At 42.9% G+C, this 144,179-nt stretch overlaps 3 protein-coding genes across 3 annotated transcripts; 2 read left to right on the forward strand and 1 right to left on the reverse strand.

The window, feature by feature from the left end:
• Positions 1-2,293: 2,293 nt before the first annotated feature.
• Positions 2,294-69,642, reverse strand: FKBP1B (FKBP prolyl isomerase 1B). The gene is made up of 4 exons (XM_060233378.1): positions 69,461-69,642; positions 65,894-65,941; positions 13,067-13,179; positions 2,294-2,979 (listed from the first exon to the last, which is right to left on the reverse strand). The coding sequence occupies exons 1-4, from the start codon at positions 69,495-69,497 to the stop codon at positions 2,851-2,853; spliced, it is 327 nt and encodes a 108-aa protein (XP_060089361.1). The 5' UTR covers positions 69,498-69,642; the 3' UTR covers positions 2,294-2,850.
• A 21,830-nt stretch (positions 69,643-91,472) lies between these two features.
• On the forward strand, positions 91,473-120,014 carry LOC132567706 (WD repeat and coiled-coil-containing protein-like). Its single transcript, XM_060233391.1, has 3 exons — positions 91,473-93,531; positions 109,874-109,994; positions 119,144-120,014. Exons 1-3 carry the CDS (start codon positions 91,621-91,623, stop codon positions 119,308-119,310), a joined length of 2,199 nt encoding a protein of 732 aa, XP_060089374.1. The 5' UTR covers positions 91,473-91,620; the 3' UTR covers positions 119,311-120,014.
• Positions 120,015-124,684: 4,670 nt separating this feature from the next.
• Positions 124,685-139,559, forward strand: LOC132567714 (WD repeat and coiled-coil-containing protein-like). Its single transcript, XM_060233404.1, has 4 exons — positions 124,685-124,949; positions 128,961-130,889; positions 132,576-132,693; positions 138,659-139,559. The coding sequence occupies exons 2-4, from the start codon at positions 128,997-128,999 to the stop codon at positions 138,937-138,939; spliced, it is 2,292 nt and encodes a 763-aa protein (XP_060089387.1). The 5' UTR covers positions 124,685-124,949; positions 128,961-128,996; the 3' UTR covers positions 138,940-139,559.
• The last annotated feature ends 4,620 nt before the right edge of the window (positions 139,560-144,179 follow it).

Below are 144,179 nucleotides of genomic sequence, written 5' to 3' on the forward strand. Positions count from 1 at the left end.
CATTGCTAAGTTGTGCTGGGCTTGAAACCTCTCGGGGGCTGTTGTAGAAAACAAACCCCACCGTTCCCCTTGCCTCAGAAGCTGAACATTTATTTTGTCCATTCTGCAATAGATATTTCTGGACAGCACAGGAGGTGTTGCCTTTGCAGGACAAAACTTGGCTTTTGGAAAACCCCAATATTTTGTGGAAACGACTGCCCCTGCAGCAACCATTTTGTGATGGTGTCCTTTGTTAAAATTGTAAATGTGCCCATAGCTTCAGTAAAATTGAACACTCAGCAGAGGGCATGACTTTGACATTTTATTGGATGCATTTCTATGCCAGGGAACCTACATGGGGCTTCTTACAGAATAAAATATACCATAAACGTAAAAATCTAGCCAAAGTGTGAAAAAGTTTCAGATTTAAGACTGTAAAAATGACATTTAAAATCTCCCCCTTTTAACCCCTGGGTAAAAGAAGAAAAAAAGAAGTGCCCCATGGTGCAGAGTGGTAAAGCTACAATACTGCAGTCAGAGCCCTCTGCTCACGACCTGAGTTCAATCCCAGCAAAAGCTGGTTCAGGTAGCTGGCTTGAGGTTGACTCAGCCTTCCATCCTTCTGAGGTCGGTAAAATGAGTACCCAGCTTGCTGGGGGGAAAGTGTAGATGACTGGGGAAGGCAATGGCAAACCACCCCATAAAAAGTCTGCCGTGAAAACGTGAAAGCAACGTCACCCCAGAGTCAGAAACGACTTGTGCTTGCACAGGGGACTACCTTTACCTTTTTAATAAAAGGAGACAGAAGGCGAAAGAAGAAGGGGACGGCAAAAGTTGAGATGGCTGGACAGCGTTTTGTAACAAAATGTAACAAACACGAATTTGAGCAGACTTCAGAGGATGGTGGAAGACAGGAGGACCTGGCGTGACTTTGTCCATGGGGTCACAAAGAGTCAGACTCGACTGCGACTGAACAACAGCAACAAAAAATGTTTGGGGCTGGAATGTAAAACAGAGTAGCATAACTGCCAGGTGAGCTTCAAGGGGAAGTGTATTCTACAGATGAGGTCCCACCTCTGAAGAAGTCCTGACTCTAGTCACCACACCTGTCCCACTTCTGAAGGCAGGGACACAGAAAGCAAGGCTTTTGAGGAAGATCTTAGCTAGCAGTCCTTTGAGCCACTCCCAGCCTCAAGCTATTTTGGGTTGTGCTTGGAAACAGACGGGCAATCACTCAGTGCAGATCTTTCTGTATCTTGCCCCTGATGGCAGGACTAGCTGAAGTTTCCAGTTTTTAAAGGCAATCTCACATATAGTGTACATTGCAGTAATTAAGCTGAATGTGATCAGAGCATAGATCTCATGGGCATATCACACTTCAAGGAAGGGCCAGGCCTCAGATTCAGTGGGAGCTCACAGGAGTACAGCTCCTGAATTTCTGAGAGTTCCACCTCCTTGTCCATTGAATAGTATTGCAGCTGCATAACAATCCCTGGATGAGCTCCACCACCTATTTTTCTACAAAATGACCGCTGGGAAGGGCCATAGTTGGCATATTGGAGTAGATAAGCGCTATCTGCTACAGAGGAGACCTGAGCCTTCTGCCATTGGCCCAGATCCAGTAACAATGAACCTGCTGCTCTTTCATGGAGAGCACAACCCCTTCTGAGTCTAGATGAGTACTGTAGGACATTAACAATATGTGTGTCTGTGACCTACATAGTATTGTGTGGGATCCAGAGAGCTTTTCACCTGATCTTACCCAATCCCCTCCATATTTCAGCCTGTTTCCTATGGCTTTTTGTCCCCTGAACCCAGCATAGTCATTTTGGTGGTCAAAGGGACTGCCCCTCTCTTCACCAATGGAAAGGCTGGTTGGATGCAGCCCTTTGTCCACTCTTAATGGACATTTTTTTTAAAAAAAAAAAGTCCTGCTGTCCTTTGCTTCTCACTGCCACAGATCATTTGACTCCATCCATTTTCTTCCCACTAATTCTCCAAAAAACTGCCATCAGAATAGTCAGTCCACATAATGGGGTAAGGACACAGGGCACCATTACATTAAGCTTTGTTTCGTCCACATGAGAGCATCTAGTAAACTATTCAGATAGTGGATGACAGCTGTGTGTGTTCATGAGTTCCTCTTAAAATTATTGGTTGCAGTTACACCTGCCAAAAGTCTCATTTATGTTTGATAGGAATGAATCATTCAATAACCACAGTCTCTCAGATAAAATTAATAAACTCTGTGAATTAAGAATTCTTGTGTTTATGACTTTTTAAACCCAAAAGTAAAAGCGACTAAGCAGAAAACCAAAGTATCAAGATTTTTATTTTTCTTGGAATTCTTTCCCCATCTGAGACATTTCATTTAAAACAGCAGCAAGCAGAACATACAAGTTGAGAAAAAGTGGCAGCGCAGGTAACTTGGTTTGGCTAATGCCCATTCATGTACAACCTGTACACTTGATTTCTGAGCACCCCTGTGTGTGTGTGTTCTTTTATTTTTTAACGTGTATAGTAAGGCAGTGGTTTTTCAGTAAGTAATTTCTCTACATATTTATAGTTTTGTGTGTGTTATATATATAATTCTAATCACAATTTTGAAGTTTCACATGCAAATTAAAATAAAATTTACAACTCAAAAATGTTACAGCCATTTTTTTCTGTCTTCACAGCAAAAAGAAGCATCTAAACAAGGACAAATACATACACCAACAATATATTTTTTAAAAAATTAGGAAAGTGAGAGAACAACCTCCAGTAGAGGCATTGTTGGCATGACAGCAGGAGTGACAGAAATTTCAGTGGAGATGCTTCTCGTTAAAGGAAAAGGGGGAAGAGAATGGGAGGTGCCTTCAGTCAGTTCTGTTACTCTATTTTAAGCAGCTCCACATCAAAAATGAGAGTAGCATTGGGGGGGATGACTCCAGGATGGCCAGTGGCTCCATACGCCATGTCAGGTGTGCAAGTCAGCTTTGCTCGTTGTCCCAGGCTCATCTAACAGTAAGACGTTAGCAGTGCAGAGGAAGAAAATGGAAGACAAGAGAACCACATGAGAAAACTGGTTTATCAGCAACCCAAACATTTTAATCATTATATCTAACTAGGAATAAGGTCTGTTGAAAGAGCCTCTAGAAAGTTTTCTCTAGAAAGAGGCTCTGGGTGAGTGCCCCCCTACCCTTCCTGTCTACCCACACACCCAAGTGAAAGCATTCCCCCCCCCTTGGTCTCTTCCCACTCCAACCTTCCCACCCACTCCCAACCATCTCCTCCTCTCAACTACCCCCACACCCTTGAAACTTCACTACTCCCCCCACCCATGATATTAACTCACCCTCACCCTTGCTGCCTTCCCACCCAACCCACAGCTGAAACAGATGCTGGCTTCCCCTCCCCTGCATGTATGTGTGTGTGTGCCCCCATGTCTATGATGGCCCAAAGCCCTGAAGCAAGCCCAAAACGGAGATGAAGAATAATAGGGGGGGGGGGGGCATGACGATGGTCACACAGAGGTTGAAGCTCAGCATTCCTTTTGTGTGCAGTGCACTGTTGCCGCCTTTTCCTGTCACATTCAGCCTTGTGGCATTTAGCATCAAAGAATCATAGTTAGAAGGGACCCCCAGGGTCATCTAGTCCAACCCCCTGCACAAAGCAAGAAATTCACAAATACTTTCTCCTAAGTTCACAGGATCAGCATTGTTGTCAGATGGCCATCTAGCCTCTGTTCAAGGAAGGAAAGCCCACCACCTCCCAAGGTAGCCTGTTCCACTGAGGAACTGCCCTGTCAGGAAGTTCTTCCTAATGTTGAGCCAGAAACTCTTCTGATTTAATTTCAACCTGATCGTTCTGGTCCTACCTTCTGGGGCAACAGAAAACAATTCTGCACCATCCCTTCAAGTACTTGAAGATGGTGATCATATCACCTCTCAGCCACCTCCTCTCCAGGCTAAATATATCCAACTCCTTCAACCTTTCTTCATAGGACTTGGTCTCCAGACCCCTCACCATCTTCGTCACCCTCCTCTGGATCCAATCCAGCTTGTCTATATCCTTCTTAAAATGTGGTGCCCAAAACTGAACACAGTACTCCAGGTGAGATCTTACTAGAGCTGAGTAAAGCGATACCATCACTTCATGTAATCTGGACACTATACTTCTGTTGATACAGCCCAAAATTGTATTTGCCTTTTTAGCCACCACATCACACTGTTGACTCATGTTCAGTGTATGGCCCACTAAGACCCCTAGATCCTTTTCGCACATACTACTGCCAAGACAAGTCTCCCCTATCCTATAACAATGCATTGGATTTTTCCTACTTAAATGCAGAACTTTACATTTATCCCTGCTAAAATTCAGTTTATTGGTTTTAGCCCAGTTTTTCAGCCTGTTAAGATCATCCTGTGTCCTGACTCTGTCTTCTACTGTATTTGCAACCCCTCCCAATGTAGTATCATCTGCAAATTTAATAAGCATTCCCTCTAGTCCTTCATCCAAATCATTAATAAAGGTGTTGAACAAAAGAGGCCCTAGGATAGATTCTTGAGGCACTCCACTTGTCACTTCTCTCTAAGAGGATGAGGAACCATTCACAAGCACTCTTTGGGTGTGATTTGTCAGCCAGTTACACATCCACCTGATGGTAACAGGATCCAAACCACATTTTACCAACTTGTCAACAAGGATAGTATGCAGAACCTTATCAAAAGCCTTACTGAAATCAAGATAAACTATATCTACAGCATTCCCCTGACCCAGTAATGTAGTAACCTCAAAAAAAAAAAAAGGTCTGACATGACTTGTTCTTGAGAAACCCATGCTGGCTCTTACTAATCACAGCCACCTTTTCTAAATGCTCAAGGACTGACTGTTGATGATTTGTTCTAAAACTTTTCCAGGTATAGATGTCACGCTCACAGACCAGTAGTTATCTGGATTCTCCTTTTTCCCTTTCTTGAAGATGGGGACATTTGCCTTCCTCCAATCTTCCCGCACCTCGCCTGTTTCTCCAAGAGTTCTCAAAAATAATGACCAGAGGCTCAGAAATTACATCCGCAGATTCTTTTCGAATCCTTGGATGCAGCTCACCTGGCCCTGAGGACTTCAGTTCATTTAAAGAAACTAGGTGTTTATGTACTACCCCTATGCAGATCCTAAGCTAAAATCTCCTTCCCTCATTATATGTTCTGTTTTTGCCACCTCGAGCACCTTTTCCCGGAGGAGGAGGAGGAGGAGGAGGAGAAGGAAGATATTAGATTTATACCCCACCCTTTCCTCTGAATCTCAGAGTGGGTTACAATCTCCTTTACCTTTGTCCCCCACAACAGATACACTGTGAGGCAGGTGGGGCTGAGACAGCTGTCACAGAAGCTGCCTTTTCAAGGACAACTCTGTGAAAGCTATGGCTCACCCAAGGCCATTCCAACTCCTGCAAGTGGAGGAGTGGGGAATCAAACCCAGTTCTCCCAGATAAGAGTCCTCTATACTGGCTCAAAGTAAAAATAGGAACTGAGCAGTTCTGCCCTCTCTTTATAATCTGTTACAATTTCACTTTCCTGTTCTTGCATGAGCTTGTGTTATGATGTTTTTTTGAGGCCTGGCATGGTTGTGTTATAGTATACCACAGAGTATGCACCTCAAGGCAGCTGTTTTCTGTGGGGGAACTGATCTGACTTCAGTTTTCCATCTCCTCCCCCTCCCTGCAGCCTCTATCTAGAAAAAGTAGTCTTTCTCCACAGTGGGGACCAAGGCAGGTGGGAGGTGACCTCAGCAGGGTATAATGACACAGAGTCCACCCTACAAAGCAGCCATTTTCTCCAGGGGTAGTAAATACAACTGGAACCAGTGTCTATAGTGAGCTATATGTAACAACCACTGGAAGCAATGAAACTCTCACATAAAACATGTATAAATGCATTCTTTTAGTGCAAACTAAAATAAAACAGAACTTAGGAAAACTTAAATACTTAATACTTGAAATTTCCCCACACAGAGTCTCACATAGTCTCTTAGAAACAAGCTTCTTCAAAACAGAAGTAGTAAAGATGTGAGTGGAGTCTTTGAGTTTGTTAGTGTTCCACTTGTGAAGGTACAGAGAGAATAAGATTATCAATACTTCTTCAGCCTCTTTCTCCCGACGTTACACAGAGCCACAACTCAGTTCTTTACAACATGGATCAACGCATGCTCTCATCTGCTGCTACCAGCTGCCGGTAGGGGAAATTTCAAGTATTAAATATTTAAGTGTTCCTAAGTTCTGTTTTATTTTAGTTTGCACTAAAAGAACACATTTATACACATTTTATGTGAGAGTTTTATTGCTTCCGGTGGTTGTTACATATAGCTCATTTTCTCCAGGGCAGCTGATCTCTGCCATCTTGAGAACAGCTGCAATTCTGGGTGATCTCTAGCCCTCACCTGGAGATTGGCAACAATGGTTCCCCAGGAGGCAATGGTTGGTTTGGAGGGTGGAGTTTAAGACCAAATAAATAGAAATACTGATTTTAGGATCCAAAAGCCTGGACCAGATGTATATCTGAAGTTATCCAATGTAAAACAGTAGTCTGGTACTAACTTTAGCAGAGTGGCAATAATTTTTAGTAAATGTATGCTCTGTCACAATCATGCAGTTGATGTTATTGGACTGATGCATGTTTATGAATTTTTATTTTTCAATGCAATATGCCACTAGGTGGAGCCTGTGGATACTTATTTAACAAACTGAAATTTGGAATCTGCAAAATACTGTGTGTTCTGGGGGGAAAATGTATGTGATTAATAGTAGTAGAAAGATGGTGGATGGAAGGGTATTGAAGTCTATAGGTATATTTAGGTCTTTTCTAGTTAGTTATTTAATAGGGGTGTGCACAAAAAAAATTGATGTTTTTCAGGTTCGGGTATACCAGATCCAAAAAATATCGGTATATACTGATATTCCTGAATCCCAATATTGACATTGTATTGGGGTTCCAGAAAAAATTGGTATTGCCTAAATTATTTGGCTCCATTTGGTGTAGTGGTTAAGTGACATGCCTCACTGAGAGCCAGTTTGGTGTAGTGGTTAAGTGCACAGACTCTTATCTGGGAGAACTGGGTTTGATTCCCCACTCCTCCACTTGCACCTGCTGGAATGGCCTTGGGTCAGCCATAGCTATTGCAGGAATTGTCCTTGAAAGGGCAGCTGCTGTGAGAGCTCTCTCAGTCCCACCCACATCACAGGGTGTCTGTTGTGGTGGTGGGGGAAGGTAAAGGAGATTGTGACTGCTTTGTGACTCTGAGATTCAGAGTATAGGGTGGGATAAAAATCCAATATCTTCTTTCATGAATGAAAGGAAGGCAAATTGCTTTTCTTTTTCTTTGTGAAGGCATGCTGCAACTGTTGAACATTTAAAGAAGCCCCCAACTTCTCTGGAGTTGTACTGCCTCGGTGGCATGCCTCCTTAACTGTGCCTCCTTAACCCCCTCACTTGTGGAGGCGTGCCCTGACCACGAAGTAACTAAGGAAGGGGGGGGGTATTTTAAAAGGTTTTCCCCACTCTCTGGAGTCATGTGGTGGAGGCTGTGTGACTCCAAGTGGCTTGGCTTTGCAAAGGGAACTTCAAAAGCCTTTACATGGCTTCAAGCACTGTATGAGGAACCCAGAAGCGGAGAGAGTTCACCCGAAAGGTGGGTTAACTTGCTCCACTTTGGCAAGGGAAGCTGAGCATGAATAGAAGCCAGATAATATCAGCTTTTTTATTTGGGCTCAGCTAGACTGGTAGCCGAATCAGATTAGAAAATATGATTTGGCTGAATAAATACCCGAAAAATATTGATAAGGCATTTTTCAGGTATTTATTTGGCTTGGTATATACTAAGCACACACCCCTACTATTTAATTGTTAATTCTTGAGTTGAGGGTTGGATTATAATATATGGGTAAGGGGATGGATGGGAATATGGAGATGAGATATAACAACATGTGGACTGCCAGCACTGGGTCAGGGACCCTGGCGATCAGGGGGAGGGGGAAGTATGGCGGTGGGGCAAGGTATTGGAAGGGAAGGGAGACATGGATATGCTCGGTTTCATTGACGTTTGCTTTCTCTGATTTAGCATCTTATACTAATTCTAAACATATTTTAAATTAGTGCACTTTATTTGGTGGAATTTAATTTCAATTTAGAGTGCACAGCCCTTTTCTGGGTTTTCTTCCTCACTGAATACATTTGTAATTTCTTCCTGTTTGCCAAATCGCATGACAATTATTCTATCTGAGGTTCAGAAACCAGAGAATGTACTGAGAGACCTGTTGATTCTTGGGCCTTATTTGTATTTTTAACCAGCAATTCAGTTTCAGTCATTATATTAACCCCTAGGTTTGTGAAAGTAAGCATCACTGTTTGTCAAAATGAATTTGATTGTGTGTGAACATACATACGGCGTCCTAGCAACAGTGATCTATGCGACGGTCACCTCGAGGTCGGACTACTGTAATGCCCTCTACATGGGGCTGCCCCTGTGCCAAACCCACTGCAGCTAGTGCAGAATGCAGCGGCCAGGCTGTTATTGGGGCTCCCTAGATGGAAGCACATACAGCCAGGGCTGCGGGAGCTGCACTGGTTGCCAATAGTGTACCGGATTTGGTACAAGGTGCTGGTTATTACCTTTAAAGCCCTATATGGCCAAGGACCTGCCTACCTTAGGGACCGTTTCTTCCCATATATTCCCCAAAGGGTACTGCGATCTGGTTCTCAAAATCTATTGACAATCCCCGGGCCAAAGGAGGCCAACTGAAAGTTACTAGAGAAAGGGCCTTCTTGATCTCAGCCTCCCACTGGTGGAACCAATTGCCAGAAGAGGTGCAGGCCTTGCGGAGCCTTGCTCAGTTCCGCAGGGCCTGCAAGACTGCTCTTTTTCAGCTGGCCTTTACTTAATGATCTTACAGAATACTGTTGAATGAATACCGTCGCCATGGAAAAACTATACGATGTATAACATCAAGATTTTAATAATAATCTAATCTTAGAATGCTTTTTAATTACAATGATGATTAATTTTATAAATGTTTGGTTTTAATATGTATATACGTATAATATGTATTGTTTTAATTGTTGAAGTACCTGTGTTGTGAGCCGCCCTGTGCCTGCTTCGGCGGGGAGGGCAGGATATAATAATAATAATATTTAATTTGTAACAGTCATTGTTTAGAAACAACCCTTGTAATCTTTCTTCATAAAAATAATCTTTTGCATTTCATAAACAATTATCTTGCAGTTGTGTCAGTCAAACTGAGGGGAGGGGGATACAACCATTCTTCAAGGAACCGTCCCCCAACCCATGTTCCCTCTAAGCTGCAGAGTCTTGTGAGCAAAAATTCTACTTTGTGAGCTAGTAGTATTAAAGTTATGAGCTATGGGGATTAAAGTTGTGAGCTACTGTATATATTACTGTGCTCTGGGGCCATTTTTCCAGAGCTAAGACAAAAATGTGTGAGCTGGAGGCTAAAAATCTGTGAGCTAGCTCACACTAGCTCATCTTAGAGGGAACACTGCCCCCAACCTGAGGATCATTCCTCCAAAGGAAGAGCCACTTATGCTGTCTTAAGCTAGGTCTCCCTATGCTAGAGGTAGTCCTCTGTGTAAGCACCAGTCCTTTCCGACTCTGGGGTGATGTCGCATTACGTTTTCACGGCAGACTTTTTTACAGGGTGGTTTGCCATTGCCTTCCCCAGTCATCTACACTTTACCCCCAGCAAACCAACCTCGGAAGGATGGAAGGCTGAGCCAGCTAACTGAACCCAGCTTCTGTTAGGATCGAACTCAGGTCATGAGGAGAGTTGCAGTAAGTACTGCAGCTTACCACTCTGCGCCACAGGGCTCCTTTCCCTACTCTAGAGGAAGTCTTCAAACTTCGCTTGTAGAGTGGTAGAGTGGGGGTGGGTTATTATTTTGATAAGGAAGCAGACTGTTTTCAGGCAGCAGATTTGACTTTTACTATAGTATACGGTACTTTCAAGGAGCAGATATATCTCTTGTACTTTTGGAGCCACTGTTGATAGGATGTTGAGTTTCAAAATGGAGAGACCTAAGTTCAAATCTTTCTCAGCCTTGAAGCTCAGTGAGGTGGCCCAGTCACTGATTCTCAGCCTAATCTCTTTTGCAGGATCATTGTGAGGATAAAAAGGGGCACTGGAACACCAAGGATGATGCCCTGAGCTTCACCCAAAGGGTGATTAACATGTGGAATTCACTGCCACAGGAGGTGGTGGTGGTTACAAGCATAGACAGCTTCAAGAGGGGATTGGATAAGTATATGGAGCAGAGGTCCATCAGTGGCTATTAGTCACAGCGTATTGTTGGAACTCTCAGTCTGGGGCAATGATGCTCTGTATTCTTGGTGCTTGGGGGGAGGGGCACAGTGGGAGGACTTCTAGCCTCACTGGTGGACCTCCTGATGGCACTTGGGTTTTTTGGCCACTGTGTGATACAGAGTGTTGGACTGGATGGGCCATTGGCCTGATCCAACATGGCTTCTCTTATGTTCTTATGTCAGGAATACTTTTTTAAAAAAAAAACCTGGGACAGCTAGAATGAGAAGACAGAAGTTGGCCCAAAGAAGTACCTGTTGCCTTCAAGGGTTTCTTTCATTTACAAACTATGCAGGGCAACAGCAGAAATTTTTGCATGTGCAGAAACTGAAGAAGCTAAAGCCTGAGGGTCCGCAGGATGAGTAAAAAGGAATTCTCAGTGCCTCCAAAACAATAGGAGCAGTCAGCATGTTATTGAACATTGTATTCCTGAAGAAAATATTTCCTCCAGCGATTTCTCTACACCAAACTGTTATCAGGGTTTATCCTAGAAGATTTAAGGCTTATTCACATAACAGTTTTTGTCCATGCGGGCCCCCTAACTGAGCTGGTAACAAGGCAGCTCTGCATGGGCTGCCACCATGCTGAGCTAATTTTTTTGCATGCTACAGAGAAGGAATTAGCTAATTAGGCTGAAAAGGTACTATTTGATTCACAATTTACATGAACACAATATGTGACTTTGGGGGAGAATTTTTATAAGTGCAGCAAATGCTGAGTTAAATTTTTAGCAACAGCATGTAGTCAATCCCCACCCCCCCTCAGTTAGAGATGCCAGCCTCCAGGTGGGATCTGGGAATCTCCCAGAATTATAGCTCAACTCCAGACTTCAGAGATCAGTCCCCCTGGAGAAAATGGCTGCTTTGGAGGTTGGATTCTCCACTGAGGTCCCTGTTCTCCCCAGGCCTCATCCCCAAATCTCTAGGACTTTTCCAATCTAGATCTGGTATCCCTAATCCCCCATTCCTCTGGTGAGAAAGATGACTGGTGTAACGTACTCGAAGCGGAGACGAGAGTAGGGCAACATTGTTTATTAGGAGCACGTTGCAAGAGTGCTAACACGCGGGCCGGGTCCCACTTATATACAATCCCCGGTACAGCCTACAGGGTTGGTCAGGCCAATCCTGACCCGTTGAACTTCCCGCCACAGCTGTTGATAGGCGGGGAGATTCGCGCCCTGCGCTGGGGCTTCTGGGACGGCCCAGTTGCCCCTGCGCCCGGTCGCATATTATTTACTGATACACTACAACTGGAAAAGCCAGAATTATACTGAGGGGCAGCTTGCTGAAGAAAATGACAATAAACATTACTGGTGGTCACCTACAGCTCACAACTCAAGCCAGTTCAACACATTATTCATGACCTACACCCATGCTGGATAGTAGCACTTCAGGGCTGACCTTTTCTTTCTTATAGACAGCCTGCTAACCTAAAACAGCTTCTCACCCTCAATGATACAATAACATGGACCCTAGTACCAAGGCCTCCAACAAACCAAGATGCCAACTTTGCTCTCATCCTAGCATCCTAACACCATCACTGGACTCAGCAACATCAGCTTTGCATTTCAGGTTCCTACTCCTGCTCATCCTTTGATGTGATCTGGCATTGGAAATCACTCCACTTTCCAATATATAGGACAGATGGACTCACATTCTAAGGGTGCGGTCACACGTCACATTAAAAGTGGGTGTGTAGCACTCAAATTTGAACTGCTGAATATTGATTCAATGCAGGGTCGATCAGACGAGCATCCAAGAATGCGACTCATTCTGTTGTTGAGCGATCAGACATCCAATACTATCACGCTCTTTTCTTGGAGCATGCGTGATCAGATGGTGATTCCTAGGAGGGGGGGGTCCACTGAACATGCGCCCAACTATTTGGAGGTGGGAAATCAAACGTTACTTTAGAGGGAGGGGGGAGGGGGGGAAGTTTCCAGAATTAACTTTGCTGATTCAAACCAGGGGACTGCCAGGAACTGCTTTCCTGGAAATTGGTAGTGACGATATCTGGAAATCCTCCACATTGAAAAAAAGATTTTTTTTCCTGTTCTGAATAGTGGGATAACATTCCCCCCGCCCCCCAGATCCTGTGTTGATTGGAGAAGCAGAAGCGTCACCTCAGATTCCCGGATGATCTGGCAATGCGCATGTCTACTGGGGCTTTAAAAAAAAAAAGGTGGGAGGGGCGGTAAACATTCCAAGGGGCAGTATCGCGCGTGAGCTGTCCAAACAAGAAAAAACCAATTGTGTGCCGCTTCTGTGAAAAAGGGCCGGACTTTCTGCGCTATCAAATTAACGCGGCATTGATCCACAGCAAGCCGGGATGACCCCAGATGACACTCAATTGCCAGATGTGGATGTCTGGATGAACATATTTAATCTGTCAGTGAGACAGAGCTGTGTCACCACTAATGGTATGTCTGAACGCACCATAACTGAATCTGAAGTGAACAGTGACTCATGAAAGCTCATACTCTACCACAAATTTTGTTGGGTTTTATGGTGCTGCTGGACTCCTACTATTTTCTACAATAGTAATTGATGAAGGAGAATGGCTAGACTCAAATATGTATCTTATTGAACTTTACTTATATTCAAACCAACAAATGTACATATATACAATTAACTCCCCCCCAAAGTACCTATACGGTAATTTTAATTTTTCACTCCCAGTTTTTCACTCACAATGATAACCTCTTGCCTGAGAAAAGGCAACCATGATCTCTCCTACCTGCGCAGCTCCTTCTTCAAAGCCTTTAATGACTTCTTGTTTGCCGATCTTGAACTTGAAAGGCTTGTTTCGGTCTCGGGAGGAATCAAACTTCTTTCCATTCTGTAACATCCCTGCCAAGGCAACACAAATAGTTCTCATTACAGCTAAATGCGGAATGGCAATGCAACAAAAAGGACTGCCTGAGTAGAGTTACCTGTTTGGGGGATTAGGGCTTACAGCTAGCCCAATCCTTGATGGCTTTTGTTAAGACTTCTGTACATGTCTACTGGTGGGGCTTTTTTTTTGTAGAAAAAGTCCCACAGAAACTCATTTGCGTATTAGGTCATGCCCCCTAATGTCACCATTGTTTCACACAGGGCTTTTTTGTAGAAAAAGCCCAGCAGGAACTCATTGAATATTAGGCCACACCCCTGACACCAAGCCAGCTGAAACTGCATTCTTGTGCGTTCCTGCTCAAAAAAAACCCCTGCCTACTGGTAGTAACTACTGTACAGGCAGATGGGAGATAGGAATAGGGTTCCCAACCTTGCAACAAGGGTGAGTTCCCCTCCACTTTCAGAGCCTCCAATCCACCACCATGGAGAGCATCGCTCCTGAAGAGCTATGATGCTCCTGATGTGCCCAGTGTGGTGACATCCCCCAGAGGTTATGTCATTGTGCCAGGCACATCACGTGGGGGACACTATCATTTTTGGGGAAACTCTATGGTCCTCCAAATGATAGAGTGCAACATGCCTGGTGTGATTATGTCATTTCCAGGTGATGTTACTACGGCGTGTGTGAGGAACACTCCAGGAAAGAGGACTGCAGTCCCCCTCCACTGTCTAGATATGACCTAGCAACTCTAGATGGGAAGCATCTCTGTTATATTTTGTATCAAGTGCATAGTCAATTTCCATATTTTTAAAAAATTGTTTTTGAGGTGATTAGTTCATCTCAAAATCACATGACTAAGACAGCACACATTCATAGATATATGGAAAGTGTAATACTATCATTTGTACTTCTATTCAATAGGGTTGCCTTGTCCAACTCAGGAAATACCTGGGAACTTTGAGCCTGGGGAGTTTCCTATTCCCTAAAATAAAAAATAAAAATATAGTAGTGCAGTTCCCTTTAATATAATCTTAATTTCCTCCTCTTTTCTGCCTTCAAAGGGTTCCCCAAGCAGCTGCACTTCCACTAAATGAACACACACTCACAAAGCAGTCAAAATGAACAGTCTGCAAGTCCACACTCTTGTGATCTCACTGGAATAATTTTCTCACGAGAGTTGCTGGATGCAGCAATCTACTGTATTTCAATCAGCTTCTTCAGACTAACAGGAAAACTAAAGTATTGAACAAAGCAGTCTAGGTTCTAGTTAACGCTTTACTATCCATACAAACAACTTCTGAAACGAATGCCAAATAGAGGGATTGTGCTGGCTTCATCTCTCACACACTCACAGGAAAGAACCATGTGGACTCTGCCTTCTCACCCCATCCCCCTGCAGCTTTGCCTTGCTGAGGCACACAGACCTTCCAAAACACAAGCAGTTCTTTGCAAACTTTTTCTAAGCCAACTGGCTGGTGGTGGGAAGGAGCCTGAAAAACTGGGGGATCCCCCACTGGGACCTGGGGACTGGCAAGTCTACAATATCGCCAGGCCCATGAGTCTTTAAGGGGTTGTGGGGGAGGGGAACCAGATAATGTTGCCAGCTCTGGCTTGGAAAATACCTGGAGATTTTGGGAGTGGAGCCTGAGGAGGCTGAGGTTTGGGAAGGGGAGGAGTTTTAACGGGGTATAATGTCATAGAGTTCAAAGCAGCCATTTTCTCCAGGGGGATTGACCTCTGTTGCCTGGAGATTAGTCATGATATCAGGAGGTCTCCAGCCACCACCTGTATCTGAAGTGAGCAGTGACTCACAAAAGCTCATACCCTACCACAAATTTGTGTAGTTGTGCTAGGACCAGGCAACTATATGTCTAAGTCAAAACAAATGAACAAGCTCTCCTGCTCTCTAAGGTTTAGGCTGGGTACGTTATCTGAGGTAGCCTATTAACAGATATGGTGTGATACTGTAGTTATTTGGGGGGTGGGGGCAGTGGGAAAGAATTCTCCATTAGGCCCATGTCCACCTAATACTAAATCTGCATATCATTAGATATTGTGCACTATAGCATGCATTCACAACTGTGTTGTCATGGCCACACAGAAAAATACAAAATATAACTGCAAATGGTTGCTACACAGTAATGGTAGCAATATCCAGCAATGAATGGATGCAACCTAAGACACCATACACAATAGTTATTGTTTTTCTGATTCATTTTTAGCTCACTTTCCTGCTCCTGCCATGCTATAACAGGAGTGTTCTTACCCTTCAAATTCCAGGTTATGAATGAGTGATACATTTCTTACAATTACATAACTCTCCCAGCTATGCTGTTGCTGGCTCAGAGTCATCCAGACAAACTGGCAACCAGGGAAGGCTGCACAAGGCTATCTAGTTACAGACAAACAAGTTGCTTGTTGTATATTAGAACAAGAAGATAAAGAACTAATAATAACAATACTTTTGCATTTTTAGATTTTAAGAGGTCTCAATATACTACATAAAACATAAAAGGACAGGGAAAAAATCAGAGTTTTCTGCATTATGATGTGGGTTTCTCTTTCCAATGAAAAAAGTGGGAAAATATTAGAATTCTTCAGCTTAAGAAAGAGGCAATGTTATGGTAATTTATAAAAATATACATAATTTTATAAAAGATTCAGATTTATTGGATTTATATCCCACCCTCCCCGCCGGAGCAGGCTCAGGGTGGCTCACATGTAAAACGGAACACCAGAATAGGTGATTACTTAAGGAATAAAATAGTACCTAGAGGATTATGTATAAGGAAAACACCAGGCATGTTTCCACAAAATATGAAATTTAAGGATAAGTGTTATGCCATACTAAACAAATGTTCAATGGATCTCATGGCCCTTTTAACAGAAACAGCCAATAAGGAGATATCTATTATGCAGCAGGAGATTGAATCTCTAAATATGGAAATTAAAAATACAATTGGGGAGAAGTCTATGGCAGATAAGATATCCATATTAGATAGGAATTTGGAAAACAAGTATATGTCCATTAAAGAGGCTAAATTTATTAAATTTCAAAGGGACCTTAAGGATTACCAGGAGAATAGGGTATTTGAATGGTCCAAGGCACTAGAAGAAACTCAAAAAGAAAGTCTGTTTCTTTTAAGACCACTGTTAATACCAGCTCTGAAATGGAAAGGACAGACTCTGAGGTGGAAGCAGCCTCAGCTCAATCAGTGCATAACAGTTTTCATAGTTCCAATTCTCCAGTGCCTCACACTTCCAGCGATACAAGTTTTTTAGACAGGCAACACAGAAAACAAGGCAAAACAGAATCCAGGATATTCCACAGGAAGAAAATGCAAAAAACTCACAGGTAGTAAATTTGTCAAGATTTTTTTTCTCAGTCAGAATTGGCAGTTCTTATGAAAGGTTTCTCCTTTGTTCCCACTCCCAAGCATGATGAATTTAAGCTCATGATTGAAATTCAGCACCTTTTCAGGAAGATAAGACTAGCTGATCACTTTAAGAACAATTTAGAACCCAGAATAGATAGAGGTACAATTTAAGCCAAAATCCACTTTTAATCCTCCCTCACAAAACCCTAGGGTTATGGCATTCCAGGAGATAGTTCTGGAAGATTTTTTTTTTTCAGATTAATAAATGGTTTATTAGAAAAGATTTCTAATAACATAGGGTAATGCAACCATAACATAGGGTAATGCAAAAAATGTACGTAGCTTGATGAATTTGACCAATCAAATACAACAAAAGGGAAAAAAGGGAGCGAGAAAAACATCTGACAATAAACAAAACATCTTAACCAACAGAAACCATATACCTAAAAATAAATAAAAAGAGGGAAGAGAAGGGATAGACCAATATTAGAATTGTGAAATACGGTACTATAAGAAGAGTTATAACCACAGAAAATCTTTATAAAGTTTACTTTTGTTATGAGAGTTGATATAGAATGGGTCTGTATCAATTTTTTCCAGGATAGGAAGCCATATCGCTATATATTTAGAATAGGCTTGATAAGGGTCAGTAGTATCAAGTGATGCCTGGATCTTGTCCATAGCGATGTGATCCCAAACTTTTAGGAGCCAGGTGTCGAGAGATGGGCTGTTGGGGTTTTTCCAGGATTGTGCTACCGTTGCTTTTGCAGCCGTTAGGAGTTTGGCCATTAGGGATCTTTTGGAGGATGACAATTTGGAACCAGGCCAGTGATTGAGAAGTATTATCTTAGGGTCTTCAGGAATTATAATTCCCAGTAGGGTTGAAAGATGAGAACAAATTGAAGACCAAAAGGGTCTTAATTTAGGGCACTCCCACCAACAATGGATATAGGAAGCTTTAAGGCCACAGTCTCTCCAGCAATCAGGGGAGGTCGAAATGATCATGTATGAAAGTTGAATGGGAGTAAGATACCAGCGGGCTATTAGTTTGAAGTTTTGTTGTGATATATTTATAATGTTAGAGTGTAGAATTTCACTTTCCCATATGGCCTCCCATTGGTCTGGAGAAAGCGTGGACCCACAGTCCTTATGCCATGAATTTGTATAGGAGGGAAGTGAGGATTCCAGTTTGGATAGGAGAATACGATATATTTGTGAAATGAGACCCTTTGATCTTTCGGAATCCTGTAGGTGGAGAATCAGGTATTCAAAGTCAGTTGTTGGGCGGGAAAGTGACGGTTTCAATTGGGGGTCTTGAAGTAAATGTCTAATTTGGAAGTATTGGAACCAAGGTGATGGGTTTGATAGTTCTTGGTCAAGCTTGTCTTTAGGTAAAATTTGTTTGGAGGAAGAAAGAAGGTTAAAAAGGAAGACCTTCGAGGAGTCACGCCAAGTTTTAAAGGAAGAAGGGAGTTGGGCCGGGGGAAACCATTTTTGGCCCATAAATGAGGAAATAATGGAAAGGCCTGGAGCAAGAAAAGGGCGTTCTGAGTCCCAAACCGAAAGAAGTGCTCTAATAAATGGGTTCACAAAATGCCATAGAGGACGGTCTGGCTTTTTGAGCCATAAAAGCTCATAGTATTTGAGGGGAGTAAAATGGGCCTCTTCAAGGAGGGACCAAGGTGGGGGGGAAGGATGTTGGTATAAAATCCTGATCATTTGGGAGAGAATGGCGGCTTTATAATAACGAGTAATATCCGGGACCGCCAGGCCGCCTTTAGCTCTAGAGCGGCAAATTGTTGATAGTTTGATTCTGGCTTTTTTGTATTTCCAGATGAAGGCGGACAGAGTTTGAGTTTAGCAGTCCTTGAGGTATCTCAATAGGAAGAGCCCGGAATAAGTATAGTAAACGTGAAAAAATAAAAGATTTGATGGTATGGATTCTTTCCAACCAGGACAGTTGCAATTTGTCCCATTGTTTCAAATTGGTGGAAATATCTGAGAAAGTGGAAGTATAGTTGGTCTTTAATAAATTGGAAAGGTTTAGAGGAATTTTTAACCCTAAATATGACCAGTTATCAGTAACCCAATGGAAGGGGTAATTAGTAGTTATTTCATTCCTTAAATTGGGAGGGACATTGATTGGATAAAGAATAGATTTGGAGTGATTAACCCGGAGTCCAGAAAGCGTCCCAAAACTGTCCAGGATAGTGGAAATAGCATTTAGGGATTGCAATGGATTGGAAATATATAGAACTATATCGTCAGCAAATAAGCTGATTTTAAATGATGAGCCTTGAACTGAAATTCCAGGGATCTCAGGAGAAAGACGGATTAAATTGGCGAGAGGTTCAATGGCCAGTGCAAAAAGAATTGGGGAGAGGGGACAGCCCTGACGTGTCCCTCTTTCGAGTCGAAACACAGGAGATTGTTGGCCATTAATTTGTAGGAAAGCGGATGGATCTAAATAAAGAGAACTAATAACCTTCTTGAATTTCGGACCGAATCTCATATAGTGTAGAACCTTATGGAGAAAAAGCGGTTCCACGCTGTCAAAGGCTTTTTCGATGTCCAAGGCCAAAATGCAGGACTCGAATTTCTGAAAGTTGCAGTATTGAATCAGGTTAATAGTTTGTCTCGTGTTATCAGTAATATCTCGGTTGGGGATGAATCCCGATTGGTTTATGTGAATATAAGAGCCAATAATTTTATTCAGTCTAGCTGTTAAAATGGACGTAAATAATTTATAATCATTATTAAGTAAAGAGATGGGGCGATAAGACTTGGTGGTTAGGGGGTCTTTCTCTTTTTTGAGTATAAGAATTATTTTCGCTTGAGACCAAGAAGGGGGCATAAGGCCAGTGTCTAGCACTAGATTACAAATCGAAGTAATATGAGGGGTTAAGGAAGAACCAAATTTCTTATAAAATTCTGAAGGCAGACCGTCTCTACCAGGTGTTTTGTTGGGTTTAGAGAATTTGATGGCATCTAGCACCTCCGTCGGAGAGATAGGTGACTCTAAAAAGTGTTGGTGGTCTTGTGATAAGCGATTAAGAATGGGATGATCTTGTAAAAGGCGATCTATTGAGAGAGAAGAAGGATTGGTTGAGGTATATAGTTTTTGAAAATAATTGTGAAAAACTTCTATGATTTTCTTATTAGAGGAGTGTCTTTTGCCCATGGAGTCTGAAATGAGATTTATTTGTCGCTCCCCTAGTTCCTTTCTAAGTTTCCAGGATAGAAGTTTCAATGAACGGGGGTGGTTGTGCCAGTATCTCTGCTTTAAAAAAAGAAGATTTTTCCTGATGGTAGTGGTATCTAGTAACTCGAGTTTTTTCCATTCGAGTAAGAGTTTATGATAAATCTTTTTTGAGCAAGTCTGTTTGTGTTTCTGTTCTAACAGTTTAATGTTGTCTAGTATATGTTGACTGAGTTCTAATTTCCTTTTTTTGTAGGCCAAATTCAAGGAGATGCATTTGCCCCGTAGGACTGCTTTCATTGCATCCCAGACAATATTGGGGGAGACCCCACAATCGGAGTTTTTATCAAAATAAAAATTGATCTCTTTTTCAATCTGCGTACAGAATTCTTTATTTAAAAGAAGTGATCTATTCAGCGACCAATTGTAACAAGGTTTATCTTGGGGAGCAACACTTAGAGTACATTCCAACCAGGCGTGGTCAGAGAGAGTTCTAAGACCTATATTGGCGTAGGAGATTTGGTTCAGTAGGGAAGGGGATATAAGGAAATAATCTATTCTTGTAAAAACATTATGGACTGCAGAAAAGTATGTATAGTCTTTAACACCTGGGTTGCGGATCCTCCAAATGTCATATAAATTATGATTTTGGAAAATAGTTTGGAGAGGTGCGGAGGGGGCAACTGTGGGGGTGCGTGTTTTAAAGGATCTGTCCCAAATAGGGTCAATTATCTGGTTGAAATCACCGCCTATAACCACTTCCCCCTCCTGGAAGAGGGCAAGCTTCTGCAGGGTAGATTTTATAAAAGTAATTTGTGCAGCATTGGGAGCGTATAGGGAGACCAAAGTAAATAGAGAGCTGTTGAGCATACCTTTAACGAAAATATATCTTCCCTGAGGGTCTATTTCCTGGGCCATAGGGGCAAATCTTGTTCTCTTAGATAGCACGATAGTGACTCCACGTGACTTTGAAGAACCGGGAGCTAGAAATTGTGTTTGGAACCATTTTGAATGGAGAATATTAAAATTTGACTTTTTAATGTGGGTTTCCTGTAAAAAAAGAAGGTCGGGTTGTAGTTTTGTTAATGCGGAGGAGAGTCTTTTGGCCTTAATAACATTATTAAGGCCTCTACAGTTAAGAGAGATTAATTTTAGATCTGACATGACAAAAACCGATCAAGAAGTGTGAAGTTTTCAGACTTAACCAACATTAGAAGGCCTAGCGGCCAAAGAGCAAATTCCTCCCAAAACAAGCATAAGAAATTTAAACCAGTAACAAACAACCAACATTGCATTACAATAACATATATCTTCAATAGAGTGAAAATAGTATCCATAGAAGTGGGACTGGTTAAGTTCAGGATAAAAATAGGTGAAAACAAACGAAAGCTTGAGCCAGCTGCTATTAGAAATAGAAGCATGGAGAAGGAGGCTAGGTCGTAAAAATGGACAACGTATAACGAACCAAGCTTCATATTACTTTCCTGAAATGGAAGCAGAAGATTCAAATACCATTGCATAATAGGAGAGGACCATTTAGCATATAGGTCACCGTTACGAACAAACAAGGTTGACCAAAAGTGGTTAAAATTAACAAAGTAAACAGTCAGTTTCGTGGACAATGCCACCAAAAGGCTTTCCCTTCTAAACAAATAAACAATAAACAATACATAAAACACAAATCTATCTAGACTATTCATTGGCTCTAAAAGAGAACAATGAAAACTTTAGCCTATATTAATAGAACACTAACCAGGGTAGGAGGGCTAGAAGGAGAGAACTCTTGACTGTCCCATCTAGGTGAAATTAAGAGTGGGAAAATTCCTCCTCCCCCCGCTTCCTTCCAAAACGTAAAGATAAAGCCAGGGCATGGCACTTGCAACTAACATAACATGAGCATAGAAACGCACAAGTAGGCTGGTTTGCCACATAAAGCATGTTCAATGTCGTCTTCTTGATCGGGAGAAAAGTGGCTTGCTGGGTGACTGGAGGACATTAGCCAAGTTTGGGTCAGTGGTTGGAGGCGGATCAATGTGGAGGTGATTAAGAAGGTCACATCCAGAGGCAAAGTCAGAGGCAGTTAAACGGAGACCCTGGTGAACCACCAAGACTTGGGTGGGAGAAGACCAGCGAAAACGAATCTTGTGTGAAGCAAGCAGGTTGAGAATAGGTTTCATATCCTTTCTGTGCTGCAAGGTCTCGGGGGAAAGGTCAGCCAATACAAGGATTTTCTTCTCTTCATAGAGTAGGCCTTCATCAGATCGAGCTTTTTGGAAAATTGCGATCCTGGTCCTGGAGTCTGGGATTGTGACTAAAATGTCTCATGGAAATTCCTTTGAATTAGATCGAAGGACACCAAGGCGGTAGGCAGAATCAATAAGAGGGGCAACACCGTCATGAAGGTGGAGGGCAGAGACTAGCCAGGTCGCTATAAAGGTTTTAAGCTCTTGGTTTTCTTCTGCCTGTTCGGGCAGGCCTCGAAATTTCAAATTTGCCGCCCTAAGTTTGTTATCCAAGTATAAGATTTTTTCATGCGCCCACAGATCGGAGTGTTGGAGGCTCTCTACTGCTTCTTGGGCCTTAGTAGCTATTTCGAAGGCTGCATCTGCAGTTTGAGTGGCAGCTGCTAAAGTTTCGTTAATTTTCTTGAGTTCGGAGTAAATGGGTGCAGTTGCCTTGGAAATTGCTTCCCCAATAGTCTCCTGCAACTGGGCCATTGCTGCGTGAAATGACTGGGAGGTAAGCAAAGCGCCTTCTTCAGTAACGGGAGAGGCATCGGACACCATTTTCTCTGGCAAGAGAAGAGGCCCAGGCGAGGGAGCGGGAGCTTCGGGAGTCGCGGGGGGGGGGGAAGGTTAGTACTTGCTGTGTCGTTTTGGAGGTCTTTCTGGCTGCCCTGTGAGTTCCAACGTTTCTTCTGCCCATGCCCGGGCGAAAGCGAGGTGTTAAGAAGGAGCGGGAGGAGCGCGAAGGGACAGTCAAGAGAGAGCGGCTCCTTCAGGCGTCCGCCATTTGCCGCGTCGCCCCGCCCTCCTGCTGGAAGATTTAAATGAAATGTATAAAACAGGGGTGGGAGTATGGCATAATTTCACCACAGTGGAAGTTGAGGCTCTGAAAAAAATTATGTCTTATGAGAATGTAGTATATAAACTGGCAGATAAGGGGGGGGGGACAGTGGTTATATGGGATAGAATGGATTATATTAAAGAAGCTGAAAGACAACTGAACAATAGCCTTCACTATAGGATTAGCAAGGACGACCCTACTTTGGAAATCAGGAAAGAAATTGTGAAGGTATTAGATGAAGCCTTACTTACAGGGTATATAACAAGATCCATCTATGATTTCCTGTTACAGTCAGATAACAGAATCCCACAATTTTACCTCCTACCCAAGATTTATAAAAGGACCATGCCAGTACCTGGGAGGCCCATCGTCTCAGGATGTGGCTCAATCCTTGAACCCTAGCTTGTTATCTTGATAGTTTTTTAAAACCTTTTATTTCCAAAACCAGTATTTATTTGAAAGGTACAATGGATTTTTTAAGACATATCAGTGAAATAAGAATGGATTTTGAAGATACGCTATTTGTGACTTTTGATGTAGTCTCATTATATACTAATATACCTCAGGGTGAGGCCTTGGAGGTGCTGCAGATAACACTTGATGGGAGAGAGGATCCAACTAACCCTCCTACTGCATTCCTATGCCAAATAGCTGAGATATGTTTAAAGAGAAACTACTTCCAATTCCAAAATAAGTTTTTTTGACAAATATCTGGGACAGCTCTGGGCTGTAAATTTGCACCAGAGTTGGCAAATTTGTTTATGAACAGTTTTGAAAACAAGTATATCCTGAGTGATAATAACATTTATGTAAACAACATCATTATGTATAAAAGATTTTTGGATGATATATTTTTAATCTGGAGAGGCTCAGAACAACTACTGGTTGAATTTCAACAATTCATCAATAGTGTACATGATAGCATTAAATTTGAGATGAATTGTGATAAAAATAACATTAATTTTCTGGATGTGGTAGTGAAGAGAGTGGGCAATATGATTGAGACTGACACTTATAGAAAACCAACTGATGTTAATTCCTTACTTGTCAGTGACAGTTTCCACCCCCAGCATTTAAAGAAGAATCTACCATACTCTCAAATGCTGAGACTGAGAAGGAATTGCAGCCAATACTCTGATTTTGTTAAACAGGCTTCTTTATTGATGAGACAGTTTAGGGAAAGAGGTTACTCCTCCAAAATAGTAAAACAAGTTTATCACAAAGCAAAAAATACCTGCAGGTCATCCTTATTGGCCCCTAAAACTTGACAAAGTCAAACTGAGAGACTAATTATCCCCTTAACATTTGATGGCAGGTCAAGACAGGTAAAGGAAATTATTATGAAACACTGGCATCTCCTCACCAAGGTTCCCAGATGCTGCCCTCCTCCCCTTTTTACATATAGGAGATCTAAGAACTTGAAGGATGTTTTAGTTAACAGCAGATTAAAATCCATTCAAACAAGACAGAAGGGAGTGGATGGCAGGGACAGACCAGTAGGTAGCTTTCCATGTGGGGGCTGCTCTGTTTGCAGTTTAATGCATCACACTGATTCTTTTCTTGACTCTACCAGTATTTCATTAAGTCGTTCCTTAATTGTAATTCCAAATCTGTTATTTATTGTATAATCTGCTGTGACTTAATGTATATTGGCTATACAACTAGGACTGTGAAAACCAGGATTTGAGAGCACAGAAGTAACATTCGTCTTCAAAGGAAGAAGGCTCCCTTGCTGAAACACTGGACTTCATCAAATCACTCTGAGAAGCACCTGCAGTTCTTTGTCTTGGAACAAATACATGCGCCAAAATTACAGCTTGCGCAACATCTGAAGGACAGAGAGACATTTTGGATTCACACTCTAGGGACTTTAACACCTCATGTTTTGAATGAGGGAATTGATTGGTTTTGTGTATAATTTACCTGTAATGTACCTGCAGTTTCCAATTTATCTTCCCTCATGACGTTTGTTCTAATTATATCATGTGCTTTGATTGGGCCAGGATTGCATCATCTGGTTCCTAGCATTTTTAAGCTGAGCACCAGCTTCAGCACACTACACACAACTCTTGGCACATAGGCTGTGACTTTACTTGATCAATTCTGGACCACGTGGTGAGACAACTGATAAAATTTGAAATTTATGGTTTTATTCATTATTATTTTTAGTGTGGTTTAACTTTTTTTCTCTTTTATATTACAGAAATTTCCTTGTGGTCCAGCATTGTTCTACTGTTTTATTCTGTTCTGTATTATGAGCCAATAAGTGTACTTACCTTTCTGACCTCTGAAGAAGACCAATTTAGGTCGAAACGCATCAGGTCAAGCTGAGTAGGTTCCCATTGAGGTTTTATGATTTTGCATAGGATAGAGGCTTATGATGGGCCCTTAAATGGTTTTAGCTTTCTACAATACATACATGTATGTTGATTTATTATTTTTTTACATTTTGTTTTTAATGTTTGGCCCTTTAATTGCATATTAACCTTTTAGGTTTCTTATTACATTATTAAAACCAGTAAAACAGCTAAAAACATTCTGGAACTAAAAAGAAAAAATAGGAAACATCTGTTTCATCCAGAACTTCAGAGTTTGTTATTGCAAAGCAGTTAACTTTCTGAAACAATTCTATTTAATACAAATGACAGGGATTTTCAACTACAGCTTTGATTCCTAGCCATTTACAGATAGTAGTATCTCTCTGTCAAACAATTAACTCTACCCAAGACAAAACTTGTGTTGTTTATATTGGTACCATGTGGTGAAAAAGCCAAATTTGTTACTGCACAGAAATGCCGTAGCAGCATTAAGAAGCACACAATAAGTTCAGTTTCATCACACAACCACTCACTATGGTTGATCATTGCCCTACATGAATGCCATCTCCACACAGTGAGAATACCATATAAGCAATAGCCATCACACAATGCAAAGCTATATGAATCCCTCACACTTGTCTGCTTTTTATGCCTCAGTGGAGCATGCAGAGTATTATTAGGACATCAGTCCATCACCAAGGGCTCTCCCCCCTTTAATAATGAAAACAATGCCACAATATCATTGTCAATTAAATCTGAGGACCATTGTGAGCATGCGGGGTCTCAGTTTCACTACATGTGCAGTTCCATCAGGACTGAAACAGGAACCTTGCTCTCTCCTCTCACACATTTCTGCTTGCTAGTCACAAGTCATCAAATGCCATTTTTCTGAGGGAAACATAATATTTTGAGAGACTGAGGTGAAAAGTGTCAGATAGTTTACTGAATCATAAACTGTTCTCTTAGTTGTTGTTACTCTGAGTCTTATAAAACTAATATTTTTATTTATTTATTTATTTATTTATTTCAATTTTAGCCCGCCCTTCCCGTAGAACAGGCTCAGGGCGGGTTACGTCATTAGCTCATTAGTGTTGGAAACATGCAGCTGTTGTACTGGAAATATGAAATGCCTAAGGAAAAAAAGAATAGCAGGACTTTAGGTAAAGTGCAATTCCATTCTTGGTGTGAGTAACTGGTGTAAGCTCATCTTATTTTAATACTGATTCAGGATCATCAGATATCCACTAAACACACTTTTTTCTTTTGACATGGGACGAGACCAGTCAACTGGGACAGCAAGCAACTAACTTCTGAAGAAATGGAGCATAGTATAAAAATAGCCTCACTCATCATTAAAGTCAAGGACTCAGGATCTGTTTAAAGCACGTCAGGCAGTCAGGCTACAAATCCACTTCTCTCACTTGTGCACAGAATACTGACTGAAGGCTCTTGGAAACCAAACTCAAGCAATGAATGGCAAACCACAATATCCATCAAGAGTGACTTTGCATAATGCAGGCTGAAACTGATGGCCACATAATGTACAGTTGTGTTAAAATAACATCAGGTCAGGGCATGATATAGCCCAACTGTGGGCTACTAAATGATGTGGGAAGGCAGTAGAATTTGGCTATTTTTATACTATGGTCCATTTCCACCCGATCCACCCGTGTGCAGAACGAGATATAATTCAAAGCACAAGCAGAGCTTGGTGGGGGTGTGGCTCAACCCTCTCCCTGCTTATTACTCCCATCCACCTCCGTAGACAAAATCAGTCCCCTTTCTCCTTCTACTTTTCTCCTACAAAGGTTCACTTCCAGCACTGGAGCCTGGGTAGAAGAAAAATGGCCTTGGGAGATGAACTGTAGGAAGGAAATGAAAGAAGACTGAGAGCTTCTGTGAACCATGGAGAGCCAGCAGAGTGCAGTAGTTTTAGTGTTGGACTAACATTTGGGAGACTCAGCTTTGAATTCCCGCTCAGCCCATCATCACATCTGGCTTGGTCCACATCACAAACTGCTTGTTGTTCAATGTTTTTATTATTATGATCCAAGATCAGAATTTAGGTCAACATGTACAATAATATACAACAAATACATTAATTAGATATCTAAACATGTCTAGGCATTGAACACAATTATATACTTAAATAAATGAAATTGTTAAAATATATATTTAAAATTTCTTAAAAGAAGTTGTAATCATCTGTCTGAGTAAACTAGCCAGGGCACAGAATCTTGCTACCTTGGCAGTAATTTCATTGCAGCAATCAGCTAGAAGGAGAACGTAATAAAATTGATCGGATCTGCCTGGATAGGCAGCAAGAATTGATGTGATGTACTTTATTTGAATCTCCTGATAATACTGACAATATAAAAGAACATGCTCAATTGTCTCTACCAGTCCAGATTGCCTGGGACAGTGACAATTTACATACAGGCTATGAGTATATTTCCCCTCCAAAAGGGCAGAGGGGAGAACATTAAATTGTGCTAAAGTAAAAGCTCTGTGGTATTTCAGAAGTTCCAACAAGAAAAGATAACTGCACGGGCAAAGTTTTGTTTTCTGTTCCCCACTGCCAGGATAAACAGGGCTTGTGCTCTGTCCACTAACTCCTTAACAAATAACAGGTGTGCCATTCCAGCCAAAGGGTAGTGAGACTTCAAATAAGGGCTGAAGCAAAAATGATTGGTTACATTATAAGATGTGGCTGCAGCAGTGACAGACTGACTCATCAGGTAGGCAAACTGAGAATAACTGGAGGGAGGGAATCTTCCAAGGGACAGAATGAACGTCTGCCAAACTCCTAATACAGCTACAATGATTTTGAACCACAGTCATAAGTAAGACTACAGTAGTTCTGACTCTGACTTTATGTTGGGTACTCGTATTACAGATGTACATTTGCAAAGGGCAGGGTCCATTCATTATTTTGCCAGGGGAATTCTCATGCCCTAAGTAAGGTCATCATGGGGCCTTGTATATGCCATGGAGCACATTATACCTTGTGGTTTTGGGACTGTCTATTCTGCCACCTGCTATTAATATCCATTGCTGTGAGCCACTCAGGTCTTTCACAACCCAATATGGCTTCAGACTTGCCTGTCAACTCTCATGCAGACAGACACCCGGCGCAAGTTTTTGCAAGGTTTGCAATTCAGTGCTCCTTCATAGGTTCTCATTCGTTCCATGAAGCACGTAGCGATTTAAGACAGTGCTGAGGCTTCGACAACCGGCTACCCATCTGGCAACACTGGATAATGTTTCCATAATTAACACTACCAAGGGTCTATGGGAATGGCATTTTAGAATGGAAAAAGGGATGTGATTGGATTAGGCAGCAGCTTTTCAGATACTTCAGATCATGTTCCATAAAGCTTAATTCACCATGATGAACAAAATACATTTAACATTTGGATGGCTGACATGAGCTGAAAAATGGTTTTCATATTCTCTTAATTGTATCATGTTCATCTCTGCATCACTATAACCAGGCTATGCAGAAGAAAGGCCAAATGATGGCAGCTTACATTGCATTCAAATTCAGTTTGGCAAAGTTTTATATTCAAATTATGCCTCCATAAAGATTTAAAAAACAAAAAGGAGAAAAGATAAGAGCACATGACTGCTGCAAGGGTCATACCGCTGCATGGCTCATTGACATGACTGTACCAGGACTCCAACAGGAAAGCAAGTGTGTTAATAAGTGAGTCATACTTGTCCTTTCTTCAGAAAACCTCCCCAACCCCCATTTGTTGTCCATCTCGCTCACAGGAACTCAACACAGATTACAACCGTGGGGATCTTTTACTTAGTTTCTGCCTTTCTCAAAATATTGGTTTCTATTTTTTTCTTAATGTATTGATGAAATTCATATGTAATGAGAAGTGGTCATATACATATACTAGTATCTAGAAATGTAACAATGATGAATCCATTCTAACTTTAAAAAAAGCAACACACCTTACAACATCATCTACAAGTTTACAAATACAGGTTCATGCAGGCCATCTCGAGGGCCAACACAAAGAAGTTCCAGTTATGCAGTTCAAGTAAATCTATCTCTCACTAAGCACACCTTAAACACTGCTTCCATTATAGAATAAAATTGACTGTAAATAAGGGTGCCAACTTCCACGTGGCACCTGGATTTCTCCTGCTATTACATTTGATCCCCAGGTGACCAAGATCAGTTCCTCTGGAGAAAATGACTGCGCTTGGCATCACACCCTGCTAAGGTCCCTCCCCTGCCTGTGGTGTAGCGGTTGAGAGTGACAGACTCTAATCTGGAGAACCAGGTTTGATCCCCCACTTCTCCACATGCAGCCAGCTAGGTGACCTTGAGTCAGTCACAACAGTTGTGTGGAGAAGAAGGGAAGGTGATTGTCAGCTGTTCCGAGACTCCTTTGGGTAGTAAAGAGCAGGGTATAAGAACCAATAATTCTCCTTCCACCCACAACATCTCCAGGTATTTCCCAACCTAGAATATAAACAACAGGGGCACAGTGCAATGAGTGAATGAAATCAAAGAGCACTGTGTTAACAAGACTTGTTAATGACATTTACAATAGCAATCTACACTAATGCAAGCTTATAAATGTAATTATTATTGTTTTGCACTTAAAACATAGTATAACAAATCGATCATTAATGGATTAACAGGTGTTATAGCAAAACTACTATCTACTGGCAAGACCTCAAATGCTGACATTTGAGAAACAATTAAATGTCCAAAAGCCTTTTTTATCTTTTGCAGAGCAGCGCTCACCAAATTGCCATGAAGAAAAGACTAACGTAATCCAGACAGATGTTTCAATTCCTTCATCACAGTGCATTTAACACCGAAACCAAGGACAACTTCAAAGAGCCTACTGTAATATCAATGCAGATGCTGCTACATTCTATTTGGCAGAAATATGAGAGATTTTTTTATAAGCCTCTACAAGAGATAAAAAGACTTTTGGACATTTAATTGTTTCTCTGAAAGTCAGCGTTTGAGGTCTTGCCAGCAGATAGTAGTTTTGCCAGCGTGTTTGTTATAATAAACCAGAAATGAACTGAGAGTTCTGAAAGCAATGGCAGGTTATTACATAAAGGAGAACAGTGATCCAGGTGGGTAGCTGTGTTGGTCTGAAACAACAGAATAAAGTTAGATGTTAGAAAGGAGAATAGCGTTTGCCATTCCAGGATGCTACTCCAGGAGAAGTAATTAACACAGGAGATCAAGATCCCAACACTCAATGAATGTGTGTGAATCACTGTGCTGGAGCAAACACCACATCTATCAGCAATAAACGTCTGGCACCAGGTCCTGTTTCAGGCATTGGCATCATTGGCTACTCATCACCCCAGGGATGTCCACTGCTGCCCTCCTCTCTGACTGGCCATAAGAGGGACTGTGCCTGCTTTCCTTTCAGGCAGCACAGCAGCAGCAAAGACTGGATCCCCTCCAGGCCACCGTACTGTGACTTCTCTTCCTGTTCCATTGGGCTGAGTGATTGTACTGGGGGGGGGGTCTTTTCTGTTAATGCCAGGTCAAAACCATTTTTGTGTGTGTGTGTTTTAATTTCAGCCATACTCTTTGTGCTTTTAATTTCCCTTTTCATCGTGCTAGGGACCTGGGGATCCCTCAGAACTACAGCTCATGTCCAGGCTACAGAGATAGTTTCCCCTGGAGAAAACGGATATTTTCAAGGGTGGACTGTATGGCAATGAGCCTCACTGAGGTCCCTGCCTCCCTCAGGCTCCACCCCCAAATCTTGAAGAGTTCCTCAACCAGGATCTGTCCACCTTACCTCCCCTCATCCCTTGCCAGTGGCCAGTGGGACCTGGCAAACCTACTCCAACCTTTGTTTCCCTGCCCTGCCTGTTTTAGATGTTTTAATTGATTGCTGTCTGTTCTATGAGTATGGTTTTTTAAGTGTTGCTGTTGTTTTGAAACTTACTGACAGTGCTATCTCAAGCAGAGCTACATCTATTGACTTTAAATGGACTCAGATTGGGTATAACTCTGTTTAGGATTGCCTTGTAAATGTAGTACGTTTAGGTTGTGCATGTTTACATTTTAGTGTTATGCTCCTTTCTTGATTTTCAATGTTGTGAGCTTCAGGCACTCTGACAGAGGAACAACAGAGAACTGGGTAAATAAATAATGTATTGTTGCACACTTGGCACACTCAAAAAGTGCAGTGGTTTGGATTGTACCTACATTTTCTGCTTGCAAAAGGCTGTAGGAGGGAAGGAAGAATCAGTAAATACTGCTTCTCCCTTCTGCTTGTGGAGGTGCCTTCCATGAGCCAGAACTGATCCCTATATAAGTGTTTAGTATTATTCCTGAGCATTCCTTATGGTATGTTTCCGAATGCCACACAGGTCAGTGGCATTGTGCCTCAATGTGATCTTTATTTTCATTTCTGTGGTTAGCAGCAGTTGCTGTTTGGTAAGCTATTTATCAGCCTAATGAACTCTCATATGTGGAGGAGGTAGTTACAATGCCTAGTGATTAATTCTTTTTAGGATTTCACATGAAATTCTAGCCCGTGCTACCAGAGAACATTCCAAACATGCTAAACGTGTTGAAGAAGGACCGCTATACTTAACTCTTTTGTCCTTTTTTTCTTGAATCAGTCAAAAAAGGAAACATAGCCCTGCTGTTTTCTATTTCTGTACTAGGTCAAGGCCATGGACCAGATTCCTAACAGTACAATCTGAAGCAGAGTTATACCCTATTAACCCCACTGGACATAGAAGGGTGTTTAGGATTGCACTGAAAGCAACCTAATTTTCCCTAGTTCTGCTGAAGACTCTGGGTACATGTGACCATTTTATCTCACATTCTACCATACATCTGCACCTGATGGACGGCTTTAATAAAAACCCCAAACAGCATTGCACTTTCATCTAAGATGGGCATGCACTGTGGTGGGCCAAGCATGCACAGCATGCCTGCATACAGCAATGATGATGAGTCACATCTCTTGAGCAGTGTAATAGAGGATCAAGCTACTTATAACACAATTCATAAATATGTATATCATTTAATATAAACCATACACAAAAATGAATGTTAAAACATTGTCTGAATATCAGACTGCATAAAATTTGCAAATCACATACAATTTCACATATACATTTGATGGACTTCCAATCACCACAGTACAGTACAATCACGTTTCATTCATGTTTCAGCCCCTAAGGGCTTTCCGCAGTGGTCAATATATAAAATGGTTCAAAGACACGCATCCAGGAATAAAAATGATAGAAAGCCAGGTGTTGCTTCTCATATGATGTGTGGTTACTTAAAATTATATAAAGTATTAATGTAGCTTAATAGTCCTGAAAACTTCACACACACATCAGAATATTAATCTTTATAGTTAGTTCTCTGGTGCAGAATATCTAATATCACTGAATGTGAGGAAACACCATCAAAAGTTGCTTACACTCTCATACCCTCTCAAGCCTCAAATGCTGAGAAAACTAATTCTGCCAGTTTACATCTCTGATTAGCCAGTGGATGTAATGTCATAAGCCATCTTCCTTCCCTCTCCTTAGTTTGTAGCATTCTAAACAGAGTGGTAAAGCTGCACTACTGCAGTCCTAAGCTCTGCTCATGACCTGAGTTCGATACCAGAGGAAGCTGAGTTCAGGTAGCCAGCTCAAGGTTGACTCGACCTTCCATCCTTCCAAGGTTGGTAAAATGAGTACCCAGCTTGCTGGGGGGGGGGGCGGGGTGTAGATGACTGGGGAAGGCAATGGCAAACCACCCCGTAAAAAGTCTGCTGTGAAAATGTGAAAGCAATGTCACTCCAGAGTCGGAAACGACTGGTGCTTGCACAGGGGACTACCTGTGGATTTTTAGAAAGCGGATGGATTTTTCATTGCTAAAATGTATAAGCTTTGGTTTGGATAAATAAATAAATAAGTATAAACAAGCAAATAAATAAAGTGAGTACTGGGGGAAGAATGGGGCATTCAGTGCATATTTTCAGAGGGTAGCCATGTTGGTCTGGAGAAGAACAGTTAGGTTCAAGTTCCATACCACTATAGAGAAGGACAAGATTTTCAAGGTATAAACTTTGGCGAGTCAAAACGTCCTTTGTCAGACGTTGAATCAGTGTAGAATCAGTGAAAAATATCCCTCAAAGGTTGGAGGAAGAAATAAACCATGCTGACTATCATTTAGATTTGCATCTGTATGCACTATGTTTGAGGTCATACTAAAACACACACACACACAGAAATCAATTGTTGCTAGCAGAGTACAGAAATCTTTTGTAACATTTTGTAACATTTCTCACCCCAGCATCTGTCAGGCTGCTCTCACTTCAGTCAGGCAAGACACAATCCCACCCAGAAGCCAAGGGGGAATTTGTTTTGTCAAGACAATATAGAGACACCCCAGGATGCAAAAAAATCTTGTGTGTGTTAAGTGCCATGCAGTCACTTCCAACTTACAACGACCCTATTAATTAATGACCTCCAAAGCATTCTATGGTTAACAGCGTTGCTCAGGTCTTGCAAACTGAGGTCTGTGGTTGCCCGTGTTGAGTCAATCCATCTCATGTTTGAGTCTGCCTCTTTTCCTACTGCCTTCAGCTTTTTCTAGCATTATTGTTCTTTCCACTGGCTCCTCTCTTCTTATAATGTGACCAAAGTATGAGAGCTTAAGTTCAGTCATTTTAGCTTCTAGTAAGAGTTCAGGCTTGATTTGATCTAGAAACCACTTATTTGTCTTTTTGGCACTCCACAGTATCCCTAAAGCTCTCCTCCCACAACCACCTTTCAAATGAATCAGCCTTCTTCCTGTCAGCTTTCCTCATTGTCCTGCTTTCACACCCATACATAGTAATGGGGAATCCTATGGAATGTGGCAGGAATTAACTTGATCTTAGTCACCAGCGACACGTCCTTACACTGAAGGATCTTTTCGAGCAGCATCATGGCTGCTGCGCCCAATTTAAACCTCCTTCTGATTTCTTGGTTGCAGTCTCGTTTTTGGTTGATGATGGAGCCAAGGAATAAGAAATTTTTAAAAATTTCAGTTTTTTCATAATCAGCCTTAAAGTTTTGTAATTCCTCAGTAGTCATTGCTTAACTGATAGTTTTTTCATGCCCAAATGTCTCTACAAACACCAATTCATTTTAGAGTTGCCAGGCATGATCATCACACTAGTGGGGGGATTTGGGGGGGTGGTCCAAGAGTTGGCAGGGACATCCCTGATGTGATGATGTCACACCGAAGTGATGTTATCATGTTGGCGATGTTGGGAGCAACGCTCTGCTTCTGGGCAAACTCTATGGTTAAAATTGGACTCAAACCACAGAGTTTTGTCCAAAAATCCAGAGTGCCATTGCTGATGTAATGATGTCACTTCTGTGTGACATCATCACATTGGAGACATCGCCATGCAACATCGCTGTTTGGGGCTGGGGCTTCACCTGCTGTTAGGGTTGCCAATCCCCAGTTGGAGGCAGGGGATCTGCTGGTTTGGAGGCCCTCCCCCTGCTTCAGGGTTATTAGAAAGTGGAAGGTGTAGGGAAATGTCTGCTGGGCACTTCATTATACCCTATAGAGACCAATTCCCATAGAGTATAAAGGAGACGATCTGTGGGTATTTGGGGCTTTGGTGGGGGCTGATTTTTGAGGTACAGGCACCAAATTTTCAGCATAACATCTGCTGCCTCTCCCCAAAACACACCCAAGTTTCAAAAAGAGTGTACCAGGAGGTCCAATTCTATGAGCCCCAAAAGAAGGTGCCCCTAGCTTTCATTATTTCTAAATGGAGGGGAGGCATTTAAAAGGCATGTGCCACTGTCCCTTTAAATGAGAAGGCCAGAACTCCTTTTGGAGTTCAGTCATGCTTCTCACACCCTTGCCCCTGGAACCACCCCCAAAGTCCCCAGATATTTCTTGAGTTGGACCTGGCAACCATCCCTGCTGGTCAGCAGCCTCCAAATTCAGGATCCCTCACCCAGACTGGAGGTCTGGGAACCCTAGTTCATTTCCATTAGTGTCAGCCCTTCCTAAGATGAAACTGTTTTCTCCTGCTCTCAAACAAAACCCCAAACAAAACAGTACCAACATTTTGAAACTCCATTTTGGAGTAATGTTGGACAGATAGGAGAAAACAGAAGCCAGCTCCATGTAGACCCTTCTACCTCAAGGAAACCTCGGGGCCAGGGTTAGAAGAGCTTTCAATTTAACTTCAACTGGGAATTTAGAGGCAGTAAGTGTTTTATCCTCTTCCCCATTCCCCACTCTGTGGTTTGCCTCATGGGTTAAAAAATATATACCATGTTACCAAGTGGCCATAAAGAAAGCCCCCAAGATTTGTTGATGTTATCAAATCTCAGGTGGCCCCTTCTGCATATAAAGGCAAAGTAAAAGTGACAAAGCTCCAAAGCCTTTTCCAGCAGGTTCACTCAGCTCTCTGTCAATCCCCAACCACCAGTGGCAGGTCTGAAACAGGCACTCAGTGGAAACACAGAAGATATCCAGCCTTCTAAAGAATACTGTTTAGGTGGCATAAAAATAGAGACATAAGTCTCTGTGCTGAGACCAGTGCTGCTTAATCTCCAAAGCAAAATTCATTCATAATTAAGAGAAAAGGGAAAAAGAAAAAACAAAGATAAGAGAAGGAAACTTTAAAAAGCCAAAATATAAATATAAATACACTCCAAAAATTTCATGCTAGTGCTCTGTCCTACTTCGATGCTGAATGCTTAACAAGCAAAGCACAGCCCAAGTCCAACCACAGTGACCAGCACAACATGAAACTCAAAAAGTGACTAATACCAGGCCTTTCAATAGTATATATGTCGTCCCATCCCCCCCAACAAGAATGATTTGACAGGCCTTAACAGGGCTTGAGTCAAAAGTTAAGGCAGGGTATAAATACTTGATAAATAATAAACAAATATTAGACCTTCCAACATTCTATAGAGGAAATTGAGGACATACTTACTGTCATATTGTATGAATGATTACTGCCTCTGCTTACATGTTATCACTAAAGACTCTTGCTTACCTTTTGTTAATTTATTCTGTCCTTCACTACATAGGTGTGTTCCTATAATGTGTTGGAAAAGGCATTAAGAGGTGTTTTACGATTACAGTTCCTCAGACTAAAACAACAGGATCCTTGACTGACAGTGCAATGCTAAGCAGAGTTGGGCTTAGAGGGGTATTACACTGTGTAGGCTTGCACTGCAAACCATTTTTATTCTTGTTGGGGGTGGTCACTGGTAAACTTCTTTAAGAAGAGTTTAGTTACTCCAGCTTTGTTACTGGGGCTATCTTTGCCCTGTGGCTGCTTTCTCATGATAAGTATTCATCATCACTGTAAATGCAACATGTATTGGAAACAAGGCTACCACACAGCTCCTCTTCCTTTTATAGACTGCCATAGTGCTATAGCAAAGCAGCAAATACAGGTGTGTGTGTGTGGGGGGGAGTCCTGCAGTGGCACAGCCCGAAAGGGATGACAATGAGAAAATGATTCTGATGTGGGCAGGACCTTTCTTTCCATTCCTAATGTATTTGAACTGCATTCTTTCAAAAAAAATATCAGAGTAAAACAGGCTTGGGGAAAAAGCATATTGAGAATGGGGAAAGTCTGGAAAGAGCCTGATGCTCTATGAATGCTCAGAGTGAGTGAACAATAGAAATTCTTAACAGCTATCAGAAGGAGAACTGCTTTCAACTGATCTACAAGCCACCCTACTCTTCCAGAGCAACATATTTTCCCCCCAGCCAGTTAGCCAAACAACCTGGTCTCTCACTGTCGAGTGATATAGTCTAGTAGAAGCCCATCCTGTTTCTCCATTAGTACATATCCAAAATTTGCCTGAACATCATCAGTTTGCAAAGCAGAATAGGTACAATCACTATGCAACAGTTCCGGCTGGGGAACCCAGTGCAACCACAGAGTCACCTGCAATGCTGCTGTTTAACACAGGAGATACAACCCTCAACACTTGTTCAGACTTGAGGACCTTCACAATGCAGATGGAGCTCTACCAGATAATGGTTTCCAGAAGACAATGGGAGTTTGCAGAATATAAGGCTTCAAGAATGGTTACCCTAAATATTTGAGGGGAGAAGAGAAAGACAGACTTTATGGAAGGTAACAAAACCCTGATTTTTCTGAATATATCAGTTTTTGTTTTAGGATGACACTCAAGCCTGAAATGCATAACACCAAGCAGTTTTGCTGTGGTTTTTCCAGCTCTTGAAAATGTCCTTGACATGAAAGGAATGTGAAATCTAAGGATTTACTCCCTTCACTCTCAATTAATTACATGAATCACAGCTGCCATTCTTCCTGACATATCTAAATTATATACAATTTTGGAGGTAGCCTGTAAATCATAATTTCAAGCTTTGTGGGAGCCTTGGAAGGGCAAGTGAGAAGCTCTGAAATCCTATCTGCTAATTGAACAGCAGATATGTATTTGCAAAGGAGTGGCCTCATGCTGTGAAGTTTGGCATGCTTGCTGAAGACAATCCACCAAGAAAATCTGCCTCCTGCAAGGGGAGGGGAGTTTGCAAGGAAAATTCTCCAAAGAAGCACACAGCATGGTGCTCTCTTTAGTCTTGTCATCAGCCCATCTGGTCCTTGGGAAATTCCTGCCTAGCCTCAAGAAAGACATCACTTTCATACTGGAAGAAAAATATCTGTCCCCAGGCAGTGAAAGAGGCTGACATGTTTTAGACTTAGCTTTCCCTGGCATGGAGCCATGCATGCCATGAAAGGCTTAAGAGAACGTCTCAGCTGGTGCCTATGTGCCAACAATAGATATGAGCAGTAAAAATATTTACAGAACTAAAGTGGGATGAGACTAGAAGGTGGAAAGCTGGGCTGGTGCTTAATATAAACACCAGAACACAATTAGAGAGCCTGGGGATTTGATTCAGTTTATTCCAGCCCACACAGCATGTCTGCACAGGGAGCCCCTGACAGACGGACAGGAAGAGTGACTCGGTCCAAAAAATCCAGGTCACTTCCTGGCACAAGATGTCTTTTCACACATACCCAGTTTTGCCCTTCCCCCAAGAGATTATATTAATAGCCACATGCTCATACTGTACATACTGTAAGAACACCGGCATTTCCATATCAAGGGTGAAGGAAGAGTTGCAAAAACCCAAGCATAACCAAACTGGTTTAACACAGCGCCCCCTTCAGGATGGCCAAAGGATCATCCCCATCTTGTTGCCCCTAGCACACAACTGCCAGCATTTTTGAGCTGGTTTTGCATGGAGGACAGTCCAAACAACCTAGTCACAGTGAAGATGCTGAGAGATAATTGTATGCTGGGTTATGTTAAAGATGTGTTTATATGGGATTCTATATATGGACTTTATCCTCACTTTGTTCACAGAATTGGACCCCCATATACCTCATTGTAGCACTTCCCCATACTTCTTGCTGGCTCTTGGCAAAGCACACGCATACCACTATCCATGAGCCATGGGACACTACAATATCTGTTTGTGTTCTTATGGAACTCCAGCCCAACTTTCCACTTCCTGTCTTGTCCCACTTTAAGTTCTGTAAACCAAGGGGCACATATATGCGTTACATACTATCAGCTGCACTCCTACTAACTACTAGGCCATGGGTGCAGACTACACAAAGTGAAGCATCCTTTACTTGCACCAGAGGAGTGGGCTAGACAGAGCTACATGCAAGATCTTAGCATGCAGTACTTAATACACTGCAGAGTACATGCACCTGTTCAGAGGTCAGGAAGAAACAGGGAAGAAAAAAAACTCCACCTAACCTTCTGTGAATCCCCGCCAGAGGACGGGTTTTGCCCAAGTTTTCTACAGTGTCTACACATCTTAAAGCATTGTTTTCATACTCACATCTCCCTCAGGTTTATCTATTGTCACAAGCTATTTTGCTATATTAGTAATATTTTAACATTTTAATTTGACATGTCTTTGGAACACCTGGCCTAAGATCACTGCAACAGATACAGCGCAGCCAGTGTTGTGCGCTTTGTCCTCGTGAATTCAAGTGAATGCTTAAGAGTGTGCCCAGTTCTCTCCTGCTGAAATAAATAGAACTTTAATAAAAACAGCTTAAGTAGACCAGAGGATACCCGGTTTAAAAAATCTGGATTGGCTGCCTGCCACATAAAGATTTCGTTTCAGAGGGTGGCCACGTTGGTCCGCAGTAAAACAGCACAATTCACATCCAGTAGCACCTCAGAGACCAACAAGAGATTCAAGAGTTGGAGCTCCCTTCATCAGACAAGAGATGGAATGGGATACAGTTTCTAGGTGATACACAAACAGCCATGAATTCTATTAAAATATTATGATTTCAGGAATTTGACTTTTAATATGTAGATAAATCAGCTAAAGGTTTAGTTAATTAATCTATCAATTGAAAGATTTGAAGAACTGAAAGACCAACACCTCATTTTATGAAGGTAATTTTTTATTGGTCAGATTGTGACTTAAAGGTAAATTACATCTTTTAAAAAGAATGTCTCTGATTCTGATATTACACTGCTTTGAATAAGAAATGTAAAAACAAAACAAAAAGATTAGGGAATTCAACAAGATGACAGAAGGCGCTATGGGGGAAAAGGATTGCAACATTCTGAGGATAAAGATACTGCAAGACTACAGAATGTTGACAGGAGAGAAGGAAGCATGGTGGAGCCCAATCCTGTCAGTTCTCAGAAGCTAAGCAGGGTTGGTACTTGGAGGGGAGACCACCAAGGAAGATCCTGCAGGTGAAGGCAATGGCAAACCACCTCTGCTTCTTACTTGCTTTGAAAGCCCCTTGCTGAAATTGACATAAGTACATACAGAATGTTCTCTTCCACAGTGTTGAAAACTCCAGAGTACTTCCAGCAGAGCATCCAGTGGATTACATTAAAATATATGGCATTTGAGTAATTCTGTCAGCAATTTTGGAACAAGATTCAATTTCCATATTGGTTTTTACTGGCATCAGTTACATAATAAAACCCTAATACAGATATTTCTCCTAGGAATTCAGTTGTTAACAGAGGCAAGTGAGCAAGCTTAACAGACAAAGAAACAAGGCATTAAAAGGCATTATTTAGAATTAGGTATTCCACAGTGAAAAATCAGTATCAACTAAAAATGAGAACAGCGCAGTTTCCCAAATACACACAGCTAAAATACACACTCTCTAAAAGCTTGAAGATAAAAACAAAAAAAACCCTCTATAAAATAAAGCTCAGAATAAGCATAAAGGTAATAAAATCACATCAGCACAGCACTGTATAAAATGTAATGAAATCCCTAGCGGCTGCCATGGAATATGATTTCAACTAAAATTGCAATATTGCCTTCCATAACTAGCAATTCTAAGGAATGCTCTGGCTCGTTTTTTAAAAAATGTTGTAATGATTTCCTAGGTGGCCTAATTCTGAGAATGAACAGGACAAATAGACGATAAGTGGTATTGGCATTCCTTAATGTTCAGTCCTGCCAATGATAAGACCTCTTGTGAATTACTTAGCCTCTCCCCCACAGCCAATTCCAACTGGAAGAGGCACAGTGCAATACTTCTGAAGAACAACATTCTACAAAGAATGAAACAGGGTTGAAACTGAAATATTTGTACCTTGATGTACAAAATTCACAGTACAGGCTTACTCAGAAGTAAGCCTAAGATAGCCCTCTCTCACCCACCCTTGGAAGCTATGCAGGGTCAACCCTGGTTAGTACTTGGATGCGAAACCACCAAGAGAGTCCAAGGTTGCTACGCAGAGGCAATGGCAAAACACCTCACACACCTCTAGCCTTGAAAACCCTACAGTGCTGCCAGAAGTCGGCTGCTACTTGATGGTACTATCTACCATCAAGTCAATGCAGTATAACCTCAGGTAAATTGTCAACTTTGTTGGCAATATGTATCTGTTTTGTATGTCCTTTTCAATGTTCTAAAGTTCCAGTCATTATAGGGTTAACACTGTGCCCGATTCCATATTGTCTGCATGACCTGGGAAGAAAATACTGACTGCTGTCAATCAAGGTCTAGAAGTGGGAAAACCTGTTTTGTCTGTTTGGTCAGTTAGTCAGGTGACTTCCTTTGTTCAGGCAAAGAGGTCAAGAAGAAGGAGGAAGTCGCCTCCATTAAGCACATGATCTTCTAGTGTAAGCATGTAGTTCTATAGTGTTGGTTATTTTCACCTCCCAGTACCCTTTCCTTGTAGAAATAAATATGTTTTTGCTTTTTCCTGTTAAATGCCTCTCAACGATTATTTGATCCAGTGATCCATCACACTGTTTGAGATAAACAAAAAATAGAATTTCAAACAGAATTCCCTAACAAAATTGATAGCAGATCAGATGGTTCTTGGTTTTTGTCATCAAGCTGGTAGCTTATAGCATGGACGGTTTTTTGAACTCTAAATGATTTTTTTTTAATCTGGACCACCTTTGAGAGCATTTAGAAAGCAATAGGCAAAAAGCTGCTATGCTGTGCAGACAAGCCTCAATTTTAAAAAGACACCTTTTTTTTCTCTTGCCATTACTGAGAGCATTCTGACTTAAATGAGCTTTGAATTCAGACTGTCTCGATCTGGAAACACTGCTACTTTTGTCTAACAGCTTCAGATGTGCTAGAAAGAGAATTTTTGGAGCTTTTTAACCCTTTTTCTGTGGATTACGTTGGAGACCTTGGAGGAGCCTTGCTGCAACCATGCATGCACATTCAGCTGCCTTTTCTCTCCAGTGAGAAAGGAAGAATCTTTAACCCTGTCCTGCCTGATTGCTGTGAAAATGTCGAACCCAGAGAGAGGAGCCACTGGGTCTTCTGTTTCACGTCTTCAGGAACAGCCAGTGCAAATCTTGGTTTTGGTACCATGAGTAACCTACCAGTGATAGGATTTAATACCCTGAAGTTAACTAAGAATAATTTCTCATTTTGGCTCTCACTCCTAATGCAAATACTTGAGATTTACGGAGCTGAAACAGTTTTGTCTGAAAATCCCCAAGAATGAGCAAGAAAAATCAAATTTTAAACGGCTAGATGGTTTTGCAAAAACTCTCATTTTAGAGTCTATTGAGGCATATGAAATTCCTGAATTGCACACTCTTAAAACTGCGAAAGAAATGCTTGAATGCCTTAAAGATAAATATAACAAAACTCCCATAAGCACTATTCATGACTTAAAGGGCAAAATATTTGGTTTCAAGTGCAAGAAGGGGAGAATTTGACTAAACGTCTGAAGGAATTTAGGTGCATGCAATCCAGACTACAGGAGCTTGGTGAGGCTATTGCAGAAAGAGACTTAATCTCAACTATATTGAAAGTTCTACCCAGTACTTACAAGCCAATTAAGTTGATTTTGAGACTGCAAACAGATTTGAGTCTGGAAGGCCTGTTAAATGCTATCAAGGAGGAAACAGCCTCCCGATCCGGGGACAAGGACACTGAACTGTCTGATTCTATGTCTGCTTTAATCCTGAAACCACAGTATAGGAATAGGAAGAGATATAATATGCCATAGATGTGGGCAAAAAGGCCATATCGCAAGATATTATAATAATTGTGATGCTGCTACTGAACAAAGCGATAGCAATGTTAAAGCACATGTTTCAAATGAGGGAACACGGGTGCCATCTCGTGGCCATAGAAATAATAGCAGCCAGAAATTTTTAAACCAGAAATTTTCCAAGCCACATGGCCCAGGTGGGAACAAAGAAAAGAACAAAGTACCATGCATGTTAATAATGTGAATTTTATTGGTGAAAGTGGAAGATTTTTGATTGATAGTGGATCTTCTATGCATATTTTTTGATATAAGGGCATGTTTTCAGAGTTGGATGAAAGTCAGCGACCTGAAATGATAGGTGCCAACCAGAAACCCTTACAAGTTTGTGGTGTGGGTGAGATCAAATTGAAGTTGCTTACCACTGATGGAAATTTAATGCCAGTAAGACTGAAAAATGTAGCTTATGCACCTGAATCAATTGAGAATTTACTTTCAAGCCAAGTGCTTATAGGAAATAATTATGCTGTATATCTTGATGAAGGAGGTGATGTTAAAATCATTCAGAAGAACTCTGGAATTAGTTTTAAAGTGGATGAAAGAAATGGAGCTCATTATATTATGGACCTAAGTGAAAGGTCAGATGCTGTTGATGTTATGGAAAAGACTGTTTGCCAGACTGAAGGCAGAAAGTGTGATCATAGGAGATGTGTTTATGCTTGGCATGTAAAATTAGCACACAGAAGCATGCAGAGTGTTGAGAAGTTGCTAAAGGATTGTGGACTTGATGTTGTGCATTGTGATAAATCCAAAGAAAGATGTGCTGTTTGTCTGAGAGCAAAAGGAACTGCACCTTGCTTCAGTGGAAAAAGCAGTGTGCATAATGAAAGTTTTTTGGAAACAATATTCAGTGATATTATTGGGCCTATAACAGCCTTGATTGGGAGAAATAAATTTTTCTCAGTTTTCACAGAAGCAATGACAAAATATAGCACTGTCTATATGCTCAAATCAAAAGATGAGACTCTTGATAAATTTAAAGAATATGTTGCCATGGTTAAAAACAGATTTGGGCGTGCACCTCAGATGGAGGTGGTGAATACTGCAATAATGAGCTGACAGATGGAGGTGGTGAATACTGCAATAATGAGTTTAAGAAATTTCTGAAAGCAGAAGGGATTGAACACAAAGTGACTGTCCCATATACTCCACAGCAGAATGGGAGTGCAGAAAGACTTAATCGTGTGTTACAGGAAATGACCAGAGCGATGCTGATGCATTCTGGATTACCTAAAGGCCTGTGGGCTGAAGTTGTAAATACAGCAGTGTAAATTCACAACAGAATACCATCAAAATTAGGAATTACTCCGTTCCAAGCTTGGTTTGGCAAGAAGCCAGGACTTAAGCGTATTAAAACTTTTGAAGCAAAAGTCTATGCATATGTTCCTAGAGAAAATAGAGGGAAGCCTGATGCAAGGACTGAGATTGGATTCATAGTAGGATATCCCTCAGTGGGAAAAGGCTACAGAGTCTATGATCCAAAGCTGAATAAGACTAAACTTTGTAATGTTGTGTTTGTGGATGACAGTAATTTGCCTAAAGCACCCTGTGTTCCTGAATCTGATCCTGAGGTTACTGACGATGTTTCTGAAGATTGGTGTATCTGGTTACCTGTAGTGACCACCGGTGAACCGGCAGGTCTACCCTCTGAAGACTCTACTGAACCAGAAGGGGAAATGGGGACCACACCTCAGGGAGCGACAGAACCTCCATTCATTTTAAGACGATCAGAAAGGAGCACAAAAGGGCAATCAACACAGCAATATGGATACTGTGATACTGTGAGATCTATAGAGACTGTTTTGTCTGTTTGGTCAGTTAGTCAGGTGACTTCCTTTGTTCAGGCAGAGAGGTCAAGAAGAAGGCGGAAGTAGCCTCCATTAAGCACATGATCTTCTAATGTAAGCATGTAGTTCTATAGTGTTTGTTATTTTCACCTCCCAGTACCCTTTCCGTGTAGAAATAAATATGTTTTTGCTTTTTCCTGTTAAATGCCTCTCAATGATTATTTGATCCAGTGATCCATCGGACTGTTTGAGATAAAGAAATAGAATTTCAAACAGAATTCCCTAAAAACTTCACCTTGGGAAATTCTTGGAGATTTGGAAGTGGTGTTTGGGGAGGACAGAGTTTTGGAGACAGAAGGAAGCTCAGTGGGGATATAACATATGAAGCCAGCTCTCCAAAGCTGCCATTTTTTTTCTAGTGAACCGACCTCTATAGCCTGGATATCAGTTCTAATTCTAGGGGAACTCCAAGCCTCACTGGGAGGCTGACAAGCATAGTGGGCCCAGGAGTGCACTGTTAAGAGATGCTACCTTCTGTAATTTTAGCTTGATTACTTGTAGTGGCAGTTTGGCTGCAAAACTGTAAGCTTCCCCAAAGCTCAGAAATCTCATAATTACCACCATTTTTTTGTTTAGGTTTTACATAAAACAAAAAACTGGAAGCAAAGCTAGACGCATCTGACATCTAATTTCCAAAGGCCTGGTTCATATATGCAAGAGAACAACTTCAAATTGCTGCGAATAGATTCCAATGTAATTTACTTTGCATTTTAAAAAAGAATAACCTCCAAGCAAATAGCCTCCAACCACAGCAGCAAGAACAGTTTAACACCCTCTTGCTTGCTGTGCTACTAAGCAAGCTTCTAAGACTGAAGAGCATTACACCCTGAGGCGGTTGTTCACCTGCACTTCAAAGTGGTGCAGTCCAGCCTACCATCTCAGATCTCTGCTACTCTCTTGCATGTATGAACCTATCTAAGTTTCCATTAAGGCAGAAATCTCTGAGATACGATGAAACAGTTGGCATCCCTTCCCCTGAATGAACATGTCTGTTGGTAGCCTATGGTCCATTGAAGGGGCCTGAATGCTTGGTCCCTGATCTTCTGAAGTAAAATAGGTAAGCACACTAAGCCATTGGACCCATTCTGCCCTGCTGCCATCTCGAAAAGTATTTGCTTAATGGAGGGGGTGTTGTTGATCTGATTGTTTTTCCTGTCCCAAGTTTGGAGGGTTGGAGGGGGTGTGTGTCTTACCTGGCTCCCAGCAAGGAGAAACTGTGTATCATACACCAGCACTTGCATGCAGCCAGTGGCGCCACGGAGTTTCTACCCGGATTGCTAGTGTCCCCCTGCATGCCATGCCTGGTGTGATGATGGCACTTCCAGGTGACATCATCATGCCAGGCACAACTCTTTGGGGGCAGGCATCCCCCAGCAGTCAGCTCCATGCTGGCAGATTGGGGGACCCCCTGTCCTCAGAGGGATTCTGGGAACCCTAGTTTGAGGGGGGGGGGGTTGTTCCTCCTATGCCTGTTTGATCATTTTTCTTCCTGCCTACCTCATATTTTAGGCTTTTATGAAGTTTTATCATCTTTATTATTCCCTATAGATTTGATTTTGGATTCATTCTGTGAAAGGTTTTTAAAAAATGTTCTCAAGAACTTTTTACTGCTGGGTATGGATTCTGGTATATAGTGTTTCCAGGCACCATGGTATAGTGGTAAAGAACAGCAGTCTCTAACCTGGAGAACAGAGTTTGGTTTCCCACTTCTCCTCCACATGGAGCCAGTTGAGTGATCCTGGGCCAGTCACAGTTCTCTCAGCCCCACCTACCTCACAAGGTGACTGTTGTGGGGGGGGGGAGGGATTGTAAACTGCTTTAAGACTCCTTACAGTACAGGAAATACAGTATAAAAATCTAATCTTCCATTTTATTCAGTGGGACTTACTCCCAGGAAAGTATTCTTAAGAATACAACCATAGAGTCCATCTGGCAAGATTTTCTTCAACCTGTTACTGTTACCCACAGTGCATCTTCTGTTGATGTAAAATGCTGGAAAATACTTTGTGAAAGGTTCACAATTTGCTGCTGTGTATCTCATACACCAGCATCTGCATGTGGCTCTGAAAGGGCTCGCTTAATTTGCACAACAAGGCATTATTCAGAAGCTAGTGTCAATACATATGCCGCCTAATTTCACAAAAACTACCGGCTCATTGACTGCAGACTTCCAATTAGAAAGGCTCTTTGAACAAAATCTATGTAATACCCTTTAATAGGACCAAACACTCAATAGCCAAAGCTGCCCAAGCCTCTCTCAAGTGGCTAAACTAGGAGCAGCCAGAGCGGCGACAGCCTGCCTCCAGTGTGGCTGGTCAGCCACCTCAAAACCCAATGCCAAGTTGGCAGAGAGAAAGCAGAACCCTCCTTTTATTACTACAACAACCACTAATATATGTATGTATGATTGGATCCAGTTGGGTTTTTCACTCTATCTCACCCAATTCCCCTTCTTACTCCAGCCCGTCTCACATGGTTTTTGTAACAGGCCTGGGATCTCTAGTATAGCCTTTTTTTCTTTTTTTGGGAGGGAAGACAAGAATGTATCAGCCATAATTTCACATTTCTGAAGTAAGATGAGTCTTGTTCTCTCATAAACATAGACTAGGGAAGGACTAGGCTGAAAGTTCCAAGGGACCGACTCTGACCCTCCTCCTGGTCTGTATTCCCCCTTCCCAGGTTTACACCACAGCAGCAGCTGTTCAGTTCAGAAGCAGCTGAACTCTTCAAGACAAGAGACCACCCAAGGCACCACAAGCTATGTCATTGCACCAGCTAGATTTGAGTCCAGTAGCACTTTAGAGATCCACAAGATTTTGGGGGGCATGAGCTTTTGAAAACCCAAATTCTCTTTGCCAGATACAAGTTGGAATGGAGATCCCTGGGCTCTTATATCCCAGTCAGAAGTGGGGAGGGGTGTTACAAAGAAAGGAATCAGAATGCAAAGGATGCAAAGACAACAGTGCACATTGGAATCATCTTGCATCCTGAGTCCCTTCTCTCCAGCGCCTCTCCCACCTTCTGAGTGGGATGTAACGACCCAGCGATCTCCATTCTAACTAGTGTCTGATGAACGGAGCATTGATGCTCATCTTGAAAGCTCATACCCTGAAAATCTTGTTAGTCTCTAAAGTCCTACCAGCTGTGCTACTGCAGACCCTCAGGAACTATCCTGATTACACCAGTAACTGTCCCCATGTTATCACCTCTGTGAATCATCTCCAAACATGCATACGTATATACTTCACACTGTGATATCCTTGTCATACCTAGGTTGCCCTCACAGACAAACTGTAGGATTGCCAGGTCCCCCTTGGCACCAGTATGGGATGGAGGGGTAAGGTTGCCAGAGCTAGGTTGGGAAACTCCCGGAGACTTAGGGGTGGAGCATGGGGAGGACAGGGACCTCAGCGAGGTACACTGCTATAGAGCCCACCCTCTGAAGCATCTGTTTTCTCCAGGGGAACTTGCGGGACCTCACCGAGTTCCGCAAGGCCTGTAAAACCACACTCTTCCAGTTAGCCTTTTGCTGATCTAGAGTTACTGTCATAGTGGGAGAAAATATACTGAAGCCGTTGGAAGCGAAACAACTACATATGATATCAGCACCAGATTGTTTTAATGATTGAATTTTAAATTGTCGTATTAATGTTATGCCATTTTTAAATTGATTGCTTTCATTTTGTTGTTGTGAGCCACCCTGAGCCTGCTCCGGCAGGGAGGGCGGGATATAAAATAAATAAATGAATAAAATCTCTGCCGTCTGGAGATGAGCAGTAATTCTGGGGGATCTTCAGGTCCCACCTGGAGGCTAGCATCCCTAGGAGCCAACTGCCAGCCCCACACCTAGAGGTGCAATCTTTCTTATGGCAAGGTTGCTGTGCCTTCACACAGAAGCAAAACTTCCGTAGGTACAGCTCTCTTTTTTCCCAGCAAGGAAATGAGATGGAAGAATCTGCGACTCTTGAATTGCTGCCTCTCGTGCAGCTGTTAAAAGGCACAAGATCCCTGGCCAGGAAAAGAGTTGCAGCAACCTTATCCATGGCATACCCTTCCAAGTATCTCAAGCTTAGTTGCAGCATTAGGGCCCATTGCTTAACACCATCGTTCTCATTTACAATAGCTGACACAGTACTCGGGTCTAAAATAGAACTTGGACATGGTTAATCAACCCAACACAGCTGGTAAGGAATCAAAGCTAGACCGTCTATAGTATGACTTCAGTTTTCAAAGAAGTTGATCGCTGTATCTAATGACTGTTTATGACTGCCCACCCTCACAATACTGATCATAAAATTAGCAAACCAGGCCACCCTTGCAGAGGTTTCTGCACACTTTAGGCTCTCCCAAAGAATGTAAAACAATGTGACATTATAAAATGATCAAAAGGGGGGGAAACCCACAAATCTGATGAGCGCGCTGCATGAAGAGGCATTGTTAGGGGCTTTTGCGAATTAGTTAAAGGTGAAAAAACAGTAGGTGATGGACAATTGCCCCTGAGAACTTTTAAATCCTGAAGCGGGAGATTTTTTTTTTATGAGAGGGGGATATTTCCATATTGTTTTCATTTTCTGCAATTGCTTAGGAATACTCAACAAGTTAGATTTAATCTGCATCACATCAAACTTTTTTTGGGAGGGGGGTGTTTCATACAGATTCATGCCCTTAACTGCAGAACCAAGTAATGTTGTTTTATTTTTTTGTTCAGTTTAAGTAAATGTATAAGTCTTCCTACATTGCATAAACTAAAAGCATTTCAGCTTTCTGTTTGAGAAACTGGAACAGGTTTAGTGTAGGGCAGAACTAAACGTTACTAAAGCAAAAAACCTTATGTTGTAAGAAACTGAGGACTACTGCTGAAAATAGTAGCCTGTGTCAAGGTTTCCCCTCTATACTCTAGCACTGAGGTGTCAAACATGCAGCCCAGGGGCCAAACCAGGTCCCCATGGGGGGCTCCTATCAGGCCCCCGAGCAACTGGCTGTCTGCTTCCTTCTCCCTCTCCCTTGCTTCTTTCTGCATCATAGCTTGCTTTGCCAGGCTTGGTTGATCACACAGGAGCTACAGAGCAAAGCCTCTATTTTCTCCATTGGCTGTGGCTCCTCCCTTGGAGAGGAAGGAGGGGAGGGATAGTTTGCTTTGCCAGGCTCTCTCAATCACACTACTGAGCCAAGCCTCTCTTCCTTCTATTAATTAGACTGATCAAAGCCACCAAGTAATATACCATCTTTCAGTTTGCAAAAATATATTACAAGGATTTTGTACAACACATAATAAACAATACAATAATGATAGAGTCCGGCGCTGCTAGAGCCTTTTAAAGTAAGAAAAACCCCAAGGAGGCCAAAAACCCCAGTCCCCAAATGAATAGATATAAGTCCAAACTTGGAAACAGGTAGGGTGGCCAGACCGTCCCGGTCACCCGGGAAAGTCCCGGTTCTGGCCCCCAATTCCCGCCTCCCGGGCTGGCTATACCGGGACCATTAGAAGTCCCGGTTTAGCCAGCGGGGAGCCGGTGGGGAGCGGGCGGGGAAGGCGGCGAGTGAGGGAGCCAGCGTCCCTGCGCGTGCGCACAGCGGTGTGGCGGGCTCTGCGCATGCGCGGGGCCCGCCACAACGCCATGCGCACGCGCAGGGACGCTGGCTCCCTCACTCGCCGCCTTCCCCGCCCGCGCGCGGGGCCCGGCGGTGGTGGCGGAGGCCGGGGAGGCCGGCGCTGGTCCCTGGAGGGCCTCCAGAGACCAGCGGAGGCGGCGGAGAGGCCGGCGCTGGTCCCTGGAGGCCCTCCAGAGACCAGCGGAGGCGGCGGAGAGGCCGGCGCTGGTGCCTGGAGGGCCTCCAGAGACCAGCGGAGGCGGCGGAGAGGCCGGCGCTGGTCCCTGGAGGGCCTCCAGAGACCAGCGGAGGCGGCGGAGAGGCCGGCGCTGGTCCCTGGAGGCCCTCCAGAGACCAGCGGAGGCCGTGGAGAGGCCGGCGCTGGTCCCTGGAGGCCCCCCGGGGGGAGGCGGAGGTGGCCGGAGCGGGAGCCAGCCCCGCCAGCAGCACCAGCCGCTGCTGCGCCTCCTGGCCAGCCTGCCCGCCCGGAGGGGAGGCCGCCACCCGCCCTGGAAGAAGGTAAGCAGGCAGGGAGGGAGGGGGCCGAAAGCGGGGGGGGCTGGCGGGAGGGGGCGGCCGGCCTTCCTTCCTTCCCTCCCTCCTCCCTCCCTCCTTCCTTTCTTCCTTCCTTCCCTCCCTCCCCCCTTCCTTCCCTCCCTCCTCCCTCCCTCCTTCCTTTCTTCCTTCCTTCCCTCCCTCCCCCCTTCCTTCCCTCCCTCCCTCCTTCCTCCCTCCTTCCTTTCTTCCTTCCTTCCTCCCTCCTTCCTTCCCTCCCTCCTTTCTTCCTTCCCTCCTTCCCTCCCTCCTCCCTTCCTTCCCTCCCTCCTTCCCTCCCTCCTTCCTTCCCTCCCTCCCTCCTTCCTTCCTCCTTCCCTCCTTCCCTCCCTCCTTCCTTTCTTCCCTCCCTCCCTCCTCCCTTCCCTCCCTCCCTCCTTCCTCCCTCCTTCCTTCCTCCTTCCTTTCTTCCTTCCTTCCCTCTCTCCCTCGTCCCTTCCTTCCCTCCCTCCCTCTTCCCTTCCTTCCCTCCCTCCCTCCTTCCTTGGCTCTCAAATATCCGATGTTCATGTCTTGCGGCTCTCAAACATCTGACCTTTATTCTGTGTTGCTCTTTTGTTAAGCAACTCTGGCCACCCCTGGAGTAGACAATATTGACTTTGGTGGACCCAAGCACTGATTCAGTGTAAGGGAGCTTTGTGTTTGTGACTGGAGTAGACAATACTGACTTTGGTGGACCCAAGCACTGGTTCAGTGTAAGGGAGCTTTGTGTTTTGTGTCTTCTGGTGCAATTTTGTTCTCAGATCCTGTATTTACTTCATCAGTATATGGTATAAGGCACTTTCTCAACTGTGCTGCATAATGCAGCCTATTTATTTTGTCTTGTTGGCTCTGTTGGCTCTATCTGCGCCACCTTCATCACTTTCGGGGTGTGGATCCCCCAGTGGGGTGGTCTCCCGACTCCCTCCGCCGGCTGTTTCTGATAGCCCTGCGCCCCCTCTTTATTTGATATGTGTCCCGTCCGGGTGCCACCCTCCCGCCGGGAGATGCCACAAAATGAGCCCCCTTGAGGCTTATGGCGGCAGGGCTCGGGGGAAGCGAGCTAGACTGCTGTTCTTTTGAGGGGTTATAGAGTGTTTCGAGCCCGTCCCTGTGGCATCGGTCCCATCGTTGTGGGGCCCAGGGGGCCGGCGCAGCGGCACGCTGAAGCAGCCTGTCGGTCACTTCCGGGTTCCTGTCCTGCTTCTCGACCTGTGTTATTAGTGACAGGCTGCTTCAGCGCACACATTCCTTCCCCCCTCAAGGTGTCCCTGGCTGGCCTGCAGAAATTATGGCCACCCTAGAAACAGGCCAACTGAAATTCACAAGGTGAGGGCTCCTGAGGAACATAGCTTCAACACAGCCACTTCCTTAAAAAAAATCTCTAGATTTTGATGTTTCAATCCCTTCTTTAGTTTAACAGCTCAGTTATTTAGGAACCCCATTCTACATTCTCTAATCACAGCATTAAGCTTCTCATTTCAGTGTGAACATCCGGCTCTTTAAGAAAGCAGCTGCGTTTATATTAGAATATATTATATATTAGACTATATTAGAACTGCGTAATATATTTTTGCAAACTGAAAGTCAGCGTATTACTTGGTGGCTTTGATCAGTCTACTAATTACACCAAGTGCCCTTCAAGCAGCAGCTCTCTTCCTTCTATTGGCTGAGGTCCCATCCTATGTTTGTCTGTGTCCTTTATAAAGTTTATATCTCTGCTACCTGGTATTACATTTTATGACACACATAGCCTGGTCCAACAATAGGGTTGCCAAGTCCAATTCAAGAAATATTTGGGGACTTTGGGGGTGGAGCCAGGAACAAGGGTGTGACAAGCATAATTGAACTCCAAGGGAGTTCTGGCCATCACATTTAAAGGGACAGCACACCTTTTAAAATGCCTTTCTTCCATAGGAAATAATGAAGGATAGGGGCACCATCTTTTGGGGCTCATAGAATTGGATCCCCTGCTCCAATCGTTTTGAAACTTGGGGGGTATTTTGGGGAGAGGCACTAGATGCTATACTAAAAATTTGGTGCCTCTACCTCAAAACATAGCCCCCCCAGAGCCCCCAAAGGCACATATTTTAAAAACGGACCTGCAGGAGCTCTAAAACTACATGGTGACTGTGGGAGGCGGGGCTTCCCCCACTGGCCAGCTGGCTGGGGGCGGGGAGAAGCCTGTAAAAATGGAGGATCCCTCGCTGGGACCTGGGGATCGGGAAGCCTATCCAACAAGGTTTCATTTATGTCAGATCCAGCCTTCATGCGTTCAACACCCCTGCTACAATATGTAATAAAACTTACTCCATGTTCTGATGTCACCATGCCATGTGTGCTTTCTTGTTCTACGTAGTTCACAGGATAGCCAAGAGACACTGCCTAACTTATGGAAGCACCCCAACCTCAATGGGGTCTCTCATACTTGTACCTGAATCAGAGATCCCAAAACAGGCCAAGTGAGGACACTCTGCTTCGGCCTGGAAACTTGCCCAGGCTTGTCCAAAAAGATATCTGTGTAAGGTTGCAAAACAGCATCCTTCTTGCCTCCTCCCTCAGAGTACCGAGGTAAACTTAATCTCAACATGAAACCATTATAGCCCTTCCTAACAACCATCAGTAACACATTTTCATCTTTTATTTTAAAATGGTAATTTATTCAGAATACACAGGAAAGCCCATCAATGATCATTAACTAAAACATATTCCAGGAGTGGGTCTCCACCACTCCAAATACTATATAAACTGAGACCAAACCACATGACCACGTACAACTGTGGGCACATTGACAGGTTGTACCCCCATTACTCTAAGTAATGGACCTCTTAGATGTTCCACAATGCCTGTGCACATCCCCATCTTCAATTTCTACACAGACTTCTGCACATCTGGACAGGTAAATATCACCTCTGTAACAATCCCTGAAAGTCTCTATTCCTCACCACTATTTTCCAAGCCTCGATTGTGTGTATTGTGATTGCTTATGTGTGATTGCATTTCTACATATTTTTCTTGGTAAACATTTTAAACTATTTTAAATCTGGAGCCTTCTTTCTGATACTGGACCTCCGTGTTATTGGTGAGAGAACTCTGCTGCAAAAAAGCTATATCTCTGGTGTGCCTCTGCTAATTCCCCCCAAAGGAGGAGATCCCAGCAATTCCTGCTACAACAGGGTGTACAGATAAACATTGTACATAATTGACATTTTGGACCACTTGTTCCTACAAGCAGCAGTACTGCTTGTTTCAGTGGGAGGGCATGGTGATTAACACAGGGCTGCCAATTTCAGCAGTAGAACTGCAGGTTTCACCCTTGGTAAGAATCTTAGCTTGCACTGCTTGTTTAACAACTTCAGCATTAGCCAGTCTTGTTAGATGAAATGCATATATTCATTTGCAACAATCATAAACTCCTCCAAACCACTGATTACCTTTTGTCTTTTTTGGAAAGGACATTTGTAAGTAGCTGGCAAAAGCTGTATAGTAAATCCTCTTCAGTTCCATACAATGAATTTACAGAATCGCCTTTCAGCACAATAACAGCTAGTTTGTATTTTATGGAGTTTTTTAAATAACATATTTTACTGTACTGGAATTAATGTAATTCTGTTATAGTTGCAAATAACACATTGAACATAATAACAAAATAAGAAAAATGAATTTATCCTGAAGGATCCTATTAACTCAGTATGTTGCTCAGAACAAAGGTTACTGGTTTTATGTGTACAAAGATTCTCAGGAGTCAAATTAATGCTCAATTCAGAGTATGAATCACAAGAGAAAGGCTACAGAGAACAATGGCACTAATAGAATATAGTCCATATAGCTACACTTGTTTTTAAAAAGAGACTGTAAAATCCATTTTTAAATATGTGGTTAATAATACGTAAGTTGGTCTCCCTACCTCTTGGGTAGTATTTTCCTTTAGAAGATCCTAGCATTGAAGCCATATAGCACAGAAGTAGGGTTGCCAGGTCCAACTCAGGAAATATCTGGTGACCAATGTTCCCTCTAAGATGCAGAGTCTTGTGAGCAAAAATTCTACTTTGGGAGCTCCTGGCATTAAAGCTGTGAGCTGCTGCAGAAATTAGTGTGCTCTGGGGTCATCCTTCCTGAGCTAAGACAAAAATGTATGAGCTGGAGGCAAAAATCTGTGAGCTAGCTCACACTAACTCAACTTAGAGGGAACACTGCTGGAGACTCTGGGGGTGGAGTCAGGAACAAGGTTGTGATAAGCATGACTGAACTCCAAAGGGAGTTCTGGCCATCATCTTTAAAGAGAACACATTCTTTTTAAATGCCTTCCTTCCACTGGAAATATTTCAAGATGAGGCACTTCCTTTGGGGTTCATAGAATTGGACCCCCTGGTCCAATCTGTTTGAAACTGGGGGTGGGGTGTTGACAAACTATGCTGAACATTTTGTGCCCCTACCTCAACCCCACCCCCCGAATCCCAGATACCCATGGATTGATTCTCCCTATGGGGACCAGTTTGGCTCAGAGCTCTGCTGTGCAATTGAGAGAGCCTGACAAAGCAAGCTCTCACTCTTTCCCTCCCTTCTCCCCTTCTCTTCCTCCACAACCATTGGAGGGAAGAAAGCCTTTGCTCTGTAGCTCCTGTGCAATTGAGAGGGCCTAGCAAAGCAAGCTGTGGCACAGAAGGAAGCAAGAGAGAGGGAGAAGAAAGCAGATGACAGCCAGTTGCCTGGGAGTTTATATAGAAGCCCTGTGGGGGATGGATCTTGCCCGCAGACCACATGACGCCCCTGCCTTAAGGTGATACTGGACTTTTGTTTTACTGTAAAGTAACCAGAGCAATACAATACACTCTACATAAAAATGAAAGTCATTTAAAAGGAAATGGTTAAACACTTCAGTTCATGTCTGAAGCCAACTTTTTGTTGGTCAAATGTGGGGTAAGATTCACAGGGGTCTTAAGAAGTGAGGACAGGATGTGCACAGAATTGTTTTCCCTTCCTCAATGAGCTGATATTCTTCAGCTGTCTCATTCAGAAATCCTTCTAGAATTCATCTGTAGGACATAAGCCAATGTGAGTGTTAGGAAGCTTCAGATATGAATTGTCTTTTTATAACCCAGTTCTTCACAGATCTGTAAATGTATAAAACAATGGGGGGGATCACTTCACGGAGTCATTTGACCTTAACTTCAATTAAAGAATTGTGTTATTTCTAGAAACATTGTTTATTAGCACTGGCACAAATTCAAAATAAAGCTGCAGTCCCCTTGGATTTAATTCTTCAACCCCCTACTTGGTTTTGCTAATTGAAATCAAACTCCCCATAGTGATATCAGAATTTTAAAGAAGAAAAAAAGACATGTCCTTTACAAATCTCTTTTTCCTTTGAAAAAAGGTAACAACAACACAGAGTGACTACTTCTGATTTGCAAAACCAAGCAGGAGTTGAAGGGTTAAATCCCCTTCCCCTGACATGAGACCTTGATCCAAATCATAATGATGATGAAGAAGAAACTGGATTTATACCCCACCCTTCACTTTGTAAGAAAAAGCCCCCTACTTTTCATACACATGGACATCATGATCACCAGTATGGTTGCCAGGGTGCCTGGAGTTTTCACATGCACACGTCTGCTCTAAGAAGTGGACTTTGCCCATGGTTTCTAAGGCTTATGCGGATACTATAAGCCTCAGCTTTGCAGCAGCATTCTACATCTCTGGATGGGTGTTAGCCAGAACTACAGATGAGCCTTCAGCCGCTCCTTGCGTGCACAATCTCGGCCGTTGCAGTGGAAGAAGCCACGCCACCATGAACTGTACAGGCAAACAGTTTCCAGCCTGTTTCCATGAACCAAAGGCTAACACCACCAGAATCCATCTTGTTTTCCTGACTCCATTTCAGCAAAGCAAGAGATTCACGTATCCAACAGCTGCTTCAACTTCTGCATAAGGCAATCAAGCTTATCTTAGGCATGGATCTTAGGCATGGTTACTCGGTCCTCCACCAGTCCCGGACTAGCGGGCGGGGGGGAGGAGTGGCATTACTCATACGAGAGGCTTACACCTTTAGGGCTCTCCCGGCCCCGGAGATTCCAGGCATTGAATGTGCCGGCCTGATGTGGGACGTTGGGGAGGGGTTGGCGATTTGGCTGGTGTACCAACCGCCTAACGCACCAGCCGCCGCCTTACCATCCCTGGTGGAGGCCGCGGCGGGCTGGGCGTTGGAGTACCCAAGGCTATTGGTCTTGGGTGACTTCAATGTCCACGCCGACGATGCGGCCTCCGACCGGGCGATGGATCTGGTGTCATCCATGGCGACACTAGGACTCTCCCAGGTTGTTACAACGCCCACTCATCAGGCGGGACACATGTTAGACCTGGTCTTCGCGGCGGGAGTACAAGTGAACGATATTGCAATAGAAGCAGTGCCATGGTCGGATCACTTTGCCCTCAAGGCTCGTGTGGATATGTCACCCCAAACCCGTTTGGGCGGAGAGCATATTTTGGCTCGCCCGCGGAGCCTGATGGACCCGGAACGGTTCCTGACGGCTCTACGGGATATCTGGCCCACTGGCGATTCCCTGGAGGCTCTGGTCGAGTCCTGGAACGATGGACTCTCCAGGGCTATCGAGGAGATCGCGCCTAGGCGTCCTCTGCGCCCCCGCCTCAAACCGTCTCCCTGGTTCAACCAGGAATTGCGGCAATTGAAGCGGGACCTCAAGACGACTAGAGAGGCAATGGCGGCATACTCGAGACGAAGCGACCCGAACATCTTATAGAGAGAGTTTGAAGACCTATGAGATGGCAATCAAATCCGCAAAGAAGACATACTTTGCGGCTAAGATTGCGTCCGCAACTTCGCGCCCGGCACAATTGTTCGAAATAATTCGAGACCTGACGACTCTGCCCCAGGGCAGACCAAATTCCGTTGAATTAGAGACAGGCTGTGAGGCTTTTGCGAACTATTTTGCGGACAAGATCGCGTCACTCCGCCACGACCTCCCTGTCAACTTTGAGACAGTTAACGCAACCGAGGCCCCGAGCATGTCTTCGAATTATATCCTGGACGGTTTCAGCCCCCTCAGCCTGGAGGAAGTCGACAGGATTCTCTCATCTGCCCGCCCAACAACTTGCAAATTGGACCCATGCCCTTCCTGGCTTATTAAATCTTGCCAGGGGGATCTCAGATATCCTATACGGGATATCATAAACAGATCCCTAACGGAAGGGCTTTTTCCGGCGCCCCTTAAAGAGGCCGTGGTCCGGCCCCTCTTAAAAAAACCATCTTTAGACCCGGCCCAATTGGCACACTAAAGGCCGGTCTCAAACCTGCCCTTTTTGGGCAAACTTATTGAGAGGGCAGTGGCGAGGCAGCTACAGACTTTCCTGGAGGACGCTTCCATCCTTGACCCACTTCAGTCCGGCTTCCGCCCAGGTCACGGGACGGAGACGGTGTTGGTTGCCCTGGTGGATGACCTTCAACGGCATCTGGATCGGGGTGGCTCGGCAGTACTGATGTTGTTGGACCTATTGGCGGCGTTCGATACGGTCGACCATCGGCTGCTGACTTGCCGCCTTGCCGACGCGGGGATTCAGGGGTTGGCCTTGCAGTGGCTTTCCTCCTTCCTTGAAGGTCGGGGACAAAGGGTCGCGATTGGGGGGGAACTGTCCCAGAGGCGCTCACTTAACTGTGGGGTGCCCCAGGGAGCGGTTCTCTCCCAGATGTTGTTTAACATCTATATGCGACCTCTTGCCCAGATTGCCCGAAGGTATGGGCTGGGGTGTCACCAGTATGCTGATGACACCCAGCTCTATCTACTTATGGACGGCCGACCGGTCTGCGCCCCAGAAAACCTGGACCGGGCACTACAGGCCGTGGCTGAGTGGCTCAGACTGAGTGGACTGACATTGAATCCTGCGAAGACAGAGGTCCTTTGTTTGGGCCGTCGGGGACCGGGAGGGGAAATCCCTCTGCCAGCTTTTGACGGTGTACCGCTGAGGCCAGCGGACAGGGTCAGGAGCTTGGGGGTGCTATTGGAGCCGTCCCTAAAGATGGAGGCTCAGATAGCGGCCACTGCCAAGTCCGCGTTTTTTCATCTTAGATGGGCAAGGCAGTTGGCCCCCTTCCTGGCCCCCGACGACCTAGCAACAGTGATCCATGCCACGGTCACCTCGAGGTTGGATTACTGCAATGCCCTCTACATGGGGCTGCCCCTGTGCCGGACCCGGAAATTGCAGCTAGTGCAGAATGCCGCGGCCCGGCTGTTACTGGGCCTCCCAAGGTGGGGGCACATCCGGCCGGGCCTTCGGGCTCTGCACTGGCTTCCAATAATATACCGAGTCCGGTACAAGGTGCTGGTCATCACCTTTAAAGCCCTATATGGCCTGGGACCTGCCTACCTGAGGGACCGTCTCTCCCCACACGTTCCCCAGAGAGTACTGAGGTCTGGCACTCAAAATCTGCTCATCATCCCCGGGCCCAAGGAAGTGCGTCTCAAGGCAACTAGAGACAGGGCCTTTTCCACAATGGCCCCTATGTGGTGGAACCAGCTACCGGAAGAGGTGAGGGCCCTGCGGGACCTTGCTCAGTTCCGCAGGGCCTGTAAGACAGCCCTCTTCCGGTTAGCCTATGCCTGATGAGATAATGTAGCTACCAGATTTTTGTGTTTATACTGTATAGTTTAATGTTTAATTTTAAGGTTTTTAGGTTTTAATTGTCTGATTTTAGAGGTAATAACTTGCTCTGATTTTACTGTTTTATTGTTTTATTGTTGTTGTAAGCCGCCCTGAGCCACTTGTGGGAAGGGCGGGATAGAAGTCACCAAATAAATAAATAAATAAGCTTTTGTCCAACGGAACCCAAGACAAAGGATGGTGCCAGTAGAGGAGTGAAGAAGAGGAAGAACAGCTTCACTCAGGGCCATAGTTATTATATAAATCGGGTGTCACCTTAGGTATCAATTTGACCCTCTATTGTCACTTATAGATAAGTTTGGACAGCTTGTTTAATCACCTTTACCCATGCCTTGCCCTAACTGTCACACTGGAGCCTCTCCCTTGCCCATTGTTACCTGGACACCCTATCAGGTAACCGGGGCCAGGTCCGCTCATTGACCAGATATGGGCATCCAATCAAATGCTCCGAATAGACTGGCCACTGCCCACCACACAAGTCAAGCCCCTATGGTCACTTCGGAGCCTCCCCTTTTTCTGAGGTCATGTACCAGCTGACCACCTGTCATCCGCTCCTGCACCTCCGACCCCCTAAGGGTTCCAGGTAGCCCTTATAACCTCTGACCCAACTCCCCATACATGTGCATCTTACAGTACCCCAATCCTGCTGTTTAGATACGCCCCCAATACCTGATCAGTTGAGGGTCCCTTCCCCCATCTCCCTCATTCGCTGCCAGTGGAGCCTTCCTCGAAGACTACAATCGGTAATTGTCACCCTGTTTGTCCACCCTTGCGTTACCTCTGTATATTTCTCTCTATTTTTATTAGGTCTGTATGTGTGTTGTATGTATCCCTTACCTTGTATATGTGTTCTATAGTTTTCTGTAATAAAAGCATAATTGTTTTACTTAATTAGTGTCCTTAACTTTAGTAAGAATTTCTGGAAGTCGAATCCTGTATATATAGATTCTAGATCCTTTTGAGCCACAGTTGCCCACCTGTTAATTCCCCAACCTCTTTTGAGGGCATTTTGGCTTACAACTTGGAGCCTCAGAGGGCCTTCCCTTCCCCACAAGGTAGGTGGGGCTGAGAGAGCTCTTGAGAGAACAGCTGAGAGAACTTGTGACTGACTCAAGGTCATACCAGCAGGTGCATGAGAAGAAGTGGGGAATCAAACCCAGTTCTCTCATAAGTTAGTCTTGAAGTAAAGATATTAAGGTGTGTGTGTGTGCAAGCACACATGCCCGAGTCTCAGCAGACTTACGGTAACCTCAGCAAGGTGCTTTCAAGACAAGTAAGAAGCAGTACCCACCCTGCTTAGCTTCCAAGATCGGATGAGTCTGGGCTACATCATGCTGCCTTCCTTTCCACCTGAACACATAGCAGGGGCAATAGTTCAGTGACAAAGTACATGCTTTGTAGGTAGATTTATCTCCAGAGAAAAGGCCTTTGTACCCAAAGCCATCTCTATTGTCCTGGATTCAGCTTCTATTGGAGATGCCCTCCCTCCAGTTTTTACTGGCTTATCTGTTTTTTTAAAAAATGTAAGCTGTTTTGAGAAGCCTTGTGTTAATTACACCACCGACTTAAATAAAAAATCTTAGGCAGCGGAGCTGGAAAAGACCTCTCCCTATAACATTAGAGAGTTGCTGTCCAAGTAGGTATTTCTAACCTAGGAGGACCAATGGGATGACTGAGCAGCAAGTGGCTTCGCACATTCCATATGATCCACCAAAGTTCCTACATAGGCCAATGGAGTACAGAACCACAGAATGTGTTAGTCTGTAGCAGTGACAAGAGTCCTGTGGCACCTTAAAGGCTAACAAGATTTTGTTCCAACATAAGCTTTTGTTGACCAGAGCACACCATCAGATGCCAATTCAAAGGGATCCATCTCCAACTGCCAACCTCTGTTAATCAGATGTATGAAGAAATCTAGGTGCTCAAGCAGCTATACCTCTCAAATAAACCACAGGTAAAAAGAAGTAAGGGTTTTTGGGGGGGTGAGGGTGGGAGGAGCACATTGTGTCTGCAGATGTGCATGTGTGTGTCTCCATGCATCCATATTTCTGCTCTGTTTCTCATTATAATTTACTTATCAAATGAAGTACACATTCTCTATTAAAGTTCTGCTCCCTTTAATTCATTCATAGCAACCTCTGAATAAAATATGATGCACTTTCTACGCTTCTGTTCCCTGTGCACCAGGAAGGTTGGGGGGGGGGGAACAAGCTGCTTGCCTGGGTAGCATGACCAGACCAGCAAGAGCTTGATTTTCAGTCCTATTGTCCATCTATTTCTCATAAGATGCTCCCTGGAAGTAATGAGTACATGCTTAATAAGCAAAATGGGAAATGTTATTGACTTCACTGGAGACTTTCAAGGCAACAAATTGCTTCTGTGTGGTCTCAAAAGAATGTGTTTTACACGGAACAATCAAACTGCTTCCTTTTTGCTGTCATGACTTGCTGAAGAAAACAATCGCATTGTAGTTTCCCCAATGATCAGCTGCCACTTCAATCCCCCTAGAAACAGAAGTAGTCCATCTTTCAAGATACGGCAATTTAAAGAGCTAGATGGCTTAGCAGAAATAAATTGGGAAGCTCTGCCATACAAAGAAAAAAAATCCCACCCGGGTGTACCAGATGTCATGAAACCATGCTTTGTGAAAACAAAACAAGAAAAATTCCCCAAAATAAGTGCCTTACAGCTAAAAAGGTTTTTGCTGGCTTGTCCTTTCCTGCACAACAATTATAATGTCTGGGGGTTGTACAGTTTTATTTTATGTTACCTCCAGTTGCAATTTGCACAGCAGATGTTACCCAGACAGCAGCTAAGAGGAGACATAAAATGATTATTAACCTCCTAGTGGGGGGGGGGGATTTTTTTTTTTGAAGGAGACAGAACGCATTCTGTGCAGGCCAGGCACGACCACCATAGAACAACCGCATCAACAAGAACCTCAGGGAGAAAAAAGGAAGCAGCCAGACTCTTCTTTATCATGCCTGGATCTCACCCTCTCTCGTCCAGTTGCCATTGCTAAAGCTTTCAGACACGTTTTCATGAGGCCTCTGCCTGGTGCCAACTGAGGACTCTTTCTCCAGCTTTTATTGTTCTAATTTTTACTTTTTTTGAACATAAACCACTCGTGTTGCAGCTTGAACAATACAAGTGGTAAGTTTTGAAAAGAGAAATAAAATTGCTTGGTGTGAGAGTGGGGGAAGATGTTCAGGTCCTTTTAGGCAGTTTCTTCAGCAGCGCAAGCAGTCCTTGATGGTGGAAAGTGCTGTCAATTCACAGCTGACTTAAGCAACCCTGTAGGGCAGTGCTGTCAAACATGTGGCCTGGGGGCCAAATCAGGCCCCCAGAAAGCTGCTATCAGCCCCCAGGTTGTCATCTGCTTCCTTCTCCCTCTCTCTTGCTTCCTTCTGATTCACACGTTGTTTTGCCAGGCTTGCTCAATCACTCAGGAGCTTCAGAGCAAAGCCTCTATCTTCTCCATTGGCTTCCTCCTTTGGGGAGGAAGGGGGGCAGGGAGAGCTTGGTTTGCCAGGCTCTCTCAATCATACTGTAGAGCTACTGATCCAAGCCGCTCTTCCTTCTATTGGCTGAGGCTCCTCCCCCTCCTGGTCCCTTGCAGAAGAAAGGAAAGAGCCAGAGCTTCCTTTGCCCATTTCCCTGGATCGCATGGGAGAGATACAAAGAAAGCACCTTTAAGACCAATGAGTGCTAATGTTTTAAACATGTTTTATTTTAAGCTTTTTAAAAATCTTTATGTCTGGCTGTATCCTACCTGCCACCTGGCATTACATTTTATGACCCATGTGGCCCATCCCAACAAGGTCTCATTTATGTCGGATCCAACCCTCATAACAAATGAGTTCAACACCCCTGAGGGTTTCCAGGGCAGGAGATGACCGGAGATGGTTTGCCATTGCCTGCTTTGCCATAGCAGCCCTGGCCTTTCTTGGTTGTTTCCCATCCAAGTACGAAAGAGGCCTGACCCTGCTTAGCTTCCAGCTTGCCCAGGCCAGTCTGGTCGGGGTGATCAAGCCCTGCTCTTAGCCATTTAACCACAGCTGTCAGGCATGGTTCAGGATCTCTACAGTGTCCCTAGGAGATCTGGGCAAAGAAAATGTAGAGCTGGGCATTCTCAGCATATCGATGGCACCCTGCTCTAAAACCACAGATGATTTCTGCTAAGGACTTTCTAAAACCACAGATGATATCTGCTAAGATTGAGTAGTGTGTGTGGGGGGAGGAGATAAGACTGAGCCTCGTGGAATCCCACAGGGAGGGTCCTACACTGAAGACAACTGGTCTGCAATAGCAACCTTCTGAGTCCATAAGGAATCCTTTAAACCAATCCAAAGCACATCCCTAAATCCCCACTCCAACCAATGCATGGTGCAATAGCTGCCCTGTGTTGTACCACAAGTCCCCTAATCTGCACAGGACAAAGTCTGTGACACTCACACTTCTTTTTTCTCTTAGCTGCATCAGGGCCAACCACAGGTGCAGATAAAGCTTTAAGAGTCTGAAACTAGGAAAGCCTTCACATATGCTGGGCTGGTTGTTTCCTGGAAATAATACAAAGGGCTGGAGAGAAAACTCAGTAGGATCCACACTGATTCTCCTTGGAGCAATATAGCCCAGGTGGCTGTGGCTTTCCTATTACTCCTTCCCAAATCAGTTCATTTGCTACTGAACAGATTTTGAAAACAAAACCATAAGATTCTACTCCTCTCTCAAAAATGTAAAGCATTTGTTGATTCATGTAATAACAGCTCCTAGAATTCTACTGGCAAAAGTGTGGAAGAAAACAGTAATACCCCTGAAAACTGAACTCATTGAGAAGATTTTTGTCACAGCTGAGATGGACATTTTTTTGACAATTTTGAAAGAGGATTAAAGACATTTGGGCACCTTTCTATGCTTATCTTAAAGCTTAGGTTTTGAATATACTTTTTTTCTTTTTGAAATGTATATCCAAGAAGAATGGAACTCACAGTTAGGTATAATAAGCTATTGGCTACTCAAGTGTGTGTGTGTGTGTGTTTTTTTTCAAAATGTACTCTTAACACACTCACGGATTATAATCTCTTTTCTTTTCCTTATGTATATAATTGATTAGTACTTTCCATGTGTTAGCTGAGCTTTCATTAATGTTCCTTTTGTTTCCTTTGTCCCTTCACCCATTTCTTAAACTATAATAACACTTGTAAAAGAAAGATTCTACTTCTCTCTTCTTTTTAAAGCTTCCCAGTGCTGTGGAAAGGAGGAAAACAAAGTGAAAAATACAGTTCCATCAATGGACAAAACCTTTGGAACTAAAACTGCACCAACTATGACATATATATACATGTTTGCAAATTCATAAACATTTGCAAAAGCACATCTGTTTGCAACACCAGAGAGAGGCCCTTGTAATGCAAGCAGGACACATACAGGCCCCTTCCAATAATTCTGTCCTTCAGACAACAGCACACAATAGGTTAGGACGGCACAAGCAACCAGGAGCAGTTTCAGGCCAAGCAACCCACACGGCCATTTGGGACATCCAACTGTGCCACTGCTAACCAGTTTGGTCCCAGAGAAGGCTACAAGGGAGCACCTGCCCCCCACAATATGCCTTGAAATGCCTCACTCACACCTTTCAAGATGTCCCATATTTAGCTACGATACCTCTCCTATTCACATTTCTCTCACTGCGCAAGAAGAGGAGGAAAGAAAGGTCAGTCCTCATCTAGTGCCATGCTTCCTTAGCCAAAATGGTCAGGAGGCAACAAGGAGCTCTGCAGTCTCTCTCTGCAGCTACCTCAACATACACACATACCAGGACCAGTTCTCTGGCTAAACCACACATGGGCCTTCTTGGAGAAGCACAGTAGGGAGGACCTCAATAGACCACAGAGGCTTGGCTTGCTCAGTATGCGCACAATAGAGGACAAGCAGGAGCAACAAGAAAACCATATGAAGAGCATAAACTTCTACTTTCTTTTCAGTCTGAGCACAATCTCCCTCTCTTCCATCTCCAATCGACTATTCAGAGGAATGCGGGGGGATACACAGGGTGGAAGAGTCCAGGTAGTCTTCATATCACAGTTACCTGAACTTCAATTATCCTAAACCCAGGCGGGCAGCAGTGTTGGTCTGAAGCAGCAGAACAAAGTTTGAATTCAGTGACACCTTTAAGACCAACAAAGTTTTATTCAAGATATAAGGTTTCATACACAGGCACACTTCTTCAGATACAGTGAAATGGAGTTTCCTCAACCAGTACTTAGAGCTCTCTTCCTCTATGTACTGGTTGAGGGAATTCTATTTCATCATATCTGAAGAAGTGTGCTTGCACATGAAAGCTTATATCTTGAATAAAGCTTTGTTGGTCTTAAAGGTGCCACTGAATTCAAACTTTGTTCAATTATCCTAATTCAAGTCAATATAAGCAGCATTTCCTCGCTTATCCAAATACTTAAAACATCGCCCAATCCATGTGGATATATGTGTGAAGTCTGACTAGTATATAACATAAAACAATGCTCTAAAAACATAACAAAAAGCTGCGGTCTATTCATGATGAGCCTTACCTGTATAATGTACCACACACGTCTGACCTTTTTTTGGAAATGTTCTTCCTGTTAAGAAATACAAAAGTACTTACTTTTAAGAATGCATTTCGACATCTGTTTAGAAAACTGAATAACAAAAAGGGGATACAAAGAAGAGTAGACTCAAGGTTACTTCTAACACTTTACAAGTCGAGACTTTTCTCAGTGGTGAAAAAATAAAATAGCTGTTGAGTAGCTGGAATGAAATGTGGATGAAGTGGAAGCATCACACCTGCAGCTTCTGTTCACCCTCCCCTTGCCAGAGTAGCTTCTGACATTCAGGGAAGGGGAGGGGATACAAATTACAATCTATGAGATTCATACTATTGGCCTTATTTCACTAGTGATGCTCTCTCCTTTCCTAAGGGAACAATTTCCACCTCAACTGATCTTCTGAGGAATCCTTCAACTTCTTTTGTAGGTTCTGGGGCAGATTCTAAGATGCACTCTCTGGACATGAGAGGTCTGCTAGGCATCATTTCCCCAGCCAAACTGAAAAGGAATCATGGGATATGTCCACAATTTCCTGCATCTGTACTTTCTAAGGGACGACTGGTCACAGTAGACAACATATTATGCAGAAAGCTTGTTCATCATTACTGATCTTCTCACTGTGGTTCAATGGTGGACCATGCCCCAACATGCAAAAGATACAAGTGCAATCCCATGCATCTTCAGGTGAAAGATGCTGGGGAAAAGGCCCTTTGCTTGCCTGGGACTTTGGAGAGATGCTGCCAGGCATGGTATACAATGCTGAGCTGAATGACCCATAGCCTTATTCTTTCTAAAGCAGCTCTGGTAAACTGATTGATAAGGAACCGTCAATAAACTTCTGAATTCTCTAGAACACTTTTTGAAAAATCACAATGTTAAGAAAACAGAATTTGGCCTACCCAACTGGCAAAAACAAAACTATCAACCCTAAAATAAAACCAGAAGATGAAACCAGCTAAAAACAATTCAAAGAAGGAATTGTTCATAGAGCAAACAGCAGCACTGCCACCCAGCCCACACAGCAGAACTTGGCCTACAAGAATTTTTTTTAAAAAACTTTAGGTAAAATAAAAAGAATGCTATTAATAGGTGGACTGATCAGAAGAAACATTAATACATATCTAAATCTATCATACTTTAAATGTTCAAAGTATTTTACATAAATTATCTTGGGAGTTTTAAAGCATGGAAAATTAAGCAGAGATCCACAAATGTAATTACCAGGTTACCAACAGTGACCAGAAATTTAATTTCAGAGACCAGCAGGAAACACCCCCCTCTGTTCTTTACCACTGGAGTAATAATTTGTCAAAAAGCTGCCAATAAGACAAGGAAGCAGAGAACATTTTTCCAGAATAGCACCAGTCTATATCTTGGGCTGGGATGCAAAAAAGCATCATGGATTCAAGGGTTAAAGCTGCTACCAACACCCCCTACACACAGAGGGAGAGAGAGCACACTCCCCTGTAAAATACTCTTGTTGGACAGACACTGAGTACAAAAGGGATGCTCTTATTTTATCTACACAGATCAGAATGCAAGAACACAAAGCTGCAATGGTTGGCTAACTTTTTTTTTGCTGTCATGTCACAGCTAACTAATGGTGACTGCCATGAGGTTTTCAAGGCAAGAGATGTTCAGAGGTGGTTTGCTGTTGCCTGTCTCTATCATGACCAATGCTCCCTCTAAGCTGTGGAGTCTTAAAATGCTACTGGCATTAAAGTTGTGAGCTGCTGCATAAGTTAGTTTGCTCTGGGGCCATTTTTTTCTGAGTGAAGACAAAAATGTGTGAGCCAGAGGCTAAAAAACTGTGAGCTAGCTCACACTAACTCAGCTTAGAGAGAACACTGGTCATAACCCTGATATTCCTTGATGGTCTCCCTTCCAAATACTGACCAGGGCTGACCCTGCTTAGCTTCTGAGATCTGATGAGATCCAGCTACCCGGGGCTCTCCAGGTCAGCTTGCCTCACCAAACCAGCCAAACTTTCCAGACCTGCGTCCATACATTCATAATTATATTAAAGAATTAGGGGATGAGAGACTGGCCAAGACAAACAGCTGGAACTATGTTATGATAGTTCAAAAGGGAGGAAATTATTTAAGGTCTGCCAGGGTCTTACCTTTGTTCAGTGAGGCCAAATGTACCATCTGGTTCTAATGGCTACCAAGATGGTCTCACATCTAGTTGTGTTCCCTGAAGGAATTTACACCTGTGTTGTGCAGAGTGTTAAAGCTGCAGTACTGCAGTCCTAAGCTCTGCTCACAACCTGAGTTCGATCCCCGGCAGAAGCTGGGTTTTCAGGTAGCTGACTCAGGTTGACTCAGCCTTCCGAGGTCAGTAAAATGAGTACCCAGCTTGCTGAGGGGAAAGTGTAGATGACTGGGGAAGACAATGGCAAACCACCCCATAAAAAGTCTGCAGTGAAAATGCTGTGAAAGCAACATCACCCCAGAGTCGGAAACAACTGGTGCTTGCACAGGGGGCCTTTCCTTTTCCAATCTATGAAACAGCACAGGCTGTTTCCTGACAAGCTGTGGCAAGAGGAGTGGCCATGTAGCCTAATGGTGGTCATTTCGCACCACAGCACCTTTTCATCATTTCCCACAGAAGTTCACTGCTCCTGTTAAGGGGAGAGGAGGGGATCTCCAGGTTGCCACCGAGGAGCCAGCCTGCTCTCTTGCTGCCTCTCCCCCTCCTTGCTGAATGGCGACGGTCACATTTTAAGCCGGGAAGTGCAGTGTACTATAATTTGCTCTTGTTACTAAATTACTTCACCGTGCTCGGATTTATGCAGCTGTCAGCAAATGCCATTTAAATATCCCTAATCGCTCGCGGCTGCTGCCGCCGAAGAAGAAGAAGCCTGCAGCCTCCAGACCTTCTCACTGTTGCTCCAGACTGACGCACTCCTGCAGGCTCCAGAGCAGGGAAGTCGCAAGTTTCCCCGCAGCCTGACAGGAGGAAAGCCGATGCTCTTCAACCCCCCCCCCCGCCCCCGGTTTGTGTTTTTGGTTGGTTGGTCTTTTGCACTTTCTTGGGCCCAGGTGCCTTTCAGCCCCGACCAGCTTTCAACCCGATCCTCCCGGGTGCTCGCCTCGGATCGTGTCCCCGGCGTTGCCCACCTATTTCCCACCCCCCCGGAGGACCATCGCAATCCTGTACCGTTGAAACAAGGAGACCAAATCCCTTCTTCATCCTCCCCCCCCCCCCCACAAAAATCGTGAATGGACTTTTATGAAGTGGCCAAAGCCTGCGAGGAGACCCAGAAGGTATGATGGACGAGAGAGGTTAGAACACCGAGAAGGTGCCCGAATGCCTTCCTTCCGAAACGTGCTCTATTCTACTGTAGATATACCCCCCCCCGCATCACCCTCCATTCGGATTATGCTTCCTTCTTCTCCAGGATCGCCCCTTCCCACGGCAGCCCCCCCTTCTCCCCGCCCCCCCTCTGGACCCCACCTGCCCTCCTGCTGCAGTGACAGACAGCGACCCCCCACCCCTCCCCATGCCTCGAGCCCTCTCTCTACGCCAGAAAGGCGGGTTACCGCGCACCGTCTCCAGGCGAGATGGTCTCCACATCCACACCCATGGCCGCAGTGACTCCCGCCGGGGCAACGCCGCCTCCCCCCTTAAGAAGAGCCCGCTTCCCCTCAGTCCCGGCTCAGCTAGACCCGCCGGCGAAGGCATCCCGGCCCCCCGCCCGCCTTTCCCCCATTGACGGACAAGCATCCCCCGAGCCGTCCATCAGCGCATCCGGCTAATAGAAAAGCGGGGAGGAGACTCCCTTTCTCCGCCGCCCAATCCTCTTGCACGGTTGGGGCAGGAAAGGCTGGGCTCTCTCGGAGCGGGGGCGGGAGCAGAACTCTCCTCGACTCCACTTCGCCGGGACTGGGTTTTGTGGCGCGTGTGAAAAGCGCCCTGAAAGGGAGCCTGAGCCTTGCAGCCGAGCGGCGGCGGCGGCGGCTCCTTGTTTCGCGGCGCTTCTGCGCCTGCTGCATTTCCAACCGATCCAGGGTCGGTTTCCCTGCATCGCAGTGACTCAGCTCTGCTGCCTTAGAGCCTGGGGGTGCATTAAGCCGTCGGCACCAGCGAGATATCCTTGCAGGCGGTTGTAAGGAGGTCACGGTTATGGCAACTCTAGTTCTGCAAAAATAAAACTAATCTATATCTGTCTGCCTGCCTGCCTGCCATTATTGAAGAATTCTCCCCCCCCCCCTCCCGCTGGCGGTTTCAGTATAAAGGAAGATGCATTCCAGCTCCCGACAGAGAGCAGACTGCGGGGGGCTCGAGCCCGGGGGCGGGGTTCTAGTCAGCCTGGAGCCCGCGCGTATTTGTCATCTTAAAAGAATGGAAAGTCAGGTTGCAGGTTTGGGGATAAAGTCCAGTCTCCGGGTTAGGGGACTTGACGGGTTAGTATTTGTTCTTTATCGGTTGAAGCGGCATCATAGCACTCTGCCATGTTTAGCGAAAGACTCCCCTCCACACACAAGACTAGACGCTGGTTCAAACATGTAGGACAGTGCAGAGACTGGTGGTGGCAGCCCAAACTACACCGTTCCAGAATGTAAGATTACATTTTGCAATGTTGCCCTGTGTTTAAAATTACCAGATAGCAGCAATAAAAGAGAAGCGGCAGCCCCTTTTTTCCTACTGGGGGACTTTTCAGTTTTCATGGAGTTTTTGTGATTGGCAGTTCAGTTCATTTTACCACCTCAGTCTGCTGCATGGGGGAAGCTATGATTTGAAAGAGTCCTCCAGGAGCCAGAGCAAGGCTCTGCAATTCACAGCTGTACAGGGAAAGAAAGGGGGGGAGGAAGGAAGGAAGGAAAAGAAAAGGGCAGTTAGGATTCTAGAATCACAGTGTGAAAGGGAATGGCAAGCAAAATTTTTCTGGGGCTCAGGGATGCTCTACAGAAGAGACTGGTGGAAGTGAACAGTTGCATTTAGGGGTGTGCAGAGGGGAAAAAATCGTTAAAATTCGGGTTTGGGTGGATTAAAAAAAATCGTTATTCCCTTGGAAAGCTGAATCTCATATTAGGTAAAGGGGAAAAAATCCTGAAAAAATGGGTATTCCTGGGTTTTTTAGGCTCCATTATACTCTGTGGGCCATTTTAGTCAATGGCAAAACCCCATAGAGTATATTTGGGGAGAAGGGGGTTTGAGGTAGAGGCACCAAATTTGCTATGTACCTTTTAGAGCCTCTCCCAAAAAGATCCCCCAAGTTTCAAAAAGATTGGACCAAGGAGTCCAATCCTATGGGCACCCAAAGAGGGTGCCCCTAATCCCAATTGAAATCAGTGGCTGGGGAAAATCCATTAATTTCAATAATGGGGAAAATGTCAAGCCAGAGAATCTGACTATCGCTTTAAAAATTGCCTTTGTAAAAAATGCAAAACCATATAGAGAACAACCCATGGGTAGGGGGAATGGGTTTAGAGGGAGAGGCATCAAATTTGCTGTGTACCTACTGGAGGCTCTCCCCAAAAGAACCCCCAAGTTCCAAAGAAGACTGGAGTGGACTTGGACCCCTCCTCCTCCCCCCCATTGAAACCAATGGCTAGGAAAGCTCCATTGCTTTCAACTATGGGGGAAAAATAAGCAAGGCCAAGTAAGATAATCTCTTACCTACAAAATGGTGTTTTTCAGTCAGAAGCAAAACCAGTGCAATGTGCCCAGCAGAGCCAATGTCACTATGGGTGGTCAACAGTAGCTCTCCAGATGGTTTTTGCCTACAATTCCCATCAGCCCCAGTCAGCATGGCCAATAGCTGAGGCTGATGGGAGTTGTAGGCAAAAAACATCTGGAGAGCTACCATTGGCCACCCCTGCACTAGGGCATTGCCAAAAACAAAAAACCCCCAACAGGACAAAGGTCAAATCAGAGAATCTCTGGCCTACCCATCTGGCAAAAACAGTGGGGGGGGGATGGGGGAATTTTTGCCAGGGCAGCTGAAGCACTGCTACTAGTGCCCATACCATACAGCAGCTAAACCCACTGCACTGGCAATGGTGCTGCCCAGCAGGAGAATCCAGCACATTCATGGAACATCCCCAGCCCAGCAAGGCCACTGTCAGGTGCAGACTCAGAATCCAGGCAGGGGGAGAGAGTTTCGGAGACAGCAGAACCAGCACAATGCCCAGCAGCAGATCCCAGTTCATTGGTGAGGTGGCACACCTTACCCAGGCTCTGAAGTAACCTTTCACACCATTTTCCCAGGGAAGGCCTCAGGAAGTGAGAGGGAGGAGGCATCTCTACTGCACCCTGATCCTCCTCAGCTATCACTGGTCCTCCCACAACCCTCCCACCCTTCCCTCCATCCCTCTAGCTTTCTCCTTTGCCTTTGCACCCAGCCCACACTCTGTGCTCATTGTACCCTGGGCCAAACTCTACCTAACTTTTTGGGAAGGGGCTTTAACACACCTAATTACTTGCACTGCTTTTTGACCCTAGCAGAGTCTGACAACTTTTTACAGGCCAACCTACCCACACATGATTTTTTTTTTGTTCAAGAGACCCTATCTTATGTTCACCAGAGGGTTTTTTGGGTTTTTTTGTAAGACTAGTGAATTCTAGCTGCCCTGGCTATGTTTAACTGACTAACCTTGGGAGCCAAGCCTTATTAAAAGTTTAGGGGTCTTTACGAAACTTCTCCTTCAGCTAGATTCTATGGAATACACCTGATTTCCTGTAGAAAATGCAGATGCTCCTTCCTAAAACTAGACTAGCGGTGCTCAACCTATGGAATTCTCTTCTTAAATGCAGTACATTGCCTTCAAAATGAAGCTCAAGCGCACAGTAATGCTCTTCAAAAATTAAATGTAGCCTACTTATTCAACTGCTTTTAAAAGAAGCCTCACCTCTTTTAAGATCCTATCTGGCCTACTTAGGGGTGAAGTGCTAAAACCCTATGCCAACAATGTTACTCAAAGAATTTCCTGTCTCAGACCCGAATCATTTTTAAAAACCTAATAATAGCCCTAACTAAGTTGTAAAAACCCAGAAGCACCCACTGAGCAACACTCAGGGTGATACAAAAAGCAGCCAGCATTCAGTCAGCTCCAGCACAGAGCAGTTGCTGAACTAGCAAGCCACACAGTCTCAGGCAGCAGACCATTCGGCAGGTCTTGTCCCTGAAAAAAAACCTTCTGGAAATCAAAACTTTTAAAACCTCTTCTAGCAGCACCCACTAAACTGGCCTCCCCCTGAAAAAGCAACCTTGTAGGGCTGAGAAATTTACAATAACGTCTACTAACACAACTGGTGCAGTGCAGTAGAATAAATCTGCACAAAAACAAAATAATCACCCACTACACAGCTAGACCTAGGACTCAGAAACAGTCCAAGTCCAACAGGATAAGTTTAAAAAAACCTGTGAAACAACTGTTGTTATCAAGGCTAACTTCAGGCCTCGGTCAAGCAAGCCAACCACATGAACAAGCTCTGTGAAGGCAGACAGGAAGACCTTCGCACATAACCTGGGCAGGCAGGCAGCCCACAGAGCAAAAAACAGAAAACCAGGAGCACTACTGTCTCAAACCTTTTAAGAAATTCCAAGGCAGACACAAAATGCAAAAAAACTCAACAGTATCAATAAGAAGGCAGACAGCCACAGGTCACTCCACCAGCCCAGCAGCAACCCAAGGAGGCCAGGCCCCACACAGAGGAAGTGCTAACTTTGTCAGGCAAACCGGGAGATGTCTTCTTCCTCCAGCCAGGAACAGGAGGGAGCAGGAAATGTCCAAGGAATTAAGCAGCAGGCAGACAGCAGTCAGTCAGGTCCAGCACAGAGCAGTTGCTGAACTAGCAAGCCACACAATCTCAGGAAGCAGGCAGCACAGCAAACCAGCATGGAATCTGACTCAGATTGCTTTTATGCTCTCTGGCTGTGCACAGATTTTCAAAATGTGAAAAATCCTATGACTGACATGAACTTCTGTTGTCCCACTGGCCAGATTGTCCATCTCTCTCCCCCCACCCAAATCTGCTGGCCAGTAGCAGCCCAACCTGCTACAAGAGACTTACAAAGAAGCAAATTTAGCTATACTGTGTAATTTAGGAAACACAAAGAAGGTTAGGCGTGATACATTACATACTAGCCTTGTTTTTAGATATTGCTTTATTCCAGAAGTCCATTTCTTTCCTATCCATTCCTGAGTACGTGTGAAATTATAAATATTAACCAATGTAGAGCATTTATTCTTATTTGCAGCCAAATAATAAACGTTGCAACAATCTTGCGAATGCAATTCCTCCCTCCTCACATTGTCCTGATTGAGTTAATCTTTGGTTTGCTACACTGATAAAACAGTTGTTAACTTGATGGTTGAGTGCAGACTGGTCTTGAGGAATGAGGAACACATTCAGAGTAAATTCAGACCTCTTAATGGATTCTAATTGTAGAGACAAATTCCCCTGAAGTATGGAAGGAAGAGGATGTTAGTTGTTAAGCTTTGAATGTTCTCCTCTTCCCCCATTTTCCTGATTCCCGGGGGGGGGAAAGCTGAACTTTTTAGGCTTTTCCCTAGATTTCTCTAATTCGGTTGCCAAATCTGATCAGAGAATCTGATTCGTCTTTTTAAAAGCCTAAAAATGCAAAAAGGGCATATTTCATCTTTTTTTCCAAGCTAATGTTTACCAAATGCACACCCCTAGCTGCATACATTTATGCCTGTGCCTTAAGGAACAGTGCTGCATATATTACTGTAAGACCTTCTGTGTGCCATTTCTGAATAAAGGAAATGCAACAGCTGGTGTTTGGGCTGCAGAAACTTTATGGGTTATTAATCAACATGTCAATTATTAGTAATGTTCTATATATTCAGTTATACAAATGGGCTTTCTTGTTGATCTCTTGCTCTGAATTTGGATGAAGTCTGGTTCTTAAATTATATATATTAAAAAGTTGCTAACTTCTGAGCTAAAGGGAGTGTTTGATTAGCACTGGGTGAGTCAAGTGGTGACATCTTGGAACAGTCCCAGAGGCAGTGTGGGACAAGGTAACAGCTCATGTTAATTTCTTTTAGCAGAAATTTTCTGTTCTAAAAGCAAACTTTAATTCTTTAAATGAAAGATGGAATGTCAGTAAAACAGTTTTTACATAAGTAGAATTAGTCAGTGCTGAAGGTGAAGAAGTGCAACCTATCTGACTATGGCCATCAATAAAGTATAGGATTCGAAGACAGCAAATAGATTACATATTCCAAGTAATGCCTCCATGGTACCTGTCTTAGCCTAACAAAATATTTTAGGATAAAGAAATCGTTTAAACTGTTATTTCTCCAGGCATTTTTACATATGACTACTCTTAAATTTGGGTGTCTTTTCTTCTCACTCAAGTGATCCTTTGTACTGAACATCATACTGAGAGGTCAAATAATCTCCATTGTAGATTTTAAAAAACTTTATTAGACAATTTCTCATGCCGCTATCATATCCCCACCCCCATTGCATTGACTGAAGAAGCCAAAGCATCATTAAAAGGTATGCACTGCATGGATACAAGGAACACTGGTTGACGGGGGCAGGGCGTTGACTATGATGGAGCTGGATGTGTGAGAGCCAAGCTCCCTTTCTGATTACCCTTTTTGTATCATTGAACACAGGTTCTTAAAAGTATTTTTGGCATATTCTTAGCATTTTAGACTATGGGTAAATTAAATGAGCAGAAAGCTAAACTTCCAAATGTAGGTGCGTCTTCTATGAAGAAATTTCCGCTTCCATCTCAGGTCCCATGATGGATGTGGCTAATCCGCCAGCGTTGTGTGATTTGCTTATGGCAGGGGTGGCCAACGGTAGCTCTCCAGATGTTTTTTGCCTACAACTCCCATCAGCCCCAGTCAGCATGGCCAATGACTGGGGCTGATGGGAGTTGTAGGCAAAAAAACATCTGGAGAGCTACCGTTGGCCTCCCCTGGTTTACGGCACAGGATTTTCATTCAGTTATTGCTGCTTTTAAAGAGGAGATTTTTGAAAATATTCGTGATTCCTTGAGCTCAGTAATGGATCAGATGGAAGCTTTTCATGGTATAACAATTTTATTAGTAACATATGGTAATAAATCTATATCTTACATCTTTAAAAATTTCTTTTATCTACCCCATATATTACTTTCCACCCATCCCTCCCCCGTTACTTGACCCCCGCCAGTGTAATTTACTTAAAAATATATATTAAAGGTACCCTTAACTATTAAAACAAAATTTTATATTCTTCTTCTTTTTAAAGCTTAATTATCAAAAATTGTCCAATGTCCTTTTATTTTCCACTCTTTTTCTATATATCTTCTAAACTTTTTCCACTCCGTCTTAAAAAAATCATAGTCTCTTAATATTCTTGTTAATTTGTCCATTTCACTCCATGTCATAACTTTTATAATCCAATCCCATTTATCTGGTATTTTTTCTTGCTTCCACAACTGCGCATACAATGTCCTAGCAGCTGAAAGCAAGTACCAGATTAAAGTTCTATCTTCTTTTGGAAATTTTTCCATTTGTAATCCCAATAAGAAAGTCTCTGCAACTTTCATTACTTCATATCCCATTATCCTAGAAATTTCTTGTTGAATCATTCGCCAATACTGTTTTGCTCTTTCACAAGTCCACCACATATGGTAGAAAGAACCTTCATGCTTTTTACATTTCCAACATCTGTCTGGCATCTTGTTATTCATCTTTGCTAATTTTTTAGGAGTCATATACCATCTATACATCATCTTAAAACAGTTTTCTTTAATACTTTGACATGTTGAAAGTTTCATAGAGTTCTTCCACAAATATTCCCAAGTTTCCATCTGTATTTCTTTATTTACATTAATTGCCCATTTGATCATTTGAGATTTCACTACTTCATCTTCTGTAGACCATTGTAGAAGTAATTTATATACTTTTGGAATTAATTTATCATTGTCTCCAAGCAGAACTTTTCCCATTTCTGTTTGCTCTTTCCTTATTCCTTCAGTTTTAATATCATTCTCCACCAAGCTCTTTATTTGTTGCATTTGGAACCAATCATATTTATGATTCAACTCTTCAACAGTTTTCAGTTCTATTTTGCCACTTTGTATTTTTAATAATTGATTATATGACAACCACTTTTCTTCACCTATCTCAGCCATTATTTTTATTACTTCAGCTGGCACTATCCATAACAGTCTTCTCTCATCTCCATATTTCTTGTATTTCATCCATGTATTTAGTAAATTACTTCTTATATAATGGTGAGAGAAAAAACCGTCCCAGATGGAAGCTTTTCATATCTCCATGCAAGATGTCTCTAAAACTGCCAAAGCAGCGTATGAAACAAGTATGATAAATAAAGAGGGCGTTTGTAGTTTGAAATCTCATGAGAAATGGGCTACTGAATGGATTCTTCAATTAGAAAATAAGGTCAGAGAAAGAAATATAAAATGTCGTGGGTTTGATCTGAAGGAGGAAGGAGATACTCCACTCCCTATGTTTTTAGAAAACTGGCTCTTAAAGGTGATTCCCTCTGAAGATATGGTTCCTCTCCCAATTATTTGTACCTATCGTGTGGGAGTTTATTCAACAGCACGCCCTAATGGCCCTAGAGATGTGATTTTGAAGCTTTCTAATGTGAAACAAGATTTTAGCTTTGTCTCAGGAAAAAGGAGGTTTATTATATAATACAAAGGTGATCCAGATTTTTCCAGATCTAGCAGCAGAGGCTTTGAATAACCGTCGTCTTTTGAAACCCATTGCTCGTCAACTGGCAGAGGCAGATATTTGTGGAAAATTACAAGTTCAGCATAAAGGGAACTCATGGTCTGTGGAGGATGCTGCTGCATTCCTTGGAATTGTAAGTCCCCATGGAGCTTGGGAAACAGTCTAACAAGCTGAAGCCTGATTTTACTTCTCCTTTTAAATCCAGAAAGCAAACAGTTCCGGATGTTAGAGGAGAGAGAGAGACTTTGAAAAGCTACATTGTAACTAACATTGTACATGTTAATATACAATGTAACCTGTTCTGTTTGGTGCAATTTATATGTTAGTGCCTGTGTTCAATTATATTTTTTGTTTATGCTATGCCTTCACTCCCTATGGTTTTTAGGGGGGAGGTAAGGGTATAAGGGATTGTGGGACCCTTGGTTTTCTTGTCTCCTGATGGGGTGGGGGTCGCGGCTAAAAGGCTTTCACAGCTTTTCCATTTGGGGGGTGGTGTTTGGGTTTTTATTTTTTTGGGGGGGGGATACTAGGAGGGGGTGGGAAAGCCACAACTTGGTTAAAGTTTTTATGGGTTTTTAATCATTAAGCAACTGTTTCATGCGTGTTATATTTATGGTTGTATTCCTGCGTTTTGGTCATTTTTAAGGTGTGTGGGGGAGGGGGGTTGTAGGGGGTTTCAATGTTTTATGTTATATATTGTTTTTTATTTCATGGCTGTTGTTAAGTTATATTTGATAGTTTTAATATTTAAATTCATGAAGGCGATCCTTTTGGATCTTGCGTGTTCTTGTTGCTCACTGCCTTTTGGTGCACAGGTAAATAGTGAAGGTTTTAAGGGCACGTTCTTCATTTCAGGGTTACTAATGGGTGTTATTTATTTATCCTGCTGCAGTTTGCACTTAAGTGTTATTGTTCTGATATCAATTGTTAAGATATTTGTGCTGTTTTGAATTGTGAGTCATAGCTTTTACTCTTTACTAGTGGCCTTTTAAAATGCTAATGGTTTTATTAATTTTTTCTGGTGCTACTATTTTTGCTGTCTGTATAATGAATTGCATTCACTTTTGATGCTGCACTTTACCTTTCCTATGGGGTCTTTGAAATATATTACTTGTGGTGTTGATTTTTCTTTTGGTTGGAGATGCTTCTCTTTGTTAGTGTATGAACTTTTCTGTTTGTTTACTTTTTGTTTATCCTCTTAGCTTACCTCATGGCTTCTGTCTTACAATGGCTAATCTAAAGGTGATTACTTTAAATTGTAGGGGCTTACAAAACATAATTAAATTCAAACATATTCATAATTATCTGAAGCATCTTAAAGCTGATATTACATTCCTCCAGGAGACACACTTAAAGAATAACGTCAATTTTCTCTTTAAATCTAAATTCTTCCCTCACTGTTTTACTGCCCCGGGCTCTTCCAAGGCTAGGGGGGGGGGTGATTCTTCTTTCTGCCTCGGTCCAGTTTTCGTGCACAAATGTAGAGCAAGATTCTTGGGATCACTATATTTTCATCAATGGCACTTTAAATGGCACTGCAATCACTTTAGTTTCAGCATATGCACCTAATGTGGGTCAAATTAGTTTTGTCAATGATTTGTTTATTAAATTACAGGATTTTCATACTGGATCGGTTATTTTGGGTGCACACCTGAATTATTTAATGGATCTAAATGCTGATAGGAAAACTGCCTGGCCTAAGCGGCAGTTTGGTGTAGTGGTTTGGTGTAGTGGTTAAGTGTCTGGACTCTTATCTGGGAGAACCGGGTTTGATTCCCCACTCCTCCACTTGCACCTGCTGGAATGGCCTTGGGTCAGCCATAGCTCTGGCAGAGGTTGTCCTTGAAAGGGCAGCTGCTGTGAGAGCCCTCTCCAGCCCCACCCACCTCACAGGGTGTTTGTTGTGGGGGAGGAAGGTAAAGGAGATTGTGAGCCGCTCTGAGACTCTTCGGAGTGGAGGGCGGGATATAAATCCAATATCTTCTTCTTCTTCTTCTTCTTCTAAATCCAATCTATCTTGCCCTAACTATACTATCCTTAAAAATTTAGTGCAAAAATTTGACCTAATTGATGTGTGATGTCATCTTCATCCTGAGGGGCGGGATTTTACTTATTTTTCAAATCAATTTCAGACACATACAAGAAGTTATTATCTTTTTATTTCACAGTCCCTTTGTAACAATTTACTAGATGCTAGTATTGATCCAAGATGTTGGTCGGACCATGCTGCTGTTCTCTGTACTCTTAAAGAGAATGTTCCCAAGGATAAAAGTTTCACCTGGAGGTTTGATAACTTCTCGTTGCAAGATGAAAACATTGTTAAGCAGCTAGAAAATCTTACTCGTGAATTTTTTATAAATAACATCTCCAGTGAGGTCAGCATTCCAGTCATTTGGGATACGTACAAAGCAGTACTCCGGGGGCATTGTATATCAATTGCTTCTGCTTGTCGCAAGAAGCGAAACAAAGTGTGTTCTGAACTGATTGGTAATATAAGAAAATTAGAACATATGAAGCTGCCTTATACTGAATCAGACCCTCGGTCCATCAAAGTCAGTATTGTCTTCTCAGACTGGCAGCAGCTCTCCAGGGTCTCAAGCTAAGGTTTTTCACCTATTTGCCTGGGCCCTTTCAGTTGGAGATGCCGGGGATTGAACCTGGGACCTTCTGCTTACCAAGCAGATGCTCTACCACTGAGCCACCGTTTACAGCATTAAGCAACGTGTTCAAACAAGGTATATAAATTACTTGTAATTGAATGAAGAAAATTGGAGTGAAATGCGTGAAATGAAAAAAAGCGTGAAATTAATTTTGGGGTGAAAGGGCTTAAGGACTCTTCTGGAATTTTATGCACGTCCTCTAAGCAAATTGTAAATATTTTTTAAAAAAATTATTCTAATCTTTATAAATTAACTTTTTCTCCCATTGATTCTATTGATGGTTTTCTTCAATCAATTCCTTCCCTTAAATGTATTTCTGATTCTCATCTTTTTTAGAACAACCTATTGAGGAGAAAGAACTTTTATCAGCAATTAAAAAAATGAAATCAAATAAATCCCCTGGGGTGGATGGTTTTTCCTCTGATTTTTACAAATGTTTTCAGTCTTCTCTATCCCCTTATTTGCTTGACACTTTTAATTATGCTTTGGAGACTGGTCATCTTTCAAAATCGTGGTCCTTGGCTAAAGTCATCGTTATACCCACACCAGATAGGGATCCGACTGACTCGAAAGCATATAATCCAATTTCATTAATGAATCATGATTACAAGGTATTTACTAATATTTTCACCCAGAGGCTTAACAGGATTATAGGAGAGTGTATTTCTATTGAGCAGACAGGTTTCATATCATCTCGTGACATGACTGACAATATCCGAAAACTTGTCAGCACTATTTCATACAGTCATGAGCATAAATTACCTAATGAGTGTGCATTGGCTTTGGATATAGAGAAAGCATTTGATACTGTAGAGCCTTCTTATCTGCAAGCTTTATTACGAGCAATGAGATTTGGTCCTAAATTTTGCTCTGTCTTACAAGCGTTATATTTATCTCCCTGTGCTTTTCTCCGTGTTAATGCCCTCAATTCACCTGTTATATCCCTTTCCAGGGGTACACACCAAGGTTGCCCCTTGTCACCTCTGCTCTTCACACTCGCAATAAAGTTGCTATCAGTTCTATTTAGAAATGATAATCTTATTAAAGGTATTCCTGTAGGGCGTTCTAGTATAAAAATTAGTTTATTTGCGGATGACATGGTTCTTTTTATTTCAGTTCCAATAGCTTCTCTCCCCAAAATTCATTCGCACCTTGAGTCCATTGGTAGTGTAACAGACTTTCGAATCGATCAAAATAAATTTACTCTTTATCCTATAAATCTGGATCCTGATGTTTCTTCATTCATTAAAAGGAAATATCATTATTGTTGGATGAATACTAAGTGGAAGCATTTAGGTGTTTTTATTCCACATTCAATGTCTGACTTATTAAAATTCAGTCATAAGGAGATTTCAATAACTATTTCTGACCTTGTTGCGCACTGGTTGACTAAACACTTGTCACTTTTGGAAAGAGTTTTAATGGTTAAAATGATTCTCTTGCCCAAAATGATGTTTTATTTCATGCTCTTCCTATTGATCTCCCCCTTTCTCTTTTGAGAAAATGGCAGAAAGATATTAACAATTTTATTTGGCATAGTAGAAGCCCCCGTATATGTTTTTCAACTTTACGTTTATCCAATCAGGCAGGTGGTCTGGCAGTTCCTGACGTTCTGAGGTATTATGAAGCCATTGTGTTAACCAATGTAATTAAGTTCTACAGATCCTCCTATGTTGCTGAATGGAAGACGATAGAAAACTTATGTCTGTTGCATATAGTTTTAGGGAAGCTCTTTGGAACAGTCATCGTAGATGTTTTACCTCTTCCTGTAACCCTTTTTAAAAGCTTTGTTTAGGATATGGAATAGATGCTCAGCAAGGATTGCCCCTCCTACTGCATTACTAGTGGAGTTTACAAATTACTCACCTTTTATACCAGGTACTATCATCAATTCATTTAGTATCTGGTGTAAATCTAATCTCACCAGATTTTTTTACATTCTGTCACATGGACATCTAAAGCCTAAGATCTCACTTGATCATATTTCCACTGCCGCTTTGCTGTGGATGGAATACTTACAAGTGCAAAGCTTCTTAGCCTGTTATTCCTTTAAGCCAGCATTGAGAGCAAAGTTTTCGGACTTTGAACATCTTTTGTGTACTGAGGACAATCAGATCAAAGGTCTGATCTCAAAAGTTTATAATTTGCTTCTTAATAGGGACTATTATACTAATTCATCTTGTAGGAATGCATGGCAATCAGAATTATCTTGTAGTTTTGATGACACAGATTGCCTCAGCATTTGGCAATTCCCTTCTCTTAAATCGAGATCAATGAATATTAAGTTACAAGAATATAAAATGTTAGCTAGGTGGTACCTAACACCGGTACATTTGTCTCATCTCTTCCTATCTAGTCCCCCCCTCTGTTGGAAGGGGTGTGGCAATCATGGCATGTACCTTCACTGCTGGTGGCTGTGTCCATTGATTAGGCCTTTTTGGTCTTTAATTCAGTTAAAGGCTTTATTGTTAACAGGCATTGTAATACCATCTGACCCTAAGGTTATCCTTTTAAATATTTGGGGAGATTTCCTAATTTCTAAGTCACAAAGAAAATTTATTTCTCTATTATTCACTGCCACCAAATATGCTATAGCTTTAACTTGGAAAAAAACTGAGTCTCCCTCTATCCAAACTTGGGCTTCTAAACTTTGGGAATATTTTATTTTAGATAAATTAGTTAGTTTTCAATCCCATTATGGGTCTAAGTCTTCTCCTTCTATGTTGCGTAAATGGGAACTTTTTTTGAAAAGGAATTTTGGTTCCTGCCTTCACACTTCAACGTTACCGCATTGATTGTTTTCATAAATGAAGCCTTGAATCTTATGTATGTATCTATATGTGTGTGCGTTTATTGTATTTGAGTTTATTGTAACTGGTCCTCATTAATTTATCTATTTAGTTATTTAGTTTAGATTTGCAAAATATCTTAGGTAGTGGAGTGCAGTATTATTATTATTAGTAGTAATATTTTTGGTAGTATTGTGCTTATTGCAATGTTCTTTTTAGGCCTATATTCAACCTTGTAACGTGACAGCCTAATCTCAGGATTGAAATCTTCTCATTGTCTCTGTTTTGCTTACCATTACTTATCATCATTCAATTTTATATTGCTTATGAAAGTTTCAATAAAATCTCTTTTAAAATGTCAAAAAAACTACAACACTGGTTGACTTGTGGTTATATTCAAAGCAGAAGGCACTTTCTCTCATGCAAGGAACAGGTTGAGATCAGCAGTTTCATGGAGTTCCCATTTACTCTGCACGCTTGGCTCATGACCCCAGTCAAGAAAGCAAAAAGCTTCTTTTAAAAAGTGGAAGGACTGTCCTAATGAAATGAACAGAAGGGAGCACAGGGCCTGGCAAAAGGAGGGCAAGTTAACTATTGTGTATGTTATAAGTGCTACCAAATGTCAACCAACTTATGGTGCCCCCTGGCAAGGGGTCTTTAAGGTGAGTGAGCAGCAGAAGTGGTTTGCCAGAGCCTTCAATTGCAGAGCCTTCCTTTTTAGTCTTCCACCTAAGTACTAACAGAGCAATCCTAAGGATACTTTCCTGGGAGTAAGCCCCATTGAGTAGACTGTAGTAGAATTCAGAGCAGATCTGCTTAGGATTGCTCTCTTAGCTTCTGAAATCTAAACCAAATTAATGTATAGGCACACAAAATGACAACTGGAGGATTGTTAAAAGCATCAAGGCAAACAATAAGAATTTATATAAATATACGCAGTGCTAGAAATCAACCAGAGAAGCAGTTGTGCTTCTGGATGACCAGCGTGGCTTCTACAAGGGGAAGTCTCTCCTCACCATCCTTTTGGAGTTCTTTGAGAAAGTTTTAAAAATGTAGATTAAAATGTGGAATTCACTGCCAGAGGGTGGAATAAGAGAGGATTAGAGAACATAAGAACATAAGAACATAAGAGAAGCCATGTTGGATCAGGCCAACGGCCCATCAAGTCCAACACTCTGTGTCACACAGTGGCAAAAAATTTTATATACACACATACACTGTGGCTAATAGCCACTGATGGACCTGTGCTCCATATTTTTATCTAAACCCCTCTTGAAGGTGGCTATACTTGTGGCCGCCACCACCTCCTGTGGCAGTGAATTCCACATGTTAATCACCCTTTGGGTGAAGAAGTACTTCCTTTTATCCGTTTTAACCTTTCTGCTCAGCAATTTCATCGAATGCCCACGAGTTCTTGTATTGTGAGAAAGGGAGAAAAGTACTTCTTTCTCTACTTTCTCCATCCCATGCATTATCTTGTAAACCTCTATCATGTCACCCCGCAGTCGACGTTTCTCCAAGCTAAAGAGCCCCAAGCGTTTCAACCTTTCTTCATAGGGAAAGTGCTCCAGCCCTTTAATCATTCTAGTTGCCCTTTTCTGGACTTTCTCCAATGCTATAATATCCTTTTTGAGGTGCGGCGACCAGAACTGCACACAGTACTCCAAATGAGACCGCACCATCGATTTATACAGGGGCATTATGATACTGGCTGATTTATTTTCAATTCCCTTCCTAATAATTCTCAGCATGGCGTTGGCCTTTTTTTATTGCAGACGCACACTGTTTTGACATTTTCAGTGAGTTATCTACCACGACCCCAAGATCTCTCTCTTGGTCAGTCTCTGCCAGTTCACACCCCATCAACTTGCATTTGTAGCTGGGATTCTTGGCCCCAATGTGCATTACTTTGCACTTGGCCACATTGAACCGCATCTGCCACGTTGACGCCCACTCACCCAGCCTCAACAGATCCCTTTGGAGTTCCTCGCAATTCTCTCTGGTTCTCACCACCCTGAACAATTTAGTGTCATCCGCAAACTTGGCCACTTCACTGCTCACTCCCAACTCTAAATCATTTATGAACAAGTTAAAGAGCATGGGACCCAGTACCGAGCCCTGCGGCACCCCACTGCTTACCGTCCTCCACTGCGAAGACTGCCCATTTATACTGACTCTCTGCTTCCTATTACTAAGCCAGTTTTTGATCCACAAGAGGACCTGTCCTTTTACTCCATGACTCTCAAGTTTTCTAAGGAGCCTTTGATGAGGAACTTTATCAAAAGCTTTCTGGAAGTCAAGGTAAACAACATCTATCGGGTCGCCTTTGTCCACATGTTTGTTCACCCCCTCAAAGAAATGTAACAGGTTAGTGAGGCAAGATCTTCCCTTGCAGAACCCATGCTGAGTTTTCCTCAATAACCCGTGTTCATCAATGTGCCTACTCATTCTGTCCTTGATAATGGTTTCTACCAACTTTCCCGGTATTGAAGTCAGACTGACTGGCCTGTAATTTCCCGGATCTCCTCTGGAACCCTTTTTAAAGATGGGGGTGACATTTGCTACCTTCCAGTCCTCAGGAACGGAGGCAGATTTCAATGAAAGATTACAGATTTTTGTTAGAAGATCCACAAGTTCAACTTTGAGTTCTTTCAGAACTCTCGGATGTATGCCATCCGGACCCGGTGACTTATTAGTTTTTAATTTGTCTATCAGTTGTAGGACCTCCTCTTTTGTCACCTCAATCTGACTCAGGTCTTTCAACACCCCTTCCAAAATCAGTGGTTCTGGGGCGGGCAAAAAGTTCTCGTCTTCCACAGTGAAGACGGAGGCAAAAAATTCATTTAGCTTCTCAGCCATTTCCCTATCCTCCTTCAGTAATCCTTTTACCCCATGGTCATCCAAGGGCCCCACTGCCTCCCTGGCTGGTTTCCTACTTCTAATATATTTGAAGAAAGTTTTATTGTTGGTCTTTATGTTTTTTGCAATATGCTCCTCATAGTCCCTTTTTGCCTGCCTGATCACAGTCTTGCATTTGATTTGCCACAGCCTGTGCTCCCTTTTACTGTGTTCCCTTTTACTGGACTGGTTTTCCACCGCTTAAAGGAGTCCTTCTTACCTTTTACAGCTTCCATTACTTTGTTTGTTAACCATGCAGGCCTTTTCTTATGCCTGTTTGTGCCTTTCCTAACTTGTGGTATGTATTTTATCTGAGCTTCTAGGATTATAGTTTTAAATAGCGTCCAAGCTTCCCCAAGGGTTTTGACCGTATGTACCTTTCCTTTCAGTTTCCTCCTCACATGCCTCCTCATTCATGAGAGATTCATGGTCTATCAGTGGCTGCCAGCCATGGTGACTAAAGGGAATTGCCATATTCAGAGGCAGTAAACCATCAAATATCAGTACCAGGAGGCAACATCAGGGCCCCTGTGCCCTGTTGTTGGACCACTGAGTAACTGGTTGGCTATTGTGAAAGACTGGATGCAGAACTAATGAATCACTGGTCTGATCCATCAGGGCTCTTGTTATGCCTCCTCATATTATCTCACATTGTCCCAAAGATCTCTCAAGCTGTATGAGCTGTTTTTGGGGTGATGCAGGAGGAAGGAAAGATTATTTCCACAAGTAGAGCTTGTATCAAGGGCCAACCACTGGTGTGAGCATCTTAGGTTTCTTAGATATCAGTATATTAATTGATTTTTTTATGATCATGCTGAAGAAAGCTAGAGGTTAATATTAGTGTTCTGTTTAGACTGGATGTCTTCCAAAGTGTCTGGTGTATAACACACACCCACACCACGCGGGTAAACAAAGAGCTGTTGTGAAAAGAATTTGGATACAAGAAGTCTCTGGAGAATTACACTGGAATATTTGACCTTCTACAGAATGACCCTGTTTTGATCCCAGATTCTGTACATGGAAATGTATTGGAGCGGTGGTGGAGGAATGAACAAAATGTTTTGTTTGTTTGCTTTCAAATGTGAGCACATGGGATTTGCTTGGTACTCTGTGTCCAACATGGATTTGTTATGTAAAAAAATGTTTGTCCATTTTGTTCTTCAGAAGACTGCTTGTCTGAGTAGTCATGCTGACATCAAGGACCAAGTGCGGAAGGCACTATAATTGCACCCATTAAGAAAGTGTAAAGTTCAATTTACAAAGTTCAATTTATAAACAATTTACAGTCCTAAGAAACATTATTAGGAAATAACTTAATGTTTTAATAGGGTCCTTCTCTTCCATATTTCCATAAAAACAAGGACGTCTCCATTTCCTCTTAGTAGTTACAGTTGGAGTCATAGTCATTTTTATGAGATCTGAGCTTGGCTTAGGAACTTGACAGTCATCTGCAAACATGCATATTACTGCAATGAGAGAGAGATTATTTATATATCACTGATGTATGACCAGATTTTAAACAATTTAAACAACAGCTACTTTATTCTGTGGGCTAGAGTTGCCAGCTGGCCTGGAGAAAAAGTCCAGTTCCTTTAAACAGGTTTAATGTATGGAAATGGACAGTTGAAGCTTTTCACAGGATGAAAGTAAATAACATTCCATAAAGCCTTTATTAAAGGGACAGAACATTTTTCTCCAGATTAGCTGTCACTGTGCTTTGCAGGTGTGTCATAAAAGCAGTAGATACAAAGATTTGGTGATATTTTCAAGATATCTTAACTATTACACAATATGTAACAAGACAGCATGAGTGTGCATCATCTTCTGTTTGTCACTATAACAATGGACTAATACCCCTTTACTATGGGTTTTTTTTATTTAAATGGGATTTGCATTCAAGTAAGCAGGGCTTTTTTGTAGAAAACTCCCAGCAGGGACTCATTTGCATATTAGGCCACACCCCCTGCTGCCAAGCCAGTCGGAACTGTGTTCCTGTGCATTCCTGCTAAAAAAAAAAAAAAAGCCCAAGTAATCATGTTTTAACCAAATGCGCAAGGCCATAAATAATCCAGCAAAAAATAGTTGCAACCAAACTGTATTCTGTTGTGAACCTTGCAGTCTTATTCTGTGCATGCTGACTCAAAATTAAATCACACCGAGTTCAGAGCAGCATACTCCAAGTAAGTGTGCACAGAACAGTGATCTTAATCTGGAGATATTGTGGACTTTTGTTGATGTTTTGTACATGTGTCTGCTCCAAAGACATGCGCTCTGCTTAAATTTTAGACTAATTCCTGCCCTGCTTTACGGCCTTTGGTTGCATGTTCTGTGAAAGAATCATCATCTGGTGAAGACGCCTGAAAGCTTTTTGGAACTGGAAGAAATCTGTCCCCACCCCTTTCTAGACATAAGCGTGTAACAAACAACTAAACTAAGTAACAAACAACTAAACTGTGGGCAGATTAGTAAATCATTTTGTAAATTAGTAACTGGGGGGGGGGGGGGTATTTGCAAAACTGCTTTAACTAGGTTCAGCATTTCTATTGTGCCTGTGCAGTTGACAGAGGCACCACCTGGTGGCGAGTTTTACTTCTGTTATGCACCAGCTACATTATCCAGCTAATAATATTTCAAATGAAAGATGCCTCTTCCCTATTCTCTGAGTGACAAACGAGTTCTTGCTGTAGCGCTTCGTTCTGCCTCCCACCTCTAGGCCTTCTTTATTTTTACTAATATGTGGGAAAAGAACACCTCTCTTATCCACTGGGCTGAAAATTGAAGGGACATATATCCTTCTATTTAATAGCCAAAAGACAGCCCCCTTAATTTATCCAAAATTTTTACAGAAAAATCTGTTTCTGGAAAAATAAAATACATGAGTTAATTAAAAAAAACCCCAAATGTCAAGGGGTGTCTGTGCATGAGACATTCATTAATTGGCCGGTGTTTTGGGTTGTTGTAGCAAAAAGGTGCTTAATTTTGAGGTAGCAACCACAGCAGCATCCAGAAGGTGGTAAAGGGAGGAAAGAGGATGCAGGGGGGAGGAGGGAAAGAGAAAGTTGAGGGTATGCAAGGGGGGAAAGTAGGAAAGTGGCAGCTGGTAAGTGAGAGGGAGCTGTGGAGCCAAAACCAACAGAATGGAAGGGAAGGTGGAGTTGAAGGCAAAGGAAGGAGAACTGGGGTCAGCAAAGGGCGGGGGTGCCATCTCCCTCCCCCCTTCCTGAATCCATGGTGCTCCACAATGATGATATGTTTGATGGCTACTTCTGCCACTGAAGGATCAGTTGGAGCTTTTTTGGTGGGTTACAAGTGTAAACTGATACAAAGTTAGGATCAAATGGCAGAATAGTATAATAAATTGGAAGACCATTTGGTCTGGATAGCAATAAAAGGTAAAAAGAGTTGCCTGTTAATTGCTATTGCTGCAAGTCTAGGTAAAACAAAAGGGCTTGTATTTCCTAGTGATGTTCTTGTCCACCTCAACTGGAGCCAAGGCATGATGGAGGTTTTCCTATTATTTAATTTATTAATTAATACCCCACCCTACCCCACAAGTGGACTCAAGACGGCTTCTACTGATGACTCCCACAGATGGCAGTTGGAAGATTAGAGGTTGGTAGTTCAGAACAACTCACTGACCACTTTTTCCTTGCTCTTCATAGCACACACTATAATAGTCCTATTAAAATTTCAAACCTAAGTGGTAATGGAGCATTACAGTGCTACAGTACAATATTTAATATCCCACCAGCTGTCTTGCAGTTTTCTTTTCTCATTCCCTTTCCAGGCAACCAAGACAAAACCTGTCTGCACCTCTTCCCTTACATCTCCACAAAAGAAAGTGCTGGAGACTTCATTTTAGAAAAAAGAACGCTGGGAAACTAAAATTTGACATGAAAACTGGTCAATAGCAGTAGATAATTGCTATTGTGTTGTAGAATTATAGCTACTGGGGTTGCCATTGGTGGGGGATGAAGCGTAGGGTTGCCAGATTCAGTTTGGGAAACTCCTGGAGATGGGGCCTGGGGAGGACAGGGAACTAATTGAGGTACAATGCCATAGAGTCCACCCTCCAAAGCATTCATTTTCTCCAGGAAAATTGATCTCTGTAGTCTGGAGATGAGCTGTAATTTTGGGGGATCCCCAGGTCCCACTTGGAGGCTGGCATCTCTGATGGCTATCAGGTTTATTTTAAAGTCTGCAAAAAAACCCAAACACCCAACAACCTGCCATGTTATGTTGGGAAAATGGCTTTCATCTGTAGGAATGATCAGTCGACACATGTATCTTGAGGAAGCAGAGAGGTCTGACTTTTTCAGCCAACCTTCATTTTATTTATACATCCTGTCTTGAAGCTACATTTTTCCTTAGTACATAGTGCTTAAACAAATAACAGGAAACATCTGTTCAATGGAAGCAGACCATATCTATACTTGTTTACAGGATTCAATACAGCCATCAATTTGTCAATACTGCATGGGTCAGCATAAGGAAGTGAGAATGTGGGTGAACACGAATGTGAGATGCCTGTGCCCTTTTGGCTCTTCAGACACAATGGGGAAAGGAGGGCTCCAGGCTGTTGTGCCAGACACATGGTCTCACCCACGTTCCTGTCTGCGGCCTTTGTGGGACCCGGGAATCAAGTAGCCTTTCAGGCGCATGATTCCTACATTCACCACAGGCTGGTGGCAGGAAAATGGCACCTACGAAGGTGGGACCTTTGAAGCAGACAAATGCATATAATTCCTTCCATATGATGTGCTAACACACTTGGACTGCATCCTGTCCAAAAGATCAGAGTGAAGCAGATTCAGGAAACAGCAAGTAGAGGATGGGGGAAACCTAGAAAGAAGACAATTAGAGCATGACACCATGTGGATCCAAATATACACACACACAAGTGCTCCATTTTGGAAGCCAAGGTGCAGAAAAAATTCCATGTAGAAGCAGCTGCTTCCAGCTGTGCTGGAGGTCTGGATTTCCTCTTTCCAGAAATATAAAGGAGAATTCTTATGTAACCTTTCAATCTGAACTATAGGAATAACACCAGAAGAGAATAAATGCAGAAGAAGGAAAGCTTCCCACAGGTTGGACTGTCATTCACAGAAGATGCCACCAGTTTATATTGTTCTTCCTTTTGTTCCCCTGTCACTTCCATTAACGTAGCTGCTAACAGAACTCTCCTTTCCTTCATTCTTCGATACATTTTCTTAGTCTTCCCTTCAAAAGCTGGCAGAGCAGAAGTGTCAGGTCATTATTTCATGCTGCAACTGAAGTACTCTCTAGTATGTAGAAGTCTTTCTCTGTTCTATAGAAGGAAAGACATTCATTCACTAAGGCTACTATTTTTAAGTACAGTCCTGGCTTTTAAGAGTTTAAAATAGGCTTCCAAGTAGATGTCATCAAAGACAACATTAATTACCTAAACCTCATTAAACATCACATGAGAGCTATAGCTCCTCCCAGGAAAGGGGTCGGGTAAGAACAGCCGGGATGTAGTTCTATACTTAGAGCAGTGGCAGAGGTACAAAGTGGAGGAGGCTGTGTGCTTTGAAGAAAGAAAAACACCTCTCTGTCTTGGGAAGACTTCTTCAATCAAAGAGAGTTTGCTTTGTCGAGCTGTTCTAATGAATCCTGTGGAATTTCTACTTTGGAGGAAGCCACATCAGTAAGGACGGTGAAGGATGGAGCTAGGAAAGGCAAAACTTCTGCGAACTGGCCTCAATGCCTTGTACCAGGCCATACACCCTGTGCATGGGATTGCCTGGACAGACGGAAAGCAGGTGGCACTGACTGCACTGCATTTCCATAACAAAGAACTGAGGTTTGGTGACTCAAGTGTTATTGGCCAGTTTGAACATGTTCATGGACTTTACTGGAGCCCATGTTATTCTGCCAACACCCCAGCTTTGCTTGCTGTGCAGCATAAAAAGCATGTTAGCATTTGGCAGCTAAGTCATAATTTTTCAGAAAAGAATAAGCTTTTGATTTCTCAGACCTGTGAAACTGGGGAACCATTCCAATTGCTCCCCCAGGGTTGTGTATGGCACCCAAAGAGGGACATTTTGTCTGTACTTACCAAACGGGATGCATCTGTTTTATATGCTGTTCGTTCCAATAATTCTAAAGTTAAAGCAGATATCAAAAGCAGCGGTCTCATCCACTGTGCCTGTTGGACAAAGGATGGTAATCGTTTAGTGGTCGCTATAGGCAGTGCTCTTCATTCCTATATATGGGATGATACTCAAAAGACACTGAATGCTTGTTCCTTTTGCCCAATATTTGATGTTGGGGGTTACATCTGCGCTATTGAAGCTACTCTGGATTTCCAAATTGCAGTAGCTACTGAACTTCCTATTGATAAGATCTGTGGCTTAAATGCAGGTATTACATTTGAAATGCCAGCAGGTACTGAAACAGGTTCCTTAACTTCACAGTCGACACTCGTGCTTGGGGATGAGGAGTATTCTATGGACCAGAGAAGAAAGTCTGTAGATTCAGACAAGTCAGCAACAGTTGATTCAGCAGCTTCATCTTCCTCAGGTCCTGTGGATTTAACCCACATCCTTGCAAACCACCGAAGATCTGATCCCAGCCCTCTCATTCCTCTGCGAAGGAAGGATTACCCTTCAGGAACTGGCCAAGATTCCTCATACTTGATCTTAGTGACTTTTGAAGGAAAGGTAACCACAACCAGAAAAGTCAGCATTCCAGGCATCTTAGTCCCTGATATAATTGCTTTTGACTTTAGAGCTCAAATCGTGGCAATAGCCTCCAATACATGTAATATTGCTTTAGTATATTCAGTAACCTCATCCTGTATGCCCAACATTCAACAAATCCAGCTAGACAAAAATGAACGACCCAAGGGCCTGTGCTTTTTGACAGACAAGCTCTTGTTAATTTTGATTGGCAAGCGGAAATTCACTGATCCTGCCCTTATTCCATCATCTAACTCAGAAAGATATGTCATCCGGCTGATGGTCAAAGAATTAATATTTGAAGAAGAATCATCAGCAAAACCTGATGCCACTCAAAGTCTACCTTTCAGTTTTGAGTCATCTGTGACTATTCCTGGGAAAAGAAAATATTTTGAGAATCTTGCTTCAGAAAATCATGTTGGAGGAAAAGAGCTGTTAATACCAGGCAGCGCTGTTATCCAGTCTCCTAGTCGAAGAAGACAAATATTGAGAGAAGCAAAGAGTACTAGTTATGAGAAAAGTTCCTCATCTAGTGTGAGTGATTTTGATGATAAAAGACTTGCAGGTGATCCATCTGTTGCTCTAGAAACTCTGGATGCTGAACCAATTAACCGATCAGTGGCCTTGCTTGGTCTCAGAACACCCACCAGGTTTTCAAACAAACTAGTGTCTCCTAAAGTGATGCAGGAGACTTTAAACTCTCCCAAAAATAACATTTTGCCTAGTGAAAAAGGAGCAAGTCATATATCCAGGAATCTGGAAAGATTGTGTGGCAGCTTCAGTGACTTGCAACTTCGACTTCTTGAATTAACGGACTTCACTAAAAATGGGAACAGACTATCTCTAGTCTACCCATCTTCTCAACAGCCACCTTTTGTTCACATCACACACCAGGTAATTATGTTTATAACTTTTTCCTAGGTAAGCTGGTATTCTTGGGGTTTTAAAAGTTATTCAGTTTAATTAGCAGGTTTCACATGACTATTAGGCTTTGCTGGATTTGAACTGAATAGTTGTTCTGTCTGATATCCACCAGAGGAAAATCCAGATATTGTTTTCCTTTACTATTCAAATTGCCACCAGTTTTTTACATATCAACATGTTAGAAACTGCTTTAAGATGTTTCCACACTATCTGCTATCAACGCTGTTTGGAAGCCATATGTACAGCTATTAAAATACTTATTTTGTCCGTCTAAAAGATTCAAAGGAAATTATTAGGTCTCTTAGTAAGAAGATAAAATCTTCAAATGTTTGTGGATTAAAAAATCAGGAAATATACAGTACAATCCTGTGCAGAATTACTCCAGTCTTTGATTTCAATTCTGCAGAGGATTGCGCTGACAGATAGTAAAATTTGTATATGTACTGAAGTAATTTTTAAAACTCAAAAGAATGTACTTTCCCTTAATATGCAAAGGGAATTCTTTTCCTTGAGACATATTTCCCCCTTCATATTCTTTGAGAAAATTATTCTTAACACAATCAATTACCTATTTTTGCTGCATACATTTTAGCCTTTGTTGGTGACAAAAGCTAAAGAACATTCCTTTAAGTTTCTTAGTAAAAAAAATTAGGTAGGAAGTATGAAACAAACTGGAGCAAAACAGCCATAATTTCTATGTGGAATAATACTCTCAGAAAAAAAAATTAAGTGACATGCAGCAAAGCAAATAACTTTTCTTCTATCTTCCATTAAGCAACATTGGTTCCTTCCAAACAAAGTCCACACATGTCACTTTAATCTAGGGTTGCCAAGTCCAATTCAAGAAATATCTGGAGACTTTGGGGGTGGAGCCAGAAGACATTGGGATGGAGCCAGGAGCAAAGTTGTGACAAGCATAACTGAACTCCAAAGGGAGTTCTGGCCATCACATGTAAACGGACAACACACCTTTTTAAAGGCCTTCCCTCCATTAGAAATAATGAAGGATAGGAGCACCTCTTTTGGGGGCTCATAGAATTGGACCCCCTGGTCCAATCCTTTTGAAACTTGGAAGGTGTTTTGAGGAGAGGCACAGGATGCTATGCTGCAAATTTGGTGCTTCTATGTCAAAAAACAGCTCCCCCCCCCCGTGACCCAGGTACCCATGAATCTATTCCCCATTATTCCCTATGGGAATCGGTCATCATAGCAAATAATGGAGTGTGCAGCAGGCATTTCCTCCCCCCCCCCCGCCAACTTTCTGATGACCTTGAAGCGGGGGGAGGGCCTCCAAACCAGGGGAACCCCTGCCCCCACCTGGGGAGTGGTAGCCCTACTGTAATCACTTGCTGTTACCCATCGTATTGTTAGCGTGCACATGTAAAAAACAGCTTTAAACATCCTTGTACATATCAGGTTTCTCAATCAATGAATGACCATGCTGGAAGGTTGAGTTACTATTTTATTCCAGTATATGCATGATTTTGACTAGGGCTCTTAAACCACACCTTTTAAAATTGATATACACCAAAGCTTGACTCAGTATTCTCTTACTTAGTTACCGGGAAGAAAACCCTGGTGTATTTTCATCGGTTTTTGATTAAACTTACAGCAGCAGAGTGCATTTCTTTTACTATGCAAGCGTTGATTTGAATTCATTTTATCGGAGATGTTTTAATTGTAGGAGGACAAATGGCCATTTGCTTTGTGGCAACAGCCATTGCCTCTCTCAGGGCAGGGCTGCAATTCCTCTGTGCCCCTCCTCTCTCCTCGTCCTGCTCACTGCCTCTGTGCCAACTCCTAGGCGGGATTTTTAGACCCTGCAGTGCCACATCTGAAAGACAGCAATTGTGACCGCAGCATCGTACTCAGAGAATAGTTACAATCAGTGTTTCCTCTAAGCTGAGTTAGTGTGAGCTAGCTCACAGTTTTTTAGCCTCCAGCTCGCACATTTTTGTTTTAGCTCAGGAAGCATGGCCCCAGAGCAAGCTAATCTATGCAGTAGCCAAATCACTAGCTCACAACTTTAATGCCAGTAGATCATGATGCAGAATTTTGGCTTACAAGACTTCATAGCTTAGAGGGAGTATTGGTTACAATGGTGAGAAGAGAGTGGGAGGACAATTTAGAGAAAGGGACACAGGCACAGTTGGGATAAGGCCTGGGGGAGCATAAGGAGCTGGAGCTCAATGCCCATCCCCAGCCTTACATAAGGAATTGGGTGCTGCTATCAATAATGGCCTCCTTATGTAGGTCTGCACCAATGGCCTTTGACTGCGATGCTTTGCGTGTTGGTTTGTTTTCCACTGAATGTCCTAGTGCTGCTGTTTGTATGTTTTCAGTTCAAATGGGCTTCATTTCATCCAGAGTTATGAGCTGTTATTTGGCTTGGGTAATTAAAAAACAACAACACAGAGACAAATTCCTTTCTTCTTTTTGCTGAGTTGAGGGGGGGCTTCATGAAAGAAAAGATGAGGCTCAGGAAAGGAGTTCTGTGTAGGGGAAATTACATTAAAGAAGGAAGAAAGGCTATGTGAAAGGGAGGAAAGGTAGCTCACTTTGAAAGGAGGGAATGACAGTGTTTAACTGTTCTAAGCTAATTAATAAAAGAATCACTTTCCAGCCACCCAGGAAGGCCTCAGGCAAAGTTACAAAATGACTAATGAAATAATTAGATTAAAACTGCTAAACACAAGCCAACCTCCACCCTCATTTAAAATTCAACTGCCTTTACTGCCCACAAACTTGCTTACAAAACCATAGTCAAAAAAAGAACAGGCTCTGACCTGCATAGCCCAGGCAAGCCCAATCTCATCAGATCTTGGAAGCTAACAGGGCTAAACCTGGCAAGTACTTGGATGGGAGACCTCCAAGGAATACCAGGGCAGGGTTACAGAGGCAGGCAATAGTAAGCCCCACTGGGGTTGCCAGAAGTCAACCATGACTTCCAATCACGCGTGCACACACATGCACAAATACTCACAAAAATAGTAAAAAAGAAAAGTGTTAGGAGTTCAAGATGACATAATGACATAATTTTATGTCATTGCAGTTACTTAGTTGTCCATATACTGATATGCCTTTCCCCATCTGTTCAGAATCTGTAAACCTTTGGACTGTACAAAGTATGCTAACTTAGTGGTGCACAACAAACCTCAAACTTTTTCCATTCATTTGGAGAATTCATTTGGGGAATTCAAGCTTTTTTAGAACACTGCGCAAACACTAGACATGCTGCTATAATGGCATTTGGTATTGTACTATACACAATTCAATAATACTAGTTACAGATTAAAGGGATGAGAATTTATGAGAACATATGAAGCTGCCTTATACTGAATCAGACTCTCGGTCCATCAAAGTCAGTATTGTCTAATTAGACTGACAGCGGCTCTCCAGGGTCTCGAGCTGAGGTTTTTCTCGCCTACTTGCCTGGACCCTTTTTAGTTGGAGATGCCGGGGACTGAACCTGGGACCTTAAAATAAGCCATCAAGTGTGTGGCTGGCCTTGAGATTTTGATATGTCATCTTCAGAATGAACCTCAAAACCTTTGGCCCAAACCCTACAGCACCATGTGAACCACTGTATACTAGCAAACAATGTCCAACTCACTTTCTTAAGTAGAAGCACATTTGAGCACTTATCGAATAAACATGTCAGAAATGATAAAAGGCTTTTAAATCCTGGACTCATTCTGAGACCTTCTCCACATCAGTCCATGCTGCTGACTTAGAAGAATTATGACCAGTTATTGAATCACCAATGCAGCTTCCTGTCATATCTCTGTGTTCTTTCGCAGAATTTACATTTAATTAGTGAGCTAATCTAATTCTACTTAGCTTTTGAGAGTGAACAGGACCACAGTAATAACCAGAAAGAGCATGGAAGAGAGACAGGGTGGGGAAGTATATTTTAATGGCAATGATATCATCAGAAGAACAGAGACAAGTTTTTGCTTTTAAAATGAGATTGATTTCCCCCCAAAATAAATATTTGTATCAGTCTGAAAAAGTACCTTTAAAAAGAGTGCCAGCTATTACTATTGTACATGTGAGTCCCTGAGCTGATGCTTTCACTGGGGGACAAAACCAAAACCAGGCATCATCACTATACATGGGGTATTTAGGCTTGTCTGTTTTTATATGTGGCTAGTCAGTAACTAAAAAAGATTTCGCAACTTGCCCAAAGCCACAGAAATGTGACTCCCCATCTTCTAGAGCACACATTTTAAATAGTCAAAAATAAAAGTTAATAACAGGAATTCTTGATTATAGAATTACTAAAGTTGTAATACATGTACATATTTTGAAGTAAAATTTATTAAGGAAAGCATGGTGCAAAATTAATGTTAACCTGCAATTGTTAATGGACATTGCCTACACTCTTTAATTTTATGATAATTATATCTCTGACTTGCACAATGCTACCAACTTTCTGAATGCTACCAGCATCGGAATATATTAGTAGTATTAATGTTCTCAGTGCTTCATACATAGAGGGCTTTTGTGGCTCTAATAGTTATATATAGGGAAACATTTGGCAGATATGATTTCTCCTGTCACAATGATGCAGCAACAAAGGAAGCTAGAATCATAGAGTTGGAAGGGACCTCCAGGGTTATCTAGTCCACTCCACACCCCTACACAATGCAGGGAATTCACAAAGACCTCCCCACACATACACAGTGACTCCTACTCCATGCCCAGAAGATGGCATAAAAACTCCAGGATCCTGGGCCAAATTGCCTCCTGACCCCAAAGTGGTGATCAGCATTTATCTGGGCTGAACAGCAAATTAACAAGTAACATGATGAAGATATTTTAAGATATGCGGAAACAAAACAGAAAAAAGTTAACTGAGACTCAGTTAACTTCCCACAATTAGAAAGGATTCTTTTACACATTTATCTCCCATTTTGATATATTTACTGTTCCACTGTTGTTCTCCAGTTAGGGTTGCCAGCCTTCAGGTGGGGCCTGGAGATCTCCCATTTTTACAATCGATCCCCAGGTGGCAGAGCTCAGCTCCCCAGGAGGAAATGGCTGCTTTGAAGGGTGGACTCTTTGGCACTGTACCCTGCTGTGGCCCCTCCCCTCCCTAAACCCCAGCCTCTCCTGGATCCACCCCCAAAGTCTCCAGGCATTGTCCAACACAGACTTGGCTGCCCTATTTTCCCTAAATTAAATCCAAACAACTGTTGACCCTATAAACTTAACTTGTTATTCCTGTTTTTGCATATCTTAAAATATCAACATCATGTGACATGCTAAGTTGCTGTTCAGCCTCTGTCTGTAAGTCTGAACGGTTATCCTCAATTTCTATGTATCTGAGCAAGTGTGGGTGCACATGAAAGCTCATACCTTGAATAAAACTTTGTGAGTCTTAAAGGTGCACTGGACTCCAACTTTGTTCTATCGAGATACTTATTCACCAATTTGGGTTGCCAAGTCCAATTCAAGAAATATCTGGGGACTTTGGGGGTGGAGCCAGGAGCCATTAGGGGTGGAGCCAAGATCAAGGCTGTGACAAGCATAATTGAACTCCAAAGGGAGTTCTGGCCATCACATTTAAAGGGACGGCACACCTTTTCTTTTCAATGCCTTCCTTCCATAGGAAAGAATGAAGCATAGGGGCACCTCCTTTTGGGGGTCACAGAATTGGACCTCCTGGTCCAATCGTTTTCAAACCTGGGGGGTATTTTGGGGAGAGGCACTAGATGCTATACTGAAAATTTGGTGCCACTACCCCAAAAAACAGCCCCCCCAGAGCCCCAGATACCAGCAGATCAATTCTCCATGATTTTCTATGGGAATATATCTCCATAGGGAATAACAGAGTTCCCAGCAGACATTTCCCTCCCCTCCCCCCGCTTTCTGACGACCCTGAAGCGGGGGGAGGGTCTCCAAACCGGGGGATCCCCTGCTCCCACCTGGGGATTGGCAACCCTATCACCAATATCCAAATAAACTAAATGGAACAGGTAGGTAAATTCAGTAAAGGAAGATAAATGTACCCAATAAAGCCCAGCAAGACAGAGACAAATTTTAACAGAACGAGAGAGAACAGTAGGCAGAGAGGAGACTGGGCCAAAAGAGTCAGTAGACTTGGCCAAGAAGGTGGTTAATCAAAGTTCACAAACACCATCTCTCATAAATCAACAAACAATATTTTTTAATCAGGAAGGCAACTTTAAACCAGATAGAAAACATAAAAGAAGTAATGAAAACTGTTGAAAGATAAGGGCACTATGACTTTCCTTAACAGTGCAATAGACTAGTTGGACAGTTTTGAAACCTGAGATTTAGAAGACCATTTATACGATTATGATCTTTAGAAGACCATTTATGAGGTGGAAATGCGGTAGTCAAAACAGGAGGCCATTAATGCATTGGAGCAGTTAGAATCCAAGGTAAGAAAGGGCATATTTCGGTAATGTCCTGACGGGGCTGAATGGACATGAGCAAAAATTCTGCATGGACAACTGCATGGATTTAGAAACATGAGACACAAAAGACTTCTTGTCTGGATGAGTCTTCTTGTCAATTAATCTATAATTTTCTGTAGAGTCATCTGTGTTTAGCAATCTGATTAATCATGCAGGGGATGGAGGTATGAAATTAAGGATGCCTGGTCTGTATTGGAAAAAACCTGGAGACTTTGGGGGTGGTTTCTGGAGAGGGCAGGGTTTGGGGCTTCAGCAGGGTACAGTTAGGGATGCCAGGTCTGTGTTGGAAAAAAACTGGAGATGTTGGGGATGGATCCTGGAGAGGACAGGGTTTGGGGCCTCAGCAGGGTGCAATGTCAGAGTCCACCCTTCAAAGTAGCGATTTTCTCCAGGGGACTATGTGAAAAACCACCGGAAGCAATGAAACTTTCACACCAAATGCGTTCTGTTTAGTACAAACTAAAATAAGACAAAACAAAGGAACACTTAATATTAGAAAACCCCCACAAAATTTCTACATCAGTCTTTTAAGGGTAACTGCCTCTTCCGAGTAATTGTAGTGTAGATATGGGTGGAGTCTTTAAGTCTCTTTGGGTTCCACTCGTGAAGGTACGGAGAGAACAAGGAGCCACTTTTGAAAGGAATCCTCACGGTTTCGCTTATGAGATCTTCTTCAGCCTTTCCCCCCTGACCTTACACGTTGCCACAGCTGTTTTTTATAACATGGATCAATGCATGTTCTCATCTGCTGCTACTGGCTCTCATCTGCTGCTACAGGAGAGCTGACATATGCAGATGAGTTATGCAAATGAGTTGTGCTAATGAGCTCCGGCACCTCTTTTTCTGCAAAATGACCCGTGTCCCTAACTACTGAATATATAGCATTTGTAGTGGGCTCCCATGGTAATAGTCAGAAGGCACATGATGCAGAAACCTTGTTGATGTAGTGGGTCTTGTCAACGTTTGAACAGGAAACCTCCTGGGAATCCAATGGATACCTCCATGAGTTCTATGATGGAAGAAAAGCACAATATAAAAGTAATAAACAGGCAAGTGTCATTTTGTTCTCTACATCTGTAGTACAGAAGCCATGAAAACTAGTCATTAGCCCTTTCTTTTCTTACATTTCCTGCTCCTCAAAAGTTCATGGAGAGATACATGTGAAGGAAGAATCCCAAGAAACACATTAAGAGACCAGAAGCTGCAATAGGAATACCAATCAGAAAAGGCAACACTCTACTAAACAGGAATCCAAAGGAGCATTGTACAAGCCCTAGAAAGGGTGTATTTGTGATTATTGTTGTAAATAGTATGATACTCCAAGGAGTTCAGATCAATGTGCACAGAGAACCTGTGATGTAGGGTAGACTGAGAAACAAGAACAGGTCCAAGGAGCCTCACAGCAGTGTGGAGATGCAAATCCAGGCTGTTCCTAGGGCTGGTTCCACACTCTTAACCACACTGATTCATACAATGATGGCAGAGAGTCACTTGCTAAATTAGTGAGCTATTTTAGCATTTCATTCCAAGATGTTCATATTAATATTTCATGTTAATGTGTGGACTAAAGGGTATTAAAACAGACTATAAAGCAAGATATATACAGGCAAAGCGAAGCAGTCAATTTTAATAGGAGCCACATTAACAAGCGAGGCTGGGTGGAGACTATGGAAAGTGTTCTGTGAGATCAAGACATTTTCATTAAACAATAAAGAAAGGAATTGCAAATGTGTAGTCATGGTAGCCTCTTGCTGCAAAGACAATACACCATGCTGTTGTACCTTACAGGCTAATTTGTTGAAACAGAAGGCTTGCTGTGGCCAGGAGAAAGGAGGGATCGCCCAGGAAATGACTTCTTTCCCCACTTTCTCCTGGCCACAGTTTACTATGCCTGGGAGAAAGGGGTCAGGATCGCCTGCAAAGGGGCTTCATTTAACCCTTTGTTTTTGTCCTAGGCTTCCCAACCCTCCCGCCCTGGCGGGGGACCCCAGGATTTCCACCCTCTTCCCCTGCTCCCCAAAAAAACGGAAGCGGGGGGAGGGGGAAACGGCGCCAGGGAGCATGGCGAGCTGCCCAATCCTGGAGTGGGCGAGGCCGCCGCGCCGCTGCCACCCCCTCCCCACCCACCGCAGCTGCTCCTCCGAGATGGGCCCAGGCTGAGCCCATCTCAGAGGAGCAGCCAAGAGCAGCGCAGGCAAAACCAGAGAAGGGGAGGGCGAGGCAGGCCAGGAGCATGGCGAGCCGCGAATCCGGGCCCTTCTAGGACCCGGACTTGTGGCTCGCCACGCCCCTGGCCCGCCTCCACCACCCCCGCTTCCACCCCAGAGGCGGAGCGGGCGAGGCCGCCGCGCCGCTGCCGCCTCTTCTCTGCTCGCCGTGGCTGCTCCTCCGAGATGGGCTCAGCCTGAGCCCATCTCAGAGGAGCAGCCAAGGTGAGCGGAGAAGAGGCCGCCACGCTGCCGCCGCCTCTTCTCCGCTCGCTGTGGCTGTTCCTCTGAGATGGGCTCAGGCTGAGCCCATCTCAGAGGAGCAACCACGGCGAGCAGAGAAGAGGCAGCAGCTGCGGGGCGGCTCGCCATGCTCTCCGGCGCCGTTTCCCCTCTCCCCCCTAGCTCTACCCCAGTGTCTCCTGGCTCCACCCCCAAAGTCCCCAGATATTTCTGGGGTTGGACTTGGCAACCCTATTTTGTCCCCCCCACCCCCAGGGTTAAATGGCTAGCCCCAAACAGCTGAACTGAATTGGCCGAAAGTCTAGTAAATGTTTAGGGAATGCATCTTCCCCAAACATTGATTCCTGAGTTCTGAACTGGCTGGTTTGTGCTCATCCCTGCCCTAAGCCTTCCTTTGTGGTCTTCCATCCACATACTAATCCTGCTTAGCTTCCAAGACCTGATGATATCAGGCTTTGCAAAAAAGAACCATTTTAGAGGCTTTCTGAAATGCTAATAATGATAAAACCTCTGCGCTTCCTCTGGCAACCTCTTCTATAGAACTGAAGTCATAACTGAAAATGGTGTGTATTAATGCTGACGATGACCAAGGGGGGCACAGTTAGAAAGCTCTGTTGAGAAGACTTAGGTGGCTCTTAAAGGAGAGGATGAAGACAACTGTACGCTGCTTTGGTAGTCATTCTATACCAGGGGTGTGAGCAAATAGCTCCCAACTGCAGAACGTCGTAGTCACCCATTTGGTTGCCAGGCCACCTGGAGATTAAACTCACACACATCTGCCAGAAACTTTGGGTTTTGTCTACCAGAATATAAAGGGACTTATGTGAGTACTAACAGCCATAACGTTGCAGCAGCATCCGTGTCTTTGGAGGAATTCTAACCAGGAGAACAGATGGTTTCCAGTCGCCCTGCACGATCCCCATCTTGGCCGTTGTAGCGGAAGAAGTTGCACCTACGGGAGCTGTCCAAACAAGCGGTTTTCAGCCTTGACCACATAATCTCTAGGGAAAGGCTAACAGCACCAGCAACTATCTTTCTGCAGTCCCAGACTCCATAACAGCGAAGCGGGAGGCTCACGTACTCAACTGATGTCACCTGTGCATAAGGCAATCAAGCTCACCCCAGGAGGGGATCCTGTCAGACTGCGTAAACTTTGTTCCACGGAACCCGAAACAAAGGATGGTGCCAGCAGAAAAATAACGTCTTCATCTAAAGCCAAGTATCTTTGTTTAGACCTGGTGTCACCTAGGTGGCAATTTGGCTATCCATTGTCATCCTGGAGCCTCCCCCTTGGCCCATTGTTACCTGGAGGTCCAATCAGGTAACCAGGCCAAGTCCTCTCATTGGCCAGGAACGGGCATCCAATCAGATGCTCCCTCCAAGCTGGCCATTGGCTATCGCACAAGTCCAGCCCTTATGGTCACTGCGGAGCCTCCCCTTTTTCTGAGGTCATGCACCAGCTGACCACCTGTCATCTGCCCCTGTACCTCCCATCCCCTTAGGGCTCAGGGGAAGCGTATAACCTCTGACCCAACCTTTTACACGTGTGCATCTAGCAGTACCCCAATTCCGCTGTCTAGGTACATCCCCGATTCTTGGCCAGTTGAGGGTCCCTTCCCCCTAGTCCTCATTTTTCCACCATTGGAGCCTTCCTTGGAGACTATGATTGGTAATTATCACCCTGATTGTACATCCTTGTGTATCTGTGAATCTCTCTCTATTTTTATTAGGACTGTATGTGTGTTGTATAAATTCATGACCTTGTATGTGTGTGTTCTATATTTTTCTGTAATAAAGTTTTGATAGTTTCTCTTAGTTAGTGTCCTTGGTAAATTTAAGCAATAATTTCTGGAAGTGGAATCCTGTATACCTAGATTCAAAGTTCCTTTTTAAGCCAGGTGCCCACCTGTCAATTCCCCAACCTTGTTTTGAGGGCATTTTGGCTTACAGGGGTGGAAACTTTCTTAATGTAAGAGCCACAAGACATGAACCTCAGATGTTTAAGAAAGGGGAAGGGGAAGGGGAAGGGGAAAGGGGAAAGGGGAAAGGGAAAGGGGAAAGGGAAAGGGGAAAGGGAAGGAAAGGAAGGGAAAGGGGAAAGGGAAGGAAAGGAAGGGAAAGGGGAAAGGGAAGGAAAGGAAAGGAAAGGAAAGGAAAGGAAAGGAAAGGAAAGGAAAGGAAAGGAAAGGAAAGGAAAGGAAAGGAAAGGAAAGGAAAGGAAAGGAAAGGAAAGGAAAGGAAAGGAAAGGAAAGGAAAGGAAAGGAAAGGAAAGGAAAGGAAAGGAAAGGAAAGGAAAGGAAAGGAAAGGAAAGGAAAGGAAAGGAAAATAGAATGGAGGGGAGGGGAGGGGAGGGAGGGCAGAGGTAGAGGTAGAAAGAAAACAACTTTAAATGCATTCTCCGAGCTGCCAGCTAGAGAAGTGATTTAAAGAGAGAAATGCCTTCGCCAAGGTTGCCAACAGGGCAGCGGGGGCTTCAAGAGCTACACAATTATGTGTGAAAGAGTCAAATGTGACTCCTGAACCACAGTTTGGCCACCCCTGTTCTATACCATTTTCTCTACCTTCAATGAAGTTAGACCATACAGGTTTTTTACTCGGTTTGTTGTCCAGTTCCCCTACCAGGCTGTTTCTCCATGCACACCTCTATCTGTTTCCTCAGTTCCAATCCCTGTCCCTCTTCCATTTCATCACTCTCAGCTATAGCCCATTCTTAACCTCATGCCTGCACATTTTGACCTGTGGTAATATCTATGGACAGAAAGAGGTAATGGTCTTCAAACTTCTAGCAGATTCCATCAAAATAAGGTTGTCATTAGAAAGGAGAAGGATGGAAAGCGGCTAGCTTAAAACTACTTCAACCTATTAACTATTATGAGTTGTGGTCATGCAACGTTTATGCGATCTGCAATGCAGTCCTAAGAAGAGTTCTTCACGGGACTTAAAAAGATTTAACTTTGTTTAGGACTGCAGTGTAACAGATTCTCATTGAGCTGAAAAAACAATCTTGATACTAAAGTCATGCTGAATTAGGACTGTGCTCAAGTGAGGACATGCTGAATTAGGACAGTGCTGAACTTTCAACTAAGTGAAAGTTATCCTGGAAGTCACTGCCTCCTGGTCCATCCGGAGGCCTCTAGGACAGGGGTGGGGAACCTTTTTTCTGCCAAGGGCCATATGGATATTTATAACATCATTTGCGGGCCATACAAAATTATCAACTTTAAAAAACAGTGCTCCGCCAAGGAAGAACGATCCAGGCCAGCAAAATTAATGCAAATAATTGTTTTTCTATTTGAAGTCATGTGGGGAGAGCCTAATCACACACACACAGCACACCGCCCTAGGCAGATGCATAGGTCCAGGGGTTTTTTTGTAGAAAAAGCCCAGCTGGAACTCAGTAGCATATTAGACCACATATGCTGATATTAGGTCACACACTCATTAGCATATTAAGCCACACCATCTGGGATAATCAAGTGAAAATTGAACTGGTGGCAGCTGGCTCCCACCCTCCATCCCTGCCACCCCTCCCTTCCTTCCTTCATGCAGAAACTGTAGCTGCTCCCAGCAGACCTTTAAAGGCACCCACATACCCCAGCAGCAGCCCTTCACAGTGCCCACCACTCAGGCTACAGAGAGAGAGAGAGAGAGAAAGGAAGGAAAGGAGAAAGGGTCATAGAAAGGGAAATAAAGGGAAATAAAGAAATGGGGGGAAGAAAGAGAAAGAAATGGAAATAGAGAAATGGGGGTAGTAATGGAAAGAAAGGGGGAAAGAAAGAGAAATAAAAAAAATGTGGGGAAGAAATGGAAAGAAAGGGAAATAAAGAAATGGGAATAAAGGAAAACAAAGAAATGGGGGAAGAAATGGGGAAAAAGGGAAATAAAGAAATGAGGGGGAAACTACCTGAACTGTGACAGTAACTTTTCCAGGCCTTGCAGCAATTCTGGCCGGCCAGCCAGGCCCCAGGGAGGCTGCCGCACAGTACATCTGGGTCCTGTGATCCCTGCTGGGCCCAGGGAGGTTGCCACAAGGCTCAGTTTGGCCCAGCAATCCGTGAGGGCCACACCAAATGATCTTGAGGGCTGTTCATGGCCCTCGGGACGGAGGTTCCCCACCCCTGCTCTAGGAGGCCTGGAAGCTGCTGCCACCGGGTCCCTCTGCTAGCCCCCAGGAGGCCAAAAGCCGTCACGGCTGGTTCCCCCCAGTGGAAGCTGCTGCTGCCACCAGATCCCTCCAGTGGCCTCCAGGTGGCCCCAGAGGCCACTGCCAAGGGAGGGAAGATAAAAGGGAGGTCGATTCCAGGGGGAGGGGGAAGCAACAATAGGAGAATTCCCTCTCCCTGCGAGTTTCTTGCAGGTCTTCCTCTTTTGTCTATGCTAGAGGAATATGTAACAGCTGCTGACTGAACACCCTCATTTTTCTAATACATCAATATATTCGAAGTTCATGTTCACTCTTTGTGACAGTGTACTGAAAGCTCACATTTAGCTGTTTGACTACATAGGTGCTCAAGTTTTTCCACAGTAACTGCAGCAATCCATTCTGTAATTATAGCCTAAATTCTTTAATGAGGCCAGCCTGTTACTGGGTGAAAGAAATGTTTCTAGATGCTTTGCCAGAGCCTGCCAGAAAGCCAAATGCCAGATGTTGCTATATAATGTTTAACAGTGTAGGTTTCCAAAACAAAAGTCATCTTATACTTTGTATTAGGACCAACCAAACTATCAAAAAATAGCATGTGTTTGAGATTGATGAATGTAAGGGACAGTAGGAAATAAAGATATCTTAAGAGAAAACGAAGGCGGCTCCTGGGATGGAGGGAATTGGAGTTCTGCTCATTCTGTTAATGGTGATACTTTGACTGCCATATGTCATCGAGATTTTGCATTTGTATTTTAAATAATTTTTTGGGGGGGAGGGGGGAGCTACGCATATGTTTTTGCACTGATTGGTCTGTAACAAGGTTTCTATGGCATCATATGGCTCAGTGGTAGATACTGATACTTAGTATTGTTTTGTATGCAATTTTATTATTTTATTTTTTTAATGAAATTATGTACATCGCATCGCCCAGAGCCCTGTAAACTCTCCCTTATCTCCACACCAGACTTAAGTATAAGAACTGGAATAGAGATTATATATCAAAAGTAAAAGCCAAAAATCAGTAAAAGGCAAAAATCTGCTCTAGGTTCCTCCATAGATGTTCAAGAGAAGCAGTATTGAAAGTAGACTTTAAATTTATAAGTGTGACTGTCAAATAACCCTCAGAAAAATGTGAATACCTTCCCACCAAAAACTGAAGAGCATGACAATGGTCAGTTGTTGAGACCCCAATATGAAAACCTGCCTGTTTGCAGACGATATCATGTTCATTATCCATGGAGTCAATTTAATTGATAGATATTTAGCTTACATCTTACCTATAACGGTTAGAAGGTTTATCTGACTATAAATTGCTGGATCTCAACAGTCACCCTTCTTATATATAGGTAATATCCTTCTAAGTAGAAGAAATGTATCTAGTCCTATTAACCTGAGTGAGTTTAAGAGACAGTATTTGTGTCGAATCCACCATTGGATTTGATTTAAACAAATTGGTGGGAACATAGTTATTCCCCAGTGCCTTGTCCCAAGGGAGGGACTGAATCAATCCACATATTTCTTTCTTGGTTACTGGTGGCCAAGTTGCCAAAACATGCCTCGTTAATCTCAGATCTTCCAAGACCCTCAGAGGTGGCCTTATACAAATCCTTGTAAAATTCTTTCCAAATTGTTGGGAAAGCTGAATATTCTATGGTCTGTGCACCAACTCTGAAGTTGCTACTGCCCCCTGATGCGAAGAGCGTTATTGTTGATGAATGAAGTGCGCATGTACAGATAACAATGATTTCCCCCTTCCCCCCTCAACAAACAATAAAATCTAAACCTCAAACTGGAAAAATAAAATAAAATTTTTCCCAAACTGTTGAGGATATTTGAAAAACGAAATGTCAAGATTTTTTTTAATTCATTAGATATAAAGGACCAGAAAACTGTTGTATTAATTGTTTCTATCACATGAATTAAATTATGCCAACTTTCAAACTGCACCCTTTTCTTGGACTCCCTAGTGAGATTTTTGTACTCTCACTTCAAAGTTTAAATTTTAAATTGTCCCCTGTTACAGGGGGGAGATAAAAATTAACTAAAATTATTTCTGTACAGCAAACTCTAAAGAAGAACCATAAATAAATGAGTTTTAGAAGGTATTTTAATATCTTCGGATAGATGTTGGAAATGTAAAAATCACGAGGGTTCTTTTTTTCATATGTGGTGGACTTATGAAAAAGCGAAAAAGTTTTGGCAGATGATACAACAAGAAATTTCTAAAATTTTGGGATACGACTTCAAGAAAGTTGCGGAGACTTTTCTGTTAGGATTACAAATGGAAAAATTTCCAAAAGAAGATAGGACTTTAATTTGGTATTTGCTCTCAGCTGCTAGGACATTGTATGCGCAGTTGTGGAAGCAAGCAAAAATACCAGAGAAATGGGACTGTATCGTGAAAGTTTTATCGTGGAGTGAGATGGACAAATTAACAAGAACTTTAAGAGACTATGATTTGGACGTGTTTAAAAAGGAGTGGAAGAAATTTAGAGGATATATAGAGCAAGAGTGGAATGTAAAAAGACATTGGACAAATTTTTAATATGAATGTGAGAAAAGAAAGACATTGAACTTTGATTGGTTAAGGGTACCTTTATAATTGAATTGTATATAACCTCAGCGGGGGTCTAGTAACAGAGGGAGGGGGGATTGAAAATATCATATAGGTTAGAGATAGTAAAGATATAATTAGACATTGTAACCATATGTTATCAATAAAATTGTTTTAAAACAACTAGAAGGTATTTTAATAACTCTGACCTGCAGATGGGTACCTCACTCCTCACCTAATGCCATTTCATCTCAAGCCCAAAATAACTCTTGGCAGCGCTTGCTGCTCCCTTTCAGTGACCCCCCCCCCATTAGTCTTATAACCTACACTTTGGAAGCTCTGTGACCTGTGGCACAGTGGTCAGAAGGTTGGACTGGGATGTAGGAGACCCAGGTTTGAATCCCTACACTCTCATGGTAGCTTGGTGGGTGATTTCAGGCCAGTTTTTCTCTCTCAGTCTAGCCTAACTCAAAGTGGTGCTGTGAGTATAAAATGGTGTAAGCTGGCTTGATCTCTACTAGGGAGAAAGATGAAATATAAATGAAATTTTTTTTTAAAAGTACAATTTTGTGCCCCTTCCCCTCACAGGGTATATTTAAGAATACAGACAGCAAAATGGAAGGGTTTGTTTATATGATAATTAACAGAAACTAATGAGCAGGAACATCTCCAGTATTTTAACCTGGTGTTTCTTTCTGTATGTTATGTGCCTGAAGAAGCATTTTTCGAATGGGGCTGTAACTGAAGAAACAAGAATTGTTCTCCTTTGTGATGGTAAAGTTCATCTGAATCTAGTCCAGCAACTGTTTGATCTGCCGGTTGTTGAAATGAAGCATGGTAGGTTCTCTTTATTGCTCCTTTTTACACATGTTTTTTCACAGTGGGGCTTGCTGTTTGTGGAATTTCAATTATACCATTAAAAGAGCTCATTTTCTGTACATTTTCCAATGTTAACTGAATTTGCTGGGGTTTCATTTGGTTTAGCCTCAGGACTGAATGTTTCCCCTGAAGACTATTTTCAGACACATTACTTGCCTAACACTGATCAACCCCTCCACAGCTGCCGTGTAGGTAGCATAACTGAGCTACTTTCTAGGTCTGTACAAAGCATGCTGACGATATGAAGGGAGAAGTAAGGCGAATTTAATTCCCTCCATATTTTCCCCAGGCTGTCTCTACTAATGATAAAGATCTTTTCATGCTTTGCCTGACCATTTCTGCCCACAACTGTCTGCACGTATACAAATTCAGAAATCCTGCTGCCACTCCTGCAAGGCTCCTATTGCATTTGCACAGTTAACAATCTACCAAGACTTGGGGCTAGTGCCAGTATCATTAGCAGGGATGTTGCTATTGTCACCTAAACACAGACTTAACCTTTTAGCAGAGCTGTGCAACAATCCTATAACCAAAGCAATGTTTATGCTAGCTAGCATTAATGAATGTATAGGACACTTTTCACAGTAAATTGTTTCCTAAATGACTTTATGTGTTAAAGCTGCAGTACTGCAGTCCTAAGCTCTGCTCATGACCTGAGTTCAATCCCCGGTGTAGCTGGGTTTTCAGGTAGCCGGCTCGAGGTTGACTCAGCCTTCCATCCTTCTGAGGTTGGTAAAATGAGTACCCAGCTTGCTGGGGGGAAAGTGTAGATGACTGGGGAAGGCAATGGCAAACCACCCCGTAAAAAGTCTGCCGTGAAAATGTTGTGAAAGCAACGTCACCCCAAAGTTGGAAATGATTGGTGCTTGCACAGGGGACCTTTACTTTTCCTATCAGGAAAGTACCATACAGGAAACAGGTTTTTCAAATTTTTATGCTTCCATAGCTCAGGATTAGTTTAATCCATGCCAAGTACACAAGGAGCTCACTGATCTAATCTTCCAAACCCCTGTCTTTTACCACCCACCTGTGATTTACTTCAGAAAGCAGGGAGCAATCAGGAAAGGAAATAGGTTCCTTTTATACTGGTCCTTAAACAATCAGTCCATGCTGATATATGTTTAATTATGTACCATCTTCAGGAACAGGTAATTTTTCATCATTTTTCCTGCAACATTTTCAACACAAGTGTCTTTCCACATACAATGAACTGTGTTTTTCAAGGTTCTGTATGCTGCAAGTGTAGGAGGGAGGGAGCACACTAAATAAGAAGCAAGGGAGGAAAAGTAAATAAATGGGAAGGCATTCCTGATGGGGAAGATATAGTCTAGGGATTGCTATGGGGGCCGAATCTGACATAAATGAGATCTTGTTGGGTCGGGCCATGTGTGTCATAAAATATAATGCCAGGTAGTGGAGATATAAACTTTATAAAGGACACAGATAAACAAAATTAAAGGTTTTCTTTTCTTTTTTTTTTAACTTAAAATAAAATATGCTTAAAATATTAGCCTTCTTGCAATATTTTGTTTAACAGTTTCTTATTGACATCTTTTGCTCTGAATTATTGCATCAAAATCTTGAGACAATGTCTGTGCTGCAGCAATCTTGAGTATGCTGTTCAGGTGTTGTTCAGGTGTGCATCTGTAAATTGCAAACCTACTTTTGATTTATTGACACTCATTACAGAAATCTCATGGTCAATACTTTGAGCCTAAGATCCAGGAAAAACATGAAATGGCTGGGCATTGTGAGCTTTTGTACATGTTGCCTCATATGTTGGTCAGCGAATGGAGAAAATAGTGGCCTTGCTCTGTAGCTCCTGTGTGATTGAGCAAGCCTGGCAAAGCAAGTGATGCAGAAGGGGGAGAGAGAGAGAGAGAAGCAGATGACAGTAAGTTGCTCATGAGCCTGATAGGAGCCCTCCAGGAGCCTGATCCAGACCTCAGGCTGCATGTTTGACACCCCTGAACAGCCTTACTAGTGTTACCCACATCTTTAAAAGGTGGTTTTATTTATTTATCTCACAGTCTCACAGTATGGAAGCACCAGAAAGAACCAAAGCATAGCATAAATATTAACATTAAGCGGTACAAAAATTACATAACAGGATCCTACTTATAGTAAGCTACACTAAGCAGTATAGACTACAGTCCCTAATCATTTATCCAAGTCAGTTTAAGAACAATTTTGTCCAGTTTGACCCCATTACCTGCACAGAAAAGCCCTCTTGAATAGTTTGGTTTTGCATAATTTGAAGAAGCCAGGAGAGAGGGAGCTTTCCTAAAGTCCTTGGGCAGGCCATTCCAGAAGGTGGGAGCCATAATGGAGAAAGCATGAGTATAGGCATTCATTGATTTTGCCTATTAGCAGGCTGGCACCCTCCTTCCTCCCTCTAGCAGCCTTTTCCTGGGGAAAATCTGGCCCAGTTGTGCAGTGCCAGCCAGCTGAGCTACATTGCATGGGTTGGCGACCAGGTGCACAGTGGGGAATCAGCAAGGACTTGTGAGGGTACCTAACTTTCTTCTTTATCCTCTCCTCCCCACACTAATTCCACATTCTGTCCTTCTGGCAGTTCCCATATCCTCAGCTTCCTTCTCTCCTTCCCACACACCAGTCAACCCACCTTTTTCTGACCCCCATCCTTAGGTATATTTATTACTTATTTACTTTATATATACCCGACCCTTCTCCTCAATGAGGAACCAAAGCAGCTTACATTGTTCTTTTCTCCTCCATTTTCTCCTCACAACAGTCCTGCGAGATTGGTCTGAGAATGGGTGACTGAACCAAAAGCACCCAGTGAGCTTCCCTGTCAAAATGGGGAGCTGACTTTGGATCTCCTAGATCTTAGTCTGAAACTTTAACCACTAAGCCACACTGCTTCCAAGAAGTGGCTGTTAGTGAACAGTAGCAAGTGGCCTGGCCTGGGTGAGTCATCCAAGCTTGCTGGTGGTTACTGCTGGGCCTAAAGTTGCCAACCCCCGGTTGGGGTCTGGAGATCTCCTTGACTTACAACTGCTCTCTGGAAAACAGGGATAATTTCCCCTGGAGAAAATTGCTGCTTTGGTGGATGGACTCTATGGCATTACATCCCAAACCCTGGCTTCCCCAGGCTCCACCTACAAAATATAGCTGCCAACTCTTGCTGGGCCTGGCCAAAACAGCTGTGGGAAAGGCCCTACCTTTTATTAACAGAAAACAAGGCTTGAAAGCTGGCAATAATGTTGTGGTTGCCTAGCAACAATCATTGAGAACATCAATTTCTTAAAGCTACAAGTACTCCTTTTATCAAGGGGGTTAACTTCATCTGTCTGTCTGTCATCTACCTACCCACCTACTAGATTTCAGATTTTTCTCCAAACCTGGGGTCTTTTTAAGGTTTGTAGAAAGATCCATCCTGTCTGTTCATGACTCCAGATTCTGAATTTTAATATCCAGTATTAGCTATATTAGCTATGATGATTATTTTATTCATATTTGACAACCATCATAAGAAGAACATAAGAGAAGCCATGTTAGATCAGGCCAATGGCCCATCCAGTCCAACATTCTGTGTCACACAGCGGCCAAAATACACACACACACACACACACACACTGTGGCTAATAGCCACTGATGGACCTCTGCTCCATATTTTTATCTAACCCCCTCTTGAAGGTGGCTATGCTTGTGGCTGCCACCACCTCCTGTGGCAGTGAATTCCACATGTTAATCACCCCTTGGGCGAAGAAGTACTTCCTTTTATCCATTTTAACCTGTCTGCTCAGCAATTTCATCGAATGCCCACGAGTTCTTGTATTGTGAGAAAGGGAGAAAAGTACTTCTTTCTCTACTTTCTCCATCCCATGCATTACCTTGTAAACCTCTATCATGTCACCCCGCAGTCGACGTTTCTCCAAGCTAAAGAGTCCCAAGCGTTTCAACCTTTCTTCATAGGGAAAGTGTTCCAGCCCTTTAATCATTCTAGTTGCCCTTTTCTGGACTTTCTCCAATGCTATAATATCCTTTTTGAGGTGCGGCGACCAGAACTGCACACAGTACTCAAAATGAGACCGCACCATCGATTTATACAGGGGCATTATGATACTGGCTGATTTGTTTTCAATTCCCTTCCTAAGAATTCCCAGCATGGCGTCAGTAACAGATTCATAAACAAGTAATAAGTGACAGAGCAATGGGAGCTTGGCAATAATGCCCAGAATTCTAACAAATCTCTTTCATATAATTCTGAACTCAGAAATCAAGAAGAGGAGAAATTATATATTTACTGATCTTGAGATTCTGAGAGCTTCTGAAATCCCTCACTCAGATTCTCTCAGATGCCTTTCCTTTCATAAACCAAATTTGTTAAATGGGTTTTCACATAATTACACTTCTTTGCCATATTTTACCTATTGACAATTAGTTTTTTCCTAGTAAGTTACATATATATATAGAAACACTGCATTCATGTTTAAATATCCAGACCATTAAAAGGGATGCTAATCATTCTTTCTCTTTCTTATAGATACACACACACACGCAGAGTTACTTCCCTCTTTCATCCAGTGCTTTTCAATACTTTCTATAACTGATTTCCAACAAGAAGTCAAAATATCATATCAAAATTTCAATTAAGTAAAAAAGAAAATACTATATAAAGGGTGAATGCAACTTTGTACCGTTTAAAGTTTCTCACCTTAATAATATATCTGCACTACATCTATTACAAGATGTTAATTATTTTACTTGGGCCATGATTTTTTTATACTTCAGTTGTGGGTAGTATGCTTTACATGTATTTTGTCAATTAATAATGCAGTTCTAAACAGAGAGTCACACCTTTCTAAGACCACTGATTTTAATTGATTTGGAAGTGTGAATTTCTGTTTAGGATTGCCCTGTAAATTTACACATGCAAACAAACACAGAGAAGCACAGGATAGTTTATAGAATCCAAAGTCTGTCCAGATATAGAAAGAAGGTATTACACAAGAAGGCATTAACCAGAAAAGACTCAAAGCAATCTTCTTATGACGCGATAGGCACGTGAAACAACAAGACAGCTTGCAAACATGCTTATTTAAAAGGACATAAGGAAAATACAGTTTATGATCTTAGAAATAACGTAGAAGTTATTTTGCATTAAGTTTCTTAAGAGTTAGTAGAAGTCTGTAGAAACAGAATTTGCATTATTTCCCCATCACCCTTTATTAGAGCAACACACAAATCAGAGAGAGTGTATATATAAATAGTAGACTAGAGAGAGTACGTATGTATATATATATATATATATATATTCTGCTCTCTCTCTCTCTATAGTCTTATATATGTGTGTGTATAGTTTCTCTCTCTCTCCCATCTCTCTAGTAGACTAGAGAGAGAGACTACCTATCATCTATAATCTGTATATCTAATAGCTAAGTGTTGGCTGATCTGCAAATATCTGAACTGACACTGACTAAAACAGATTCTTCTGTCAATCTGGGGGACTTCTGAGCTTTGCAGAAAAATCTGAAAACTTAAAAAAGTACATTGGGGGGTTTAAATCAGCGGTCAAAGTGTGGTCTGCAGACCTGATCCAGCCCCCACAGGGCTTGTATGTTGTCTGTGAGCAAGTGGCCAGTTTGCTTCTTTCTCCCTCTCTTCTTTCATCCCAGTGCTTTCACCCATGCAGTGCATCTGAGCAAACCAACTTCTCACTTTTTTCCTCTTCCCCCTCCCTCTTCCCAAAGGGGAGAGGAGGGAGGAGGAGCTTGGCTCTGTAGCTCTCCTGTGGGATTGAGAGAGCCTGGGGTGCATGTCTTTCTCATTCATGCAGCAGAGCTACAGAGCCAAACACCTCCATTGGCTGAGGTTCCTCCTCCCTTTGAGAAGAAGGAGGGGAAAGAGGCCGCTTTGCTCAGCTGCCTCAATCCCATGGGAGAAATACAAAGAAAGTGCCTTTAAGACCAATACAGTTTTATTCAAGATAAGAGCTTTTTGCCTTGCTACTGTGTGCTGCATGTGTGTATGTGTTGTTAAGCTCATTTTGCCAGCATTCTCCTGGGTGCAACTGGGTTCTCTCTCCCTTTTCCTTGTATTCATGCCCTCTTGTCCCAATCTTTTTCAATAGGAAAACAATGCAAACTATTTAGATGAGGAACAACAAACCAGTGAGGTGCATTCAGCTGAGAGTGTGTGTCCAACACATTTCCTTTGTAGACTGGGGATTTTGAACACATGCTTCCCAGATAGTAGGCTGAGACTGACCACTATACATTGCTATACATTGCTGTCTCTCTATTCTTGCACTGCCTAATAGGAGTTTGCTCTAAGCCCCACACAGGGTAAGGCAAACATTGGTGCCTGGCTCAGTTGAGACCCATACAAGGGCCACAGGTTTCCTGGGTAGAGGGTGCCACAGGTAGGGAAAGGTGGAAAACTGAAGATGGGGAGGAGAAAAAGGTAGGTTTATTTGTATTTATTTAGGCAATTTATATTCTGCTCTTTCCCAAGAACAGGCTAAGGGCAGATAACAACATAATACATAACAATTTAAAACATGCATTTAAAATCAAACCAGTATAAAATGATACAATAAATTATAAACAATTATAAATAGATTATAGATAGTTTGTAGATGGCAGCTCAGTTGGGCACATATTACACATACTGAAGGTCTAGAACAGTAATTAAAAATAAAGGATAATATCACAGCAAAGGTGGTATCACAGCAAAGGGCCAGCCAATGGGATAGGACGCCCGCTGTCTCAACCAAAGGCCTAGCAGAATAGCTCCATTTTGCAGGCCCTACAGAACGGTAGTTATTCAGTGATTCAGATCCTAACTCAGTAATTCAGATCCTTACCCGGATCTCTGTAAGGAGCTGATTCCACCAGGTCAGGGCCAGGGCCATGGCCAAAAAGGCTCTGGCTGAGGCAAGTCGGATGTCCTTCGGGCCAGAGACGGTCAGCAGATGTTGTAAGCTGGATCATAATGAAACTCAGGCTGGTGCAGAATGCAGCGGCTCAGCTGCTGTTTTTTCAGCTCTGTGGTCCTGATATTTGCTGAGTCCCTAGGTGGGAGCAGGCAGCTCCCTTCAGAGGGAGCTAGCTGGGCAGCGGCCGCATCCTTCTTCCTTTGCTCCAAGCAATTGAAGTGAAGGAAGGACGTGGGCTGCTGCTGCCCAGCCAACTCCCTCTGAAGAGAGAGAGGGCTGGGCAACAGCTGCCTGCATCCTTCTTCCTTCACTCCGATTGCACAGAGTGAAGAAAGAATGCTTGACACGGCCCTTGCCCAGCCCTCTCCCACTTCAGAGGGAGCTGGGCAGGGGCTGCGTCCTTCTTTCTTCACTTTGAGCAATTGGAGTGAAGAAAGAACACCACAAAGTATCAGGGTTGGCGGGGACAAGGCGCCTGCCCTTGCCCCCACGGTGAGATGGTGCCCTAGGTGGCCGTCTACCTCACCTACTCCCATGCACCGACCCTGGGGGCAGGGGATCCCCCAATGTGGCGGGGTGCTCTCCCCCAGTTGGGCAGTGGTGGAAAATCTGCAGATTCTGAGAAGCTCCCAGAGATCAGCTGGAGGGGTCCTTTAAATCTTGAGGGAGGGAGAGGCCAGGATCCAATAACCAACTTTGGTTATAGAGATCTGACTTTTTTCTTATGAAAACAATACTGCACAGTGTTGTCACTAATGGTTCCTGATGGATGAACTACACTTTACATATACCATGTGATTGCCATGGAGATGGCAACAGAACACCAGTTGCAAGTTTCCTGTGGAAATGCAATTCAGAGATACTACAGGGCCCCAATTCATCTTGGAACCACTGTTTGAAAGAGAGGCAGTGCTCCAGCTCCAAGTGTTGGGGGGTTCTAGCATTCAGTCTGCCTGCAGCCCACAGTGGGGTAAGCCCTGAGCCTTTTGGGTCTGGAAAACAGCATGGGGGGGGAGAAACAGACACGCTTCCCATAATATGGTTCTAGTCCAAATCACTTAGGTCCGATCCTGAGGCACTTTCAAATTGAGTTCCCATGGGGAACTCGCTGCTGCTGTATAAATGCAAGTCTCCATAGTAACCATGTAGTATGTGTAACATATTGTTTTGGCCTATGATAGTTTCAGAAATAATCTGTCATATTACACTGGGGGTGCTGTTTGTATAACTAATTCCTCATGCCCAAGAGAACTATGGTTATAAGATTCTTAGAACCTGGCCAAGAAATATTAACTCCAAATGAAAACTGTGGAACAACTTATTTTTCTATGATATAGAATTTGGATCAAAAGAGCTATTTAATATAAGCACTCCAAAACTGTTGGGCATTCAGGGCCTTTTATCCCCCGCTTCCACAGACACTTTGTTGTACCATTGCTTAAAGCTGGAAATTTTTTTAAAAAGCATCCACGTCTAAGGCCCTTTCTGCATTTGTGTTTACCACTGCTCTTTCCTTGCACATCTGTTGCTCCAAAAACTTGCTTGTATATTCACTTGTGCACTCTCCTCACTCTCCCATCTGATATTTTAATTCCTTCCACGTCCTTTTACTCCACTTTTACTCTATAGTTTTCAAGAGTGGTTTTTCAGAGGAGTATTTCCCTCTCCTCCTTTTAGTTCACATTCAAGCCTTTAAAAGCAGACACATTTCCTTGGACTTTTTCTCCCTCTTCCCCTGACAGACTAATTGGTCTCTCATCATTGGTCAGTTTTGCACTAGGCATGTCTTTTGAAATCGATTTAGGAAAGTAATTGCCTTTGTCTGACTTGTTTGCAGGAATGGCCAAGTGACTCAGTTTAAGATGCTGCTATTGGCTGCAAGGTTTTTAGTTTAATTCCCCTTTGGGGCAATTTTGAATTTGAAAAAAAAAGTTTCCTTTTAAATTGACTCTGACCACAAGCATTTTAAACATGAGGATAATACTGTGGAGCCTACTTTGGGACAGCAGCAGCCTATTTTTTTTTTTAAAGGTCTGGTCCATCTCAACATCCCATCTTCCCCTTTTGTAATCTCATTTCTAAATAACAATGGGTGGGAACTCAGGCTGCAAATGCCACCACATGTCAGTATTAAAAAAGGTAGAATGGATATTCATTGTAGAATATACACATATTCTGATGCTTTGTTTTCTTCTTCAACTAGGTTCTTCTTGGATTATTCTTACAGCAGATGGTGAAGGCTTTATTCCATTAACATTTAAAGAAAAGCAAGAGATAATTGTAAGAGACGGAACTAATAGTTTGGAAGCCTATGGAAGTCACTCCTGCAAAAGAAGCATTTCTTCTCAGCCATCAAATAGTGTGACATAATAAGGCAACTATATGGTAAAATAAGTTCTCCAAAATAAACCTGCATTGTCATAAAATACCAGCAGCAGGACTTCTGAGTGCATTTTAACCATAACTCATGTGGCTTTTGTTTCACAGTAGCTAGTCTTCTTCAGAGTGCTGCATTCTACAGGATCAGATCTAGAAAACATGTCTGTGACACCTGTCACTCTTCATGGATTCCTGAAACTAAGATATAACATACTATTGTCAGTCTGATCGATTGACACATGGTTTTGCTTTAAATGTGCTGTTGAAATCTGAAATATGCATCATTTTGGAAACTATCCATACATTGGCAAGATGAGGCATATTTTTTAAAGATTTGCAGTATTTGTTACATGGTGTGGTTCCTGCATCCATGGCAATATATACAGAAACCTTGAAACTAATACACAATAGGTGCCTCAAGCAGGACTCTGGAGAGGCTGCCTTAAAAGCTCCGAAATAAATCTCTCTAAAGCAAATTTTCATGCACGTGGTTCCTAGGAATAGCATGTAAAGTACTGTGGGAGTTGTAACAATTGTGTTTATTAAGACAGAAAGAGCTAAAGCAGGAGAATTGTTCCACTTCCTAAAGCGTTTTTATAGTAATCGAGGCCAAAGGGGAGAAGAACAAGATTTAACTGCAGATGTTGGACTTTCATCATTTCTAAGAAGAGTCCCAGAAAGATATGCTTACATTATCTTTTTTACAATCTGGGTAAAGACGGCAAGCAGTAACCTTCTTTGTGTACCCTCTTGGGTAGATTCATTTTCCTTCAAATTGGTTTTACAGCCACTTCACAAGCTTTGTACTAATAATCCATATGAAGAACAAAAATATGTTTGTTTTGCCACAAACTGATACATATACATTTTTCACATGTGCGATTGAGTGTATGTGTTGTATATGACTTTTTCCAATATGAAATTATGCAATATTAAACACTTTATTTTTGGACTTTATGCATAATTGTCTTTGCGAACATTCCCGATTCCAGTGACAACCTTCTTCATACTATAAATACATATGATGTAATCTATACCGTATAATACAAATCACTGTTTCTGGAAGTTTTGCTCATTTCAAACTTTCCTGCTACTTAAAACCAAACAAATATGTATTTTTAATATGCTAACATTTGGCAGTTTTGTTCTAAGATTGTCATAGCCTGAACCATATAAAAGTCAATAATTAGATCCTAACCTAACCCAAAGGTTTTCAAAAAGTTGAGGATATACCAAGTGATGTTTCCATTATAAACTAGTTTCACTGTCACAGCCACTAGAACACTGGGAATGGTATACACATGACAAACCTAGTTGCAGACAAATCAGTATGTGAAGACTCAGAGCAAGTGAACTGGCAGTTGCAATAGGGTAGGCTTCCCAATCCCCAGGTCCCAGCAGGGGATCCCCCATTTTTACAGGCTTCTCCCCACCCCCAGCCAGCTGGCCGGTGGGGGAAGCCCCGCCCCCCCACACTCACCATGTAGTTTTAGAGCTCCTGCAGGTCCATTTTTAAAATATGTGCCTTTAAGGCTAAGCAGGAAACAGGAAGGGCTTTGGAGAATGGCCCCTCTCTTTGTTTTGCTTTTGTTTTCAGATCAAATAAAGTCTTGCAGGAACAAGACCCAGTAAGTATTTGTGTGTGTGAGAGAGGGAGGGGGCAGGGGATTCCCTGGTTTGGAGGCCCTCCCCCCACTTTAGAAAGCATGGGGGGGAGGGAAATGTCTACTGGGCATTATTATTCCCTATGGAGAACGATTCCCATAGGGAATAATGGGGAATTGATCCGTGGGGCTCGGGGGGGGCTATTGGGGGCTCTGGGGGGGCTATGTTTTGAGGTAGAGGCACCAAGGTTCTAGTATAGCATCTAGTGCCTCTCCCCAAATTACTCCCCAAGTTTCAAAACAATTGGACCAGGGGGTCCAATTCTATGAGCCCCAAAAGATGGTGCCCCTATCCTTCATTATTTCCTATGGAAGAAAGGCATTTTAAAAGGTGTGCTGTCCCTTTAAATGTGATGGCCAGAACTCCCTTGGAGTTCAATTATGCTTGTCACACCCTTGTTCCTGGCTCCACCCCCAAAGTCTCCTGGCTCTGCCCCCAAAGTCCCTAGATATTTCTTGAATTGGACTTGGCAACCCTACAGTAGGGTGTGCAGGCTTTGACCCTGCCTACATACTTCTCATAGCTCCTTTGGGCTTTGACACTATCATATGCACCATTCATTCTTGATCATTCCCACTCACAGGGATACGAACCTGCAGTTAGTACACAAACACTTGTGCAGCAAATTAGTATAGTTGAGACAGGGGGCTTGGCTGCAAGCAGGGTCAGGGCAAGAATGGTGCCCTCCCTCTCTGTGTGTTGGCGTGTCCATTAACATACCGGCTTGAACAAAGGTCCTTTAGACACAGAATTACACAAACACTAGAGACCCTGGGTTTCTTTGAGGAAAGTTATTACAATTAAATGCATTTGGGAGCCATTTCCTACCAAACAAACAAACAAAAATACCTAACCCTTAAAATTATAGTGCTGTTAACAGTTAACTGGGAAATGACTTCAGGTTCTTTCCAAACCTTCTATTTTTAAACTTTTGCTATGAAGACTGCCTGCTTTTGATTACTGAAGATGAGCCACAAAAGGGGCACTAGCCTGAATTTGAAAATGCTGCCATAATTTCTCTAAGAGAAACTTCAAATATACTTCATAATGAACCTGCTTCTAGTATTGGTTTTATATACCCTGCTATGTTTTAGGTAGGAGTAAAAGTTTTAGGTTTTAGGTTAGGTAAGAGCCCAGAGTGTTAAAGCTGGTGCAGAGTGTTAAAGCTGCAGTTCTGCAGTCCTAAGCTCTGCTCATGACCTGAGTTTGATCTCCGGCAGAAGCTGGGTTTTCAGGTAGCCGGCTCGAGGTTGACTCAGCCTTCCATCCTTCTGAGGTCAGTAAAATGAGTAGCCAGCATGTTGAGGGGAAAGTGTAGATGACTGGGGAAGGCAATGGCAAACCACCCTATAAAAAGTCTGCCGTGAAAACGTTGTGAAAGCAATGTCACCCCAAAGTTGGAAATGATTGGTGCTTCCACAGGGGATCTTTACTTTTCCTATCAGGAAAGTACCATACAGGAAACAGGTTTTTCAAATTTTTATGCTTCCATAGCTCAGGATTAGTTTAATCCATGCCAAGTACACAAGGAGCTCACTGATCTAATCTTCCAAACCCCTGTCTTTTACCACCCACCTGTGATTTACTTCAGAAAGCAGGGAGCAATCAGGAAAGGAAATAGGTTCCTTTTATACTGGTCCTTAAACAATCAGTCCATGCTGATATATGTTTAATTATCAAAGATTTCAGGTTTTCACAGCTGGTAACATCATTAGGGTTTGTAGAATCTTTCGGGATCAAGTGCTGTGTTCTACTGGAGAAAGTTTTCCTTCCAGACGTTTCGTTCTCAGCTGCGGAGAACATCCTCAGTGGCGTTGCACCTTCAAGTATTTCAGGATGGTGATATCACCTCTGTCATCTCCACTCCAGGCTAAACATACCCAGCTCCTTCAACCTTTCCTCATAGAACTTGGTCTGCAGACCCTCACCATCTTTGTTGCCCTCCTCTGGACACGTTCCAGCTTGTCTATAACAATATTAAGTTGTGGTTCCCAGAACTGAACACAATACTCTAGGTGAGGTCTAACCCCAGCAGAGTAAAGTGATACCTGTCCACTATACTTCTGTTGATACAGCCCAAAATTGTATTTGCCTTTTAAGCTACCGTATCACACTGCTGGCTCATGTTCAGTGTATGGTCCACTAAGACCCTAGATCAGGAATGTCAAACTCATTTTTTATGAGGGCCGGATCTGACATAAATGAGACCTTGGGCCGAGCCATGTCGAGCCAGGCCATGTGTGTACCTATTTAAAATTAGGTAGCAGAGATATAATTTTTATAAAAAACACAAATATATATATTTTTAAACTTAAAACATTAGCACTCATTGGTCTTAAAGATGTTTTCTTTGTATTTCTTCTGTGGGATCCAGGGAACTGGGCAAAGGAAGCTCTGGCTCTTTCCTTCCTTCCCCAGGGGACCAGGAGGGAGAGGACCCTCAGCCAATAGAAGGAATAAAGTAGCTCTGCTGTGCGATTGAGACAGCCTTGCAAAACACGCTATTCCTCTCCCCTTCCTCTCCAATGGAGAAAACAGAGGTTTTGTTCTGTAGCTCCTGTGCAATTCAGCAAGCCTTGCAAAACAAGTTGTGATGCAGAACGAAGCAAGATATAGGGAGAAGGAAGCAGATGACAGCCAATTGCTGAGGGCCTGATAGGAGCCCTCCAGGGGTCTGATTCAGCCCCCAAACTGCATGTTTGACACCCCTGCCCTAGATCCTTTTCACCCTTTTCTACTGCTAAGATGTCTCCCCCAGCCTATAATTAGGCCTTTTTCTTACCTAAATGCAAAACTTTCCATTTATCCTGTTAAAATTATGTTTTAGCCCAGTTTTCCAGCCTGTCAAGATCCTGCATCCTGACTCTGTATTTGCTACACCTCTCAGTTTAATATGTTCTGCAAATTTAATAAGTATTCCCTCTAATAGTTTATCCAAATCATTTATAAAGATGTTGAACAAAGGTCCCAGGCAGATCCTTGTGGCACTCCCCTTGTCACTCCTCTGCAATCTACCTTTCTGCCTGGCAATCCAGTCCCAGAGGCTGGAAATCCACTCAGCCACCCTGCAATCCCGTTTCAGAGGCTGACATTCTGCCCTGTCCCCTGGGAATCAAGTCCCAGAGGGTAGCAACCCACCCTCCCCCCTGGCAATTGAAACCCAGAACACCTGTGCCAAGCCAGGGCCTGGCAATGCACCCTTCCCTCTTCCAATCCCATTCCAGGACACTTGTAGACTTTCCTGGAAACTCCATTCCGCATTTTTTTAATTGCAGCCATTTTTGTGCTTCAGTGTATTTCAATGGAGACCATGCAAATCAATTGGCAATCTTGTCTTCCATTATATCCAATGGGCAATTCAGCCTCTCCCATTGTTTCCTATGGGCAATATTGTCATTTGTTTTAATGCGTCCCATTTACTTTATAATCAACTGAAAGTTTGGAGTGAAAGGAAAAAATAAGCTTGAGGAAGCCTTAACAGCGATCCAAGAGGCGCCATATCGACCACGCACTCACTTGCGGAACTCAACCGCCCATTTCAACGACTTTCTCTACAAAACCACCTCTCGCGCATGCGCCAAAAAGCACAGGGAACTGCCCAACAGCATTGTGGGAGTTACAAATATGCGTGCGTGAGGCTTTTTTTTTTGCCGCAAGGGGCGTTTGTTAAATCATAGAAACCAATAGTTAGGTAGAGCGCCAATGGCGAAAGATCATAGAAAAAAGCCACCTGGTGGTGCGTCTTGACTCCGCCCCTTTCCAGCGGCTACCATCGACGACAGCGTTCGAAGAGAGGCCTTTGAGATCCAGCGCCCCCTGCGGCAGCCTGGAGCAGGGCATGGTACCAGGGCATCTCCATCGCCTCGCCCTCAAATCAGTGGCAGGGATGGACTGAGCGCCCGGGGGGCTGAACAAGAGGCCCAGCTCTCGCTTCTCAGCGGCCACATGATCGCGTTTCTACTGAGGTATGAAAGGCGTGAGGCGAGTTAAGGAAAACGGTGGGGATGAGACCCAGGGTGGAGGGCGGGGCCAAAGCTCTGAGGAACTTGATCTTTGGTGCGGTCGGGCCCCTGAGAGGAGCTGCGGCTGAAGCTCAAGGGGAAGGGGGGAACTTTCCCCGCCCGAGCTGCCGCCTTCACGTGTCTACCCGCCCGGCTTCCCTCCTTGTGCTGCCTCCTTTCCCTGGGTTCCAAGGCAAGCCTAACTGAGGCCCGGGGCGTCCCAAGCCACGCCCCCTGGCCTGGAGCAGGCAGTTCTGCACAGGCAAAAAACCTGGGGCTTGCTTGGGCGAGAAGGGGCGGCCCCAAGCTGAAGGGGGCGGGGCTTATCATGTTAGAGGCGGGGCTTTGTATGCCTCTGCCTAAAGCAAGCTGTTCCGCTGGTGCTAGGGTTGCCACCTCCAGCTGGGGCCTAGAGAGCGCCTGAAACTGTAATATCCACATATAACAGTTTGCTCTGTTCTCATATTCCCTGCTAAAGTCCCTCCCCAAACCCCACAATCCCCAGGCTCCACCCCCAGATCTCCTGAAAGTGACAGCCAGTGAGTGGTGCAGTGACCTATTGGAGCATTTTTGCTGGCCCCCAACCCGGGGCCCTAATATCATGAGTGCCAGAACCACTAAAGAACTTGGGTAGTTGCGGTTTTATTGATTTTGTAATCTTCCTTGGGGAAGCTTGGAGGCTATTTAAAACTACAATCCTAGAAGCTCAGATAAAATATATACCACAAGTTAGGAAAGGCACAAACAGGTATAAGAAAAGACCTGCATGGTTAACAAACAAAGTAACGGAAGCTGTAAAAAGAAAGGACTCCTTTAGCGGTGGAAGGACTCCTTTAAGCTAGTCCAAGTGAGATTATTAAAAGGGAACACAGGTTGTGGCAAATCAAATGCAAGACTGTGATCAGGCAGGCAAAAAGGGACTGTGAGGAGCATATTGCAAAAAACATAAAGACCAACAATAAACATTTCTTCAAATATATTAGAAGCAGGAAACCAGCCAGGGAGGCAATGGGGCCCTTGGATGACCAAGGGGACAAAGGATTACTGAAGGAGGATAGGGAAATGGCTGAGAAGCTGAATGCATTTTTAGCCTCCGTCTTCGCTGTGGAAGATGGGAAGTGTTTGCCCGCTCCAGAATCACTAATTTTGGAAGGGGTGTTGAAAGACCTGAGTCAGATTGTGGTGACAAGAAAGGAGGTCCTACAACTGATTGACGAATTAAAAACTAATAAGTCACCAGGTCTGGATGGCATACATCCAAGAGTTCTGAAAGAATTCAAAGTTGAACTTGTGGATCTCCTGACAAAAATATGTAATCTTTCATTAAAATCTGCCTCCGTTCCTGAAGACTGGAAGGTAGCAAATGTCACCCCCATCTTTAAAAAGGGTTCCAGACGAGATCTGGGAAATTACAGGCCAGTCAGTCTGACTTCAATACCGGGAAAGTTGGTAGAAAGCGTTATCAAGGACAGAATGAGTAGCCACATTGATGAACACAAGTTATTGGGGAAGGCTCAGCATGGGTTCTGTAAGGGAACATCTTGCCTCACTAACCTGTTACATTTCTTTGAGGGGGTGAACAAACATGTGGACAAAGGGGACCCAATAGATGTCATTTACCTTGACTTCCAGAAAGCTTTTGATAAAGTTCCTCATCAAAGGCTCCTTAATAAACTCGAGAGTCATTTACTCTTGAGGTCCTCTTGCGGATCAAAAACTGGCTAATTAATAGGAAGCAGAGAGTGAGTATAAATGGGCAGTCTTCGCAGTGGAGGACAGTAAGCAGTGGGGTGCCGCAGGGCTCAGTACTGGGTCCCATGCTCTTTAACTTGTTCATAAATGATTTGGAGTTGGGAGTAAGCAGTGAAGTGGCCAAGTTTGCAGATGACACTAAATTGTTCAGGGTGGTGAGAACCAGAGAGGATTGTGAGGCATTCCAAAGGGAACTGTTGAGGCTGGGTGAGTGGGCGTCAACATGGCAGATGAGGTTCAATGTGGCCAAGTGCAAAGTAATGCACATTGGGGCCAAAAATCCCAGCTACAAATACAAGTTGATGGGGTGTGAACTGGCAGAGACTGACCAAGAGAGAGATCTTGGGGTCGTGGTAGATAACTCACTGAAAATGTCAAGACAGTGTGCGGTTGCAATAAAAAAGGCCAACGCCGTGCTGGGAATTATTAGGAAGGGAACTGAAAACAAATCAGCCAATATCATAATTCCCCTGTATAGATCGATGGTGCAGTCTCATTTGGAATACTGTGTACAATTTTGGTCACCGCACCTCAAAAAGGATATAGCATTGGAAAAAGTGCAGAAAAGGGCAACTAGAATGATTATAGGTTTGGAACACTTTCCCTATGAAGAAAGGTTAAAACGCTTGGGGCTCTTTAGCTTGCAGAAACGTCGACTGTGGGATGACATGATAGAAGTTTACAAGATTATGCATGGGATTGAGAAAGTAGAGAAAGAAGTACTTTTCTCTCTTTCTCACAATACAAGCACTCCGTGGGCATTTAATGAAATTGCTGAGCAGTTGGGTTAAAACAGATAAAAGGAAATACGTCTTCACCCAAAGGGTGATTAACATGTGGAATTCACTGCCACAGGAGGTGGCAGCGGCTACAAGCATAGCCAGCTTCAAGAGGAGATTGGATAAAAATATGGAGCTGAGGTCCATCAGTGGCTATTAGCCACAGTATATTACTGTAACTGTCTGGGTTAGTGGTGCTCTGTATTCTTGGTGCTTGGGGGGGGGGGGGGGGGGGCGAGCAAAGTGGAAGGGCTTCTTGACCCACTTGTGAACCTCCTGAAGGCACTTGGGTTTGGAGGTTTTTTGCCACAGTGTAACACAGAGTGTTGGACTGGATTGGCCATTGGCCTGATCCAACATGGCTTCTCTTATGTTCTTACTGATTATTTGATTATATATTATTGTTTTATGTTTCATATTTCAGTGTTGTTTTATCGGTTGTTAGCCACCCTGAGCCCGTTAAGGAAAGGTGAGATATAAGTAAAATAAAAAATTTAAAAGGATTGGCATCAGCATGTCCTGAAGTGGGCAGCTGCCAGGGCTTCTGGTGGGGCCCACTGCCACACTCTCCCCACCTATTTATCCTCATGTGCCACCTATTTGCAAGCACATTTGTGGTATCCACATTTCATGTTTCAGTAGGACCCTTAAAACATATGTGGTGTACAAAATCTTTGGAGGCAAAAAAGAAGAGAGATGCAAGTATACAGAGTCATTACAAGGAACAATCCTGTGTCATAACTGATGAAGGTAACACTTTTTCAGATTTTTCCGTAGCTATCAAATCTTAACTTACTTGAACAAGTTACTGAATGGACATCTCTTTCATTGTAATGCAGGCCAGTGAGACCAGCAGCAAACCAGTTAAAACAACAAAAACCATTACAAAACCCATAAAGCATTATTTCTGGAAATATGGGTCAATGGTGGAAGAATATGGCACCTGATTTTTACCATTTATTTTAGCTATAACTGTTCAAATTTCTAGACAGAAATGCTTCAAAGGAGAGCTAGGCTGGATCAAGCTAAAAATCCATCTTGTCCAGTGTTAGTGGACAGCCAGATGCTTAGAAATCCACAAGCAGGTTATGAAGGGAACAGGAAGCATGTAGACAGTATATTGTATATGATCCCCTTTTGTTTAGTGTTGGTACTCTGTACAAATACATCTCTCCAAAGGCCAATTATGAAATATTATGTAGAACAGTATCCTGGTGTGGATAGCCCAGGCTAGCCTGATCTTGGAAGTGAAGCACAGTCAGCCCTGGCTAGTATTTGGATGGGAGACCTCCAAGGAATACCAGGGGTGTGACACAGAAGTGGGCCACAGCAAATCACCTCTGAACATCTTTCCTTGAAAACCCCTGGGGTCACCACAAGCCAGCTGTGACTTAATAACATCAACAGCAAATGTAGAACAATGAATTTTTGTTTTCTTTTACAGATGTCCTTCTCCAAAATTTAAAAAGCAAAACAAAAAATGGAACTGGGGAAAGGAAAGCTACTGAGGACTGGCCTCAATGCCTTATACCAGGCCATACATCCTGTGCATGGCATCGCTTGGACAGATGGAAAGCAAGTGATCCTGACTTCTTTCTACTTACATAATGGGGAACCTAAATTTGGCAGCTCCAATGTGGTGGGTCAGTTTGAACACGTTCATGGACTTTACTGGGGACCATTGTGCACAGAAGATGTCCCTGCACTTCTTGCCATTCAGCATAAAAAACACATCACCATGTGGCAGCTCTGTTACAGTGCTTCTGAAAGAAATAAGCTTATGGTTTATCAGATCAGTGAAATTGGTGAGGCATTTCCTATACTCCCCCAGGGCTGCATATGGCATCCCAAAAAAGAAGTCTTGGCTGTTCTGACCACCCGGGATGCTTCTGTCCTGCACATGGTTCGCCTCAACAATTCCAGGATAAAAGCAGACATCAAGGGCACTGGGCTGGTCCATTGTGCTTGCTGGACTGAAGAAGGCAATCGCTTGGTGATTGGGATAGGCAGTGCCCTCCATTCCTATATTTGGGATGACGATCGGACAACTTTGAACCCGTGTTCTTTCTGCCCAATATTTGATGTAGGAGGCTATGTCTGTGCTGTTGAAGCCACTTCAAGTTCCCAAGTGGCGGTTGCTACTGAACTTCCGCTAGATAAGATATGTAGCTTGAATGCAGGGATGGCTTTTGAAATATCAACGGACGCTGTATCAAACTCTGTTCCTTCGCAAACTACCTCGCTGAGCTGTGAAGAAGAGCTCTCTACGGATGTTGGGAAAAAGATCCTAGACCAAGAACAGTCTTTACCTGCCAGAGCACTTGCACCTTCACCTGTAGATCTAACCCATATTCTTTCAAGCAAACCCCGATTGGACAACACTCCTCTCATTCATTTAAGAGCAAAGGACTACCTAACAGGAAGTGGCCAAGATGCTTCACACCTGATCTTGGTGACTTTTGAAAAAAAAGTGACTGCTACAAGGAGAGTCAGTATCCCAGGCATTCTGGTCCCAGATATAATGGCTTTTGACCCTAAAAATCAGACTGTGGCTGTAGCATCCAACACCTGTAATATAATTTTGGTGTACTCATTAATGTCCTCCCACTTACCTAACATTCAACAAATTCAGCTTGAGAAAAGCGAGAGGCCAAAGGGATTGTGTTTCCTAACAGATAAACTATTACTAATACTGGTTGGGAAACAAAAATTAACAGATCCTGCTTTTCTTCCATCCTCACGATCAGACAAGTACCTTCTCCGTTTGATGATCAAAGAAATTATATGCAAAGAGGGTTCCTCTGCACTTTCTGGCTCTGCTCCAGCTGGTTCAGTAAGCCTGGCTATGAAAAGAGAGGGCCTTGAAACTCATTCAGATGGTCACCCTCTGAGTGATGGATTGCTCCTCCCAGGCTGCACAGTAGTTCCCTCTCCTAGAAGTAAAAAAAAGCTCATCGAAGAAATTAAGAGCCCTGCTAATGAACAGAACCTGTTGATGAGTGCAGTTGACCTAAAGGAAAAGAATATTTCCAAGGATTTTCCCCAAATCCTGGAAACTTTGGATACTGAACCAACAAATCGTTCACTGGTTCTTCAAGGACTTCAGACCTCATCAGGATTGGCTGACATACCAGCTTCTCCAAACCAGCGAGTGCAGAGATCCCCTGACACTTTAAATTCTTCCAATGTTAACGTTTTGCGAAGTGAAAAAGAAGCCAGTTACTTACCTAAAAATCTTGAAAGGTTGTGTAGCAGCTTTACAGAGTTGCAGCATCAGCTTTTTGAATTAACTGAGCTTCTGAAATCTGGAAAAAAACCTTTGTCAGGATATCCATCTTCTCGGGAACCTTCTTTTGTTAATATCACTTGCCAGGTAACTTTTGAACAAGATGTCTGCAGTTACGTGCTTTATAATTATTATTTACAAGTTAATAATATTTTTTTAATAATAAATAAATAAATAATACAGTTTCAAAAATAAGTTTCCTTCTTTCCATGACATTTCTGCATCAATAACAGTATTATATAATGTTGGCTCCTCCAAAATCTACTTTTATATGCATTTGAAGAATTACAAATAGTAAAACATATTTCAATAGAAAAAATATAATTATAGCTATATCTAAAGCTGTAAAATTATAGCTACATTTAAAATGTGCTTCCTTTCTTTGTTCTGCTGCAGAGGAAAGGAATGAAAACTGTTTCAAGTTGGTTGTGTAAGCCTTAGGGATACCGAGCAAGCACGCAGTGCACTCTGGGGATTTCCCATTAGGAATGAACCATAAGAAGAGTCCTACTGGATCAGACCAGTGGTCCATCTAGGCCATCAACCTGTCTCATGCGATGCAAATGATGCAGTTGTGCACCTGGGTATTCACAAAGGGAAATGCTCACAAATGAAACCAAGTTGCCTCAGAGGGCCAAACAGCATAGAGGCCAAGGCGTTATTGTTGATGTTTATTAGATATACTGAATCACCTCATCCTGGCCCAAATCAGGCTCTGGTGATGTTCATCAGATAAAAATACATAGATTAAAACAATAACTTCAAGTGTCTTGCTAATTATGTTCTTCATCCAGATCTCCAGAGCATATGGGGCAGAGGGGGGGGGGACTTCTGGGGGGAGGATGGGAGAAAGGAAAATGCTGCTTCCTAACTCTGGTATTCAGAGATATACTGCCTCAGAAGGTGGATCTTCCTTTTAGTCACTTTATTTATCTTGGTAGAATGTGGAGGTTCCTTTTAGAGAGCCAGTGGTTTAGAGTGTAGTGGTTAAGTGTGCGGTCTCTTATCTGAGAGAACCGGGTTTGATTCCCCACTCCTCCACTTGCACCTGCTGGAATGGCCTTGGGTTAGCCATAGCTCTGGCAGAGGCTGTCCTTGAAAGGGCAGCTGCTGTGAGAGCCCTTTCAGCCTGTTGTGGGGGGAGAAGATATAGGAGATTGTAATCCGCTCTGAGTCTGATTCAGAGAGAAGGGCGGGGTATAAATCTGCAATTCTTCTGCAATTCTTCTTTAGTAACCATGGCTAGTAGCCACCAATGCACTTCTCCATGAATCTGCCTTAACCCTCTTTCAAAGCCATCTTTGCCTTTCAGAATCCCCCTGGGTAGACAAGAAGGCTAGATATGTGTCAGCCTTGGTGTGCAATTAGCAAAGTTTGAGTTGGCAGCACTGATTGTTTGGTAGAAGAGGCACATGTAGATCTAGTCCCATAAGGATGTCTATTGATGCTGCTCTGGTGTTTTATATATATATGGGTCAGCCCTGGTTAATATTTGGATGGGAGACTAACAAGGAAGTCCCAAGTTGCTACTGAGAGACAGACAATGGAAAACCATCTCTGAATGTCTCTTGCCTTGAAAACCCTACAGGGTTCCCATGAGTTGGCTGCAACTTGATGGGGAAAAATATATAGGGGTATTTTAACTTTGCACAATTGTCATCCAGTAAAATGATTAACATGCAGATTAGTGTTGCTGGATCTGGATACAACAGAACAGATTGAAGTAAAACTAATTAACACATTAGCCCTAAAACATTTATCCTTTATTTACAGAAGGATTCAGCAGGAGCTGTGACTCTTGAAAAGCGAGCTGTTATCCTCTGTGATGGCAAACTTCGTCTAAATATAGTTCAGCAGATTTTCAACCTGTGTCTTGTTGAAATGCAACATGGTAAGTGCCTGGAATCATGAATGTGGTATTTAAAATATTGGATCAGTCTGAAAAAGAAGGCAGTGTTTCCCTGCCAAAAATATATATATATTGTGTTTTACAATTGATCTGCTTCCAAATTCAGCTATTTCTTTTATATTTTTTGCTTAAGATGCATGACGGTGCCAGAAATCTGTGCTTCGTTTTAGGTAGATTCTGTGCTTCCCAGAAGAATACAGCATACTGGGTTTCTTAAAGTTCAGTTTGCTGTTTTCAGTGGAGTCTAGGAGCCCTTTAAAGTAAAGGACTTCCTGACCTGATTCCAGATATTTCTGGTATTTATTGGGAGACAACTATTGGAATTGGGATATATTAGTTACGCCTTTCATAGTATCAGATATTGCTGATCTAATATGTCACAGGAAATATCTGATATTGTATTGGGTCAGCAGTATCCAATTGCTCATCCCTGAAGTAACCAACTTATTACATATTTATTCTCAGAACCGAAGTTCCCATTAATCACTACAATGACCTGAAAAGGAGTATTGATGTATTGATGTGTCTTTTTGGCATAGTTGTCTCCTATGCCATTTTTGCAATGTAGCAGTTCTATTTACTTCATTATTTCCAGGCAGGGTGTCAAAGAAGCACTCTTCAGGATTTGAGCTGTTTTTCCATTAGACATGCTTAACACATCTTCCTATTTCTAATGTTTAATACTTCCTGGAGCCTACACATCATCATTAGCATGTGGCAAGACTTTTCAGTGCCATCCTCAGCGAAGTTATACCCTTCTATATCTGTCGACTTGAAACTCTGCCTTAGGATTTTCCCACTTTTTCATGTAAAATATTTTTCAGCAAATGTGTGCGCACCACTTTTGGGAATTTCTCTAGCAAATATTAAAGCATTAGAAATAATTACAAGTACATAAATAGATTATCACTCGTCCTCAGGAATTTGTCCGAATTGCCATGCATGTCAAGAATTGCATTAAACAGAATTTTCAATATATTATTTTTGAAAAATATTGTAGAGCCTCTTGCTGTTGTGGTCAAAGGCTGTAGCCATGCACTTGGATTAGACGTGTTGAGGCTCAAATGACATGAGTGATGTTTCAGTGCGTATTGAGGGGCTGGACTCAAGTTATTACTGTCATTTTGCAAATGAAATCTAGAGGCATGACTGAGATCACTTAGTATTAAGGCTGCCAGGTCATCCCTGGCTTCAGGTGGGCAGGGGGCTGAGTTGCCAGATCCAGGTTGGGAAATTCCTGGAGATTGGGAACAGAACCTGGGGAGGATAGGGACCTAAGTGAGGTACAACATCATAGCATTCACCCTTGAAAGCTTCCATTTCTCCAGGGGAACTGATCTCTGTTGTCTGGAGATAAGCTGCAATTCTGGGAGATCCCCAAGCCACACGTGGAGGCTGGCATGCCTACTGAATAGCAATTATGCTTAGCCCACTAAACATCCTTTTTGCCAATGTATATGACAGCTGCATGAAATGCAACTGAGAAGACCTCACTTGTGATAGCACTCCACTCTTGTGTTGTGACATTAAAGAGCTCTTGTTCGGCATGATAGCTGATGTGCACGCAGAGCCAGGATACCGGCAAAGTTGGGCTCAGCAGAAGCTGCACTGGCAGGGAGATACTGCATAGGGAATTCCCTGGCATGTGAGGCAAGGGGCTTTGAAACATGGCAGCCATTTGAAGGACTCTCGTGGCTAAGGGCTTTTCAGTATTAATGTGTGCAAGAGGTGCCATGTGTAAATCAGCCCTCAAATAAGAGTAGTTTAAGGAATGACAGACTGGTAAAGAATTTCCCTCTGTGTTGTTCCATGTACTTGTGCATCAAGTAGAGATCCTGATTTGTTTTTTGTTTTCATGGGTATAGAAGTAACCACGTTAGCATGTGTGCCATTTGAGGTTAATTGATGCAAAGGGGATGATCTTGTTATGTGGTGCAGGTAGGTTAAAGTCTGCAGTCTTCCCGATTGACTTAGAGCAAAAGCAGATCTGCTGCTAAGGTTTCCAGCCCCAGGGCAATCTTCATTGGGTTTCCCACAGGGCAGCTTGGTTATAAGCTTGTGTGCTGGGGAGAGGGGTGTTGGTGGGGGTGTCTTATAATATATCCCTGGGGTTCTCTTGATTAGGGTAGGTGGTATTTTCACATTGCAAGAGCAGCGCATAGTATGCAGTACCCAAAGGCAGGAGTAATGTATACCAACTTCAGCAACTTCCACTGGTTTGAACTGCAGTGTCCTTCATTACTTGCCAGCTGACTTACAAATGCTTTTAATTATTTTCAAATAGGTTCTGATTATTAGTGCCATAGACAGCTGCAGAATTATTCCTTATTTTTAAAGTAAGGGAGCATACCAGTTGAAAATACAGCTTGGGCCAGTCTTGCTTATTTGAATTTATTGTGGTGTGATAACATATAGGTAGCGTGTTGTTTTTACAGGCTTGCATTCTGGCGCCCATAAGAAATATTTAGAAAGCTCTGCACAGTACTGCCCTCAACTTGAGTTCACATAAAGCATTAAGCAGAAAGATTAACAGTTCACATGACTGTAAGCTGCAATCTTCTCATGCTCCCCCTTGCAACACAGCGTTACATAACTGGTAAATGGAGCTGCTTGCAAGAACTGCCGCAGTTCCTGAAATTACTTGCAACACACATCGGCTACTTCATTGCTGTAAAATATGAGAAGTACTGCCTGACTGCAAACAGCTGCCTACCCTTCTGTTCCAGTTTGGAAGCATGTGTGTCTTTTGAAAAGCTAACAGGACCACTGCAGGAAACTGACTCTGCCCCCCAGAACCAGACATTTGGGCCTTTCCTTTGTATCCCCATTGCAAATGGAAGCAGATCTCCGCTAAAACTTATGTAGGAGCAGATTGGAGGAAGCTGTTTACACCTATTATTGGCACAGAATAACAGCTGCTTTTCTTAAATGAAAAAAGGACTATTGAAAAGCTGATAGTGAAGGAAAGGCAGCGGTGTGTTGGGAAGACTTTCAGCTGGGTAAGGGGCCGAAAGTCTTCTTCTTCCTCTAAGTTTTGCATAGGGGAAGTATTGCTTTCTGTTACTTTAGGGAGCGATCACTGTTAGCTATGACAGCAGCTATTGCACCAATTCCCACTGTTACTTAAGATGCATTTGAATGTCAGGTGGTTACACCTGAAGTTAAAGGCTAAGGAATGTAGGCACGGAGAAATGAGAGGCAATAAGCATATTTGTTGTCCAGAAACACAAAAGTTTGTGACATTGTAGGACACAATCCCAAAGGCATCTGGTCAACCAAACCCAATGCTTGCGCTGGTTTACTTAATGTCACGTTTCCATATGAATCTTAGTTTCCCTGCCACAGACAGTTTAGAAGCAGAGGCTACAGCATATTTCTCATCAACTCAGTATTATTTTTTGTAATAAATGCTTTGGTAGAATAGTGTTAATAGTTTCACCCTGATGTTTCTTCTATTATAGCTTTTCTTTAACACAGGGAGTCCCACTTTTTTTCTTCAGTGATGGGCTGCAGCTGAACAAGATGGGGGAATTGGCCCTGAGCTTAGAGTTCAGATGAGGCAGCAGACGGAGATGGATGGAAGGAGGATGAAGCATAGGCCACAGGAAACAAAGATGGGGGCATAATCCCATTTGGCTGCAACCCTTTAGGGCCACACAGTCCCATAGGGTCACCAAGTCCCTCCACTGCCTCGGTGGGGGACTTGTGCGTGCAGCACGGTGATGTCACCCAGAAGTGATGTCATCACACTAGGCACGTCACTCCAGGGATGTTCTAGGATTTGTGGTAAAACTCTATGTGATGTGCCCAGCGTCATGATGTCACCCAGAAGTGATATCGCACAGGGCACATTGCACGGCAACAGGGCTGTGTGGGGGCAAGGATCCCTCTGGTGGCCTGCTCTATGCTGATGAGTTGCCCCCCACCCCAAACTGGGGGATCCTCTGGCCCCAGCGGGTGCTTGGCAGCCCTACAGTACCACCATTTTTTGAGGATTTTCCTAGTTAACAATATTTTGTTGTTTTATTTTTTATATATTCTGTTCAAGAAGGCAAAGAACAAGTGGGAGGACTGTGAGGAATTAGGGTGGAGGATGTAATGATTTGGAAATCTGTCCCCATCCAAATATTCCCCCTTTACGATTCTCTAAACTTTTAGGAATTTGAGCCAGCCAGTTTCCCCATCTATCTCTCTCCCTGCATCCCCCTTTAATGGACTCTGTTTTCACTGTCTTGTACATCTTGGGGCAAACATAGTCCTCACCACACTTTTGGAAAGAAATGCTCTTTTTGTTGTATTTATAAAGTTAAACATTATTCTGCATAACTGAGGAGTCAACAAAGAATGTAGAAGCCCCAGCTATAATTTTGCTCATATTGTGATAGGCCCAAGGTACCCTGGTTACTTTTTAATATACCAATTCTTTCCCAGATTTGGCTCTTTGATTTTCATATAGTAAAACAATAATTCAGGAAATGTAACCATGGGATGTTAAGACAACAATTTTATACCTGGGCCAATTCCAATAAAGTTTTTTTTTAAAGGTAAAGGTAGTCCCCTGTGAAAGCACCAGTCGTTTCTGACTCTGTGGCGACATTGCATCATGACATTTTCATGGCAGACTTTTTACGGGGTGGTTTGCCATTGCCTTCCCCAGTCATCTACACTTTCCCCCCAGCAAGCTGAGTACTCATTTTACCAACAGGAAGACTCAAAGGAACTAGGCAGGTATTTTAAATTATAACAGAATTTATTAGTATCAAATAGATGCACACATACATCAATAAACAATCAAAGGTACACACATACAAGTAAGTTTGGAAGACCATGGTGGAAAAGGATTAAGAGTATTTGGGAGTATGGGTGATAGTTACTGTTCCAGATGTGGAGAAGTTCTTGAGGACAGATCGTGATGCAACCAGTGCAACATAACCCTGGGGGACCCGAAAAGGGTATTCATGGGTGAGACTCTATATAGGCGCCCTAGAATGACCCACAGAGCGGTGCAGAGGATGGATGCAGGGGTGAGGGGTTTCTCAGCTGCGGGACAAAACTATTTGATGAATTTTGATGGGTAAACACAAAAGGAGTCAACTAGCTGGATGGCTGACATTAGAATGTGATGTTCTTGGTTACTGGGATAATAGTTTGAGTCAAATAGTTATGAAAGACAGACACATCTGTTGCTCAAGGGAAGAGATTGTTTCCTTATACATAAAAGGCTTCTGTCCAGGAAGAGCCTGAGGGAGAGATTGAAGACGATGTGGTCCCACACCCATAACAGACAAAAGAAGATCTTTTGGTAGAGGAGTTTCTGATAAGGAACAGCCACATACATGTTGGCCTGGGAGGGATGAGAAGTTCTGATTACCCTTGGGCGAGTGCACAGCCTGTCTTGTTCACAGTGCACAGGGCCCATGTCTTGAGCTGCCTCCCACCTGCAGCCATTTTAGGATTTGCATGCAGATCTATAGAGGTGCCCTGAGAATTTCTGTAGATGAGAATGCCATGGGGCACTGCTGGGCCACCCTTGTTCACACAAAGGGTCTGTCAAGGGCATAGCAGAAGACAGACCTCTTTTTTTAGTACCAGGATCAAAATGGATGCCTGTTGTTGATTAAACTTGTCTTATATACGTCCATCCAAAAACTTCTGGGTTCGATTTTGGAGCAAGCTGTATAAAGTTGTGACTCATACTTGAAGTCATGACAAGATTATTTTTTTTGAAACTGTATCCTTCATAGCCAGTGTTAATCAAAATGAGCGGGACAAACAGATATAGTTTTCAGTGCCAGTTCATATGTTGTAAAATGTAGCTTTGGATGGAGGTAGCAAAGCTAGAACGGCCACCTTACCTAATACTGAGAATGGAAAAAATATCATACTCACAATTTTTATGTTATCCAGGGAGGGAAAAAAGTCACCTATATGTAATTTTTTTCCACAGATTTGTCCTGGATTGTTCTCACGGCAGACAGTGAGGGCTTTATTCCATTGACATTCAGCACGCTGCAGGAGATAGTCATCAGAGATGCTTGTGCCAACCCTCACGAAGATAGCATTCATTCTTCCAAAACTCTGGACATTGTCAACTCCACCAGTGGCTACACAAAGCTTTCTTCCCAAAGTCTAGATCGTTCCACTAGTTCTTTGGAAGTACTGAGAGAACATTCTTCCAGGAGTCTAGAGACCATCAGTTCCTCTGTCCAAACCAGCCCTAATTCATAAGATGAGCTAAACCTGTTCACATTCAGAACAATTTGTTAGTTGTCCTTTAGGACTCAAGCCTTTCAGCTGTGCATAATTAAAACTGGGTGAGTTGTGCTTTTACGAGTGTATGCCATTTGACCATTCTCTAGATCTTCCTTAGACTGTTTTCCTCCCACATTTTGCAACTCAGTACAAACTAGAGGTTGTATTTAAGATATTTATAAGCCTGCCTTTCTCCTGAGCATCTCAGCTGGTAAAAGATTTAAAATACCCCCCTCCCCCAAATTTGTACACCTGATTTGCATGTTTCCTGCACTGTTGAGGGGGGGAAATGCTTCTGGTTTGCTAAAACTTGCTTAAAACAAATGTATGTTTCCAGTTTCCAGTAGAACATTGCTAGAAATGTTTTTTCTATTAATGAAGAAATGTAAACATTATTGCCAAAATTATAAGGTCTCTAGGGGGGGTTGCCCTTAGAATTTAACTCAGGAGATGTCTCAGTGGAGACCACACTGAAAATAATGTATTAATGTAGCTTCAGGCTTATTTAGTACCATGTCACATAAAACCTTGCAAGTGAAGGTTCTGCATCGTTATACTAATGTAACTTTTATTTATTAAAATAATTTATACCCCTCCTTTCCTTGTGGTTCAAGGTGGCTTCTAGGTCAATAATTAAAGCAAATCAGCAAAATAAAACCCCCGATTAACCCCTCCCCACTAAGATTCCTCCAGTCTATATCCCATTAAAAGTCCTGTTGATTAAAATGGGCTTGAGTGCATTCTGACGATTCATAGCTTCTGGCACTCCCTTCATTGCTTCAGGAAGCCTGTTCCACAAAATAGAAACTGTAATGCAAAAGGCCTGGGCTCTGGTCCGTGGCAAGATGGGCCACCTCTGTCTTTCACAAGTGGCTGTTGATAGTGATAAGCAAATTAATTTATTTACTTCATTTATACCCTGCCTTTCTCTGCCTCCATTTTATCCTCACAAATGACCCAGTGAGGTAGGTTAGACTTGAGAGCCTGTGACTGGGCTCAAGGCTACCTAGCAAACTTCCACAGCACAGTGGGCATTTGAAGTGGGGTCTCACAGATCCTCCTCTGACACACTAATCCCTCCACCACACTGGCTCTCTCGCTCCATAACCTGAACAAGTATACAGCTGTAAATCAGATTACTACCAAAAGGGCCACTGCACTGGCGCCTGCCCTGTTTCACCCCAGTCTTCCTTTGAAGTGTCCCCAGCCACTCATTTACAGCATGGATGCAGGAAGAGAAACAATTCTGGAGTGTGTGTGTGAATTCCCTTTTAAAATTATTTGAACGTAAGAGGAAACAGCAGTTCTTGTTTGGTCTATTTTAGTTTGTTAAAACTTCAATATTTACATTATTTATGTTATTTATAGTCCACCTTTCTCACTGGCACTCAAGGTGGATTACAGAGGGCAGTCAACAAGATTGGACATTTCAGTGAACAATGCAAATAGGATTTGGGTTGTAGAACCAATCAGAAGTCTAAAAAACAGAACCGAAGCAAAGCCTAAGTGTTAACATGACACATTAAATGATGCACGTTATATGTTTGATTCATTATAGCTAAAAGGCTTGATGGCTGATGATTCTGACATGGTGTTACTGTCGTTTTGGGAACCACAGGACTAAAGATAAAATTTTGAGGTTGGGGAGGGAACTGAGGGGATGGGTGCTAGAATTCTTTTCTTTCATTTCTGTCACCCTGATTTTATGGGTATGTGCGTGTAAGTATCCAAACACACGCTCAGAGAGCTCCTTGTGTTTTGCTGCAGTGATGATGTCAGAGTTCTCTAAGTGTTGTTAATAGCCTGGACACCACTGGCATCTTCCCAGAAGGGCAATATCTGAAGAAGTTGGGGTGGGGGAGATCAAAAGGGAAGCTTGCTTTTCTCCTCCACCAAGATATTTTTAAGCAATGTTGAAGTGATGTAGAATCATTGCTTGCATTTACTGAACTGCAAATCGGGCACTGAGGGAAAACTGATCTGTGCAAATGATACTTTTGAGAGAATCTGCACATGCATGCAAAAGCCATTGTAGAAAGTGGGATTACTTCAACAAAGAAGATTGGCTACATTGGTGCTGTCTGCTGTTTTCTGAACTCATACCCTTCCGTAGGGTTTGCAGCTGTAAGCGTTCTGTGTGGAGACTTGCGTAGATTAAAATGGTGCCAGGTGGAATAGGGTCAGGTTGCCCTTTTGGTTTTCTAGCAAGAAGCCAGTGGTGCAAAACCAGATGGAACACACAGATCTCTAAAAGGCTGAGGCAGAAGGGGAAAAACTGTAAACAGTGGCTCTGCCAAACAACACTGGAGACTAATTTGTGTGATGCATGAGACAGAGTTAATGGAAGCCAAGCTGAGTAATGTTACCTATTGCTGCAGGGGGGGAAAGGCCAGACATACAATTCCTTTCAAACTGGTTGTTTCTCCAAATGAAGAATCCCTCTCTGTCAGCTAAAAATAATTAGCAAGTTTGCCCTTAACTTGCAACCCCACTATTTAATTAACTGTTCTAGTTGATTTTTTTTCTCTTAATAAAAATGGCTACTTTAGTAATTAGGGGAGAAAGTACACGAACCCATTAATCTGACTTCTACCTAATCAGACCACTATGTAAACTCTTGTATTTACCCTCTTCCTTTAATTTCCATTCTGCCATGGGATAAGGGTGAGAAATTGATAAGTATACTGAAACAAGGAGTGCTTTTCTGCCAATTTCCCCCCGAAGTGCTATCCTGTCAAAACCCACTACTGTTAAGGCAGTTATACATTTTTTTGAGATGGAAATCTGTTGAGCCACTGAACTCAAAAGCACAACAAATACCTGTTCCTACTGCCTATTTCTCCCACCCCACTTATGTTCACTACATTTCCCCAAGCATAATCTTAAATAAACCACAATGGACTAGATCCAACTAGCTTTGCTGCTGGTGAAAAAGGGAAGAAGGAGTTACGTGGGGGATCTGAGTTATGCAGGGGATCATGGGACCTACCTGCAGGGGAGACAAAGGTGTAGTGTGGAGATGGTGTGAAAAAGCTGTCAGGATTCAATTTAGTGCCTGCTCCCATTAAGAAGACAATTTGAAGATGAAACTATCAGGCAAACAAATCCTGTTTTAAATCCAAACAGTCATGCCCTATTCCTTTTCTTCACATCTTATCTCAGCCCTCCACACACACCAAGGCACATTTTTGTAACTATTGGCTACTTCTTTGGACATCCATCTTGGTATCATCATAAGAAGGAGACATGACAGAACAGTGAGTGTGTGCCATATTCCACGCAAAAGGTTTTTCCTGCTACTAGAAGTCCCTTGGTTTACAATGAAATCACTTCTTACATCTGAGACATCTAGTTACCTATTCTCAAGGTCTCTGCAGGCTTATATCACTACTAAGCCATGAATAGGGATGGGCATGAACCAGCTGATGAACTGCCCAGTTCATGGTTCGTGGAGTGATGTTCATTAACTTCCATGAACTTTGGGGGAGTTCATGAAGAGCATAAAGCAGCATTCTGCTCTTCACAAAAACCAGCTCAGTGGCAGCACTCAGCTGATTGGTTTAAATAGCTCAGTGCCATTTAAACTTTGTTTTCTCTACCATGCAAAAAGCCGTAGAGAGCAGAAAACAGGGTTTGACTGGCTTGGAACCAGTTATGAGCGAGGTCAGCTTGCAAACCAACCTCCCAGTTCACATGAGTTTGTGGTTCAGCCATGAACACTGAACCAAACCACAAAAATACTGTTCGTGCCCATCCCTAGCCATGAGATAAAACATTCCCCTGTTCTGCACTATATACATACCTCACCAGCTCTGTGAGCAGAGATGAATTTAATTCCAGAAACTTTAAGAATTAAGCATACAGTCAGAAGGAACAAGAACACACATTTTAATCCTCAAATATAATTTCTTGGTATGGTGAAGATGGCGAGCTGGTTCCATCATAAACTATAGATGAAGGGTAAAGAAACACAGTCAAAGCTTTCCTAAATGCATAAGTGGAGCAATTACAAAATACTTAAACTAGCTTTTTATTTGAAGCGTGGTGTGGTCAATAAAACATAATCACTGCCATTTCAGTTTTCAGCACCTAGTTAATTATCACTAAATTCATTACAAAATTTGCTGAGGATATGGTGTTAGAGCAGTTATTTATTTTTATTCACTCTTGAGATGATTGATAAATTATTGGATCATGTTGCTGAAAGTGCCCAAGTTTGGATCTGTTGTATGCTCTTAATTGAAAATTCCAGACTGTACTCCCTACAACTAGGAACCAAACAAGGAATGAGGGAGAAAACATCAAAGGCCCGACACGGTTGTTTCAATGGGTCTACCCGATAGTCCTGATGCAATGGGCCCCTTAGTGATTATTACAATCTTGAAAGCATAAGGCAAATAATGCAGGTAATCCAAGCACTATAACTGTATTTCCCATTTAGAGAAAGACTGCACCTTGGCTTTCCACCTGCCAAACAGAACCTTAACAGTGTAGGGATTTCTCTATACTCCTTCAAGAGACACAATGGGAACTTAGTTGAGCATTTGATTTTGGGGCCCCCCATTGCAGTTTACAGTCCAAATGTAAGTAGCATTGCATTCTTCTAAATCCATTAAATGGGCTTAGAATGGTGTAACTCTACCTGTGACGGCATTGTTAGAAAGAGAGGCGAAACCTTATCAAATTTTCTTAATGCGAAATTCAGCATGTTGAGCCTTAATGCCTGCCGCTTGGTTTAACTGTACAGCTCTTGACTTTGCAGCACTGGTTCTAGCTACACTATTTGTTTCTGAGGACTATAAATGACTTATATAGTCTCAGAGGACAACCTGAGTAATGCTGTATCATATTATGAAAATATGTATTCTGGGAGAGTGTGCATTTTAAAATTATACTGTAGGCCATGATCCACTATCCTTTTGTACAACCCACTCCCTCCCCATTGAGATGAAAAGTGCTTGAATCCTGCACAACTCCCAGTCATTTCAGCAGGTGCAGCAGAGTATTCCTGACAGGTTGTATTCTGAATAGATCAAACCTAAAAACAGTCAACATAAACAATATTCTTCTTTACAAAAAACCCCCCTTAAACTTCATCATATCATATATATATTCAGTGCATTAAGGAAAAATAAACTTTTCCGACTTCTCAGATTTATTCAACTGTGCATTTTAGCTATAAGGATTTCACATTTAGGCTTGGCTTGGGAACTAGC

This window comes from Heteronotia binoei, chromosome 1, assembly GCF_032191835.1.
Source record: "Heteronotia binoei isolate CCM8104 ecotype False Entrance Well chromosome 1, APGP_CSIRO_Hbin_v1, whole genome shotgun sequence".
Classification (NCBI taxonomy): Eukaryota; Metazoa; Chordata; class Lepidosauria; order Squamata; family Gekkonidae; genus Heteronotia; species Heteronotia binoei.

What these genes read in the sequence shown, in the direction of transcription:
- FKBP1B (XM_060233378.1), bottom strand. Translation starts at nt 69,497, where the DNA reads ATGGGTGTGGATGTGGAGACCATCTCGCCTGGAGACG. An exon ending in GACCATCTCGCCTGGAGACG is followed by an intron (nt 65,942 to 69,460) that starts GTGCGCGGTAAC and finishes ATTTCTTAACAG; the next exon opens with GAAGAACATTTCCAAAAAAA. An exon ending in GTGTGTGGTACATTATACAG is followed by an intron (nt 13,180 to 65,893) that starts GTAAGGCTCATC and finishes TTGCCTTGGCAG; the next exon opens with GGATGTTACAGAATGGAAAG.
- LOC132567706 (XM_060233391.1), top strand. Translation starts at nt 91,621, where the DNA reads ATGGAGCTAGGAAAGGCAAAACTTCTGCGAACTGGCCTCAATGCCTTG. An exon ending in TTGTTCACATCACACACCAG is followed by an intron (nt 93,532 to 109,873) that starts GTAATTATGTTT and finishes ATGTGCCTGAAG; the next exon opens with AAGCATTTTTCGAATGGGGC. An exon ending in GGTTGTTGAAATGAAGCATG is followed by an intron (nt 109,995 to 119,143) that starts GTAGGTTCTCTT and finishes TTCTTCAACTAG; the next exon opens with GTTCTTCTTGGATTATTCTT.
- LOC132567714 (XM_060233404.1), top strand. Translation starts at nt 128,997, where the DNA reads ATGGAACTGGGGAAAGGAAAGCTACTGAGGACTGGCCTCAATGCCTTA. An exon ending in TTGTTAATATCACTTGCCAG is followed by an intron (nt 130,890 to 132,575) that starts GTAACTTTTGAA and finishes CTTTATTTACAG; the next exon opens with AAGGATTCAGCAGGAGCTGT. An exon ending in TCTTGTTGAAATGCAACATG is followed by an intron (nt 132,694 to 138,658) that starts GTAAGTGCCTGG and finishes TTTTTTCCACAG; the next exon opens with ATTTGTCCTGGATTGTTCTC.